The sequence below is a fragment of the Thamnophis sirtalis genome, unplaced genomic scaffold, assembly GCF_051295495.1.
Source record: "Thamnophis sirtalis isolate CommonGarterSnake01/CBP01778 unplaced genomic scaffold, rThaSir2_p1.2 scaffold_14, whole genome shotgun sequence".
Lineage (NCBI taxonomy): Eukaryota > Metazoa > Chordata > Lepidosauria > Squamata > Natricidae > Thamnophis > Thamnophis sirtalis.
The window spans coordinates 36,846,575-36,987,761 of record NW_028261394.1 but is presented as its reverse complement, the minus strand read 5'-3'; the positions used below and the strand labels follow the sequence as shown (position 1 = coordinate 36,987,761).

Genomic DNA, 141,187 nt, shown 5'->3' with positions numbered 1-141,187 from the left:
AGAGTGAGTGAACAGAAGAGCATTGGCGCATGGATTGGAGGGGTTGGAAATGCTTGGGATAGTCCATATTTCGTTGTATTACTTTCTGCAAGGGTCTGAAAATGAGGAGACAGCACTTTAGTTTATGGATGCACAATTCTTAATTGAGCCCTATTAGCTGTTGACTTAATTGTTGCTCTTTCAGGAGTCCCAAAGCAGGAAGGCCAGGACAGGAAAAAAGAAACATAAATGAGATTAAATCAATATTAAATAACTACTGATTAAAATGTTATGAATGTGATTCCCTTTTCATTTGTAAATAAGGAACGCCTCCTACAAAATTAATCAATTCTGTATCATCTTTTTCTCTGTCTCTCTCAGTATAGAAACAGATAGACATAGATGATAGATAGATAGATACGTGTTGTGACTCAGCAGACGCTTACTGTGAGTTGCGTCGGGATGCAGGAATAATGAGCAGCTGTTGCTCGTTAGGGTCGTCTTCTGCAGATAAAAGATGGATGGTGCCACGCCTTAGTTGCAGAAGTCAATGTTGTTCGTCGTTCGTGGTTCATCGTTCATTTGTTCGTGAGTTCAGTTTCGTGATTCAAAGAGGCACTTGGATAAGTGATTCGCTTTCTGTAAACCTGGTTTGCTGTAAGAGCTTTTTTTTTTGCTTTTGCTGTGTAACATTTTGCCAGAGACTTTATCTACGTTTATTTTTGGGCTCGCAGCCAGCTTGAGCTAGGAGTGATAAAGATATTTCCTTTGAAGTTCTGTCTGACTGTCGTCTGTGAATGAGCGAAGAGGGGGGCCAGAACAGATACGGTAGGTAGATAGATGGATAGGAGAGAGAGAGAGAGAGAAAAAGAGACAGATAGACAGAAGCAAATGCTTGCTCTCAGCTCCATGACTAGTGTACCGCAATGTATGTGATATTCTTCAAGAAATGTATAAGCAGAGATGAAAAAGAAAGAACTGAGTTCCTGCTTGTTTGGATAACTAAGAACATTTTTCTCAAATATGTTCCCTCATGGGAGAATGGGAATTCCAGTTCTAAAGTGTTTGTTCCAGAGTGGGTTGCTCCTGGTTCGACCCGGTTCGGTAGAACTAGTAGTGGTGATTTGGCCTGGGTCGCAGAACCAGCAGCAACCCAGGCTGGCCACGCCCTCGAGCCAGTTCCCCGGTCTCTTCTGCCGTTGCTGGCATGTTTTTGCGCATCCGCAGAACAAATAACACTTAACTTGAGCATGGGTGAGCAATGCACGGCGGGCGCAAAGCAAACCAGTACCAACCAGTACAGGAAGCCACATCTGGTTGGTTCCTTCTGCAGGGTGTGATGACTCAAAAACTAAGGAAATGGAGTGCCATATAGAATGAATGGATGTATGGAAGTATAAATGAATGAATGAAGAAATTTTTCATTAGAAATCCTAAGCAGAATGTTTGAAGGTGTTTATGGCTTTACCAGTTGGACAGGTTCTCAAGGTGTGTACCTAAATAGGTCAGATAAAGATGCAGGGACAATATCTACCTCAGTTTCCACCTTAACGAAAGAGGAAATCTATCCGTCATCTCTCTCTCCCTCTCTCTCATCTATCAATTATCTCACAATCTCAGAGTTTCTAGCCTGATGCCTTTACCACTACGCCAAATTGGGTTGCATTTGTCAAGAGGGTGACAACAGCGCGGAGACAGAAGCACGCTATAAACCCTAAACCTAAAATTAACCCCTAAACCTAAACCTAACCCCCCTAAACCTAATCCTTAACCTAACCCTAAACCTAACCCTTAACCTAACCCTAAACCTAACCCTTAACCTAACCCTAAACCTAAACCTAAACCTAAACCTAATCCTAACCCTTAACCTAACCCTAAACCTAACCCTTACCTTAAGTTGAATCGGCTTGCTTTCAAAGCGCTATTTAAAGCACCCTTCTTTCTCCGCGCTGGCTGTTGTCGCCCTGTTGATGACATCAGCGACGCGGTTTAGTCGGGCGTGGTTTAGTCGAGTGCGGTTTTGACGGGTCACGTTTAGAGAGCACTGCAGCTGGATTGAGTGACAGATCATTATACTTCAGAAGTTACCTGCTCTACAACATTCACCGTCTCATTTCTCCTAGAAAAATCCCAGCGTTTGCGTCCTTTATATCAATACATTAACTACGACAACCCAGAGATGAACAGGCCATCGGACAAGGACTATGATCTGCCCCCAATGGAGGCTTCTTCTACACAAGAAAACAAGGCAGGCGCCACAGAGCTGAGAACAACTCCATCAATAGGTAACAACCTGGGAACACAGAGGGGCTGGAATTTCTGACTTAGGTCAGAAATTACTCCATACTCAGTGGTGGGTTTCAAGAATTTTTCAAACCTACTCTGTGGGTGTGGCCTTCTTTGTGGGAGTGGCTTGCCGGCCATGTGACCTGGTGGGAGTGGCTTGCCGGCCATGTGTTTTCTCTCTCTCTCTCTCTCTCTCTTTCCTTCCTTTTGTCTCTCTGTCCCTTTTTTCTTTCATCTCTCTTTTTCTTTTTTTCTTTCTTTCTCTTTCTCTGTGTGAGTCTCTGTGTGTGTGTGTGTGGCTCTTTGCCTCTCTCTCCCTCCCTCCCTCTGTGTCTCTCTATGTGATTCTCTCTCTGTGTCTGTCTTTCTGTCTGTCTGTCTGTCTCTCTCTGTATCTCTCTCCTCCAGTGGTGGGTTTCAAAAAAATTTGGAACCTCTTCTGTAGGTGTGGCCTGCTTTCCAGGTCCACTGGTGGAACCTCTTCTAACCGGTTCAGGAGATTTGACAAACTGGTTCTACCGAATAGGTGCGAACTGATAGGAACCCACCTCTGATCCTCTGTTTTCTGTTGCAGTTGCAGAAGAGAAAGGCAAGGAACTGAGGAATCTGCCTAATGCCACTTCTGGAGCCGTAGTGAAAACAGAGGTGGATAAGTCTACTCAAGTAGACATTGATAAGATGCTCAGCGTCTGTGCATCTCACCTAGTCCCACCACTGTCACCGCAGAACAAATAATCCTATCTGATAGGAGGCCAAGCTCTTCCCTCAAGAGATCAACAGTGCTCCCCCCCCCCCACAAAGAAGCTGGAAGATGCCTCCTTGAAGGCCATCGGTGTGTGATTCTTTTAAGCTTTGTTCATTAGAGTCAGGTGTCAAAAGTATTTGTCTTGTTCCTTGCTGTAAAATAGAGAGAGAGAAATGGGACCAGTCTAAGCAGGAATGGAATTGCTTTTGTCTAAAGCCCGTAAACCAGTGATCAAATGAGTGTTAGAAAAGAGAGAGAGAAGTATAGTCCATTCATCTTAAGATCCTCCTTGATATTTCTGAGTAATTACAACCAATGACCACTCCTCCACCCTCTTCCCATATTTTAAGTCGGGTTTCTCCCACATTTTATTCCCATAACAGGGAATAAAATCCCAGCAAGGATACTAACTTATTTATTTGTATCTACTTCTTCCGGATGACACCTTAATTTCTATGCATTTTTAATAGCAGCTGAGAAGGACTTTGTCCATCTAACCTAGCTTTAGGATCCTCCAAAAGATTTGGCTAATGTTTCCAGAACATCACTAGATGGCATAGCTGTTCTTACGTATCTTTTGCAGCCTCGTCAAGTGCATATTATTTATACTTTACTCTTTACAAAGTAAAAAAGACACACATACAAAAGGGGGGTTGCTTTGTTGGGCCCAAGTAACGCCCCAAGGAACAGAAATGGTATTTCTAGCCTTGAATCCTAATGTGATCTTACAGAGGGCATTAAGGAAGAAAAGGATATTCTGATTCACTGAAAATAAACAAGGAAAGATGGCTTAAAAAATGGGAAGAGGGTGGTGGAGTACATTGTCCTTTGCCAATAAAAATGTATTTACTCAAAGGAAACATCGGGTGAAATTATTTTGTCCACTTTCCCATCACTGGATTGCAAATACAGGCCCCTGAAAGATCTCGGAGGAATCCTGAATTTTTTCGAGAGAATTCCATCATCAGCATTTTTTCTAGATCAAAGAAGATTCCTTAATGCTGAAGTACAAAGGCATTGAGTGTTCTTACTTAATCAGATGGTCTGCGTTAAAAGGAAGAGGGGGAGGTATGACTTCAGGAAAATCAGTTCTTTTGACTACGGCAAAATATAAACAGGTTACCACCTGGAGCTGTATTCATTTTGCACATTTGCAAGCAATACAATTTAATGTACTATTTTGACAGAGGCTATCAGCTTGTATCTGAAAAAAATAAAAAAATAAAATCCTAAGGCTCCTACTATGAAAGAACATAAACAGGATATGCTTTAAAAATTCAGAAGCCAGACCTCTGAATTCCTGGAATCAAATCTTATGTTCCTGTGCGGTTCATCTTCTTCTATATATATAAAAATATCTCTCTTTCTCTCCCCCCCACCCTCTCTGTGTATGTGTATGTGTGTTCCTGCATACACTCTGGAATACCTTGAGCGATTTCAACCAAACTTGGTATACAGATGACTTACCCTCTGGAGAAAAATATTATGGGGGGTAAGACACCCCTAACATCTCTCAGGGTGTATGATCTGTTAAGATACAGCCTGTTGTGCTATACTGGCTTCTACTGTACAGCTCAGCGGAGTTGCCATTGTAAAGGCTTCACAGTACTCCATTTTCCCCTTACAAATAAATACCCAGGCAACGCCGGGTTATCAGCTAGGTTTTAATACACAACGCAATGTCTTCTGGACTTCACTAATCGAAGATCAGATTCATAACCGCAGCTTTTAAAAAGAAACTATAGGTTGTAGGATATGTTTTAAAACTTTTCTCTCTTTTTAGGTATCTGCAAATATCAGGGCGATAAGAGAAACATAAAATAACCATAAAGGGATGGTTATTAAAGCACCATTTTGTATCCCAGAGCTATCGGTGTCCTATCACAAAATCTAATCACACATTTCGATCATCCCAGGCTTTGTGAAGTTTTAAACCTAGCAGTCCTTGTCAAAACATGTACATGTGCATTTGACCACAATTAAGTCCAAAATTCCTGCTACTGAGACAGTTGTTAAGTCAAATTTGCCCCAATTTTACGACCTTTCTTGCCACAGTTGCTAAGTGAATCACTACAGTTGTTAGGGTTGTTAAGTAGATCTGGCTTCTCCACGAATGTTGCTTGTTGCTTGTCAGAAGGTTGCCAAAGGGGATCCCGTGTCCCTGGGACACGACAACCATCATAAATATGAGTCAGTTGCCAAGGGTCTGAATTTGGATCATGTAGAGACGCTACAATGCCTTTAAGTGTGACAAACAGTCATAAGTTACTTTTTTCAGTACCGTTAACTTTGAATGGTCACTAAATGAATTGTTGTAAGTCGAGGACTACCTGTATTGGGAAGAAAAATTGGAGGGGGGGGAATCACCATTCAAGATTTTGCCTTTTCTTTACTCTAGAACACTAATATGATCTGCCTAATGACTGGCTGGGTGGGCATGGCTAGATGGTCACATGACTGGGTGGGTGTGGCCAACTTGATGTCACTCATGTCGAGGGGCGCCTCGCCGGCCTCTACTCGTCCCTCCCCTCCTAGCCACTCCCTGCCTACCCGCCTGGGCTCCTTAGGAAGCAGTTGTTGGAGCTAAGTAGCCCCCATGAGAAAGAGTTGGCAAAACAGCTCAGTTCAAATTGGATCTGACAGAGGAGGCTCAGCAGAAGCACCTCACTGAGGACTACGAACATAGGCTGTCCAAGCAGAGGGAAGACCTGCAAAAGTACAAGGCCAGGTACTGGCGCCTGGAGGCTCAGTGGGCTGAGATGGTCAGGCAGTTGCAGGCCATGATGCAGTCCCCATTGGAATGAGGCCTTCCGGCTCTTCTCCACCAGCGGTGCTTCTCTCCAGCCTTCTCCCAAAGCCCCTCACCAGGAGGCCGAAGCAGACCCCCAAGTTGGAATTTCTTCCCCCCTCCGACCTGCACAAAAAGACCCCAAAGTGGGAGAGACTCTGCAGCAACACAAACGTTCATTGCATGTATCCAGCCCAGGGGGCGTAGTTTGAGGACCCCTGATTTAGTACAATATAAAAAATGCAAATAATTTTTCTGTGGTCCACCAAAATTTTCTCACGGACCACCGCGGTGACCGCTGCTCTAAAAGCTGTACAAATCCTGGATCTCCTTAGTCCAACTGAAATGCTAATCATTAAGATATAGCCGTGGCACCTAAAAATAGCTTCAAAGTCACAAAAAATAAAAATAAAATAAGTTTGTTTTCCCCTTCGGGGAAGCAGAGCAGCTGATCTGGTCCTTGATTGTATCTGTGCTTAGTTTCCATTATGGACTATCATTTAAAAGAGCACAAGGGAGTCAGGCTTGTTAATGCTTTATCTTAATTTACAGGATTACAACCCAGTAGGAAAACAATGTAAGAAAAATAAAATAACATTCAAGTAAACAACGTTTCATTAAAAAGTTTGGGGTTATTTTTTTTCTCCGAGTTCTGCTCATAAAATCTCCTCTAGAGATCAGCATAAAAAAATGGGAGAAAGGCAAAGGAACCAGTTTGCTTCAATTCAATAAACTCCTGTTTATCTTGGATTGTCTCCAACAAATGCCCAGCCCTGCCAGATTACACTTCAGAGTAACTTATGTTTTCAAGGTCAGCTTCCCTCCCTTCGGACAGTTTTAATGCTTGCTTCGTGAAGCATGCCGGAAATTCTCACCAACAAAGCTGGCTACAGGGCATGGTTTTTTTTTTTTGCACTGCCAAGCAATCGACATTGGTGGGATTGGCTAGCATGGCAAAAAGGCAGGGGAAAAAAATATTGGATGGAAAGAAAAGGACCGAGTCCTGTAGAACCCTCGTACCAACAAGAGTAAGAAGATCCAGAAACAGCAACTGCATTCCATCGGGTGTTTTTGTCAGATGAAATGAAGCAAGAGCATTCCAGGGGAAGATGCAAATGACCATAGAAAGTCACTTCTAAGTTCAAACTATTCATGCAAAAAACAGGAAGTTTTTGGTTGTGTGTTTTTTCCAAGGGAAGGAATTTAATTCTAAATCTTCTCTGCCTTCACATACCCCATCCCATCCCATCCCAATCTTCCATCCATCCACCATTCCCTCCTTCCTTCTTCCTTCCGTCCATCCATCCATCCATATATGGGATGGGGTATGTGAAGGCAGATAAGAATTAGAATATATCTGGCAGCTCAGCGTCATTCCCTGGGGACGAGCAGTCCAAGCGTGACGGAGGAGCTAAGCCTCCAACGATTAACATGTCTGAAGCAAAAACGACAGAGCTAACTACAGGTTAGAGGCAGGTGGATGGGTCTATCAACGCACGCAATGGCCAAATTCATCAATGATGTATAAAGGCAAATATCTCTTCAATGGTAGTTTTTATACTCTGACGATGTTAGCAAAGGCTAACGAAAGCTAAGTGGATAATAGATTTTAAGTTCCAGATATCGTGATGCCTGTCTCTTCTTTTATAGCTATGCCTGGAACTTGTATTTTTAGGATAGTTCGCAATATATATAGAACTCCATGCCTAGATGCTCCAGACACTTTCCGGCATTTCTCAGTCTATCCGTGGCAGTAGAAATGGGAAAAAGAAGATTAGCACCCAAGGCCCCCCCCTTCTTTTTCCCATTTCTACTGCCACGGATAGACTGAGAAATGCCGGAAAGTGTCTGGAGCATCTAGGCAAGGAGTTCTAGACTGAGTTAATTCAATGCAAGCTTTCTCAGATCCATGCTTCAGTCTTTCGGTACAGATGGGCTTCATATGAGAGTTGGGGAAACCCAATGAATGAACATGATCGTTCACTGGTTGCTCCCTGAATTGTAGCAAAGTCTTGGGTCTCTGCAAAGAGATACCTGTATCTGTCCCTTCTAATCCTCTCTAAAAGGACCTCCTTTGTATTCCTTTGGGGACGCTGTTTCCCCACCTCAAAGAGCTGTTAAAAAAATAACTTCCATTCCTATTTTAAAAACAATCAGCATTCTCTAGCACTGCATGCCAATTAGGGTCAACTTGCATCAATACGTGAGCTGGGCGCAGAAGAGAGCTTGGCACCCCAAAAGCTCTTGATTTGGGGGGGGGGGACAGAGCTGTTGTCTGCTGAGTGCAACTGGCAATTCAAGTTTTCCTAACAATACACAAGTTATTAAATTTTAAGTAACCAGAGACACGTACGTCTGCAACAATTAAAATTCTCCGAGATTAAAAAAAGACACAGACTCCCCCTTTACACACATATACCCTTCCTCTTTTCCCCTGCTTCCATTCCACCCTCCCACCCCTTCTGCTTCCAATAGTTCCGTTTTGCAGGAGTATCTGCATTATAGGTTATTTCTCTGCAGCGCCTCACAGAGATTCTGGTTGGCATCGGGCTCTTCAATCATCTCCTCCACCGTCTCCCATTCTCCAGACCTGCTGGACCTTTTAATGGCATCTACCACACTTTGCATATAGAGGCCATCATCAAAAGAAGCTGCCATTGCCACCGGTTTGGGATCCCAGGTCCTCTGGTCCTCCTGATCCTGGAAGGAAAGGCGGAGAGCTTGCACCAAGTAGACCATTCCTTTGAGGTACAGAAGAGGGATGTCCTTGAATTCTTTTTCGGACAGCTCTGCATGGACATTCAGGGAGTCCTTAAATAATAGCTCTTCCTGGGGAGCTGCGTTCTTCTGGCCATATAAGTCCATCCCGCGAGCAATAAGGCGGCCAGCTGAGCCTACGATCATGACCTCGTGAACGAAGGACCCGGGCATGTTGAAGTTTAGCGTCACTGTGCTACAGATGCCTCCCGCCATCAGCATCTGGAAGAAGCAGAAGTCATCACTGGTGACGTGGCGGATGCCGCTGATGGCCGAGTTCTGCTTGACGAATGTTTTCAGCAGCCCGTGGACCTTCTCGGCCTTTCGGCTCGTGAGATGGGTCAGCAGGTCTATGATGTAAGTGCCCATCGTGTGCAGGCCGCCCCCGCCCATCAGCTCGTCGCAAATCCAGTTGTACTTCTGGCTGAGGAGGCTGCCCCAGTACACGCGCACGTCGCAGACCAGGATGCTGCCGACGTAGTGTTCGTCGAGTAACTGCTTCATTCTGACAAACGCGGGTAGAAAGCGCAGAGCGTTGCCCACGATGCTCATGAGCTTGGGGTAATACCTAGCAGCCGTGACCATCCTAAAAGCATCGAGAGAGGTAGCGGCTTTCTCGCAGATTACGTTCTTTCCAATTCCTGCAAAAAAAAAAGGACAGCATTTCAATTTGGGGACTTTCTATTCAACCGTGGCACGACAAAACCGCGCTCGACTAAGCCGCGCCCGATTAAACCGCGTCGCTGACGTCATCAATAGGGCGACAACAGCGAGCGCGGAGAAAGAAGGGCGCTTTAAATAGCGCTTTGAAAGCACGCCGCTTCAACTTAAGGTAAGGGTTAGGTTTAGGGTTAGGTTAAGGGTTAGGGTTAGGTTAAGAGTTAGGATTAGTTTTAGGGTTAGGTTTAGGGTTAGGTTTAGGGGTTAATTTTAGGTTTAGCGTTTACAGCGTGTTTCTGTCTCCGCGCTGTTGTCGCCCTGTTGATGACGTCAGCTACACTGTTTCGTCAAGCGCGCTTTAGTCGAACGCGGTTTTGTGGTGGAACCCTATTCAACACCCAAACAATGAGAAAAATGAAGCCTTCGAAAGCAGAGCGATTGCAACTGGCCAATTTCCAACAACTTTGCTTTTATTTTACATTCTGCTATGTTGTTGTTGGTTTTTTTGTTTTTTTTTGCTGCCTACAAGGGATTATCAGGGCTTTATACTATTTCTCATGTTTCCTGTTAGATTGGAGGATAAAGCGCACTGTAACAGGTGCTCACATTTCATGTATATTTTGTCTATATATTCCTCCTGACATCTTTTTAGTAATTAAAGAGCCTCCTAAACTGGTTGTGTTGATTCAGCAGGAAGTAATGTTAGTTATTTTTAGCAATTCATCCATGAAAAATGAACTTGTCTGCTTGTTTTTGTAATACATGTTATAGCAGCGAGATGAACTGATAACAAGAAAAGCAGTGGTTAAGAATTCATTTTTTTCGGGACATCTGAAGTTGTTTATTCTACCGTTTAAGGGTTAAAGATGTCGCAATCTTTGTAGATTTCCAATGCATAGCAATGCTACAGCAACATGCTGGTTGTAACCAGGTGAACATCTCGACCAAAATTAAGCTGAGGGGAGGGGGGGGGGCTTAAAAGTACAATGACTAAATATGTATACTTTTTTGTTCTATTTTTCTTTTTAAAAAAGGAGGAGAACGCATGTTTAAAATCAAATATATATATATTGAAAAGAAACTATAAATACCATCAACATAAAATGGAGCTTGCTCAGAAGCTGAAATACACCAAGCAAATAAGATGAAGAGTGGGAAGGACAGAGGTAAGGGAAGAAGAGAGAGATAGGAGAGAGGGTAGGAGGGGGAAGAGGAGGAGAGAAATGAGGAGTGGAAAGGGCAGAGAGGAGTAGGAGAGAGGAAGGGGAAGTAGAGAAGGGAAGGATGATAGAGAGAAGAAAAGAGGTAGGGAGGGGGAAGAGAGTGGGAGAAGAAAGTGAACGCACATATAAGTCTTTGAAAACCTGGCTGTTCTCCCAGGCATTGGGCAGAAAATATTGCCAGACGCAGCAAGGGTGGAATGCTGAATTAATCTTGAGTAGGAGTACAAGCCCGCAATTCAGAGAATTGCATGAGGAAGAAGGGGAAAGCCAAGTCAAGCCAAGAATTAAAACAGCATATAATGCTTCTGAAATATATAACTTGGCCTGTATGCACACAGGCAAGCAAATTGTCCTGAATACTCTTTCAACAGTCAACATAATTATTATTATTTTTTTGCTATGTTGCTTAGGAAAAGACCATGCAACAATATTGTTACTGAAACATAGAAAAGTTTCGTCTTGCATACATCAAAATAAATCCATGCAGGAATACGGGTAGTCCTTTTGTAGAGTCTGTTGCAGTTGCAACGGTGATGAAAAAGTAACTTTGCAACCAAGACTCACATTTTACAATTTTTGCAGGTCTGTAAAGGTGAAGTAAGATTGTAAGCACAGCCGCAGCTTCACTCAGCCACCTTCTGCTTAATGATCAAGTTGCCAATTTCAGTTGTTGGTTGCTAAACAAGGACTATCTGTCATTTGGGTTTAAACAAAGGGTTAATACTGGCTGGCTGTCAAAAATGAAAAGAAGACCTTGGCTCCCAAGGGTTTGTTTTTTAATATGTGGCATCTGCTGTGCAAATCCAACCTAGCAAATATGTTTATCAGAAAATTGTACCTTCAAAAGCAAAACCCTGAAATAAACGTGGCACGACAAAACCGCGGTCCACTAAAGCGCGCCCGATTAAACCGCGTCGCTGACGTCATCAGCAGCGCGACAACAGCGACTGCAGAGAAAAAAGGGCGCTTTAAAAAGCGCTTTGAAAGCAAGCCGATTCAAGTTAAGGTAAGGGTTAGGTTTGGGGTAGGGTTAGGTTAAGGGTTAGGGTTAGGGTTAGGGTTAGGGTTAGGTTTAGGGTTAGGTTTAGGGTTAGGTTAAGGGTTAGGTTTAGGGTTAGGTTTAGGGGGGTTAGGTTTAGGTTTAGGGGTTAATTTTAGCTTTAGCGTTCACAGCGTGATTTTTTCGTCACGCTGTGATGACGTCAGGTACGCGGTTTCGTCGAGCGCGCTTTAGTTGAACGCGGTTTTGTGGTGGAACCGAAATAAAACATATCTGGGCATAAGCTAATTGTCCTATGGCCTAATCATTTTCAATATGTGGATTTGAGCCTCTGCAGGAAAGGTTCTATGCATTTTTCCCCCTATGTTCCCCATAATTTATTTATTTGCAAGGCATGTGGTGGTGTGATCATTTTTCCCCCTATGGGAGACTCATGCAATCTGTTCTTTTTGGAGTAACAATAGTCCTCCAAGTTTGTGGTTAGAAACAAATATCAGGGCCTTTACATTACCAACTGAAAATTCAACAGGCGTGAGGGTTTTTAAACAACAGAATTCCCAGTTCCCTGATACAATTTGTTCCAGGATGAAATGTTCAATTTTCTGCTATTAATTACTCAACGACTATGACCGTCTTCCAGTTGGCGTCCACCCAAGAAAAAACTGAAATCTTATACAATGCCCAAAACTGGCTACGGGGAAAAACACAGTACCTAGAGCTTTCACTGCAATTTGTCGCGTTAGCGGAGGGGGAATGTTGATGCAAACCAGATCTACATCCTGGTGCAGCAAAACATCATCTGTTCGACTTGTGTAGAAGGAAATGTTCATTTCCTCAGCTAGCTGTTTGGCTTCCTCTTCAGTCTTCCCCCATAGAGCTTCAATGGAGAAGCCTTCGGCTCTCAGCAGAGGGACCAACACACGGGCCGAACTCCCAGTCCCAAATACCCCGACACCGGGAAGCATTTTCATTTTGTGCTCCTTTCACACTCCAGTCCCGCAGGGCAACGCTCCCAACGAACAGCCGATCTCTTCAGCACAGCATCTTGGTTCATTCATCGTGTCTATGAGAGAGAGAGGGTGGGGGGGTGGGGGGGAATGGATCATTCACAAAACACATGCTTGATTTGCTAGTTTCCTATTTAACCTAAAGATAAGTTATTCAACATCCGATTCTGAGGAAGTGTCTCAATTTGACTGCCTTTCTATATACTTTTAAATATTAATCCTGCCTCTACGAAATATGGGTAGCCCTAAAGCTTTGACCACAATTGAGCCTGAAATTTAAGTAGTTAAGTGAGACCGTGACCCGTCAAAACCGCGGTAGACAAAACCGCGCTCGACGAAAGCGCGTACCTGACGTCATCAGCAGCGCGACGAAAAAAATTAAAAATAAATTAAATTGAAATTAAAATAAAATTAAAGCAAGCCGATTCACATAAAGGTAAGGGTTAGGTTTAGGGTTAGGGTTAGGTTAAGGGTTAGGTTTAGGGTTACGTTAAGCGTTAGGGTTAGGTTTAGCGTTAGGTTAAGGGTTAGCATTAGGTTTAGGGTTAGGTTTAGGGTTAGGTTTGGGGGGGATTAGGGTAAGGTTTTCACTTTAATTTTAAATTTACCGCTCACAGCGCGATGTTTTCGTCCCGCTGTGATGACGTCACGTACGCGCTTTCGTCGAGCGCGCTTTTGTCTACTGCGGTTTTGTGGTGGAACCAAGTGAGACATTTGTTAAGTGAATGTTGCCCCGTCTCAGCACTGCATTCATCACATCTCAAGCCAACCTGCCAAAGGCCTTGGCCCAGCAGAGCTTCATGTAGCTACGAACCAAATGGGGAATGTGGAAGGATCCACACATTGGCTAACGATGAGCACGGGGCTCAAAACAGATCCCTTCTACGAAACACACTGCTTTTTAAGCTCTCTCCTCTAAGCAAGAGCGAAGCCACTGGCCCTTCTCCTACTCCGTGGTCCAACCTAGAGAGACCCTGGCCCAGAATTCCAGACTCAAGAAGGTCACAAAGAGGAGTAGAAGGCCACTTGCTCCCGTATGTTTTATATCCGTGGCCAAAGCAATCAGAAAGCTTTTGGGATTAGAAGGCAAGATGGAATGGATCAAGATCTTTATTGTCACCATTTCAGACAGAACTGGTCAGGCACAAAGCCTTAGAGCCCCGTGCTTTAAAAAAAGGATCTGACACATAACTTTAACCTTAAACTGTCTATGGTTGACCTCACCCCATTCCTAAGAGGTCAGTAGGGGCGTGAATAAGCGCACCAGCGTGCCTTCCGCCCTTGTCCTATTGTCCCCACTTATTCATATCCATTTCCTGTGTTCTTATTCATGTTTATTCCTATTCCTGTTATCTTGTACATGAGCAACAAACTAAACTCAAGTGGTTCCCAACCTTTTTTTTTTTTGGCCATACCCCACCTAAGCCTCTCTAAAATCCTCTAAAATCATGCCCCCCCGCCCCACCATGACATACAATTCTTACTTTACTCAAAAAGTGAACTCTACTCAGGCGGAGGAAGCCTAAAAGTCCATTCGCTTGATTTAAACAAGGTTCAAATTGCCCCCATTAAAAAAAATCAAATTTTACGTTGGGAACCACTGAAATAAATAAATAAAACATTCAGGGAGATGCCTTGGACAGCAACCCCTGCGAAACGGGATGGGGGTAGGGGACCTTTAGGACTCCTGTCACTCATTGGGGTGCTTTGCATTAAGGGCACCCCAAGAAGCAGCTGATGGGTGTCATTGGCTCAGAGGCAGCACCTTCTTGGGTGCCTGGGAGGGATGATCCCTGATCTATAACTCGCAGCATCAACCCACAGACACGCCTGGGTTAAACCTCCTCATGGGTGGTACAAATGCTCACCCACCCACTTATGGACCAAGACACGTGTAGACACAAAAGCCCAGACAGAGACCTCTGTAACCCATTCCGTTGTACGCATGATGTACAATGACCATAAAGGCTGTACAAACCGTAGGCACACACAGTCCACATTCGGGCATAGGGAGATCACTAGAAGGTGGTGAGACATAGACATTCACACGTACGCACGCACCAATGCGTGCACGCACATTCACACGGGCACCTGCCAAGAGACCTCTCCCCTCCCCACTCCTCTCCCTTTCTCCCACACTCACCTCGAGTCCCTCAGCGTCCCGTCCTCCCCTTCTCCGGCTCAGCCGGAGACGGAGACGGAGAAGAAGCGAAGGAGGGCCGCAACGCCACGGCCGGCTTCGCTGCTGGCTCGCTCCCGACGGCGGCGGCGCCGCGCACGCCTTCCCTCTCGCGAGCGGCGCGCTCCGCCGGCCGCCTCCTCCCACCGGGGAGGGGGGGGAAGAAAGGTGCGCTCTGCGCGTGCGCCGACGCGCGGGGCGGGGCAGAACAAAGAGCTGCGTCTTTACCCCTTCTGCTTTCAGAATGCTGAACTTGGAGAATTTCATTGAGTTTTTGTTTTCCAATAGGATTCAGTATTTCCTTCGTTTTCCCCCCATTATAGAAGGTGCTAAACTGATTTACGCGCCATCCCAATGACCTCCTTATAAAGCTTCGTTTAAATGTTGCAGAAGGCAACATTAGCTGCTTTATAACTGACAGTGGGCAGCAGGGGGCGATCTGTCCCTCTACACAACCATGTTGTGTTGTTGATTTCTATCCACACCTTCAAGCCCTACTTTACAGGGCTGTTGTGAGCGTGTCAAAACAAAATGGAAGGAGTGTGGTATTTTCCTCCTGCTCCTGGAGAAAGGGTAGATCAACAAGCAAAATGTTTAATTTTATTTTTTCCCTGAATGCCATCCCTCTGCTTAAAAACTAATTCCCACAACACTGTCAATAATTTACTAGAACTGTATCACTATTCTTCTCTTCCTTCCTAATATTTATCTCTCCCCACTTATGATTATAACTGTGTTGCTTGTATCTTTCAATTTATATTGTTTTTGTTTCCTAGTACGATTTCATAGCTCATTAGTAACCTTGACTATCACTAAGTGTTGTATCTTTTTATTCTTGATGAATTTATTTATTCTCCTTATGTACACTGAGAACATATGCACCAAAGACAAATTCCTTGTGTGTCCAATTACACTTGCCAATAAAGAGTTCTATTCTATTCTATTCTATTCATTCCATCAGTCTCTACTTGATGTCCAAAGGACTGTCTGAGAACGTATTAATTGAGTTTTTTATAATATACCGGTAGCAATAGCATTTAGACTTATATACCATTTCACAGTGCTTTACAGTCCTCTCTAAATGGTTTACGGAATCAGCAGATTTCACCCAACAATTTGGGTCCTAATTTTAACGGCCATTTATGACCATTGCAGCATCCCCATGATCACAATTTGGATGCTTGGCAATTGACTCATTTTTACAACAGTTGCACTTTTTGTGATCCTCTTCAGACAAGCAAAGTCAGAAAGAATCCAAGACAACTGGCTGATAATGGGTTTTATCGATAGCAAGGAATAATCTTAAGATCTCACTCGTGGAACTATAGGCTGTTAATTTGCAAAATTAAAGGAGGCGAGAGCCTTCAGTCTCCTGAAGCTGGTAGTTGGCAAAAAAAGTGTTGTTTCTTGCCAAGCAGATGTGAAGTGTGGTGTGTTTCTGAGACTCCCCGTGAGATTAACACAAGAAATAAAACAGAATAACAGAATTGGAAGAAACTTTGAAGGTCTTCTAGTCCAGGGGTTGTCAAGCTTTCAGACCTCAGGGGCCACTAAATCAGTGGTGGGTTCCGGGTGGTATGCCTCGGTAGGGGCGTACCGTTGGCAGCTGGGAGCAGCGGCCACTGTACCGGAATGGTACATTCCTTATCTGTATTTAAGCCAACCAGGCTATTTGCGCATGCACACGCAGCGTACAGTGCCTGCACAACCAGCTGGAGTGTCGCAGGGCGGTGGGTGCGCATGCGTGTGCAGCACACATGCCCAAGGTGGACGCTCGGCCCCGTCGCAGCGTATTGGTTGCGACGGGATCCGGAACCCACCACTGCACTAAATTCACAATTTTAAATCCTCCAGACCACTAATATTAATTTTTTTTTAAAAAGATAAATAGTATTTAGTGCAATATAAAAAATGAAAATAATTTTTCTGCAGACCACCAAAATTTTCTCTGACCACCAGTGGTCCATGGACTACCAGTTGGTAACAGCTGTTCTAGTCCACCTCCCTGTTCAAGCAGGAAACCCTATACCATTCCAGACAAGTGGCTGTCAATTTTCTTCTTAAACACCTTCAATGATAAATCACCAACAGCTTCTGGAGGCCATCTTCCACTGGTTAATTGTTCTCACTGTTGATTTCTTTAGGTTGCTCCTCTCCTTGATAAAAAAATAAAATGATTTCACTTAATGAAAGTTGCCTTTGCTAATGAAACTCTGAGTAGGCAAAATTGAATTTAAACCTCTGACAGACCAATTGGACTTTGACAATATAAAGAAGCATCTGGATGACATAGTTGCCAAAAACCTAAAGAAATTAATTCAGAATTTCAGTTGAATTTCTTCACAGTGACAGGTCCTAGCTAAAAAGAAAGCAATCCATTTTAAAATGGAAAGCCATACAGTTAGATGTCTTGGGTCTTTAGGATCCAGAGAATCTAGAAACTTTGCAAGGCTTCAAACTCCTTTTCAGCCATTTCTTGTTTTTTTTGCATCTGTCTTTCTAGTTCTAGATAGAACCTCCTCTTGTAACTGATGTATATTGTTGTTTAGTTGCTGCCAGAATCAATTCTTCTCTGCTTCAGACACTTGCATTTGAATATGCAGAGAATATAATCAATTGGAATATTTGAAATTTATCCTTTAGGTACAAAAAAAGCTAATAGCTAAAGGTTACATGTGGCATTAAACCATTTTTATTTATGGCTTATTGGGTTCAACACAATACATGAATGGCAAAGCAGAAACATGGTGTAGCATGTTGAGAGAGCATAACCAGACTGGTCATGATGCTACTCATTCCTTTGTTGAAAGAAATGTCCTTCTGGGTTCGGCTCCAAGTGGGGAAAAAGACACTGGAGACATGGAGGCTGCTTGGAAAGATGGTTTATTGTTGGACAGGACCACATGGCTTGAGCCCTGAACAGAAAAGGTGATCACATGCTTCAATGTTGGTGGAGAAGAAGAGAAGGGCTGAGGGAGGGGCTTGCTAGGCTTTTTATAACCTGTTCAGTCCCACCTCTCTGTTTCCTGTTCCTGTGTAAGAAATGTATTCTGATTGGTTGTCAGACTCCCATGGGGCCATGCAGGGGCTACTCTCTAGGCTGTGTTTTGAATCCAGGTATGGATGAGTTCTCAGATGCCATGTGGCCATTTGAGTAAAGGGCCAATATTATCATGCTTTCCTGCTGTAGCTGCTGGTGAAGTCTTTATTATGTAAAGTGACTTTGTCCCATGACCCATTGACAAAGTGGGGATGGGCAGGAAGCTACAGGCAACTATTCTGTTTCTTAAAACATGTTTCTTTCTTTTCACATCCAGATAAATATTCTGCCTTTTCAATATTTCCTAGGATATTTCATTTTTCTGGGAGAGGGCTGGGTGATAACTTCCCACACCTTCATATCCTTTTCTGAGCAATAAGAGTTCCTGTAACAAAGAAAGAAGGAAACAATTTCAAATTTGGCTCAGTTTCTTTCACTTTCAGGCAGTTAAGACATCATGTATCAAAAACTCCATTAATAACATTGAAGCAGAATTCTTAGAAAACGAAGCAAAGCAAACCAGTCCTGGAATTTTGTTTATCTTAAAAATAACACATTCAATATTTGCACAACAAAATAAAACCAAGGGCTCCTTGGCAAGATTGGGGAAGATGCAAGCAAAACACAAAAACACAGAAAAAGAAGGCTTGAATTTTAGGTATGGGGGACCCAACAACTAGAGAGGCTAATCTATTGCAAGAAAAGTAATCCCCATCAGTCATCACTCCGGAAGCTGGCTAATGGGATCTGTAGTCCAAAGCATCTCCTAGCATATGTATTATGTATGTATGTATGTATGTATGTATGTATGTATGTATGTATGTATGTATGTATAATTTTATTTTTTACTTAAATTTTCAGATTTTCTTTAAACAATGAGTATTTAAGGGGGGGGGGATCTTTTCAATTTCTTGATGTCTCTTGCAAGAAGGGACCTATCAACATCCTCACCCCGAAGGTGGCTGATGGGATTTGTAATCCAAAGCACCCCCAGCATAAGGCCAATGCCCCTTCTGATCTCTCAGCCCTCAAATCACCTCTGCAAAGAGATTAAAGATAATTTAAAACCTGACCCTTTGCAGACGGTGGAGAAGAAAGAAAAGCTAAAGTTACCCCGGCCTCTCATGCAAAAGGCTGAGAGCTAGTTGGCTGGCGGATGGGATTTGTGGTGCAAACGGAATCTTGGAGGAGAAGGCGTTTTACACGCTCAGAAACACGCGCGCAGACCGCGTGCATCGCCCTCACCTGTGTGGCCGCCGCACACCTGGCCGGGATGATGAGCCGCCTCGCTCGCCGGGCCTTGCTTCCCGCCGTCTCCATGGCAACCGCTCCGGGAGCCGGGCGGGGCCCCTGACGAGGTGACACCGCTGCACGTGCGCCTGTGCGCTCGAGCGATCCCGCCCGCGCCTTTGCCGCCAAGCGCTCTCGGACAGCCTCCCCGTTCCTTTCTCACACACTCACTGTGATTGGCTGCTTTGGAAACCCGTTCCCTCGGATTGGCTGGGATGCCTCTCCCCACCCCCCGAGGGGCGGGGACAATTTAAAAAGCCGGCGGGCTCCTCAGCTGAAGCAAAACAAAAAGCGAGCGCGCTGCAGAAGCAGCAGACGCCGCTGCGTCTCTTTTCCTTCGAAAGAGACGGTGCTGCGGGGCGCGGGAGAGCCAAAAAATCTCTCCCGACTGTGCCTCCGCAGCCTTAGGCTGAGACGTGGCCTTTTGCAGTCTGAAGTAATTCTTGCTGAAATTCTTAGACGTTGTGGGATGCGGAGAGGAGATAATTAATAGGCTATTCTCGGGGAGCAAGGATAAGACCTGTGATAATTTAAATCATAATTTAAACTACGGCGTGTATTCTTAGGAGTAGAATGCCAGGGGTGGCTGAGCCTGAGGTAATATTTCAACGGTGCCTTATTTAAAGGACTCCAATATCACTGCTCACCTATTCTTTAAAATTGTACGATGCCGCGGAGGGGAGGGATGGATGGTTTTCACTAACTGGGGGTCCATTGTTCCTAGGGAGTAAGCTAACTCCACCATGTCTCCACCTCTGTCTGAGGTAATAGCAGCCATATTCATGGTAGTAAACCTACAGTGGCAGTTGAAGTAGCATTGTTTCCCCCCCCCCCCCAAGGCATGTACGACAGCATCTTGGAAGACAGAAAAGTCAGCTGTCAACTTGCAGTTGCTGGTGAAAAGGGAAGAGGAATGGAAGAGAAGAATGAATACAATCTTCATCAAGACGACAACTTCATCAAACCAGTAGAAGTATCCCCCAAGGCATAAGTCATTCTCATTAACACAAAACACCACACACATTAATGCTAGGTGTGGCGCTGCATGAGAGTAGTTTTCTGCCTGGCGTAATTGTGGCCATGGCGAAGGTTCTTAGAAGCAGAAAGAAAGTTTCAGCAGCCATGGTTAATGTTAGGTGTGGCTGTTGATTGAACATAGATACAATCGTTTTCTGCCTGGCATAACTTTGGCCATGGCGATGGTTCTTAGAAGCAGAAAGAAAGTCTAAGCAGCCCTTCATAATACTAGGTGAGGCTGCTTGACTGATAAGAGATTTTACAGTTTTGTGGCCTGGCATAATTTGGGCCATGGCGAAGGTTCTTAGAACCAGAAAGAAGATCTCAGCAACCATGGTTAATGTTAGGTGTGGCTATTGGTTGAGTTTGTTGCCTGGCATAATTTGGGCCATGGCGAAGGTTCTTAGAACCAGAAAGAAGATCTCAGCAACCATGGTTAATGTTAGGTGTGGCTATTGGTTGAGTTTGTTGCCTGGCATAATTTGGGCCATGGCGAAGGTTCTTAGAACCAGAAAGAAAACCTCAACAACCATTTTTAATGCTAGGTGTGGTTGTTGATTGCTCATAGATACAATAGTTTTCTGCCTGGCATAATTTTAGCCATGTTGATGGTTTTTAGTACCTGAAAGAAAACATCAGAGGTCCCTTTTTAATTATAATTGGGGCTGATTGATTACATATTTAATAATTTTATTGCCTGGCATAATTTTGGCCATGATGAAAAGTTATTACAACCAGAAGGAAAACATGAAGGCATGTAGTACAGTGTCAAGGAAGATAAGAGTCCATTTTGAGCTTGCAGTGGAAGAGGAATGGAAAAGAAGAATGAATATGATCTTCATCAAGAACATTAAGTTCAGCATGTGAATGAAAATGGAGATATAGAAGATCCCTTCAAACCATATGTTGGTTTCATTCACACAGAAAACCACCCACCCCACTTTTTAGTTGTGGCTGGTATTTTGTAAAAAAAAACTGTATAGTTTTATAGTCTTGCATAATTATAGCCATAGCGGTTATTGTTAAAACAAGAAACTATGACCACTTTTTAATGCTATGTCTGGCTTTGGATTGTTGAAATGCGGATGAATTATCTGGCCTGCTGCTGTGTTCATCCTGGCCAGGGTTCTTAGAAGCAGAGATACAAGCATCCCCCATGCAAACAGATCGTGGAGATGATAGCAATTGCCCTGACTGTTGAGGTCTTTCAGTCCCCGAGCCTCCACTCTGTGCCCTTCACACTGAATGAGCCTGGTTGTTGATCCGCTGCCTTCTCATTCAATCCTGAGTTGACACTCTGTGGGACTCACACTGGACATCCTCTGTCGGTCCACTGGGTGACACTTTCAGTCCCTGAGTTGGCACTAAGGGAGAATCACACTGGAGGACTCAACAGCGCTCAGCTGGAAGCCTCCTCCAGTCCTTGAAGTCCCCCTCAGTGATACCCAAACTGGAAGAGAACCCATTCGGCTCACTATCGCCAGCTATCCCACACACACAGCAGACCCCTCCCCCATGAGAACTTTCAGTCCCTGTGTTTGCACTCTGTGCCCTTCACACTGAATGAGCCTGGTGGTTGATTCGCTGCCTTCTCATTCAGTCCTGAGTTGACACTCTTGTGGGACTCACACTGGAAGTCCACTCTGGGATTGCCCTTGCTGACCCTTTCAGTCCCTGAGTGGCCACTTGAGTGTGAATCACACTGGAAGAGTCAGCAATTCTGCTAGAAGCCTCTCCCAGTCTCTGAGGATCACTTAGTGAGTCTCCTTCTGGAAGGGAATCCTTTTGGATCACCTCCCTTTGCATTTTTCGATGACAGCCTCATGTCCTCTGGCCTTTTCTAGAAGTAATTAAGGAACTCTGGGTATTTTTACACCTTCCCTTTTTTTAATTACAAATGCCACATGACATCTTTTATCATCCTTAAAATATTGGCTGCTATTTTTATGCATTTTTGTCTTTCAGACTGTATTGTGATGTGAATTATTGTAGAAACTCTTGTATTTGGCTTATGCTTGGAAGATGCGATACTTATTGTGTTAAAGAAACAATAAACTTTAAACTGTCTACTGTGGACCTCACCCCTTTCCTAAGAAGTCTATAAAGAGGGCATGCATAAGCGCACCAGCATGCCTACCGTCCATGTCCTATTGTCCCAATTTATTTGTACCAATTTTCCTTGTTCATGTCCATGTTTATACTTACACCTGTTATCTCGTACACTTTTGACTAAATAAATAAACATTTCCAAGACTCCTTTTACTCTGTTTCTGATCCTGCAGTCGGGCTGCTGGGACCTGTAGGGCACCCTGTGCTTCTGCTCTTTCCTGAAAGTCACTGAGGACCATCTTTTGTGAAGACCTGCAATTTTAGTGTATTCAGAAATGTCCTCTTCTATCTTAATAAACTTACAATGAAATTATTTTTGCTTTCTTCCAAAAAGAAGACCTAAATCTTTGTTCTCTGGCATAAATGTCCCAGGAGATGCAAATAAGGATAGGAGGCCACAAGCTGCCTTCAAAGAGCACCTGGGCCCTTTGCTCCTATATTCTAAAAAGAGGGTTTTCAAACTTCTTTCAGGACAAGGAATTTGTTAAACATCTGTATCATTTCTATATCACCTTTTTTATCTAATCTAGGGCGGGGACTCCTCGACTTACGATCATGACAAACTTTCTTTTGTTACATGATACATTTGTTAAATGAGTTTTGTTCCACTTTATCACCTTTCTTGCCACAGTTAAGTGAATCACTGCAGTCGATAAGTTAGTCACCTGGCTGTTAAGTGAATCTAGCTTCCCCCTTGACTTTGCTTGCCAGAAGGTTGCAAAAGGTGACCATATGATCTTGACACAGCAACAGTCATAAGTATGAACTAGTTGCCAAGCATCTGATGTTTGATGACATGATCACGGAGATGCTTCAAAGGAAACTGAAAAATAGTTGTAAGAGACTTTTTTTCAGTGTCGTTGGAACTTGGAACGGTCATTAAATGAACTGTTGTAAGCTGAGGACTACCTGCATGCTTCCGTGGCACGACAAAACCGCGCTACGCAAAATAGCGGAGATTAAATCGCGTCACTAAAGTCGCGACGTCATCATCGCGCGTCATCACCGCGGGGACAACAGCGCGGTGACAGAAGGGCGTTCTACATGCTTCGTTCTTTGCCTCCAAAGGTAGCCCTCCTCCTCCAGCTGACAGCGGCAGCAGGCACGGGGCAAAGCGGGCTGCCCAGCAGCAGCAGCCCGCGGGAAGGGTCCAGCTCAGCCGCGGGGGGCAGCAGGAAACCCGCGGGGGGCCCGAGCAGAGCCGCCGATGCTGGTGGCGGAAGAGGACGCAGCAGCGGCAGCGGCTGAGGCTCTCCCGTGGCCGGCGAAGCGGGCTTGCCCGGCAGAGGCAGGCCGCCCTCTTCTTCCTCAACAACATCTCCTTGGATGGGCGGCCGCCGCCACCGGGCAAGCCCGCTTTGCCGGCCCCGGGAGAGCCTCAGCCGCCGCCGCCGCCCGCCCTGCCTCTTCCTCTGGGGGAGGCACCAGTGGCGGAGGCCGCCCGTCCAAGGAGATGTTGTTGAGGAAGAAGAGGGCAGCCTGCCTCCGCCGGGCAAGCCCGCTTCGCCGGCCCGGGAGAGCCTCAGCCGCCGCCGCTGCCGCGTCCTCCTCCGCTTCCTGCTGCCCCCCGCGGCTGAGCTGGACCCTTCCCGCGGGCTGCTGCTGCTGGGCAGCCCGCTTTGCCCCGTGCCTGCTGCCGCTGTCAGCTGGAGGAGGAGGGCTACCTTTGGAGGCAAAGAACGAAGCATGTAGAACGCCCTTCTGTCACCGCGCTGTTGTCGCGGCGGTAGGGTCGTTTTTTTCTTAGCGCTTCGGACGCCGCGGATTTGCCTCCGCACTTATGTCGGCGCGGATAAGGGCATCGCGGTTTTGTGGTGGAACTGCATGCTTCTGCGTGGAGAAAACTTAAGTTCTATCTCTAAACAAGGATAATGCACAAGATTGTAGCAAGCAGCCTTCCCCAGTAAAGGTTACAATATTTGCATAAATTTGCAAAATCTTCACTTCTGTTTCAATTTTCCGTAGTGTATGGCTCTGAATATGCAAATAAAGCAGCAATATCTCTGGAGGCCCATTTCCATGTCGTAGGCGAATGCTGAAAATGTTGCCCTTGGGCAGGGCAAACCTTGCATACTTTTGGCTGCGGGTGATAAATGGACTAATCCATCAGGTTAAAAGAGCAAGCTGACTCTCAGCATGAATCCAGATCGATTGGGCACATCATTGTGAATGTGATGAAGAATGATAATTTATCAAATCTGGATTTGATCACAGCCGAGGTGGCGCAGTGGTTAAATGCAGCACTGCAGGCTACTTCAGCTGACTGTAGTTCTGCAGCTCAGCTGTTCAAATCTCACCGGCTCAGGGTTGACTCAGCCTTCCATCCTTCCGAGGTGAGTAAAATGAGGACCCGGATTGTTGTGGGGGCGATATGCTGACTCTGTAAACCGCATAGAGAGGGCTGAAAGCCCTATGAAGCGGTATATAATGTGCAATTCCTATTGCTACTGCTATTGCTAAATCTCATCTGTCCAGGTTCTTTTTCTCAGACATACACACCACTCACATTTAGGAACAGCGCGATGATGGTAATTGTACTTTTTGGTCCATTTGCATGGCACAAACAAGAAAACCTCCAGAAATTTAGAGATTTGGCTCTCCATTTTCCATCTGTATCTGATCTGAGATGATTCAAAATACTGGATCTGACCCTTCAAACTTATGGTTTGTACTTTGGAAGATCTTTGTGACTCTTTATCCTTCTATTCATGGGAGATGCTTCAGCTTTTTTGACAGTGGACACTTTGACAAGACCAGAATTGAAAGAAAGAGGGAAAGAAATGTTAAAAAAAAAAAAATCCACCACATTTGAGTGTGTGTGTGTGTGTGTAAATTGAGTGTGTTTGTATGAATTAAGGCCCCTGATCTTGGTAGAAATGTTTCATATTAGGACTGGTTTGCACTTGAAAGAATGGCAGATTCCTTTCAATGTCAAATGGAAGAAAGACGGCATACAACGAAGACAAAAAATTGATGCCCAGTGATTTATTGAGGATTTGTCCCTTGTTAATATATTGTAGCCATGGGATTACATAGATGAGTATTCACCAAGGAATTCGCCGGCCCAACCAATCCACCAGGGTCCCGTTGTCCTCATCAGAAAGCATGGACAGCACAGTCAGGATGCCCTTCGTGCTCTCTTCCACGGATAAATCCGCCTGTCACAAAGAAAGATCTCACAAACTTAGAAAAGAATCCTCCTTTGCGTAGCCTGAGATCCTTAACCAAGGTGATCAGAGAAATGGTACGACAATATGCATATTTGCTTAATGGTCATGCGACTTTTATGACACTGCATTCCAGAGGTGGGTTCCTACCAGTTCGCACCTATTCAGTAGAACCGATTCGTCAAATCTACCGAACCGGTTAGAAGAGGTTCCACCAGTGGACCCGGAAAGCAGGCCACACCTACAGAAGAGGTTCCAAAATTTTTTGAAACCCACCACTGGTCCTTGGATAGGATTATTCTACACTATCATGCTCATATTTATAAAACTCAGTGCCACTGTGAAAGGTAAGGATGACTACTGCGTTTGTGGTGCAATCAGAACATTGCGTGTGTTGAAGTTGTTTTAATGCAAACCAAAGATGCCTTTTAAAAAACAAGTTGACATCCTATTCTTATGCATGCCAGTGCTGTGTGTGAGGTAATTTAAGGTGGTTCTGACAAGTGTCGTCGGCATCTTCATATGGGCGGCAAGCCACTCCCATCCGGTCACATGGGTGGCAAGCCACTCCCACAAAGGAGGCCACACCTACAGAGTAGGTTCGAACAATTTTTGAACCCCACCACTGCTGCATTTGAATATTGGATGGATCATTAAGACAGTAAAACAAAATGCTAAACACTCAAATAATGAGACCACCACAACTCATTGTTAGATCATCCATATTTACAGGTGTGAATATATGAGTGAGTTGTCCTTTTTGTTAGGTTAAAACACTTACTTCCCTTTCAGATGTTTTCACTCGACCAGGATGGATGGCGACACACAGAATTCCATAAGCTGAATAGTCCAGGGACTGGCATTTGGTGAGCATATTTAGAGCAGTCTATTGGGGACAAACAAGGATGAGCAGGGAATGCATTAAAGGGACAATGGAAGATTTATAAAAGTATGATAAATCATACATTTTAAGATATTAGACCCTAAGAGAAGTGGGAGCACCCCTGGTCCTAATTTTCTTTAGGCAGCTTCTTTATGACTTGAGATAATAAGAACTGCAAAGAATCAGATATGAAATATTTAAGGTGGGAACAAAATTCCCTTTTGGTTATTTCTCAGAAAATGGAGAGGAGGATAAAAACAGGCACACATCTCTGGCTAACAAAGAAATATAACCATTATTTTCTTTATTGCATTTTCTGGATCCAGTCATTAATCTTCTTATAATTGACTTTGGATATCTCTCCATCTACAGTGGAAAACTAGGGGTAGATAAAGCATTTTCAATCTCTATCAAAAGTTTTAGCATGCTCTAACATATGTAAGAGGTCTATGTTTGGGATCATCTTTGCCTTTGCTGTCTCTAACAGCAGTTTCATCCAGGTGAAAATATCTGTCATACTATTTTTACCAGCCTGTCCCAGGTACCGTAATAAACCCCTATTAATTTGTTTTGGGAAGTGTCTTTGGTTTCCCCAAGATTACAAATGTTCTTACTGATAAACATAATGCTTTATTTCTTTTCTCACAAATGTGTGTTTTGAGTTGAGTACAATAAATGAAAATGGTAATAACGTATGCAAAAATAAAGAAAGAAGTAAAATGCACTCTATTCAAGGTGAGGAGGTAACGGTTCCCCCTGTCCATTCAGGTCATACTCTAGGAATTGTGCTCATCTCCATTTCTTGGCCAAGGAAGCCAGCAATTGTTCGAAGACAATTGCTATACGCTAAAGGCACACGAATCACTGTTACTTTCCCACTGAAGTGGTACCTATTAATCTACTCGCATTTGAATGCTTTCGGACTGCTAGGTGGGCAGGAGCTGGGGTAGGAACGGGAGCTCACCCCGTTGCTCAGTGCTCGGTCTCAAACCCAGACTGTCAGCTCTCCAGTTGACAACCTCAACATCTTTAGCTGCTGAGCCATCGCGCCCTCTCTTATTCAAAGTAGTTCTTAATTTCAGTCTTTACATCAGACCCTAGATAGAGGTCCAGATAACCTTCCAGAAGAAGAAGAATCAGATCTGAATTTGGGCAGAGTTCATGCAAAGAAGTTCCCTGGAATTTCCTGAGAAAACTTCTACCCTGAGCGTTGCTACGGTTCGATACCTGGCTTGCATCAGCAAAACTGAGTTTTAGAACAAATCCTCCCTTCGTTTCAAATTTCAGGGTCTCCCTCTCTCCAGCAGGAAAGTTTACCTGAACCCCAAATTGAGTTCCATTACCTTACTGCAGCGGTAGGCAACCACTTTTATAGTGTCCCAACGTTCCATAAGTTCAATTGAGCTTAAGATGCTGGAGATATTGATAATGGCTGCTTTGCAGGCACTCAGTCCTTGACATGGACTTCTCCGGGCTGCCATCTTCAGCAGAGGCAAGCAGGCCTTTGTGAGAGGAAAGAAAAGAGAGAATGGGCTGCAATTAGGTCCAGGAAAAGGATCTGTTCTCCAGAAGTTCCCGAAGTAGAGGTGTAACATGTGCTGACCAAAGACAACGCGTAACCTGGTCAGGATCGAACTCCCAGCAGTGGGCAGAGTTAGCCAGAAATACTGCATTCAGACCACTGTGCTACAATGGCGCCTGTCTCTGTTAGCAGTCTCATCCAGGTGAAATCCTGAAAAATCTCAAAAGTTATTCCAAAAATATAAATGAACAACGGGACAAACCTGACTCATTTGCAGGGGCCCAATAGTATTGACAGAATACACCCTCATCATGTCCTTGGCATTTTCCCTGTCCAGATCGTTGCCCACCGTAAGGCCAGCATTGTTGATAAGGAGGGTCAAACCACTTTCTCCAACACACTTCTGCATTTCTTTCACCACTGCCTGGACGCTCTCAGGTTTAGTGACATCTGAGGAAAACAATATTATTCCAATATCAGCCAAGGGCTCTTTCAGAATTGCTAGAGAGGAATTCTTGGAATCATGCTTCATGGTGACCCTGAAGCTTTGCAGACAGGAATATCATCCCTGAGGGATCTGGGTCAGGGTCACCACTCAATCTGTAAGGGCGTGGCCTGGTGGCAGAAATCAGATTGTTTTATTATTGTTGAACAATTCTAGGTTAAATCCTCCTTATTCCCTGGGAGCGGCCTTGTGCCAAATGATAGCCAAGTTTGGTTGCCATCTGTTTTCGCTACAAACATTATTAAACATAATAAAACCCATCTCCCCCAAAGCAAAAAAATAGAATAGAATAAGAGAGTTGAAAGGGACCTTGGAGGTCTTCTAGTCCTTCCTGCTTAGGCAGGAAACCCCATGCCTCTTCAGACAAATGGATATCTAACATCATCTTAAAAACTTCCAGTGTTGGAGCATTCACAACTTCTGGAGGCAAGTTGTCCCACTGATTAATTTTCCTCAATGTCAGGAAATTTCTCCTCAGTTCTAATTTGCTTCTCTCCTTGATTAGTTCCCATCCGTTGCTTCTTGTCCTGCCTTCAGATGCTTTGGAGAACAGTTTGACTCCTTCTTTTTGGCAGCCCCTGAGATATTGGAAGACTGCTATCATGTCTCCCTTGGTCCTTCTTTTTATTAAACTAGACATGAGATTATCTTCCCTATAACAATATTCTGTCTTTCCAGGCCTGAGATGAAGTTTGATGGAGAAAAGTAAAATTTTAGGAGGAAGGCAAAGTTGACCTCCAAGGAAAAGCACATGTGGAAAGGTCCAATTTTTGTGGAACTCTCCCCAGGTCTGCAAGGGATAGTTTGGGCAAGTTATTTCTTTGAAGACATCATGCACATGCCACATTCATTGGGAGGTGTCCTACCTTTGGAAAGCCAGGAGGCACCATGGGCTTACATGGAAGTTTTCTGCCTTCGGCATCTAACAGGATAGTTTTGGTTATTTCTTGTTTCTGTGAGTGTGTTGACTATTTTGAATTTTTAAATTTTGAATGCCTTTTGGAGTCCCACCTATGTGAGATGGGCGGCTGCCTAAATGAACCAAATTAATAAATAATACACTTACCTAATTGCAAAACCACCAGATTCGGATATTTGCATGCTAATTCCTTCAGCTCCTGAAGAAGAAAATATCAGTGTTTCAGCTTTCCTCTGGAGTAAAACTTGGCATCGCATAGAAAAATACAGATGAGGAGTTCTTCTGAAGTCCAAAGAGGACAATATCAAAAGGAAGATGAAGCAGAAAAAAAAGACACCATTTGGCCCACATTATATTATCCAATCACACTTGACCAATAAACCTATTATATTCTACCTTTTCTATTCCTACTCCTACTCCTACTCCTACTCCTACTCCTACTCCTACTCCTACTCCTACTCCTACTCCTACTCCTACTCTATCCTATCCTATCCTATCCTTCCATTTCTACTCCTATTCTTTTCTCTTCTATTCTTCCATTTACTCCTCTTCTTTTTCAATTTCTACTCCTACTCTACTCTATTCTATTCTTCCATTTCTATTCATATTCTTTTCTTTCCCCATTTTTACTCCTATTCCATTCCCTTCCCTTTCCTTCTCGTCTCTTCTCTTCTTCCATTTCTACTCCTATTCTACTCCTATTCTATTTTATTTTATCCTACTCCTTTTCCTATTCTATTCTATTCTATTCTCTTTTCTATTCCATTCCTCTACTCTACTCTACTCTACTCTACTCTACTCTACTCTACTCTACTCTACTCTACTCTACTCTACTCTACTCTACTCATCAACAAGCAAGACTCAACAAACCACACTCAGTCTAAACGCAAAATAAGAACCCAGGAATTATGGCTTAACTCAACTAGTTAGGATTCTCTATTACTGCTTCCAAGCTTTTTAACTGGAAAAATCAGGAACCAACGTCTTTGCTGCTGAGGACATGGTTTTCTCAAACCTTCCTTTGCTATGCTTGCCGTTGGCTAGGATAGCTTGATGAAGCCATCATGTCAGTTTTCCACATAGCTATTGCAACCTGTTAAACACAGTTAATGGTTCAGAACAGGGGATCCCCAACTCCTAATAGCCAGTGGCCATATTTGGAATTCTCTATGAATATTAGAATCTAGGTTTGAAAACTAATCATCATTCTTCATATGGCTGATGTCAGCGATTGTGCACCTGCAGCAGCTGATTATCTCAGAGCTTAACTAGAAAGAGCCCAGAGAGAAAGAGATTGCAAAGTCCTAATCTGGAAGGAGGGCAGAAGAGTTTCAGGGCAATCACAACCTAGAATCTCTCAGAATAGACCTAATAGCTTAGAAAATTATAGATTTACTCTGGCAAGATTCTGTCTAGTACGTGTAACCAAATAAAGATCGAGTTTAATTGGCTTTCACTGTCTTGTCTCTTGGTTTGGGCTGGAGACCAATCAGAAACCACCCTTTTGGTAGGAAGCAGCCCAGCCTCACCCATTGCTTATTTAACAATGGTTGCATGTATCATCCAAAATATACCAAATAGTGTATTTTGTCTATTAAATATAACACTTCAGTCATGATTCAGTCCTACACATATACATTTCGAAGGGACGGGATCTATATAATATTAATACGGAATGAGCTCAATCCTGACTGGCTGGAGATGGATCAAAATGTCATAAGGGGTTTGAAATGCAACGTTGAAATTGGTGCTTTAATTTCAGCACCTCCTTTTTCACAGAATTTTAAAACTAAACAATCATTTAAAAAAAATAATAAGCAAAGGAGGCTACCTGGTAGATCCCCAAAATTGTGGTGAGCATTTTCTTATACCTGGGATTATGTTAGAAACCCAGAGTTTTGCGTCAACCTGGGCTATAGTATGTTACAAAAAAAGTCAAATTAGAATATGTCATAGCTTACTGTTTGTTGTAAGTAATCTGGGTCTCATTTCTCTGCCATATTTTATCTAAAAGCTTAAACTGCTGTCTTTGGAGGTCCACCTCACCACCCTGCTATTTGAAGTGATGCTCACCTGGTTATCTTCTCCCTCCAGGTCCATAGTTGTAGCAAAGACCCATTTGGGTGGAGAAGGCTGCTCCAGAAACCTCTTCACCAGACCCAGGCCGATCCCCCGATCCGATCCTGTCACCAGAACGCTGAAAACGGATAAATCCATTGACTTCGCCATCTCTCCAGGAGCTGCAGCTTCTACTTCCAAACTTCTTGAAGATTTGCTTCAACTGCTTCTTCCCCTTCTACAAAGGGCAATATAAGCTTCTACTTCCAAACTTCTTGAACGCTTCTTTCAAATGCCTTCTCTTCTCATTGCATGAAGCACAATTATGGGGAATTATACCACGCCCATCTTAAAATCTTTTGATAAAGTTCCAGAATAAAATTCCCTGAGTCAGACTAGTAGTGCAAGAACATAATCTGAAATTTGTTGCGCTTGGCGCTTTGATTAAAATTACTAATCTGAAGACATTTTAATTTGATTTCTGGAGCCCATTACAAGAGTAATAGGCTATGACTCTAATTTAATAAAGAAAATCTTAAATGCTGACATTGAACTTGACAGAATGAAAAAAAAAGCAATATTGGCATCAAATAATAATTTTCAATGGTAAAATTTTCATAGATAAAATCAACTATGTAAAAATGTATTTGACAAACAATAATGACTTCATTACAGCTGTTGAGAAACACAATGATAAGACAAATATTTCTCAAGAGCATCTTAACACCTTCCAAAACTCGTTCTCATATACTTCAGTAACAGCATAAAAATATGAGCAGCATATCATTAAAAAAAATCTATATACATTCATTTGTTTTTGCTAGTATCTAGTATTGTTTTTACTAGTATCGCTCACTTTTTAAAAACCGCCTGAATAAGAGGGAAAAAAACTAGGCATTTTGTTTGTTTGTTTATTAATATAATTCACATTAAGTGGCAGTTTTTTTAAAACCTTCTAAAAGAGAGGAAAAAAGACCAAGATTTTCATACAATTCAATGGTTTGTTGGATAATACATCTCAGTGTATTTTTTTTTGCCAAAAGTTTTTTATTTTTTAACATACATATAATAAAATCCAAAGTATACCATTACATCTTAAAAAACATTTTTGAATATTCAGTAATATATCATTTCCTCTTGCCATCAAGCCTCTTCAATTTTTATTTGCTCTTCTGCTTTCCATACACCGTATTATAGTCTATTTCATCTTCCACCCTTCTCCTCTCCCTCTCTCCTCCTCCCTACCTCCTTTCTTCCCCCTGCCATCTCTCTCTTCTCTACTTCTCCTTGCTCTCTCCCTCTCCTCTCTTTCCATACCTTTCCTCTCTCCTATTCTCTCCCTCCCTTCTCCTTCCCTCTCTCCTGTCTCCTTTCTCCCTCTTTCCCTCTCTTTGTCTCCCTTCCATTCTCTATTTTACGTGGTGTATTTCCGCCTTTTAGCAAATACATCTCAGTGCATTAAGTGCCTGTAACAGAGGTGTCAAACTAGATTTCATTGAGGGCTGCATCAGGGTTGTATTTGACCTGGGGGGGGGGGGCTGGGGTGTGTGTGGCCAGCTTGACATCACTTGTGTTGGGAGCATCTGTGGTGGCCCGAGCACTCTGCTCCCCAGCTCCGTTTTCAGCTGCCACGGCCTCCTGCAACCCTCTGCCAGCGAAATGGAGCTTGGGAACCCATTTTTGCTGGCAGAGGCAACGTGGGCCCAAGGGGACAGATCTAAGCACCCCCATGGGGATTATGGAGTTGTTAAAAGAATATAATGGTGCATGTTAGCCTTTGCTTTCTCTGGGTTACCTTCTTCAGATATTAGAAGGTCTTACATTCACTTTAGTTGATGTCCATGGTGATCCATAGCCAACAAAATACCCAGTTGATGCAGATCCTGGATATTTAGATGATCCCAGCAAATTCTTTGTTGACATTGGAGCCTCCAGAACAGTGGTGGGTTTCAAAAATTGTTCGAACCTACTCTGTGGGTGTGGCCTCTTTTGTGGGAATGGCTAGCCACTCATGTGACCGGATGGGAGTGGCTTGCTGCCCATGTGACCGGGTATGAAGATGCCGATGACACTTGTCAGAACCACCTTAAATTACCTCACACACAGCACTGGCATGGATAAGAATATGATGTCAACTTGTTTTTTAAAAGGCATTTTTGTTTTGCGTTAAAACAACTTCAACACACGCAATGTTCTGATTGTACCACAAACGCAGTAGTCATCCTTACCTTTCACAGAGGCACTGAGTTTTATAAATATGAGCATGATAGTGTAGAATAATCATATCCAAGGACTAGTGGTGGGTTTCAAAAATTTTTGGAACCTCTTCTGTAGGTGTGGCCTGCTTTCCGGGTCCACTGGTGGGACCTCTTCTAACCGGTTCAGTAGATTTGACGAACCGGTTCTACCGAATAGGTGCAAACTGGTAGGAACTCACCTCTGCTCCAGACCTATGTTGCTGAGATATACCTTTGGAGGATCAGTATACGTATGGACACTCAAATTATTGAGCCAAGGTGGCGCAGTGGTTAAATGCAGCACTGCAGGCTACTGCTAGATCAGCAGTTCAGCGGTTCAAATCTCACCGGCTCAGGGTTGACTCAGCCTTCCATCCTTCCGAGGTGGGTAAAATGAGGACCCAGATTGTTGGGGGCAATATGCTGACTCTCTGTAAACCGCTTAGAGAGGGCTGAAAGCCCTATGAAGTGGTATATAAGTCTACTGCTATTGCTATTGCTATATGTCCGTGTTTCTGCGTGCAATTGTGTTAGGAAGAGAGAGAACAAGCCTGTTAATGAAAACCGCTACCATCTGCCAACTCTTTGTTAGAGTTTGTTGCAAAAATCAAAATCCAGAAAGCACACACAGATAATTGATTCAGCAGGATCCATTAACTTCTTTATGTACATCATAACACATGAGTTAATGTACAATACCAATAGTATCTCCAACATGGTAGTAGTTACAGGCAAAACACAGGCAGAGGAAAGAGTGGTTTCAGTTCATAATTCAGAGCTTAGACTAGATTAGTTCTCTTGCACAGTCTCAGAACTACATAGGCAAGCCATGCCCAGGCTCTGAGCCATCTGGCATGGCTCTCAGTCACCAAATAGTTCCCATTGGCTAACCCAGTTGCCATGCCTATACATTGGCTGACTTTGTTATCATGTCTCTGCCAGTTCATGAATATTCTGACACTCTTGTTGGGCTAAAAGGTAATAAAAGCTGGGGAATGTATCCTTAATCTTCAGGGACTTTATTGGATCACATTCCCTGTGGACAACTATTTTTAAGTGGGGTCCCAAAGGTGGCATCTGTTCTATAATCACCTACGCTAGCAACTAGGCAGTTTACTTCCGAAGCTAAAATAAATTATTATTAAAGCTAATAATGAATTAGCTTTAGAGCTTTAATTAGTCCTAAAGTGAACCACAGACACGCTCCATGTGTCTGCTGGAGAGATCTACCAGGGCGACAAGGATCAAAGAGATGCCTTTTCATGGGTTGACCACAGGTCAATAAAATGCCCTAACAATTAGATGAGTAAACAATATGATTTATTGTGTCTCACAGACAGGTTAGTGTTGTGTCTGAATTTTTTCTGGTGTAAGATAAAATGAGAGTAACACACACACACACACACACACACACACACACACACACACACACACACACACACACAGCATGGACCAAACTTTTGATGACCCATTTTCTGCCTTATTGCTCTTCTGTATTCACTTAGTCTGAACTTAATTGTTCAGTATTTCAATTTTATGTAATAAACTGCTTTGATCAGCGACTTCTGAAAAACCACCACATTATTTAGGTAACGACAACAACAACACGCTGTTTCAGCTTGTTTTAGTCTCTTGGAACATCAGATCTGGGCGCTAACCCATGCAATTCATCACCTCCTCAGGAGCATCTAGACAGCTTCCAAGCCCCAATGGTTGAGTCTCATGGCTTCAGTGACTGCATGACAATATCAGCAGATGCATAAGAAGTCGTGGTCCAGAATTATGTTTATTAGGTAAACAAAGATGGAGAAGAAATATCAATATATAATATTACCCATACTAACCACGGCTAGGATCGCCTTTGCACAAAATTGGAAACAAAAATCTACCCCCACCCCCATGAAATGGTAAGTTAGGAAGATACTCGAATGTGCTGAAATGGACAGGATGGTTAAAATGGACTATGGACTTAAAAGAAAGGGAAGAGTTGGACTATTACAAAATTTGGAGTAGACTCTACAAGTGGCTAGAGAATACAAGCCAAAGCAAGAAATAAAAGTTTTTAAAACTATTGATTATAATATGAAGAAAAATGTATGTACGTAAAATCTGATGGTGTGTATTATACTATTCTATTACAATATAATCATTACATTAGTATTAGAATTGTTAAAATCTACGAGAAGGCAATAATCGAATAGTAAGCTACAAAAGCAGAATGCTGATATGGGAAGCTGTAAAATTATATTATATTGTTATGTTGTTTGTGTTTTTATCTGGTTGTATTTGTTTTTGTATTTTTTCTTGGTTTTTTCCTTTTTCCTTTTCCTTTTTTTTGGTGGTTTTTTAAACTTGAAAATGTTCAATAAAAACCTTTTTTTTTAAAAAAAAGAAGTCATCCAAAAAGAAGAACCGAGGTGGCGCAGTAGTTAAATGCAGCACTGCAGGCTACTTCAGCTGACTGCAGTTCTGCAGTTCGGCTGTTCAAATCTCACCGGCTCAAGGTTGACTCAGCCTTCCATCCTTCCGAGGTGGGTAAAATGAGGACCCGGATTGTTGGGGGCAATATGCTGACTCTCTGTAAACCGCTTAGAGAGGGCTGAAAGCCCTATGAAGCGGTATATAAGTCTAACTGCTATTGCTATTGCTATTGTTAGAAGAACTTTTGAGATCTAGCCACTCTTTTAAAAACATGGGGTTTACACAAAATTAGTTGGATAGTTTGGGTTGTTTGTGAAATTAACTACAACCATGACACAATCTGTCCTTGCACATCACACTCAATTCACAGCCTTACACCCCAAACCAACTGAATAAACCCACAATTGATTGTACTTATCCAATAGCTGAGGCCAAACAATCACATTAAGATATGATATTAAGATACACATGATGTTGTTGACATCTCTGAACCAATCCCAAAATAAACTATGCTTGTCTAAATAGCAATAGCAATAGCAGACTTATATACCGCTTTATAGGGCTTTCAGCCCTCTCTAAGCGGTTTACAGAGTCAGCATATCACCCCCAACAACAATCCGGGTCCTCATTTTACCCACCTCGGAAGGATGGAAGGCTGAGTCAACCCTGAGCCGGTGAGATTAGAACAGCCGAACTGCAGAAATGCAGTCAGCTGAAGTAGCCTGCAGTGCTGCATTTAACCACTGCGCCACCTCGGCTCTAATAAATAAATAATTTACATAAATAAACTGGGATTGCCATGTTGAGGCTGCAAAGAGACCTCATCTGTTTTCTGTATCTTGTTCCTGATACATCATTCTCATCCACATTTTGTAATAACAATAGCACTTAGACTTATATGCCGCTTCATAGTGCATAGTGAAAATGTCACACAGACATATAATTTCTGTGTACAACGTACACTTTATGTGTACAATGTACAATTTCAAATACAATACAATAACCAATTTCTTTGTATATATGATGTACAACATGGGTCCTCAAACTACAACCCGGAGGCCGGATGTGACCCACTGAAGCCAGTAATCCAGCCCGCACAGGACCACGAGGCTGCCCCACCCACATCACCTCCCCACCCTTCGGCAGAGCGCTGGACTTACCTTCACGAGCTCCATGGGCTGGAGCTGAAAGGTAAGGCCAATTTTCGCCTCCAGAGACATTCTGGAGGTGGGGGAGGTGAAAAATGGGGTGTGCAGATGCCCCGGGAGGGCAAAAATGGGCCCATTTTTCACCTCCACCACCTCCAGAAGATGATAGATATAGATAGATGATAGATAGATGATAGATAGATAGATAGATAGATAGATAGATAGATAGATGATAGATGATAGATGATAGATGATAGATGATAGATGATAGATGATAGATGATAGATGATAGATGATAGATGATAGATGATAGATGATAGATGATAGATGATAGATGATAGATGATAGATGATAGATGATAGATGATAGATGATAGATGATAGATGATAGATGATAGATGATAGATAGATGATAGATGATAGATGATAGATGATAGATGATAGATAGATAGATAGATTCTGGAGGTGGGGGAGGTGAAAAATGGGGTGTGCAGATGCCCCGGGAGGGCAAAAATGGGCCCATTTTTCACCTCCACCACCTCCAGAAGATGATAGATATAGATAGATGATAGATAGATGATAGATAGATAGATAGATAGATAGATAGATAGATGATAGATAGATGATAGATGATAGATGATAGATGATAGATGATAGATAGATAGATAGATGATAGATAGATGATAGATAGATGATAGATGATAGATGATAGATGATAGATGATAGATGATAGATGATAGATGATAGATGATAGATGATAGATGATAGATGATAGATGATAGATGATAGATGATAGATGATAGATGATCGATGATCGATGATCGATGATAGATGATAGATAGATAGATAGATAAAAAGAAAGAAAGAAACAGAGAGAAAGAGAAAGAAACAGGGAGGGAGGGAGGGAGAGAAAGAGAGAGACACTTATTGATTGTAAGCTCCTTGGGGCTGAGACGAATTGATGCAAAACTGAGTTTCCTGAAATGGACCACTAGATTCCTAAACAACTGAAAAATGATCTAGTAAAAAGAAAAGTCAACCAAAAGGAGCAACATGCAAACAAAAGCGAATAAAACACCCGCAGGAGCAAAACAAAGTTTCATTTGTGTGCATTGTTTAATGGACTGTTAAATTGGCCACAACCACCTAGCCACATGAACACCTGGCCACACCCACCCAGCCGGTCCACCCCCCGCCAACAGTCTGAGGGACCGGGAATTCCCCCCCCCCCCGTTTAAAAAGTTTGAGGGCCCCCAACGTACAAAAGCAATAAAGGCCAAGCTATACAATGAAGGGGAGAGTGGGAACAAAGAAAAGATTTTTCACGGCAACCAGTGATTTATTGGAGATTCATAACCTGGGAATATAGTGTGACATTAGTGTTATATTAGCTTGGACCGGAAGCATTCGTGTCCATTGTCCAAGCATTAAGATGAAAATGGATCACCAGGGTACTTGTCGACCCAACCAGTCCACAAAGGTCCCGTTATCCTTCTCAGACAGCGTAGAAAGCACCGCCATGATGCCTTGCGTGCTCTCTTCCACCGAGAGATCCGCCTGTAACAAAAAAACAAAAAAACTCATCAGCACAGCTCAACTTCCAATAATGGTATGTGAGATAACTCTGGGGAGACAGGAGGAAGGACCGTCTACCTGTTCAAAAGCATACAAAAATGCAAGTAGAAAAATAGGAACCACCTTTGGCGGGAAGGTAACAGCGTTCCGTGCACCTTTGGCATTTAGTCATGCCGGCCACATGACCACAGAGACATCTTCAGACAGCACTGGCTCTTCAGCTTTGAAGCAAGATGAGCACCGCCCCCTAGAGTCGGGAATGACTAGCACATATGTGCAAAGGAAGCCTTTATCTTTATCTTTACTTCTGATGCTTCTAAAAGCTCCACGGTATGATTTTTGCCTTAGGGTAAGATTTACCTACTCATGTTTTCTGACTATAGGAAGACTCTTTAAGTAGCTCAAACTGGCAGAGATTCCATGAAAAGGAAGTTTGGAAGAGATGACGTACATTTTCTTTGTAAGAAAAATGGGAAGGAAAGTTTGTTTAGAATCTATATTCCATTTGCGTCGTTAAGGTTGCCAGTCCTCTTGTCATCTTTACACATACAGGTTAAATTCCTAATTTAGCCTGTACGATAAGCAGCATTTGCCTAACATTCATGAGTTTGCTTCAGTACAGGGGTCGGCAATCTTAAACATTCAAAGAGCCATTTGGACCTGTTTCCCACAGAAAAGAAAACACAGGGAGCCACAAAACCCTTCCCATGCCTGACTATTTCCTGAGCAGCCACAAAGCTAGCATATGTAGTTTAATTAGATGTAGTTCCCATCTTCAAAAAAGGAAAAAAAATAGATCCAGGAAACTACAGACCTATCAGCCTGACCTCAATACCAGGAAAGATTCTGGACAAAATAATCAAGCAACGAATTAGCGAACACCTAGAAGCAAACAAAGTAATAGCCAAAAGCCAACATGGGTTTGTCAAAAACAGATCATGCCAGACTAATCTTATTGCATTCTTTGATAATGTGACAAAATTAGTGGACCAGAGGAATGCCGTCGATATAGTTTACTTGGACTTCAGTAAGGCATTTGATAAGATAGACCATAACCTACTACTAGATAAAGTAGAAGAATGTGGGTTAGACAGCAACACCACCAGATGGATTCGTAACTGGCTGACCAACACACTCAATGTGTAGTCCTCAATGGAACTGCATCTACATGGAGGGAAGTATGCAGTGGAGTACACCAAGGCTCTGTTTTAGACATCTTCATCAATGACTTGGATGAGGGAATTAATAGGGAACTCATCAAATTTGCAGATGACACCAAGATGGCAGGAATAGCCAACACTCTAGAAGATTGGCTCAAGATACAGAAGGATCTTGACAAACTTGAACATTGGGCACTATCTAATAAAATGAAATTCAATGGTGAAAAGAATAAGGTTTTACATTTAGGCAACAAAAACGAAATGCATAGGTACAGTATAGGTGGTACCTTGTTCAACAGTAGTAACTGTGAAAGGGATATTGGAGTCCTAGTGGACAACCATTTAAATATGAGCCAGCAGTGTGCAGCAGCTGCCAAAAAAGCCAACACAGTTCTAGGTTGCATAAACAGGGGGATAGAATCAAGATCACGTGAAGTGTTGATACCACTTTATAATGCCTTGGTAAGGCCACACTTGGAATACTGCATTCAGTTTTGGTCACCACGATGTAGAAAAGATGTGGAGACTCTGGAAAGAGTGCAGAGAAGAGCAACAAAGATGATTAAGGGACGGGGGGCTAAAACATATGAAGAACAGTTGCAGGAACTGGGTATATCTAGTTTAAGAGAAAGAAGGATTGGGGAGACATGATAGCAGTCTTCCAATATCTCAGGGGTTGCCACAAAGAAGAGGGAGTCAAACTATTCTCCAAGGCACCTGAGGGCAGAACAAGAAGCAATGGGTGGAAACTAATTAAGGAGAGAAGCAACTTAGAACTGAGGAGAAATTTCCTGACAGTGAGAACAATTAATGAGTGGAACGGCTTGCCTCCAGAAGTTGTGAATGCTCCAACACTGGAAGTCTTTAAGAAGATGTTATCTGTCTGAAATCGTATAGGATTTCCTGCCTAGGCAGGGGGTTGGACTAGAAGACCTCCATGGTCCCTTCCAACTCTGCTATTGTATTATTGTATTATTAAATGTTCTGTTTTCTTCTGAAACTTTTCTTTATACATTTACGATTTATCCATTTATTCATTTATCCATCATTGGCCTTCCGGGGTCAAAGATCACAATAAATCACATTCTGGTGGGTGTCGCACATTGGCAGTTGTGACACATATTAGGAACAACAGGGAGCCACAGCAAAGGGATGAAAGAGCCACATGTGGCTCCAGAGCCACAGTTTGCTCACCTCTGCTTTAGTATATTGTCCTAATTAATATAATATCAAACACAACACTAAAAACACAAATATAATCAGATCACCAAACCCAACAGGCGCTCGTCATTAGGTCATTGATGTATATCTGAATAAGTTTTCCTTTTCCCAGGTTGAAGCACTTACATCTTTGTCATTCGTCCTCACCCAGCCAGGATGGATGCAGATGGACAGAATCCCATAGCGTGGATACTCAAGTGACTGGCATTTGGTGAGCATGTTTAAAGCAGCCTGTTGGGGACAAATAGCAAAAGTGAGCAGGGAAGGCAATGAAGAGACGATAGATAGAAGGGAAAAAAATATGATGAATTAATACAGGATACTAGGTGTATCAGTCAGGAAATGGAAGAGGCAGGAAGCCTTTCAAAAGTCTATAGAGATTCTCAGTCATCCAAGTCATGGTGCCCCTTTTTCCCCAGGAGGCAACTGGATTTGTTTTTCCTTTTGAAGGTGTTTTGTTTCTCATCCAAGAAGCTTCTATATAGATCCTTCCATTCCCCACTATCCTGTCAGAGCTGAAGAAGCTTCTTGAATAAAAAAAAAAGCACTGTTGGGAAGCCCATCAGAATTTATCTAGTTATCTCCCCATGACTCCAAAGGTCATGGCAACTGCAAAGAGACAGGAATGAAATGTCAAAGTTGCCACAGCTTTATTTAAATCTATTCCCCACCCTAAAAGAATTGGGGGAAGGACTAACAAAATGCTTAGCTTTCTACAAAGGAGGTGGATGGACAGATAGAATTATAATTCATAATTATAATGAATTCAATCTCTTAAAACTTCTTGGGCACTTTTACAGCTCAAATTCAAAGGGTTAGAATTCTGGGACCGTCAATCTCTGCAAAAGTCTTCAAACTTTGCCCAAACATATTTAGGGTGTAATTTGAGATCGTGGGGGTTTGTCTATATGGCTAACAGTTTGGATGGGAATGCCTTCCGAGAAGGAAAATGGCTCCCAATCTCTCTTAACAATCCTGCCCAGATTACTCAAGGAAACATTTATTCAATGTTTTCCTTTTTCAAAGAAGTCATATTTTCCTTTTATAGCATACTTTGCAACGATTGTTACTGGAAAGGTTTCGTTAACTTTTCTAATCATTTCTTGAGTTACACAGGCACGTACACATACAATGAAGGAAAAGATTAATGAATTATGTATCCAAATAGTGATAGTTCTTAGACTTACATACCACTTTATAGTGCTTTCACAACCCTCTCTTAAGTGGTTTACAGAGTCAGTCAACAATCTGGGTCCTCATTTTACCCATCTCGGAAGGATGCAGCCTGGTGAGATTTGAACTGGCGAATTGCAGGCAGCAGACATAGCCTGCATAGGTACTGCGTTCTAACCACAGCATCACCGTGGCTCAACAAACCAACAAATAGTCCTACATTCAAGTCATACATTTTTTTCTTAATTTCAGTCTTTCATTTTAGAGCTAGATCTGTCTATTCGCACATGAAATAGAAGAAGAAGAAGAAGAAGAAGAAGAAGAAGAAGAAGAAGAAGAAGAAGAAGAAGAGAAGAAGAAGATGATGATCTCCATGTACAGAGTTTTTGAGAAGAGTACATACTCTAAAAGTTCAAGATCGACCTAGAGAAACACCGCACTTGTTACAACCTGTGCATCACTGTTTGCAGAACAGCAGGAATGAAGAGCTGACAACCCTCCTTCTTGTGTTCTACCTTCTGCTCTATCCCACAATGTGGATAATAAATGAATGCTTACTCCCCAGGTAGATGCAGGCAGGTTCAGTCATCACTGACAAGACTCTTCCTTTTGGTCATGAGGTTTTGTCTGTGGGCAGGAACTTTCATAAAACCATCACCTTACTGCTTGTTACCTTGCTGCAACGGTAGCCAATGACTTCCCATTTATCCCAAAGAAGCATCACTTCCATGGATCCTGCAGCACTGGAGATATTGATAATGGCCGCCTGGCTGCTGCTCAGCTCTTGACATGGACTTCTCCAGGCTGCCTTCTTCAGCAGGGGCAGGAAGGCCTTTCAAGAGAGATAGAATAGAATTTCTTGATTGGTCAAGTGTACACATCAGAGGTGGCATTCACCTCTGCTTCTGACCAGTTCTGGAGAACCCGTAGCGGAAATTTTGAGTAGTTCAGAGAACCCGTAAATATCAATATCAATAGCAGTTAGACTTATATACCACTTCATAGGGCTTTCAGTCCTCTCTAAGCGGTTTACAGAGTCAGCTTATCGCCCCCACAGTCTGGGTCCTCATTTCACCCACCTCGGAAGAATGGAAGGCCGAGTCAACCTTGAGCCGGTGAGATTAGAACTGCTGAACTGTAGATAACAGTCAGCTGAAGTGGCCTGCTGTACTGCACCCTAACCACTGCGCCACCTTGGCTCCTCGATACCACCTCTGACTGGCTCCGCCCCCATCTATTCTCTGCCTCCCGAGTCCTAGTTGATCAGGAGGGAAGGGGGATTTTGGAGTAACCTTCCCCTGCGACGCCCACCAAGCCAAACCTACCCAGTAAAAAAAAATTTGAATCTCACCACTGGTATACTCCCATATATATTTTCTATTTGTGATTACTTTACTTACATAAAATTTAATTGTTTAGTATTTCAGCCTTATTTAATAAACTAGACTTGCCTTGAAAGGTGGCCCCAAAAACATAAATGAAAAGTTAACAAACCTGACTCATTAGTAGAGGGCCGATGGTGTTGATGGAATACACCGTCATCATATCCTTGGCGTTTTCTGTTTCAAGGTCATTGTACAACCCGATGCCAGCATTGTTGATGAGGAGAGTCAGACCACTTTCCCCCACACACTTTCCCACTTCCTTCAGAACTGCCTGGATGCTCTCAGGTTTAGTGACATCTGTGGAACAATAACATTGCTTGGAACACAACAGCATGTCATTTCTGAATTGCTAGGGAGGACTTTCCTCCAAACTACATGCAGCTCATCTGAAACCCACACTCCATAAGGGACATTAATACAATCGAACAAGTCCAGAGATATTTCACAAGAAGAGCTCTCCGCTCCTCTGCTCGTAACATAATACCAGGGGTGGGTTTCAACCGGTTCGCGGCGGTCCCTGCGAACCAGTTGGTCGCCGAACCCGGAAGTAAGTAACTTCCGGGAACGGCGAAGGCCCCCCCTGCGCCCGCACGCCCCCGCACGCGCTCCTTACCCGGTTTTCACGAATTCTGCACTTCCACGCATGCGCAGGACACATACAGCGCCTGCGCGATCCTCCAGGAGCAGCTGGAGCATCGCGCAGATGCTAGTATGCATGCGTGCACCGCACGCGTGCGCAAGGACACCGCCGGCCTCGTTCCAACCGAACTGGTTGGAACGGGGTGAGAAACCCACCCCTGCATAATACCTTATGCTACCAGGCTTGAAACTTTGGGCTTAGACAACTTAGAACTTCACTATCTTCGATCTGACCTAAGGGTAGTACATAAAATTATCTACTACAATGTTCTACCTGTCAACGACTACTTCAGCTTCAACCACAACAACACAGGAGCACACAATAGATAAAAACTTAACGTAAACTGTTAGTTCCAAGAATGGTTTCGAGCTTGATACTTTACACATTTGTGTAGTGCAAAATGTGTCCTAGTTGCACAGGTTGTGGAAGCTTACCTAACTGCAACAGCACCAGATTTGGGTGTTTGCAAGCCAATTCTTTCACCTCCTAGAAGGGGGGGAAAAGATCATAGGTTTTTGGGGGTCAGTTAAAACTCACAATGATGTACAAGAATCAGATAGTAATTTGAGCAGGATATTAAAGAGGACAATATATATATACAAAAATAGTAATCAGGAAAGGTGTACAATTTATTCTTTAGTAAATGGCAGCTGTAGAATTTTACTAGCTGAACAAATCTTGTAATTATATATATATAGGAGCAAGTAACAAGCTGAGCAAGATTCTAAAAAAATAATAATATTAAAAAGTGGAGCAACCAGGAAAAGTATGAAGTGTCTTTTTCATTAAATGCCAGCTGTGCAATATTACAGCTCCAATAAATCAAATGGAAACAAACCACTTTGAAGCTTAACATAATGTGTGAATCCATTCAGTACAGAGTCCCTAAGAAACAGTCCACATCTCATGGCTACCTCTGATTTTCTTAATTAGAACAACCAATTTTGTTTCCTAGGGATACAATGCACCAGCAGAATATTTATGAGGTGGCTTGTCCATGGGAAAGGATAAAAAAATCATAAAAAGGTAAAGGTTCCCCTTGCACATATGTGCAAGTTGTTCCCAACTCTAGGGGACAGTGCTCATCTCTGTTTCAAAGCCAAAGAGCCAGGGCTGTCCGAAGACGTCTCCATGGTTATGTGGCTGGCATGACTAAACACCGAAGGCACACAGAATGCTGTTACCTTCCCACCAAAGGTGGTCCCTCTTTTTCTACTTGCATTTTTACATACTTTCAAACTGCTAGGTTGGCAGAAGCTGGGATAAGTAATGGGAGCTCACTCGGTTACATGGCACTAGGGATTCGAACTGCCGAATTGTTGACATTTCTGATCGACAAGCTCAGCGTCTTAGCCACTGAGCCACTGCGTCCCAAAAAATAAAAAATCATAGAGAGCTGTAATGAATTTTGTTGGTATGATTTAGATTTAATTACAACTTCTTTTCACTGTCACACAGAAAAAACTTTTGCATTATGCCTTAATTTTTTTTGCTTGGTATTTTCCTCAACTTTATTCCTCTGCTTTGAACGGCATTGCTTTTCTTTACAAAAAAAAAAAAAGATTTTTGCCTGAATATAAGAAAAAGCATGTTATAAAGATGAAAAACAATGGCGATTATGCAGGGGGAAAATGTTAATAGATAATAACCGCAGTGAATAGAATTTAAGGAAAAGGAAAGAAGAAAAGGAGAACTCTATACTGTTTAAACAAAATGAATTCCATCTGCATTTTACTTAGCACTGCCTGCTGCAAAAGGAAAAAAAATATAATTGGTGTGCCTGCTACGTGGATCAGAATATTCCTGAGATGTTCAAAATGCAAGGTTGACATTCATCCTCAGTTCAACTTTAGAATCACTATTCCCAAGCTACACTCTACTAAAGTGATTCTTACGTTGTTGTCTTCTCCCTCCAGGTCCAGGGTTGTAGCAAAAATCCATTGTGGTGGAGAAGGGAGCTCCAGAAACCTCTTCACCAGTCCCAGGCCGATCCCTCGATCGGATCCTGTCACCAGAACGCTGAAAATGCAGAAATCAACTGGCTGTGCCATAACTTCAAGGACGTACAGCTTCTGCTTCCAACTTGCTCAAACGTGTGTCTCAAATGCCTCTTTTTACTGCGGAAGATAATATTATAATGAATGGACAACACCCATCTTTAGACCTTTTGAGGTACTATATTTATTACAAAATTTGTTTGCTGGCAACTCCCAGCATCCCTGGCTGGCTAATTTACTTAATACAAAAAGCAGCATTGCTTAGCTGCAACTGAAGGAACATTCAGGAAGACAAGCTACCACTCTACAGAACAGTGACGTGCGATGAGGTTTATGGCTGGTGAGGCACTGATACAGGGGTTTCAATTTTTTTTTAGACTTGTGGACTTCAACTCCCAGAATTCCACAGCCAGGCATGCTCAGTTCCGATTTAAAGCGACAGCATTTGTTTTTCTCCTTTGCGAAAAAGTTTTCCTTCATTCTTTTTCTTTTCCCTCCCCCTCCTTCCTCCCTCTCTCCCTCCCTCCCCCCTCTCTCAAACAGACACACGCACACAGAGAAGTTGGATCCCTCTCTCACTCACTCACTCTCAAACAAACACAAACACAGAAGTTGGATTGGATATATTTCCCAATGGCTTGAAAGCAGCTCCTCTGCCATACCACCACCCCCATTCCCCTGCTGCCTTCCGATCCGAGCCTTTGATTGCAGGTGGAGCCACATTGCCTTTTCAAACTTGTAATCAGTGAAGCTGGGCTTATATACTTTTATCCAGCTCTGTGTATGTGTGTGTGTGTGTGTTTGAAAAGGCAACATGGCTCTGCATGCAATCAAACTTTTTGAATTCCTCCCCCTCCCTCCGACCCACACACGTACCTTTTCCAGCTGTTTCAGAGAGGATTTCAACTCTGCTCTTGCCTACCATCATAAAAAGAAAAAAGATGTAAAAGGAAAAAGGCAGGAGCTGAGGTCAGGCTGAGCTAGTTGCTGCCAGAGCCTCTAAAAAGCCTTTAAAAAAACACCCTCTACAGGAGGCAGGAGAACGATGTGCCTCATCTACATCAGGAATTTTTCGGCTTTTAACCCTTGCTTAGCTCTGCTCGAGTGATCCTAAAGTCAGACTAGATGAGGCACCTCGTTCTCCTGCCGCCTTCTGTAGAGGGCACTTTTTTAGAGGCTTTTTTAAACAGTTAAGCACTAAGCAGAGTCATCCATGGTGACTCTGGCAGCAACTAGCTCAGCCTGACCTCAGCTCTTGCCTTTTTCCTTTTACATTTTTTTTTCTTTTCATGATGACAGTGGTGAGGCTCTGCCTCCCCTGACTGCACATCCCTGCTACAGAATATATGTTGCTGTTGTTGTTAGTTGTGAAGTCCTTTCTGGCCCATCGCAATCACATGGCCAATGTTCCTCCAGGCCTTCCTGTCCTCTACCATCCTCTTGGAGTCCATTTAAGCTCACACAAGTCTTGCATCAAAGTGCTCCCTTCCACTTTTGAGTTCTAAATCTCAACTAATTTGTTCAAATTCAGTGGGGAAGGATTCTTTGAAAAAGAAATTTCATTTATATTTTTGGAAATGTAAGGACTGAGATAAAGAAAAGAAAAAAAGTAACTTGAATAGGTTGTTTTTGGCACTACCCAAATGTTACCCTTTTCATTTATTATATGAAAGTCAACAACTCATCAAGAACAATATGAAAAAATATAGCAGTGGGAATGTTTGCCTTGGGTTGGTACAAATATTTGTTTGCAAAAAGGAGCCACATTGGTACCTTGATACTCAATTGCTTTGAAACTCATCAAATTTGAGGCTCAATGTATTTTGACATGAAGATTTTGTCCCAGTACTCGTTGTTTGTTTGGTACTCAATGTACAAGCTAGAATGTGTTGGTGTCAGCTGCTTTGCGACTCACTACATTAGTCCTAAAGGGAATCATGATGCCGTTCATCATGATTAACCAAGGCACCATTGTATTTAATGGGAAATTGTTTTGACAGGCCAAACAGGTTATTAAGCAGACCCTGACACAGATTTTACTTGCATGAGTTGCAGAAATATTAAGTCTGTAGAGATTCTCAGTCATCCATGTTGTGGATTTCCCAAAGGTGCTTTTTCAGGAGGCAACTGGTCTTTCTTGGTTTTTTCTTTAAAAACATCTTGCTTCCCCTTCAAGGAGCTTCTTCAGATCTGACTGGTTAGTGGGGGATGGAAGGATTTATATTCCTTGCAGACAGTTGGCCATTTGCCTCCTTTTAGAGGGTTGTTGAAGCTCTTGGACCAACTGTCTGCAACCAAAGGAGCAACATGCAAACAAAAGCGAATAAAACACCCCCAGGAGCAAAACTTTTATTTGTGTGCATTGTTTAATGGACTGTTAAATTGGCCACAACCACCTAGTCATATGACCTAGCCCCGCCCATCAAGTCACATGATCACCTAGTCACGCCCACCCAGCCGGTATGCTCCCCCCAACAGTCAGAGGGACCGTGAATTGGCCCTCTGTTTAAAAAGTTTGAGGACTCCTGATGTACAATGACAATAAAGGCCATACTATACAATGAAGGGGAGAGTGGGAACAAAGAAAAGATTTCCATGACAACCAGTGATTTATTGGAGATTCATAACCTGGGAATATAGTGTGACATTAGTGTTATATTAGCTTGGACAGGAAGCATTCGTGTCCATTGTCCAAGCATTAAGATGAAAATGGATCACCAGGGTACTTGTCGACCCAACCAGTCCACAAAGGTCCCGTTATCCTTCTCAGACAGTGTGGAAAGCACCGCCATGATGCCTTGTGTGCTCTCTTCCACCGAGAGATCCGCCTGTAACAAAAAAAAAAAACAACTCATCAGCCCAGCTCAACTTCCGATAATCGTATGTGGGATAACTCTGGGGAGACAGGAGGAAAAACCACCCACCGGATGATGGTCAGAGAAGAGGCAGCTGAATCTGCAGAAGTAATGTGAATGTGGCAAATGTCTCAAAAAGGACTTTCCCAGGTTTGTTGGACTGTAAAAGTGCGTAGGTAGAGATGTATCTTCAGTCTTGCAAGATTCTGTTAATGTAATCTTATAATAAAATAGGGCTGCTGTCAGGGTTCCGATCGATGTCCTAATTAAATCACGAGCCTCGAGCCAAGCTTCAAAAGAAAACCACTTATTTATTAGGAGCGTCAAGTTGGCACGGACCAAGTGAAGAAAACTCTGACCTCACTTAATTCGTGCCTTGGCTCTGACTCTATTTCCCCCTCCCCCCCATAAGGTGTGTCATCAGTCACATTCTCCAATGAAGCAATTTCATGGAGGTTGTAGAAGTCCCTCCCTCCGACTACTGTGGGTCACCATGGAGATGGCCTTGACAGCTAGCACTGCTGCATATGGTTCTTGTCTGGATTACTTCACAAGGCTGACATCAATCTTGCAAGCCTGAAGGTATCTCTGCCCCCTCCCATTTTGTTTACCACATTGGTGACTACATAAAGATAACCATGGGTAAACACAGCCACAACCTCAATCAGTGGACTGAGCAACATCTATCTCAACCACTTTGACAAAAGCCTATCCTATGGATGCCAAACTCGCTGCGTCATGTTGCCGTCATGTGATGTTTCATGATATTTTTCTCATTCATGAAGCTGGAGTGGGCATGGCTTGTGCATGATGCATGTGGCCCATGGACCACCAGTTTGAGACCCCTGGCTATTCCATCCTTTCAAAGTTTTGGGTTCTGCATTAAGGTACTTCCTATAGGGACCCAGTGGCTCAGTGGCTAAGGCACTGAACTTGTCGATCAGAAAGGTCGGCAGGTTGAATCCCTAATGCCGCGTAACGGAGTGAGCTCCCATTACTTGTCCCAGCTTCTGCCAACCTAGCAGTTCAAAAGCACATAAAAATGCAAGTAGAAAAATAGGGACCACCTTTGGTGCGAAGGTAACAGCATTCCGTGCACCTTCGGCATTTAGTCATGCCAGCCACATGATCACGGAGACGTCTTCAGACAGCACTGACTCTTCAGCTTTGAAACGGAGATGAGCACCGCCCCCTAGAGTCGGGAACGACTAGCACATATGTGCGAGGGGAACCTTTATCTTTACCTATACTTCTGATGCTTCTAAAAGCTCCACGGTATGATTTTTGCCTTTGGGTAAGATTTACCCACTCAAGAATACTCCTTAAGTAGCTCAAACTGGCAGAGATTCCATGAAAGGAAGTTGGGAAGAGATGACGTACATTTTCTTTGTAAGAAAAACAGGAAAGAGAGTTTCTTTAGAATCTATATTCCATTTGCGTTGTCAAGGTTGCTGGTCCTCTGTCATCTTTACATGTAACACAAATTCCTAATTTAACCTGCACGATGAGCAGCATTTGCCTAACATTCAGGAGTTTGCTGTAGTGTATTGGCCTAATTAATACAATAGTAAACAAAGCGATAAAAACACAAATAATCAGAATACCAAAACTATCAGGCGCTTGTCATTAGGACATTGATTATGTCTAAATAAGTTTTCCTTTTCCCAGGTTGAAGCACTTACATCTTTGATAACTGTCCTCACCCAGCCAGGATGGATGCAGACGGACAGAATCCCATAGCGTTGATACTCAAGTGACTGGCATTTGGTGAGCATGTTTAAAGCAGCCTGTTGGGGACAAGCAGGGAAGGCAATGAAGAGACGATAGATAGAAGGAAAAAAAATATGATGAATTAATACAGGATAGTAGGTGTATCAGTCAGGAAATGGAAGAGGCAGAAAGCCTTTCAAAAGTCTATAGAGATTCTCAGTCATCCAAGTCATGGTGCCCTTTTCCCCCCCAGGAGGCAACTGGACTTGTTTTTCCTTTTGAAGATGTTTTGTTTCTCATCCAAGAAGCTTCTATATAGATCCTTCCATTCCCCACTATCCTGTCAGAGCTGAAGAAGCTTCTTGAATGAAAAAAAAAGCACTGTTGGGAAGCCCCTCAGAATTTATCTAGTTATCTCCCCATGACTCCAAAGGTCATGGCAACTGCAAAGAGACAGGAATGAAATGTCAAAGTTGCCAAAGCTTTATTTAAATCTATTTCCCCCCCCACTAAAATAATTGGGGTAAGAACTAACAAAATGCTCAGCTGTCTACAAAGGGGGGTGGATGGACGGATAGAATTATAATTCATAATTATAATGAATTCAATCTCTTAAAACTTCTTGGGCACTTTTACAGTTCAAATGCAGAGGGTTAGAATTCTGGGACCATCAATCTCTGCGAAAGTCTTCAAACAGCCACCTTTTTAACATAGCTTTTTTCTTAATTTTAGTCTTTCATATTAGAGCTAGATATGTGTATTCACACCAGGGGTGGGTTTCAACCGGTTCGCGGCGGTCCCTGTGAACCGGTTGGTCGGCGAACCCGGAAGTAAGTAACTTCCGGGAACGGCGAAGGGCCCACCCGCCCGCCCGCGCTCCTTACCCGGTTTTGACGAGTTCTGCGCTTCCACGCATGCGCAGGACACATACAGCACCTGCGTGATCCTCCAGGAGCAGCTGGAGCATCACACAGACCCTAGTACGCATGCGTGCGCCGCGCACGTGCACGAGGACGCCGCCGGCCCCGTTCCAACTGAACCGGTTGGAACGGGGCGAGAAACCCACCCCTGATTCACACATGAAGAAGAAGAAGAAGAAGAAGAAGAAGAAGAAGAAGAAGAAGAAGAAGAAGAAGAAGAAGATAGATGATGAAGATGAAGATGAAGTTGATGAAGATGAAAGATGAAGATGAAGAAGAGGAAGATTTGAGTCTCCATGTGCAGAGTTTTTCGGCTCAACAAACCAACAAATAGTCCTACATCCAAGTCATACATTTTTTTCTTAATTTCAGTCTTTCATTTTAGAGCTAGATCTGTCTATTCGCACATGAAATAGAAGAAGAAGAAGGAGAAGGAGAAGGAGAAGGAGAAGGAGGAGGAGGAGGAGGAGGAGGAGAAGAAGAAGAAGAAGAAGAAGAAGAAGAAGAAGAAGAAGAAGAAGAAGAAGAAGAAGAAGAAGTCCATGTACAGAGTTTTTGAGAAGAGGTACACACTCTAAAAGTGCAAGACCGACTTAGAGAAACACCGCACTTGTTACAACCTGTACATCACTGTTTGCAGAACAGCAAGAATGAAGAGCTGACAACCCTCCTTCTTGTGTTCTACCTTCTGCTCTATCCCACAATGTGGATAATAAATGCATGCTTTTTTCCCCAGGTAGACGCAGGCAGGTTCAGTCATGAGGTTTTGTCTGTGGGCAGGAACATTCATAAAAGCCATCACCTTACTGCTTGTTACCTTGCTGCAACGGTAGCCAATGAATTTCAACTTATCCCAAAGAAGCATCACTTCCATGGATCCTGCAGCACTGGAGATATTGATAATGGCCGCCTTGCTGCTGCTCAGCTCTTGACATGGACTTCTCAAGGCTGCCTTCTTCAGCAGGGGCAGGAAGGCCTTTCAAGAGAGATAGAATAGAATTTCTTGACTGGTCAAGTGTACACATCCGTGCACATTTTCTATCTGTGATGACTTTAGTTGTATAAAAATTAATTGTTTCGTATTTCAAACTTATTTAATAAACGTGCCTTGAAATGTAGTTCCAAAAACTTACATGAAAAGTTAACAAACCTGACTCATTAGTAGAGGGCCGATGGTGTTGATGGAATACACCCTCATCATATCCTTGGCGTTTTCTGTTTCAAGGTCAGTGAAGAGCCTAATGCCAGCATTGTTGATGAGGAGAGTCAGACCACTTTCTCCCACACATTTTCCCACTTCCTTCAGAACTTCCTGGATGCTCTCAGGTTTAGTGACATCTGTGGAACAATAACATTGCTTAAAAACTGGGCTCCAAGCACAGCTGAACCAAAATCGGTTACCGGTAGTTGGGTTTGATTAGTGAGATCAAAGATCAATTGTGACGCAGAGCATCTTTGGACATCATTCATTCATTCATTCATTCATTCATTCATTCATTCATTCATTCATTCATTAGACTTATATACCGCTTCATAGGGCTTTCAGCCCTCTCTAAGCGGTTTACAGATTTTTTTTAGCAAATTGAGTCAGCAACTTGCCCCCACAGTCTGGGTCCTCATTTCACCCACCTCGGAAGGATGGAAGGCTGAATCGACCTTGAGCCGGTGAGATTTGAACCGCTGAACTGCAGATCACAGTCAGCTGAAGTGGCCTGCAGTACTGCACCCTCACCATTGCGCCACCTCGGCTCATCATCCACAAGTCATAGCTTTATACCCCAAACCAATTGAATACACACACACCTTGTACTGTACCTATCCAATAACCTAGGCCAAACTATCATATGGAGGTAGACTGATACCGATATAAAGTTTTCTTGCCCAAATAACTTGTGGCTATCCTATCAGGACGGCAATGAATAGAACAGACTAACAGAATTGGAAGGGACCTTGGAGGTCTTCTAGTCCAACCCCCTGCCCAGGCAGGAAATCCTATACCATTTCAGACAAATGGTTGTCCAATCTCTTCTTTAAAGATGAAGTGTTGGAGCATTCACAACTTCTGGAGGCAAGTTCAGGTTAATTCTTCTGACTGTCAGGACATTTCTTCAAAGTTCTTGGTTGCTTCTCTCGTTGATTGGCTTCCATCCATTGTTTCTTGTCCTGCCCCCAAGGGGGTTTGGAGAATAGATTGACTCCCTCTTCTTTGTGGCAGCCCCTGACATATTGGAACACTGCTATCATGTCACCCCTAGTCCTTCTTTTCATAAAACTAGACCAATGGTTCCCAATCTTTTTTTGACTATACCCCATCTAAGCATCTTTAAAAATCTGATGCTCCATCCGTGACATATAATTCTTACTTTACTCAAAAAGTGAACTCTACTCACAAATAAGGAGCCTAAAAGGCCATTAACCTGGTTTAAACAAGGTTCAAAATGCCCCCATTAAAAATCAAACTGCCTCCCTGTGGGGTATGAGCCCCATGTTGGGAACCACTGAACGAGACATACCCAGTTCCTGCATCCCTTCTTCATAATCCTCCAGTTCCCTAATCCTCTTTGTTGCTCTTCTCTGCACTCTTTCTAGAGCAGTGTTTCTCAACCTTGGCAACTTGAAGATACTTGAGAGACCGCCTGCTGCCAATTACCTCCAATAGACCGATCAGATCCCACAGATTAGGCCTCCTCCGAATTCCATCCGCCGGCCAATGCCGACTGGCGACTACCCGGAGGAGAGCCTTCTCTGTGGCTGCTCCGACCCTTTGGAACGAGCTCCTCGCGGAGATTCGAACCCTCACCACCCTCCAGGCCTTCCGCAAAGCCCTTAAAACCTGGCTGTTCCGACAGGCCTGGGGCTAAAGAGTTTTTGCCCCCCTTCTCAAATGGTATGGTTGTTGTGTGTTTTTAAATTTTGTATTGTTAAGTCTCGTCTTTTTTTATCCCTCTGTCTGTACCCCCTTCCCTGATTGAATTGTGAGCCGCCCTGAGTCCCCTTTGGGGAAAAGGGCGGCATATAAATGTAATCAATCAATCAATCAATCAAGATGTCCGGACTTCAACTCCCAGAATTCCCCAGCCAGCATTCGCTGGCTGGGGAATTCTGGGAGTTGAAGTCCAGACATCTTCAAGTTGCCAAGGTTGAGAAACACTGTTCTAGAGTCTCCACATCTTCAGCAGTTTTCTCTCTCTTGTTCCTGACATGTCATTCTCATGGGTATTTTGTAGCCCAGAGCTTAGGACTGTCACTCATCCTGCTAATTGACAAACTACACAACTGGCGTCATTTACTTAACACACACCAGCTGAATCCTAAAAAAAAATACCACAAAGTTAGTAGTTACACCAGCCAAACCATTAAAAGAAAACCAGCAGAGTCACTAGCTGGATTCACCGCTACTGACTCTGCAAGTCATATTAGTTCCAAGAATGGCTTTTAACTTGATACTTTGCACATTTGTGTAGTGCACAAAATGTGTCCTATTTGCACAGGTTGTGGAAGCTTACCTAACTGCAACAGCACCAGATTTGGATGTTTGCAAACCAATTCTTTCACCTCCTAGAAGGGGGGGAAAAGATCATAGGGGGGGTCAGTTAAAACTCACAATGATGTATAAGAATCAGATAATAATTTGAGGAGGATAGCAAAGAGAACAATAAGAGGTGATATCCTGCCAGTTCACCCTGGTTCGGCTGAACTGGTAGCGGCAGCGGCGGCGGGAACAGAGGTGGGTTCCTACCGCTTCAGACCATTTTGGCCGAATCGGTAGTGGTTTTCTGGTCTGGGTCGCTAGAACCGGAAGCGCCCCATGCCTGCCACGCCCCGAACCAGTTCCACGGTCCCTTCTCCTGTTGCTGACCTCTTCTCCCATCGCCAGCAGGTTTCTGCACATGAGCAGAACAGTTTTCAGTAGACTGTGCATGCGCAGCAATGCGTTTCGTATGCACATGTTAGTGCTGTGCACAGTGTGCACGCAAATCTTTTGTGCACGCACAAAACGCTCGCTCTCAGTGAACTGGTAGTAAACCGGTTAAAAACCCACCTGTAATGGCTCCTCTCCTAACTTGAGAAAGTAAAGACTCTGGAAACAGATTATTTCAAAAGGAACCTTTAATCAAGCAGGATGGAAACCATTAGAAGCAAAGCAGCATCTGAAAACCTTCAGGCCATGAAAATGGGATTAAGCTGATAATGACCCCTCCCCTTTGTCCAATGCAGATTCTGACCAATACACACATGTGTGAAGATGCTTCCTTAACTCTTCTGCCCTGGGAGTCAATAAAGTACATGTTCCCATGGCTATCTCTAGTTAGACATCAAAGTTATATATCCCATATAGCTACCATAAACATCCCTCCAGAGATATTGGGACCTTCAGTCTCCCGGTGACAGGAAACCAGTTGTAGAGTTGTAAAACTCAGTTGTTTTAGATGTAGCTAATGATTTAACTCCGAGGCTCCCCTCCTCCCAATTGAATGGCAGTATCACGTTTAGGGATCTGACACCACCACTGGAATTTCTTCTTTACTAAATGGCAGCTGTAGAATTTTTAGAATTTTACTAGCTGAACAACACTTGTAAATATATATATATATACACACACATACACATACATATACACATACATATACATATACATACACACACATACACATATATATACACATACATACATACATACACATATACATATACATATATACATACACACACACACACACACACACACACAAACACATATATGTGTTGTATTTGTGCTGATAAATAAATAAAGAGAGACTAGTATAGATCTATTTCAAGCTATTTAGCTCTCATCAGCTAGCCATACCCTTACTGGGATTGGATGAGAGCTGATGAGAGCTAAATAGCTTGAAATAGATCTATACTAGTCTCCCTTTATTTATTGATCAGCACAAATACAACACAAATGTAACAAAGGCAACAGTAAAAATATTGGGTTTCTGATGGACAGAAAATGGAAACTGTGAACTTCCTTCCATATTTGGGCATACTAGGGGTTGTGACTTTAAATGTATGTATGTATGTATGTATGTATGTGTGTGTGTGTGTGTATATATATATATATATATATATATATATATATATATATATATATATATATATATATATATATATATATATATATATAAAGTCACAACCCCTGGTATGCCCCAATTATGGGAGGAAGCTAACTGCTTCCATTCTCTGTCCATCGGCTCGTCACAAGAGACCATCCAGACAGAAAGCCCAATATTTTACTGTTGCCTTTTGTTACATTTGTAGCACAAATACTATATATATGGTATACACACAGACACACACACACACACACACACATACATACATACATATATATGAGCAAGTAACAAGCTGAGCAAGATTCTAAAAAAAAAGAAAAAAAATGGACAAACCAGAAAAAGTATGAAGTGTCTTTTTCATTAAATGCCAGCTGTGCAATATTACAGCTCCAATAAAACAAATGGAAACAAACCACTTTGAAGCTTAACATAATGTGTGAATCCATTCAGTTCAGAGTCCCCAAGAAACAATCCACATCTCATGGCTACCTCTGATTTTCTTAATAAGAACAACCAATTTTGTTTTCTAGGGATACAATGCACCAGCAGAATATTTATGAGGTGGCTTGTCCATGGGAAAGGATAAAAAAATCATAAAAAGGTAAAGGTTCCCCTTGCACATATGTGCTGGTTGTTCCCCACTCTAGGGGACAGTGCTCATCTACGTTTCAAAGCCAAAGAGCCAGCGCTGTCCGAAGACGTCTCCGTGGTCATGTGGCTGGCATGATTAAATGCCGAAGGAGCATGGAACGCTGTTACATTCCCGCCAAAGGCGTTTCCTATTTTTTCTACTTGCATTTTTACATACTTTCAAACTGCTAGGTTGGCAGAAGGTGGGATAAGTAACGGGAGCTCACTCCATAACATGGCACTAGGGATTTGAACTGCCGAACTGCCGACCTTTCTGATTGACAAGCTCAGCATCTTAGCCACTGAGCCACTGCATCCCAAAAAATAAAAAATCATAGAGAGCTGTAATGAATTTCATTGATATTATTTATATTTAATTACATCTTCTTCTCACTGTCACACACACCTCTTGCATTATGCCTTAATTTATTTTGCTTGCTATTTTCCCCAACTTTATTCCTCTGCTTTGAATGGCATTGCTTTTCTTTACAAAAAAAAAGATTTTTGCCTGAATATAAGAAAAAGCATGCTATAGAAATGAAAAAACAACGGGGATTATGCAGGGGGAAAAAGTTAATAGATAATAACTGCATGTCAATAGAATTTAAGAAAAAGGAAAAAAGAAAAGGGGAACTCCATCTGCATTTTACTTAGCTTTGCCTGCTGCAAAAGGAAAAAAATAGAAGTGGTGTGTAAACATTCGTGGGTCAGAATATTCCTGAGGTGTTGAAAATGCAAAGTTGACATTCATTCATCCTCAGTTCAAATCCTGAACCAAGATTCCCAAGCCATCCTCTGGTAAAGTGATTCTTACCTTGTTGTCTTTTCCCTCTAAGTCCATAGTTGTAGCAAAGATCCATTTGGGTGGAGAAGGCAGCTCCAGAAACCTCTTCACCAGACCCAGGCCGATCCCTCGATCCGATCCTGTCACCAGAACGCTGAAAACGCAGAAATCCATTGGCTTTGCCATCTTTCAGGACTGCAGCTTCTGCTCCCAACTTGCTCAAATGTTTGTTTCAAATGTCTCTTTTTATTGCCGGAAATAATATTATAATGAACAGACATCTTTAGATCTTTTGAGGAATTATATATATTATTAAATGTAATTAAATGTGTTTGCTGCCAACTCCCAGCGACTCTGGCTGGCACACCACAACCAATTTACTTATGACAAAAAGTAGCATTGCTTACATGTAACTGAAGCACCATTCAGGAAGACAAGCTACCACTCTACCAAATATATGTTGTTGTTGTTGTTGTTGTTAGTTCTGAAGTCGTGTTCGACCCATCACAACCCATGGACAATATTCCTCCAGGCCTTCCTGTCCTCTACCATCCTCTGGAGTCCATTTAAGCTCATGCTGATTGCTTCAGTGACTCCATCCTATCACCTTATTCTCTGTCATCTCTTTCTTTTTTTGCCCTCAATCTTTCTCAGCATGAGGCTCTTCTCCAGTGAGTGCTTCCTTCTCATTAGATGGCACTTGAGTTTCCTCTTCAGGATCTGGCCTTAAAAAGAGCAGTCAGGGTTGATCTCCTCTAGGACATATATAGTATATACTCTGTATGTGTGTATGTATGTATGTATACATACATATATCCCAGTGGTGGGTTCCTAGTGTTTCAGACTGATTCGGCCAAACCAGTAGCAGTTTGGCAGCCTGAGTTGCTGGAACCGGTAGCAACACAGGCCTGCCAGCCCCCAAACCGGTCCTCCTCTGGTTTTTTCCTTCTACGCATGCACAGAGAAATTTTTATTGCATTGATGGTCAAATGTGCATGCCCGGAACTGGTAGTAATACCGGCAGCAACCCAATCCTGATATATACTTACAGTACATAGATTCAATAAAGTGGCAGCTTGCCTTACTGACTGTTCCTTCACTTTCAAGTAAGCAATGCTACTTTTTAAAATAAGAAATTGGTTGTGGTGTGCCAGCCGGAGTCTCAGGGAGATGGCAGCAAACACATTTAGTAATAAATGCAATTCCTCTAAAGATCAAAAAATGGGGTGTTGTCCGTTCATTATAAAATTATCTCCGGTTATAAAAAGAGACATTCGAGACAAACATTTCAGCAAGTCGGAAGCAGAAGCTGAAAGTCCTTGAAGAGATGGCACAGCCACTTGATTTCTGTGTTTTCAGCGTCCTGGTGACAGGATCCGATCGAGGGATCGGTCTGGGTCTGGTGAAGAGGTTTCTGGAGCTGCCTTCTCCACCCAAATGGGTCTTTGCTACAACTATGGACCTAGAGGGGGAAGAAACAAAAGTAAGAATGAGTTATCACAGGAAGACTTGGAAATAATGGTTCAGGAATTAAATTGTTGCATTTTGAACATCGCATGTATATTCTGATCCACATACATTTACACAGCAATTAGTATAGTCTTTCCTCTTGCAGCAGGCAATGCTCAGTGAAATGCAGATGGAATTCATTCTGTTTAAACAGCATAGAGTTCTCCTTTTCTTCTTTCCTTTTCCTTAAATTCTAATGTGGTTATTATGTATTAACTTTTTTTAAGGTATATTTTTATTGGTTTTCTTCTTTGCTATAGTATACTTTGTTTTGGATTATATTCAACCCCCAAAATTAAAAAAAAAACTAATGCCATTCAAAGCAGAAAAATAAAGTTAAGTAGAAGAAAGTAGAAAGCAACATAAATTAAGGCATAATACAAGAGGTATGTGGGACAGAGAAAAGAAGATGTAATTAAATCTAAATCATATCAACAAAATTCATTGCACTTTTCTATGATTTTTTTATCCTTTCTCATGGACAAGCCACCTCATAAATATTCTGCTTTGTGCTTTCTATTCCTAGAAAACAAAATGTGAGTAGATCAAGTTGCTTTCTGCTAATGGATTATTTTGCTCCTAATTGTCCAGATAAACATTGTCTGCTATTTTACAAAATAAGACTCAGAGTTCAAGGGTGAATCCAGGACTGAGCCATTAATCTCATAGCGAGGGGTTCCATTTAAAAAGCTTTGAAACTGCAGTAGAGTGAGGAAGATTTTGGGGGGAGCAATACATGATTCGGTTAAGTTGAACCGACTAAGATACTAAGCGTCATTAAGTCTTAATTTAGTTTCTTTTGTTTTGTTCAGTCAGAGATGTTGCACATTTAATGACAGAGATATCACGTTCCTGCTTTTCAGATTATCTTCTGTAGCATCCAGCTCATATCGTCAGCTGTGAATTTTAATTCACAGAAAAATGTAAGATCTTTTTTTCCCTCCTCTAGGAGCTAAGAGAGATGGTTTGCAGATATCCGAATCTGGTGGTGTTGCAATTAGGTAAGTTTCAAGAGCCATGTGAAAATGGGACAGATTTGGTAGTAGAGGAAAGTCCAGAGTAACCAATTCAAAGTTATTCTTGTAACTGACCAAAGCTGTAGATATCATTGGTTGGTTTCATGAAAGTTAGCTCCCTAGAGAGAAAAGAATTTAACTTAGATGCCTCCACATGTTAGAACTGCTTTCTCCAGAGAACCTTTTGAACAAGGAGGTCTCAAGGAAATTATCTGCAGTTCCATTTGAAGAAAGACTCTGCAGCTTTGATGTTGAAAGACTTCACGCATATACTGTTGATATGATCAAATGATTAATCAATAATCTCAGTTGTTGTTGGTGGTTCTGCTTTGGTTCACTGTGGTTTCTTTGAGTTGACGTAGATTATTGTGAGACCCTTGGTTCAAAGAAGATAAAATGCTCCTCCTTCCAAGAGGTGGGCAGTCAGGTAAAGATGCTCCATTCATGGGCATCTGACATAAGGCAACATCTGCATCTCTCTGCTTTGAGAAGGGAAGGAGATTCTACATAGCAACGTTTGTCAAAATGAGCAGCTTTAAGATATGTGGACTTCAACTCCCAGAGCTGAACTCCAAACTGTTCCAACAGTCAGTAAACTGATGGAATCTGCTTGCCCAGCAGACAAATTCTATATTAGTTAGACTTTATGTTAGTTCACAGGGTTAAGGAAGACCTCACATGTATCTTTGTATTTTAATTATTTTATTCAATTTCTATAGTCGCCCATCTCAATGCAATTGATTCAAATGTCAGGCAGTTTTTGAGAGTTGCAGAAACAGAGTCAAAAGATACTGCAGAGTTTGTGCAGTAACTTTTGGTTATAAAGCCATGATTTGGATGTGATCTGTAAAGATCGTCTGACCTTAGCCCTCTGCGGGTGTCAGTTCATAGCTGAGTGGGAGACTAGGTCAACCTGTGAGTTCATCAAAGTTCTTCCTTTGAACGTTGAAGGTGGTTAGTGGCATGAAGAGACATCAAGATCTATGGTTTCAGGAGGCTCTTTGCCTTGCAATCACTTCATCTTGCTGAGGTTTCAATAACCCTCTTTTTTCCTTAGATGTTACTAAACCTGAAAGCATCCAAGCTGCTCAGAAAGAAGTGGAGAAATGTGTTGGAGAAGGTGGCCTGACTCTCTTATACAACAATGCTGGCATTTGGATCTTCAACGATCTGCAAACAGAGAATGCCAAGGATATGATGAGAGTTTACTCTGTCAATACCATTGGTCCACTGCTGATGAGTCAGGTTCATTGATGAACAATGCAAGGAAGACTGCTTTAATCAAAGAAAAAAAGATTGAGCCGTTGAATTAAGTATAACATGAGGGCACAGTAAGACTGCAGTGCCTCAAAAGAACGAAGTAGAAATTGTTCATAGATTTGGGAACAGGTTGACACATGAGGGGTGGATGCTCCCTTTTAGGGAGTGTTGGAACATAGCAGTTTTCCTGGCTGTGCTCAGATTAGGATAAGTCTATGAAGGTCCCCTTGGAGGATATGGAAGAACTTTCCCTGTCATTGCAATGCTCCTTTTTCTAGAAATAACTGCGGCTCCTTCTCTTTTCTTCTCTCTCCAAGGCATTCCTACCCCTGCTGAAGAAGGCAGCCCGGAGAAGCCCATGTCAAGGGCTGAGCACCAGCAAGGCGGCTATTATTAACATGTCCAGTATTATCAGCTCAATTGAACTTATGTCTCATTTTGACCAACATAAAGTAATTGGATACCGCTGCTCTAAGGTACCTAAGGAGTTTTCTATGTGAACTTGTCTGCAGGTAGTGGGACCTCCCTTTCCATCCAAGAGGGCATCTGCCCATGCTTCTGTGTCCCCAATCCATTGCTGAGATGCAACTCTGTGTGGTGTCCCAGCTCTGGGTCAGCAATGATGCTCAATTGCTGTCGTCTCTGCTCTTCTACTAGCAGTTTCCCCAATTTGGATGCAGACGTCTTGCATTGAAGTGCTCCCTTCCACCTTTGAGCTCTTCCTCACAAGAACTTGGTTCAAATTCAGTGGGAAAGGATTCTTTGAAAAGGAAATTTCATTCATATTTTTGAGAATTGTAAGGACTGAGATTTAGAAAAGAAAGAAGTGCCTTGAATAGGTTGTTTTTGGTACTACCCAAATGTTACCTTTTCCATTTATTCTATAAAAGTCAACAACTCATCAAGAACAAATATGAAAAAATATAGCAGTGGGAATGTTTGCCTTGGGTTGGTACAAATATTTATTTGCAAAAAGGAGCTACATTGGTACCTTGGTACTCAACTGCTTTGAAACTCATCCAATTTGGTGCTCAATGTATTTTGACATGAAGATTTTGTCCCAGTACTCGTTGTTCGTTTGGTACTCAATGTACAATCTAGAATGTGTTGGTGTCAGCTGCTTTGTGACTCACCACATCAGTCCTAAAGGGAACTGTTTGCCATTCATCATGATTAAACAAGGTACCATTGTATTTAATGGGAAATTGTTTTGACAGGCCAAACAGGTTATTAAGCAGACCCTGACACAGATTTTACTTGCATGAGATGCAGAATAATGAAGTCTGTAGAGATTCTCAGTCATCCAGGTTGAGGTTGTCCCAAAGGTGCTTTTTCAGGAGGCAACTGGTCCTTCTTGGTTTTTCTTTCAAGACGTTTTGCTTCCCATCCAAGAAGCTTCTTCAGATCTGACTGGATAGTCGGGAACGGAAGGATTTATATTCCTTGCAGACAGCTGTTCATTTGCCTCCTTTTAGAGGGTCATTGAAGAACTTGGACCTGGGATGAAATGCTACCATTTTGAGCCGCTTCACCTGAACCGATAGTAAAAAATGCTACTGGCTCCCAGAACTGGTAGTAAAAAAAAACTTAAAAAAAAAGTTCCCATCAACACACGTCACACAGCTGATCTATGGAACTTTTTTGTCTTTTTAATAGCAATAGCAATAGCAGTTAGACTTATATACCGCTTCATAGGGCTTTCAGCCCTCTCTAAGCGGTTTACAGAGTCAGCATATTGCCCCCAACAACAATCCGGGTCCTATTTAAGCATTTTTTTACCGCAGGTTCTCTGGAAACGCAGGGGTGGGGTACATTTTTGTTTCTAGCTGGCTTCCCTGAGGCCTGCTAGGCCAAAAATGAGGCAGGTGGGGTGGTCCAGCTCTGCTCCAGCAAGATAGTGTTAAAGTGAGTTTCTGTCTTTTGATCCCCGTCACACGACTTCAGAGTCACATGACTTCACCAAGCCACGCCCACAGAACCAGTAGTAAATTTCACCATTGCCTTGGTCCAATTGTCTGTAAGGAATATAAATCCTTCCATTCCTCCCTATCCACTCAGAAATGAAGACGTTTCTTGGATGGGAAGTGGAAAGAAAAAACAAGAAAGTCTCATTGCCTGGTGAAAAAGCACCTTTTGGGGAGAATAAATAGGATACAGATTTGTTCCTTTGTATGACCTCAAATAATTGTTCAGTTGTTGTGCCTTATAGGCCTTTGAAGCCCCGTGTAACCTTTAATATACAATATTATATACTTTGTGTACTGTTTACGTCCATCGTATGCTCCCCTTTTTTCCTTCAGTGCATTTTTCCCTCATAGTTCTTTTTCCCCTCACTCTTGCAGGCTGCTCTAAACATGCTGACCAAGTGCCAATCTCTTGAATATTCAGCCGATGGCATCATGAGTGTCGCCATGCACCCTGGAGTAGTTAATACTCCTCAAAACCCAGTTGTAAGTTTTTCTTTTCGGCATGGAAAACCAATAAAGGAGAATATTTGCAGTTCAGGTTTGAAATGAGGGGTCCTTGATGGCTCTGAACTTGATTGTTTTCTTGTAGATGTTTCCTTACCCAACTAAGTAACATCATCAGTGCTAGTGAGGTTGTTTCCCAGCACTGATGATTAGCATTGATGATGTTTCCTAGTTTGGGTAATGAAAACGTCTACAAGAAAACAACCAAGCTCAGAGAGCACCAAGAACTCCTTATGATGTGAGAAAAAATATAACGCGTTCATACTTATCTATGAATCAACATAGATAGACATTTTCAAAGACCTATGAATGATAAAGAAGAATATTTGTAGATCAAGGTTGAAATGTGGGTCCTTGGTGGCCTATGAGCTTGTTTGTTTTCTTGCAAACATTTCATTACCAAATTAGGGAACACCAGGACACTGATGATGTTACCTAGTTTGGGAATGAAATGTCTTAAAGAAAACAACCAACCTCAGAGAGCATTAAGGGTCCCTCATATATGAACGACTTAATGATGAGTCTCTGAAAGTTTTGGTATTTTGATTTATTTGGGTCTTTAGTGGTTTTTTTTTAATGAAATAATGTGCTAATATAAAAAGAGACACATCAACAACTTCTCTTAAAGTTACACTACATGTTGAATTAGAGTATTGAATGAGGTGTAAAGACAACGAAGGAACAGACATTTTAACTCAGCAAACTGAACAATCTTCCCCTATAAAAGTTAAAATCCATTTTCTCTTAAAAGGAAATCTACTAAATCTGACCTTCTCCTGTTTGAATCCCTTCTATTGGTGATTCTCCCTATTTGCAGAACACTCTTTCTGCAGGAAAACATATGCTTATATATGAAATGAGAAGGACTCAGTCCATGTCATACATGAGATTCAAAGCAGGGTTGACACATTTGTTCCGAAAATCGTAACAGGGGAAGATTCACATAGAAAAGCAAATAATAGGAGTTCCTCTTTAAAAATGTTAGAAATAATTTTAATGATTTAGTATCTTCAACTTGCAAGTCCTGCTCATCCATGGTCAACTTAACTAACTCAAATGTAGGGATTTACACGATGCTTTGTATTATCTCCCATCATAGGGGCTGGGCTTTTACACTGTACCTTCATAAGCCAAAATGAGATTGGCCTGTTTTAATACAAATCCTTCCCTATGTTAGAGTTGAACATTTATGATCAAGAGGTCTAACTCCCAGGGCTCTAAGTAAAACACCCATAGCAAACAAAACTCTGAGGCAGGTTGATTCCTCAAAGAATAAGTTTATTGGTTATGTCATATTGGTACAGGCTGATGAAAACTGACACTGAATATTCCTACGCTTTTCACCTAACTAAAAGTAAAAGTTTGTCATTTTCCCAAACCAACCAGTCACATGGCCCAATCAGGACACAGCCCAGTTGCTAGGTGACTTCAGTCCCCTCCTTCTGAACACCTGCTGGAATGTCCTTGGTTCCCAAGAGAAAGTATTTTGTTTTGACTATAATGCCCTGACTATGTCTATTCCCCCCTCCCTATCCCTCGGCTCCAGGGTGTCAGCACTGAAGTCTCAAAATGGCTTCATTCAGGGCAGCTTCAGGATTGACAGGAACTGCATTTTGCTGATCTGCTGATGGGAGGGTTCTGGGCTGGGCAGGATCCATTCTCTAAACTTCATGAGATCCTTTTTTTTGTGACAGCCGGGAATCAGCGTGGAAGAGAGCACTCAAGGCATCATGGCTGTGTTGTCCAAGCTTTGTGAAGAGGACAATGGGACCTTTGTGGATTATTTGGGTCATCGACTTCCCTGGTGATCCATCAGTCTCACCTTGATATCATTGACTCATAATAAAGTGAGAAGCAACAAAGAAATAAATAACTGAATGTCATTGTTTTTGTTTTCTCTTTCTTTCAGAAGGGTTTTTATACCCCGTATTTTCAATGTCTCATATGCAATGTGAGAGGATGAGGAATTGAACCTTAGCTCAAGCCTCTACATAATCTATTAGTTTCAAACACTTTTTTCAGAACATATTCCTCTCAAACATATCCCTATCAACACGCATATGCAAATACACACACACAAACACACACATTCACACATGCAAAAGAGAAAAGGAAGATATTTAAAGAAACAAGAATCAGAAAAAATAAGCAACTTCCAAACATCTTTTCAACAATTATAAAGAAACTCATGGTCCCTCTTACCTCTTCAATATTACAAAATCCCTTAGTCCATTCTTTTTTTAGTCATCAAATCCAGAATTCATTATTATTTCAATTTTTGCCATTTCCATCAAAAATGTCCCATGAACTAGCTGGTTTTTTTTTTTTTTTTTGCAAATACTATTAAGTTTGCAAAAATAAAACTTTAACAGGTCTAGCAAAGAACCATTTGGGTGGAGAAGGCAGCTCCAGGAACCACTTCAACAGACCCAGGCCGATCCCCCGAATGGATCCTGTCACCAGAACGCTGAAAACGCAGAAATTCACTGACATTGCCTTATCTCCATGAGCTGCAGCATCTGCTTCCCATCTTCTTGGAAAATGTTCTTCAAATATCTCTTCCTTTTATTGGAGGGACAATAATTAGAAACATGACACACCCACTTTCACAACTGTTGAAAAACCTTAATAGCCTGCCTTCAAGAGCAGCGTTACTTCTTTTAATCAAAAGAGAAATCAGCAGAATAAGAGGGAAAGATATATTACCTAAGAAGGTATTTGTGGTCCTCACTTCCATCCACACCATCAACATACCTTACAGGATTTGTGATTTTGGGTGAATCCATGACAAATTGAAGACATAGCTGATGCCTGCATGGAAAGAGGAGCTGGAGAATAGATAAGTTCCCCAGAATTTCTCTCTGGAGCAAGGATAGGACCAGGGTTGCCACAAAGTTCTCCATACAGTGGCTCCCCATAAGGAGACCATAAGACAGCAGTCTTTGGCATGTTTGAAAAGTTTGGAAGTCAGGGGAAAATGATTTCACTACCTAAACTGTAGTTTGGTGTCCGCAAAAGAACTCTGGGTTTGCCTATTTTCGTTCTTGAAACGCCCAGCCTAGAAGTGGCCTTAAAAGAAGGACCAGATTCAAAGTTCAAATGAAAGAACATTCCTTGTTTCTACCTGGAATGATTATTCTCATGGCCATTTCATGGGACAGGTATACAGTATACCTTGGTTTTGCCAAGATTGTAACATGCACAAGGATGGATCAATACTGAAACACCCACAATAGAAGAATGGAGTGTGAAAATGGCAAGTGTAGAAGAAATGTTGTGTTCTGAAAAAAGTGTTTGAAACTAATAGATTATGTACAGGTTTGATGTAAAGTTCAATTAATCATCCTCTCACATTGCATATGAGGCATTGAAGAATACTGGTTAATTTTTTAAATAAAACCCTTCTGAAAGAAAGAGAAAACAAAAAGACATTCAGTTATTTATTTATTTATTTATTTATTTATTTATTTATTTATTTATTTATTTATTTATTTATTTATTGTTGCTTCTCACTTTTTTATGAGTTAATGACATCAAGGTGAGACCGATGGATCACCAGGGAAGTCGATGACCCAAATAATCCACAAAGGTCCCGTTGTCCTCTTCACAAAGCTTGGACAACACAGCCATGATGCCTTGAGTGCTCTCTTCCACACTCATTTCCAGCTTTAAAAAAAAAAAAGGATGTCATGAAGTTTAGAGAATGGATCCTGCCCAGCCCAGAACCCTCCCATCAGCAGATCAGCAGAATGCAGTTCCTGTCAATCCTGAAGCTGCCCTTAATGAGGCCATTTTGAGACTTTAGTGCTGACACCCTGGAGCCAAGGGACAGGGGGATTGGGATAGAGATAGTTGGGGCATTATAGTCAAAACAGAATACTTTCTCTTGAGAACCAAGGACATTCCAGCAGGTGTTCGGAAGGAGGGGACTGATGTCACCTAGCAACTGGGCTGTGTCCTGATTGGGCCATGTGACTGGTTGTTTTGGGAAAGTGACAAACTTTTGCTTTTAGTTAGATGAAAAGCGTAGGAATCTTCAGTGTCGGTTTTCACCAGCCTGTACCAATATGACATATCCAATAAACTTATTCTTTGAGGAATCAACCTGCCTCAGAGTTTTGTTTGCTATGGGTGTGTTACTTAGAGCCTGGGAGTTGGACCACAAATGTTCAACTGTAACATAGAGAAGGATTTTGTATTAAAACAGGCCAATCTCATTTTGGCTTATGAAGATACAGTGTAAAAGCCCAGCCCCTATGATGGGAGATGATGCAAAGTATCGTGTAAATCCCTAAATTTGGGTTAGTTAAGTTGACCATGAATAAGCAGGCCTTGCAAGTTACATATACGAAACTCATAAACCGCCAAGGATCCTCATTTCAACCCAGAACTGCAAATATTATTGGTTTTCCATGCCAAAAAGAAAAACTTACATTTGGCTTTTGAGTAGTATTAACTACTCCAGGGTGCATGGCGATACTCATGATGCCATCGGCTGAATATCCAAGAGACTGGCACTTGGTCAGCATGTTTACAGCAGCCTGCAAGGGTGGGGGGGGGGGGGGGGAAGAGAAGTATGAGGTTAAAATGCACTGAAGGAAAAAAGGGAAGGATACAGTGGACATAAACAGCACAAACAGGATATTATATTGTATAATAAAAGTTACACATGGCTGGAAAGGCCTATGAGGCATAACAACTGAAGAATTATTTGAGGTCACACAAAGGAACAAATCTGTATCCTATTTATTCTCTCCAAAAGGTGCTTTTTCAGGAGGCAACTGGTCTTTTTTCTTTAAAAAAATCTTGCTTCCCATCCCAGAAACTTCTTCAGATCTATCTGGATGGTGGGGAATGGAAGGGTTTATATTCCTTGCAGACAGTTGGTCTAAGTGCTTCAACGACCCTCTAAAAGGAGGCAAATGAACAGCTGTCTGCAAGGAATATAAATCCTTCCATTCCCCACCATCCAGTCAGATCTGAAAAAGCTCCTTGAACGGGGAAGCAAGATGTTTTTAAAGAAAAAAAAACAAGAAAGACCAGTTGCCTCCTGAAAAAGCCCCTTTGGGACAACCTCAACCTGGATGACTGAGAATCTCTACAGACTTAATATTTCTGCAACTCATGCAAGTAAAATCTGTGTCAGGGTCTGCTTACCTCCCAAAGACCCATTAGATCGCACAGGGCCGGCCTCCTCCAGGTTCCATCCACCAGCCAATGCCATCTGGCTACGACCCAGGGGAGGGCCTTCTCTGTTGCAGCTCCGGCCCTTTGGGACGAACTCCCCGCGGAGATTCGGACCCTCACCTCTCTCCCTGCTTTCCGAAAAGCCGTTAAAACCTGGCTGTGTCGGCAGGCCTGGGGTTGATGAGCTCCCTTCCCCTCTTGACAGGTGTGGTTGTTGGTCATTTTAATATGTTTATTCTGTACTTGTATGTTTCCCCTTCCCGTTTAAGTTGTTCGCCGCCCTGAGTCCCTTTTAGGGAATAGGGCGCCATATAAATAAAATAAAACTTAAACTTAATAACCTGTTTGGGCTGTCAAAACAATTTCCCATTAAATACAATGGTACCTTGGCTAATCATGATGAATGGCAAACAGTTCCCTTTAGGACTGATGTGATGAGTCACAAAGCAGCTGACACCAACACATTCTAGACTGTACATTGAGTACCAAACGAACAACAAGTACTGGGACAAAATCTTCATGTCAAAATACATTGAGCACCAAATTGGATGAGTTTCAAAGCAGTTGAGTACCAAGGTACCAATGTAGCTCCTTTTTGCAAATAAATATTTGTACCAACCCAAGGCAAACATTCCCACTGCTATATTTTTTCATATTTGTTCTTGATGAGTTGTTGACTTTTATAGAATAAATGGAAAAGGTAACATTTGGGTAGTACCGAAAACAACCTATTCAAGGCACTTCTTTCTTTTCCAAATCTCAATCCTTACAATTCTCAAAAATATGAATGAAATTTCTTCTTCAAAGAATCCTTTCCCACTGAATTTGAACCAAGTTCTTGTGAGGAAGAGCTCAAAGGTGGAAGGGAGCACTTCAATGCAAGACGTCTGCATCCAAATTGGGGAAACTGCTAGTAGAAGAGCAGAGACGACAGCAATTGAGCATCATTGCTGACCCAGAGCTGGGACACCACACAGAGTTGCATCTCAGCAATGGATTGGGGACACAGAAGCATGGGCAGATGCCCTCTTGGATGGAAAGGGAGGTCCCACTGCCTGCAGACAAGTTCACATAGAAAACTCCTTAGGTACCTTAGAGCAGCGGTATCCAATTACTTTATGTTGGTCAAAATGAGACATAAGTTCAATTGAGCCGGTAATACTGGACATGTTAATAATAGCCGCCTTGCTGGTGCTCAGCCCTTGACATGGGCTTCTCCGGGCTGCCTTCTTCAGCAGGGGTAGGAATGCCTTGGAGAGAGAAGAAAAGAGAAGGAGCCGCAGTTATTTCTAGGAAAAGGAGCACTGCAATGACAGGGAAAGTTCTTCGAAAGTTCTAAGAGCCAAGGTGGCGCAGTGGTTAAATGCAGCACTGCAGGCTACTGCTAGATCAGCAGGTCAGCGGTTCAAATCTCACCGGCTCAGGGTTGACTCAGCCTTCCATCCTTCCGAAGTGGGTAAAATGAGGACCCAGATTGTTGGGGGCAATATGCTGACTCTCTGTAAACCGCTTAGAGAGTCCTGAAAGGCCTATGAAGCGGTATATAAGTCTACTGCTATTGCTACTGCTATTGCTATTCCATCTCCTCCAAGGGGACCTTCATAAACTTATCCTAACCTGAGCACAGCCAGGAAAACTGCTATGTTCCAACCCTCCCTAAAAGGAGCATCCACCCCTAATGTGTCAACCTGTTCCCAAATTTATGAACAATTTCTACTTCATTCTTTTGAGGCACTGCAGTGTTTCCGTGCCCTTGTGTTATACTTAATTCAACGGCTCAATCTTTTTTTCTTTGATTAAAGCAGTCTTCCTTGCATTGTTCATCAATGAACCTGAGTCATCAGCAGTGGACCAATGGTATTGACAGAGTAAACTCTCATCATATCCTTGGCATTTTCTGTTTGCAGATCGTTGAAGATCCAAATGCCAGCATTGTTGTATAGGAGGGTCAGGCCACCTTCTCCAACACATTTCTCCACTTCTTTCTGAGCAGCTTGGATGCTTTCAGGTTTAGTAACATCTAAGGAAAAAAGAGGGTTATTGAAACCTCAGCAAGATGAAGTTCTGTGATTGCAAGGCAAAGAGCCTCCTGAATCCACAGATCTTCATGTCTCTTCATGCCACTAACCACCTTCAACATTCAAAGGAAGAACTTTAATGATCTCACAGGTTGACCTAGTCTCTCTCTTGGCTCTGAACTGACACCCTTAGAGGGCTAAAGTCAGACGGTCTTTACAGATCACATCCAAATCATGGTTTTATAACCAAAAGCTACTGCACAAACTCTGCAGTATCTTTTGACTCTGTTTCTGCAACTCTCAAAAACTGCCCGACAATTGAATCAATTGCATTGAGATAGGAGACTATAGAAATTGAATAAAACGATTAAAACACAAAGATACGTGTGAGGTCTTCCTGAACCCTGTGAAAAGTCTAACTAATATAAAGTTTGTCTGCTGGGCAAGCAGATTCCATCAGTTTACTGACTGTTGGAACAGTTTGGAGTTCAGCTCTGGGAGTTGAAGTCCACATATCTTAAAGCTGCTGATTTTGGCAAACGTTGCTATGTAAGAGCCGAGGTGGCGCAGTGGTTAGGGTGCAGGCCACTTCAGCTGACTGTTATCTGCAGTTCAGTGGTTCTAATCTCACCGGCTCAAGGTTGACTCAGCCTTCCATCCTTCCGAGGTGGGTGAAATGAGGACACCAGACTGTGCGATATGCTGACTCTGTAAACTGCTTAGAGAGGGCTGAAAGCCCTATGAAGTGGTATATAAGTTTAACTGCTATTGCTATTGCTAGAATCTCCTTCCCTTCTCAAAGCAGAGAGATGCAGATGTTACCTTATGTCAGATGCCCATGAATGGAGCATCTTTACCTGACTGCCCACCTCTTGGAAGGGGGAGCAGTTTATCTTCTTTGAACCGAGGGTCTCACAATAATCTACGTCAACTCAAAGAAACCACAGTGAACCAAAGCAGAACCACCAACAACAACTGAGATTATTGCTTAATCATCTGATCATACCAACAGTATATGTATTACATCTTTCAACACCAAAGTTGCAAATTCTGTAAAGGGAACACTCTTTAACAGCAAATATTTACCATGAGACCTTGTTATTCAAACTGGAGAAAGCAGTTCTAACATGCGGAGGCATGTAAGTTACATTCTTTTCTTTCTGGGGAGCTGACTTTCATGAAACCAACCAATGATTTTTACAGCTTTGATCAGTTCCAAGAATAACTTTGAATTGGTTACACTGGACTTTCCTCCACTACCAAATCTGTCCCATTTTCACATGGCTCTTGAAACTTACCTAATTGCAACACCACCAGATTTGGATATCTGCAAACCATCTCTCTTAGCTCCTGGAGGAGGAAAAACAAAGATCTTAGATTTTTCTGTGAGTTAAAATTCACAGATAATGATATGAGCTGGATGCCACAGAAGATGATCTGAAAAGCAGGAATGTGATTTCTCTGTCATTAAATGTACAACATCTCTGACTGAACAAAACAAAAGAAACTAAATTAAGGCTTAATGCCGCTTAGTATCTTAGTCCATTCAACTTAACCGAATCATGTATTGCTCCCCCCAAAATCTTCCTCATTCTACTGCAGTTTCAAAGCTTTTTAAATGGAACCCTTCACTATGAGATTAATGGCTCAGTCATGAATTCACCCTTAGTCTTATTTTGTAAAATAGCAGACAATGTTTATCTGGACAATTAGGAGCAAAATAGCCCATTAGGAGGAAGCAACTTGATCTACTCACATTTTGTTTTCTAGGGATGCAATACATGAAACAGAATATTTATGAGGTGGTTTGCCCATGAGAAAGGATTTAAAAAAATCATAGAGAGCTGTAATGAATTTTGTTGGCATGATTTAGATTTGATAACATCTTCTTTTCACTGCCTCATTTACCTCTTGCACAATGCCTGCTTCCTACTTTCCTCTATTTAACTTTTTCCTTTGCTTTGAATGGCACTGTTTTTTTAAAAAAAAAAACAATTTTGGGGTTGATTATAAGAAAAACTATGCTATGCAGATGAAAAAACCAACGGGGATTATACAGTGAACAAAATTAATACGTTATTTACAAAATCAATACATTAATACATAATAACCACAATAGAATTTAAGGAACGGGAAAAAAGAAAAGGGGAAGTCTATCCTGTTTAAACAGCATTTTTCTTAGCACTGCCTGATGCAAAAGGAAAAAAATATAATTGGTGTGTAAACATTCGTGGATCAGAATGTTGCTGAGATGTTTAAAATGCAAGGTTGATATTCAGCCTGAGTTCAAATTCCGAACCACTATTTCCAACCCATCCTGTGCTAACTCATTCTTACCTTGGTTTCTTCTGCCTCCAGGTCCAAAGTTGTAGCGAAGACCCATTTGGGTGGAGAAGGCAGCTCCAGAAACCTCTTCACCAGACCCAGGCCGATCCCCCGATCGGATCCTGTCACCAGAACGCTGAAAACACAGAAATCAACTGGCTCTGCCATCTCTTCAAGGACTTTCAGCTTCTGCTTCCAACTTGCTCAAATGTTTAGTCTCCGAGGTGGGGTGTGGGAGGAGTCACTGAATGGGTATTGTTACGGCCCAATTGCCTGGAGACTGAGCTAAATCTGAGGACACTCCCTCTGTTCCTCCTGGTGAATTTGTTTGCAGCTTTTTATTTTTGGCTCTCCTACCTCGGTTTTTGCACCCTTTTCCTGCCTGCCTATGCGCCATCTGCGCTCATTGCAGCCTTGCAGGTCCCGCAACATTGGCACTGGGTGGAAGGGGGGGCACCCTCAGAGAGGGTTCGCAACTTGGGAGTCCTCCTGGATCCACAGCTGACATTCGACCATCATATAGCGGCTGTGACCAGGGGGGCATTCGCCCAGGTACGCCTGGTGCGCCAGTTGCGACCCTACCTGAACCGGGAGGCCCTCACAACAGTCACTCGGGCCCTCGTGATTTCTAGGCTGGAATACTGCAATGTGCTCTACATGGGGCTGCCCTTGAAGAGCATCCGGCGACTTCAGCTAGTGCAGAACGCAGCCGCGCGAGTGATTGCGGGTGCACCCCGATTCACCCGCATTACACCTATCCTCCGCGAGCTGCGCTGGCTACCTGTCGATCTCCGGATGCGCTTCAAGGTGCTATTGATCACCCATAAAGCCCTACATGGCAGTGGATCTGGATACTTGAGAGACCGCCTTCTGCCAATTACCTCCCTACGACCTATAAGATCTCGTAGGTTAGGCCTCCTCCGCACTCCATCGGCCAGCCAGTGTCGGCTGGCAACCACAAGGAGGAGGGCCTTCTCAGCAGCGGCCCCGACCCTTTGGAACGAGCTCCCCGTAGAGATTCGTACCCTCTCCACCGTCCAGGCCTTCCGCACAGCCTTGAAGAACTGGCTCGCCCGTCAGGCCTGGGGATAAGGACCATTACCCCGCCCGAATGTTGTATGCATGTTGCGTATTATTTTTATTATGTGTTGTCGTCTTAGTGTTGTATTCCCCCCTCCCTGGTTTTCTGTGAGCCGCCCTGAGTCCCCTCAGGGAAAAGGGCGGCCTACAAATAAAATCAATTCAATTCAATTCAAAAGCCAAGCCTCACAGGACACTGCCGTTCAGAAAAGAAGAGGAAGCCTCTTCCTCTTCCTATCCCAGGAGCGCAGGGACAGCATCATGGAATTGGTTCAGGAGATCCGCAGGCTTCAATCTGTTCCCGTAGCTCTTCTCTCCAGGCTTCTCAGGAAGCTCATATCCTGCATCGGGATCGTCCCCTGGGCTCACCTTCACGCCAGAGACCTGCAGTGGTTCCTCCTCCCTCACCCGAGGAACGGGACAACCGACGCAAGCTGCAAGGTCCTAGTGACCCCTCAGGTACTGTTCTCCCTCTGCTGGTGGAGGTCTCCCTCCCTGGCAAAAGGGTTCTTTTCAGGGAATCGGACAGGCTGGTCCTCACCACGGATGCAAGTCTGTTTGGCTGGGGGGGGGGGCACCTGCAGTCCCAGTTGGCCCAGGGCCGGTGGACGCCGACGGACCTGCAGAAGAACATCAACTGGCTGGAGCTCAGAGCAATCCACTTAGCCCTTCGCCGGTTCAAACAGACGGTCACCAGGAATCACATCTTGGTCCTGACAGATTACATGGTGGAAAAGGCTCACGTAAACAAGCAGGGAGGCACTCACTCCGTGGCTCTTTGCGACAAGGCAAAGCCCCGGGGGTGCTGGGTGGAGCAGAACCTCCTGTCGATTCGAGCGGAGCACATCGAGCGGAGTGGAGAACCAACAGGCAGACTGACTCAGTAGGAAGACGGTGGACCACGGGGAGTGGCAACTTCATCTCAGCATCTTTGCACAGATCAGGCAGAGGTTCGGTCATCCAATGGTGGATCTCTTCGCCTCTTCATCGAACACTCAGGTTCCAAATTTCATATCACGGTTCCCCACCCGGGGGGGCGGTGGACACCGACTCCCTATGCTGCAGGTGGCCGGCAGGCCTTCTGTACGCCTTCCTTCCACTTCCTCTCATTCCAGGGGTCACGAGGAAGCTAGTGGCAGAGAGGGCAGAAATCATTCTAGTAGCCCCTCACTGGCCACGACGGCCCTGGTGCTCGGAGCTGGTGGAATTGTCAGTCCACCCTCCTTGGCATATTCCACAGGGGAGGGTGGATGTGTGCCAGGGGAGTCTGATCCACCCAGACCCGGAGTGGCTCAATCTGACCGCCTGGCGCTTGAGCGGGAACAATTGAAGGTGAAGAGGTTTCTGGGGCTGCCTTCTCCACCCAAATGGGTCTTTGCTAAAACCCTTGAAGTTTTATTTTTGCAAACTTAACAGTATTTGCAAAAAAACCCAACTATTTCATGGGATAGTGTTTTTACAGGCCAGCCAGGTTATTAAAAAGACCATGAAACACTTTTTCATGTGCATGAGATATAGAATGATTAAAATACACGTTTCTTCACTTTTGTGTCCTCAAGGAATGTTTTTGTTGCATCCGGGTGTGTCTCATAGGCTTTCCTGTGGAAGTTCAGTAGTTCAGTGGTTAAGACACTGGGCTTGTCAACCTGAAAGCAGGTAGCTCAGGTTTGAGATCCGAGTATCATGCCATGGGATGAGCTCCCATCCTCTCCTCAGCTCCTACCAACCTAGCAGTTTGAAAGCATGTGAGTGCAAGTAGATAAATAGGTACCATTTCAGTGGGAAAGTAACAGTGTTCTGTGATGTGATGCTAGCCACATGACCACGGAAATGTTTTTGGACAGTGCTGGCTCAAGGCCTTGAAAGTGAGCACTCACTTTTGTTGCCAGCCCTTGAGACATTAATGGCTGTGTGTTGCGTTATTTTGAGGGGAAAGCACAATTACACCGTTATACAAGCTATATACTAAGTATATAAGGACACAATTTATAAAAGGCTGGAAACCTTGTGGACATTTTTGGTGGAAATGGCAAAAAAATGAAATTATAATGAATTCTGGATTTGATGACTCAAAAAAGAATGGACTAAGGGATTTTGTAATATTAAAGAGGTAAGAGGGACAATGGGGTTCTTTATAATTGTTGAAAAGACCTTTGGAACTTGCTTATTTTTTTCTGATTCTTGTTTTATTACTGATCTGTCTTTTCTCTTTTACTTGATTTTTTTCTCTCTACTTTTGTGTGTGTGTGTGTGTATTTGCAGATGTGTGTTTAGAGGGATATGTTTGAGAGGAATATGTTCTGAAAAAAGTGTTTGAAACTAATAGATTATGTAGAGGCTTGAGCTAAGGTTCGATTCCTCATCCTCTCACATTGCATATGAGACATTGAAGAATACGGTTTAACTTTAAAAAAAAACACCTTCTGAAAGAAAGAGAAAAGAAAACCAAGATTTGCATGCAATTCAGTTATTTATTTATTTATTTATTTATTTATTTATTTATTTATTTATTTATTTATTTATTTATTTATTTATTTATTTATTTGTTGCTTCTCACTTTTTTATGAGTCAATGACATCAAAGTGAGACCGATGGATCACCAAGGAAGACAATGACCCAAATAATCCACAAAGGTCCCGTTGTCCTTTTCACAAAGCTTGGACAACACAGCCATGATGCCTTGAGTGCTCTCTTCCACACTGATTTCCGGCTGTCACCAAAAAAAAAAAAAAGGATGTCATGAAGTTTAGATAATGGATCCTGCCCAGCCCAGAACCCTCCCATCAGCAGATCAGCAGAATGCAGTTCCTGTCAATCCTGAAGCTGCCAAGAATGAGGCCATTTTGAGACTTTAGTGCTGACACACTGAAAGGGATAGGGAGGGGAGAATAGAGATAGTTTAAGGTGACCAGACGTCCCGATTTTGGCAGGACAGTCACAATTTATAACAATTTGTCCCATGTCCCGGGGCGTTTTAAAAAAGTCCCGATTTTCTGGCTTCATGTTGAAAGCCCAGTGGATTTGCTTAAGAAATCCTAACCGTGGCAAGACAAAAGACACTCTGTCCTAACTTCTCTCTCTGTGTCAGTACTTTCATTGAGGATATAATTAAAACTGTAAAGCAAGAAAACGGATCCCCCCGCCCTTTCTTTTTTATAAGAAAAAAATGACCCAGTACATACACCCAGGAAATACTTGGCTAGAGAGGTTGAGCTCCAGGAAATACTTGGCTAGAGAGGTTGCGAGTGTTCCTTCCTGGATTTTCCAGAGGGGAGGGGCACGGAGGTTGGAGGTCGGCTCGTGTGGAAAAAATGGTGGCAAAGTTTCTTTGAAAAATATTTTCCTGACTAATTTCACTATTTTAATTTGCTCCGTTCTTTGTATTAACATCTACATCATTCTGCATTGACTTGGAGTTCCTGCCTGCTGGTAAGTGAGCTGGATTTTTTTCTTTTATTTTTTTAATGTATTTTAAAATAATATTTTATTTATTATGCATAGGATTTTTTAAAATAGTTTTATTCTGTGTGGATTCTTTTTTAAAATTGTCTTAGACTACTTAAAAAAAGATTCTATCCAAAATAAATTGAAGTGAAACCATTTTTAAAAATTCTATGCACAATACTTTGAAATATATTGTGCATAGAATTTTTAAAAATAATTTTACTTCAATTTATTCTGTGTGGAATAGTTTGAAATGTTTTACTTCAATTTATTCTGTGTGGATTCTTTTTTTTAAATTGTCTTAGACTATTTAAAAAAAGATTCTATCCAAAATACAAAATACCAGCTGCAGTTATTCATTTAAGAACTGTGGCAAGAAAGGTGGTATAATGGGCTTAGTGACCAAAGTTACAATGGCATTGAAAAAAGTGACTGATGACTATTTTTCACACTTAGTGACCATTTTCACACTTAGCGACCGGCGCAGCATCCTCATGTTCATGCGATAAAAATTTTGATGTTTGGCAGCAAATTCATATTTATGATGGTTTCAGTGTTCTGCGGTCATATAATCACTTTTTGACAAAGTCAAATGGGGAAACCAGATTCACTTATGTTACTAACTTATCAGCTGCAGTTATTCACTTAAGAACTGTGGCAAGAAAGGTGGTATAGTGACCAAAGTTACAATGGCATTGAAAAAAGTGACTGATGACCACTTTTCATACTTAGCGACCATTTTCACACTCAGCGACCATTGCAGCATCCTCATGGTCACGTGATCAAAATTTTGATGTTTGGCAACAGTTACAATTTATATTTGTAAATTGTAGTTATGTTGAAATAAAAAAATATTACAATACTATTTTTGCGTTGTATGAAAAATTTTGTTGCTCCGTATAAAATTTTTAATCAAGCCCCCCACCCACCCACCCCGGTCAAAGGTGTCCCTCTTTACCAATCTGAAAATCTGGTCACCTTAAGATAGTTGGGATATTATAGTCAAAACAAAATACTTTATCTTGGGAACCAAGGACATTCCAGCAGATGTTCGGAAGGAGGGGACTGATGTCACCTAGCAACTGGACTCTATCCTGATTGGGCCATGTGACTGGTTGTTTTGGGAAAATGACAAACTTTTACTTTTAATTAGGTGAAAAGCATGGGAATATTCAGTGTTGGTTTTCACCAGCCTGTGCCAATATGACATAACCAATAAACTTATTCTTTGAGGAATCAACCTGCCTCAAAGTTTTGTTTGCTGTGGGTGTGTTACTTGGAGCCCTGACAGTAATTTTAACAGAAGTGGTTGATGTGTCTATTTTTATACTAGCACATTATTTCATCTAACAAAGCACTAAAGAACCAAAAAATCAAAATACCAAAACTTTCAGAGATTCATCATTAAGTTGTTCATATGTGAGGGACCCTTAATGCTCTCTGAGGTTGGTTGTTTTCTTTAAGACATTTCATTCCCAAACTAGGTAACATCATCAGTGTCCTGGTAAGGTGGGCTAAAAGGCCCAATTGCGAACCATAGTTCTATAGGCAATGTTTAATATCAAATGCTCTGATCAAAGCTGAGGTTTTGCACCATTAAGCAGAAAACAATTGCTGACAGTTGCTGAAGAAAGCAAGATGTATTTTTACACTTCTGGGAACAAGTCGACCCAGACAGGGAGTTTCCTGCCATCTTGCAAGATGTGTCCTGTTTATGTCGCTTATGTCACCCACTCATGATCTATAGGGTGCTGACTATGTATATTGTAAGAATAGCAATTGTTGGCCATCTGGCATAGACAGTTTTTGGTTCCTCTCATTACCTTATATGCTTAAACTCTGCCTCTATAGATGATGACGTGATTTGCACTATAAATGTATGGCTTTAAGAACCCTTCGGGGTTCAAACTTCTTATGCTGATTTGGCATGTTTGAACCTGCGCATTCAATAAACTTTTCCTATATTGCATCGCTTGGCTTTCTGGTCTCTTGATTCTACAACATTTTCTGGCACCCTTCAGATGGGACAGAGAAGCTAAGGCAATATTTTGCTGAGGGCCACTTTGCCCCGTTGGGGTGTGGGGCTGCTGCTCCTTGGCTTCCAGGCGCCTCGGGTCTTCTTTTGCCCCGGGAAGCAACAACAGCAGCCCAACTCCTCCAAGGGGGACACGCATCGTGAGTCCAAGAACCCTGCAAGCTTAGGAAAAGAGCTGTGGTGTTTCCTGGCCGGGATCCGTGGGGAGAAGACGTCTCAGGCGAGTATTCTATTAATTGTATTGTACCTATCTCGTTTGAAGATAGAAGAGGGGGCCTGATCACCCCCCTGGACTCGGGACGGCGTTCCTAATGAAGTCCGTATAGGTTGTGTGGGTGGTTAAACCAGCGCATTTCCTGCAGGTGGCCATTGAGTTCCGGCTTCTGGGGCCTCAGGTCGCTGGTAGTGCGTTAGATATGGGTGGGGGTAGCAGCGTGCCCAGCAGACCGCTGGACTGCATGCTTAAGGGGTTTGATTCATATTTTAACCACACTGAATATAGAGTCCCTTACCCGAAATTGACCAAGGATAGGCTTATCTACTTGTGTCAGAACCAGTGGCCGCATATGGGGGTAGGATGGCCAATGGGAGGAACATTTCAGAACCAAATTATAGATGATTTAACTTCTTTAATTGCTGCAAACGAAGAACGCTATCCCAATCAGTTCCCATATATAGATCAGTGGGGAGATGCAGTCGCAGGACAGGCAGATGAATTATTACAGTGTCAGGCTGAAATGGTCCGTCTGTGTGTGGTGAGACCGAAGGAAAAGGGGAAGTTAAGGTCAGCTCCCAGACGTACAATAAAAATAGCAACTCCAGAGACAAGAGAGTCAGAGAAGAAAAGGATTTTTGCCCAGGATGAAGAGGAACTCTTCAGACCTCCTCCTCCCTATGCCTCAGCACCTGTAGGTATTGTTGTGCCCCAGGCTATGGGTGTTGCTGCAGCGGATGGTGGAGATAAAGGAAGTGCTGGGGGAACAGGGGATCCCCAGGCAACAGGAGCGGTAGTGAGGAGAAAAGAGCCCAGGGATGGTGGTTCAGGGGCTACAGGAATTAGGAGAGAAGGACCAGTAACTAGAAGGTTGGGAGTGGAAAGGGCGAAAGCCGAGAAAGAGGAAAGTACATTGTTAGAGGAAAAGGAAGGACTCTTTCCGTTAAGAGTATCAGAACAACAGGTGGGCGTGGACGCCCAAGGAGATCCTGAATACCGCCCTTGTTTTCAATATATCCCTTTTTCAACTACGGATTTATTGAATTGGCGGAAGCATTTTGGTCCGCTGTCCGTGAAGCCCACGGAAATGACAGATTTGTTTCAAACCATTATGCATAGTCATAACCCCAATTGGCGAGATATACAACAGCTGTTAACTACGTTGCTGACAGCAGAGGAAAGAGAGAAATGTAAAGCAGGAATGCGAGAGGTTTTTAGAGAACGTTACCATACAGAGGCAGATAGGGCTCAGAAACTTTTGGAAGAAGCACCGGAACGGGATCCTGGATGGGATCCTAAAGTAGCCGGTGACCTGGCAAGGATACAAACATACCAAACCCTGATAGTGGCAGCTCTCAAGAAGGCAGGAAAGCCCCCTGTGAATTTGTCTAAACCCTCGCTGGTTATGCAAGGAGCAGATGAGAGTCCAGAAGCATTCCTTCAGAGATTAATTGAGGCTTATGAGTTGTACACTCAAATGGACCCAAGAGCCCCAGAGAATGTAAGGATGCTGAATGAAAGATTTATTGCGCAAGGTGCATTGGACATTCGTAAGAAATTGCAAAGGTTAGAGGGAGCATTAGGAAAGAACACCACTGAATTGGTGGAGGTGGCTAGAAAAGTGTATGTTAATAGGGATAAGGTTGAGAAAAAGGATAAAGATGACCGTATGCATAAGAAGACGGAGTTGTTGGCGTTGGCCTTACAGGGAGGAAGGGCAGGCTTGGGGCCGAATCAATGTGCCCATTGTGGATCTGAAGGACATTGGCAGAGGGAGTGTCCAAAGAGGCTAGCTCCTAGGGGACGTGGAGTGCTTAGGGGTCCGCCCGGGCGACGCCCGCTGGGCCGCAGCATGGCAGGTCGAGGAATGACTGGGCGAGGGATGATGACAGGACAAGGGGGGCCACCCAGACATCCAGGTCGTGGATGGGGGTCGCAACCAAGAGGAAGAGGGTTTGATGCTCAGGTAACTGCAGGAATAGAGGGTATCGGACTAGCCGGAGTCGGTTGGTCAGATTGACGGGGACCTGGCTTGGAGCAGACTCCCCCCGAGCCAATGGTTACTCTAAATATTGGGGGTCAGCAGACTACTTTTTTAGTGGATACAGGGGCTGGACGATCAGTGATAAACAACCCAATAACTACCCCTGGTCCATACCAAATTCAAGTACAAGGAGTGTCTGGACAAGTCGTGGGACGTCAAGTCTTAAAACCAGTCACCTGTACTTTTAAGGGGTCCGAAATTCAACATGAGTTCCTGTATATACCTGAATGTCCTGTCCCATTGTTAGGAAGGGATTTGTTGAGTAAGTTAGGAGCTACTATTTCCTTTGATGAGGGAAAGCAGTATCTCACTGTGAGTCACCGGCCAGATGAAATGTGGAGGTTGATGGTGGTTAGGACTTCTGAGGAAGATTGTCTGGACATATGGAGGGAATTTGATGTACCAGGATTATGGGCGGAGGATAACCCTCCGGGATTTGCAGCACATCACCCCCCTATTATTGTAGAATTGAAGCCCCTGGCAGCTCCTGTTCATATTGGACAGCAGCGACCCTATTGGAGGGAAGCCATCCTGTCCATATACGACTGTATTTTAACATACTTAGATGCTGGGGTGTTAGTCCCTATTCAATCCCCATGGAACACCCCAATCTTGCCTATCCTAAAGCCAGATGGGTCTTTCAGACCAGTGCAGGATTTGCGCGTGGTTAATGAAAGGACAGTCACAATTCACCCATCTGTGTCTAATCCATATACTCTACTCAGCCTCATCCCGCCTGATGCTGAATGGTTTTCAGTGATTGATTTAAAGGATGCCTTCTTTACTATACCCATTCATCCTGTTAGCCAGCCGTTGTTCGCTTTTGAATGGGAAAATCCGTACACCGGAACAAGGAGCCAATATACCTGGACAAGGTTACCTCAGGGGTTCAAAAATTCCCCAACCCTCTTCGGAACCGCATTGGCCAAAGATTTACAATATTTTATTCCCTTTCAACAAGGAGATTCGGTCTTACAATATGTGGATGATGTGCTGGTCACGGGACAGTCACGAGATGGGTGTTGGGAAAACACAAGACGAATGCTGTGTTTGTTGTTAGATTGTGGATATCGAGCGTCCAGAAGTAAGGCTCAGTTAGTCCAACAGAAGGTCCGTTATTTAGGTTATGACATAACACAAGGGCAGAGAGCATTAGGCCCAGAGAGAAAACAAGCGTTGCTTAATCTGGCGAGGCCAACTGATCGGAGACAATTGAGAGGCTTTCTAGGCTTGGCAGGTTTTTGTAGAATTTGGATTCCAAATTACGCACTAATGGCGGCTCCACTTTATTCGTCTACCAAGGGAAGTAAGACAGACCCTTTCATTTGGACACATGAACAGGACCAAGCCTTTGATGCCATCAAAGGAGCTCTATCAAGAGCTCCGGCCTTGGCCCTGCCAAATCTGAGTAAGCCCTTCAATTTATATGTGGATACACGCAGGAATGTCGCCTTAGGAGTGTTGACTCAGCAGCTTGGCCAGTGGCAGCAACCTGTAGCATATCTGTCAAAACAACTGGACGCGGTGGCACAAGGGTGGCCGCATTGTTTGAAAGCTTTAGCAGCCATCGCGGAATTGCTGCAAGATTGTAATAAACTCACTTTTTCCTGTCCGATCAAGGTCCACACCCCACATTCTGTTCAGGCAATTCTTGATCAGAAAGGCCATTTATGGATTAGTAACCAACGGATCATCAAATACCAGGCCATGATGATTGAAAACCCCCAGGTTCATCTAGTGGTATCTACCTCGTTAAATCCTGCCACTCTCTTGCCCACAGAAACTGAGGTGGAACATGATTGTGTACAAGTGTTGGAAACCGTGTATTCCACACGACCTGATTTAACTGACATACCTTTGCCTCAAGTGGATTATAACTGGTATACCGATGGGTCTAGTTATATACACCAGGGGATGAGAGTTGCAGGCTATGCCATTGTAGATGATGAGGGGGTAGTTGAAAGCGGGCCGTTGGGAGCAGGAAGGAGTGCACAAGTGGCGGAATTGTGGGCCCTCATTCGAGCATTGGAACGGGCTGAGGGTGAACGTTTGAATGTGTGGACAGATAGTAAATATGCCTTTTTAACATTGCATGCTCATGGAGCAGTATACAAGGAAAGGGGATTTAGAGACTCAGCTGGCAAATATATACAGCATGGCCATTTAATCCAGAAGTTGATAGATGCTGTCCAAAAACCTAAAAAGGTGGCAGTTATGCATTGTAAAGGTCACCAACGAGGAAGTGATAGAATTGCTTTAGGGAACAGGGCAGCAGATGTTGAAGCAAGGGCTGCAGCATTGCGCCATGAGCCTTTACCAGACATGTATATTAATGTCGCCTTGGATTTAGGGGTTATACCAGTAGACATCCAACCCTCCTATTCTTTATCTGAATGTGATAAGGCAGTCAACGACTTGATGGCAGTCATCGATAAGGGCTGGTATGTTCTTCCGGATGGAAGAATATATGTGCCTTCTACAGTGGCATGGCAACTGGTTCGTTCCACTCATGAAACTACCCATATGGGGAAAACAGCTTTGGAATCAGCTCTTATGAGGGATTACTATATAGATGGATTGGCAGGAATGGCGGTAAAAGTGGCATCTTCCTGTGAAACGTGTGCTAGAGTTAATCCTAGGCAAGGTCCTTCCCTTCCACCAGGAACTATACCTATTGCTTACTATCCTATGGACACGGTTATGATTGATTTTACTGATATGCCAAGGAGTGGGTTTTATAGGGCTATGTTAGTTATTGTGGATCTGTACACAGGATGGCCAGAGGCATTTCCTACTAGGACGAAAAAGGCACAGGAAGTAGCAAAGGTTTTACTTAAGGAAATTATTCCTCGATTTGGCAACCCCTCTTTTATTTCGTCAGACAATGGCCCAGAGTTTGTCCATCACATTAATCAGGCCATTGCACAAGCGATCGGGGTAAACTGGCGCTTCCATTCTTCTTTCCACCCGCAGTCTGGTTCTCCCGTGGAAAGGATGAATAGGACTTTAAAAGAAAAGATTACCAAGATCTGTGCAGAAACACACTTGAAGTGGCCAGATGCTTTACCTCTTGCCTTATATGCAATTCGAAGTGCCCCCAGACGACAACATAGACTCTCACCATATGAGTTGATGTTTGGTCGGCCTCCAACGTTGTTACGACGTAATTTGGCTGGATGGCCTGATTTGGGGCATAAGGGAGGAGTTTGGGCCATGGAAATGGTGCAAGAACTAAATAAACAGGTTGAAAAATTGAGGAATTATGTGTTGGAACAGACCCCTCCCAGGTTGGTAACTAAGTGTCACTCTTTTAAGCCAGGGGATCGAGTATGGGTAAAACATTGGAAAAAGGAACAATTAGAGGGGAGGTGGAAGGGACCTTATGAGGTAATTATGACATCTCCACTTGCTGTTAAGATCGCGGAGTCTAAAACCTGGATACATTGGACTCGCATAAAGAGAGCCGCTGACAAACAATGGACCACACATCCCAGCGACCAACCGTTGAAGTTGAAATTGATTCGTCAATAACGTCCAATTATATCCTTTGTTGTATTGCTATAGGTATTGTGATACTTGCTTTTATTGTGTGCATTATTTGTATAGTGAAATACGCCAGTCCGACGGTCCAGCACTCAATTGGCGGAACTGTAAGAGCAATTGACTGGTGGCCATTTGCTGGCGTCCCCTTCGCTAACGGACAATTGTATACAGACAATTTACGGGTAATCCAAGCCGATCCTGTACCGGAAGCAGATCCTGCACCTGAGAGGGAGGACGGAGAGCCAGCGCAGCCTGTCCCCCGGCAAATCTTCCAAAGGTCAGCAATGGAGAACCCTTGCTAAAGTCACTCCGGAAGCTGACTTTCTTCGCACGGGTGAAGAATAAGTGGACCAGCATACTAATCCTTATTTACTTCCATCCTTTATACTAACCATATGTGTTGGTTCTGTTCCTGTAAATGTGGATGCTGCTGTTGTGCCCACTGTATTGATTGTGTCCAGCATAGCTATTGTAACATTAAGTGTGATATAGTGATTATAGAAGATGTATTAGCACCCTACATAGTCACTGGGTCAGGTCCTCCCTACTACACTCTTAAATTGACCCCTACAGTTCGGATTGCAATACTGGATCGGAGAAGTCAGGATGTGTGCGAACGGGATGTACGAAGGTATACAGCTCGTTTGGTCTATCACGCTATTAGTGATATGGTCATTCGGTGTTGGGAGCAGATGCACTCTAGTTGATGTGGGCAACCTAGGACTATGGAGCAACCCAGAGGATAGACCCCATATTATCCGATCTTATAATGTCGGATCCAGGGAAGGGGAGGAGACGACCCCCATTGTGTTTTCTCCAAATTGTTGGAATGGGATCTTACCGCACCCTTGCAAACTCCCTGATCTATTTGATAAAATTGCTAAAATCACTTGTCAGTCCCGAGGATTTTCCAACCCAGATGTATGCCCATATGTGGGATATTTAATGCGGAAAGGGATGTGTACAAAGGCCCAACAAAAGGGGGGAGAACCACCTCTGATTCTGGATTGTGGAACCCCCCATTATTGGGGTTGGATCCGTATTACTTCCCCTTCGCAATTGAAATCTGGATGGCAAGGGGCATGTATGGTACAAATGCGTCCCATTGAATTTGGAGTAACTCGAAGAAGAAAACCCAAGAGGCATAGAAATAAGAGAGAAATAAGCCTGTACCCGAGTAGACCACCATTAAGCACTATTTGTATTAAAGGAGGGGGATTCCAAAAAGGTGAATTCCAATATTGGAGAACAATACATAAGGGATGTGATTTTACAATAGAGGTAACGCCCAGGTATTCCAAGAAAGGATTAGCGTGGTCTTGTAGTAGCTATAATGATGAATGGAGAAAAGGGATTTACGATCTATGTAAAGAGGCAACTAAGAGCAGCTGGGATCAGGGAGACCCAAGGTGTCTCTGGATTGATAAAACCTTATGGTCTAGCTGCTGTAGAACTGCAGAAGGGAGCCCAGAAGATATACTATTTCTTTGTAATAATAATAGAAGTCAAAATGTACCATTAGGGTGGAGTGGGTTATGTCAAGTATTATGGGAACCCTCCAGGGACATCAACCCTTATTGGAATAATGATGGTCCCACCCGAACCAAAAGGGTACCAACTGCAGTAACCAAAAGTAGGTCAGACGATTGTTCGCCCTGCATTACTAAAGCTACGATAGGGGCGCGAACCGTTAACACCTTGGTATATCATACACAGCTGCCTCAAGGATGTCAATCCACTAAAACGAATTGCTTGCATAACAAAACCATGTACAGCCTATGTACTTTACAGGGAAAGACTATATGTTATAATCCCAACACTCCGGTTCGCCTCAATGTAACCTTATGGACAGGCTTGCCCAAGGTGGGTACTAGAAATCACCCAGAGGGAGAGGGCAAGCTGTATTTCCTTAATTATACTGTACAACTGCAACAGGGTAACCAACCCCTAATTCTAATGTTTGATGCATGCACTGCCCTGAGCAGAGGCTTTGGGTTGTCTTGTGGAAGTCAGAATTGGGTTGATGCTTATAAGGCTAATCATAAATACTTATGTGAAACCACGATTAATTGGGCTCATGGTAATCCTAACCAATGGTTACCATGTGGAGGCACTATAAAATGTAGTGGGTGGGACTGTGTTTGTGATTATACTGGAGGAGGCTATAAGGGATGTTCCTACATAACTTCATTCCGTAGAGACGTTGGGAATATAATACGGATGGAAATATCCCGTAACACTCTACCCATAGTGACATACGGCTTTGGAATTGATGGTCAAGGGCGAGACCCAAAAACATACTTAACTATTAAAGTTGAGAAGGTTAAGGATGGAGAAGTAAAATCCCTTGGATGGTCTGTATACGATACCTTGCAAAAATTAGAAGACCCATTACCAATAAGTACCAAGGCAAATAATCTGTTTATAGAAATGGCTGAGCAAGTGGCTAAAACCTTAACTGTTAAAAATTGCTTTGTTTGTGGAGGAACTAACATGGGAGAGCAGTGGCCATGGGAAGCCATGGAAGCTGATCCTATAATCTATAACAATCTTTCCTATACTGGTAATATTACAATGAGGAAAGAATTTACTGGGATTGTATGGACCCTGTCCACTAATCTGGTAGGAAGAAATTGCTTCGTAAGAAATGGATCAGTACATGTAGGAGATTTAATCTGTTTGGGCTCCTGGAATCCTGATTATAGTATCTGGTCTTCACCAGCTAACATAACTCAGCCCCCACGTTTTGATATGACGTATTTGAATTACCTAGATTCCTCCTCTACTGATGCCCTATGGAAAGCTCCAGAGGCTATGTACTGGATTTGTGGAAAGCTGGCATATGAGACTCTGCCTAGGGATTGGTCTGGCTCATGCGTCCTAGGTTGGATTAAGCCCTCATTTTTCTTATTACCCATGAAAGCCCGCCAGGTGCTAGGAATCCCATTGTACGAGAAGGTTGGCCTACAAACTAGAAGGAAACGAGAACTTGATACAGTTTTTTCCAATTTCCTTTGTAAGGATTGGGCCACCTTAGAAGACAGTGACACTTGGAGTTCGGAGAGAATTGTCTGCACCTATGGCAGGGCTACGTGGGCAGAAGATGGGTCATATGGATATCGCACACCCATTTACATGCTGAATAGAATTATACGCCTCCAAGCAGTATTAGATTTAGCAGGCCAACGTATTGATAAGGCTCTTAATATAATATCCGAGGCTACAGATAAAATAAGGACAGCAGTATATCAGAATCGCTTAGCTTTAGATTACTTGCTAGCTAAAGAAGGAGGCGTATGTGGTAAGTTTAATCTTTCTAATTGTTGCCTGCAAATTGATGAAACTGGAACTGTTGTTAAACAATTGACTGCAGAGATGCGTCAACTGACTCACAATCCTGACCAGGTGTGGCGAGGATTCAACTTCAAGGAAATCTTTGGTTCCTGGTTTCCTAGATTGCCAGGCTTACAGGCTATAGTTGCTCTAATAGGCTTAATCGCTGCAGGATGTGTATTAATTCCTTGTGTATTACCTATTTTTGTGCGTACTATTTCTAACAGTCTATCCTTAATAGCAGAGCGAAAAGCAACGGCACAGGTAATGGCCTTATGGGAATATGAAAGAATGCAACCAGTGGGAGAACTATCCACTGAACCTGAGTATGTGACTCTTCTGGACAGGTCAGATGAGTCCCAAAGGGGGGACTAAGGTGGGCTAAAAGGCCCAATTGCGAACCATAGTTCTATAGGCAATGTTTAATATCAAATGCTCTGATCAAAGCTGAGGTTTTGCACCATTAAGCAGAAAACAATTGCTGACAGTTGCTGAAGAAAGCAAGATGTATTTTTACACTTCTGGGAACAAGTCGACCCAGACAGGGAGTTTCCTGCCATCTTGCAAGATGTGTCCTGTTTATGTCGCTTATGTCACCCACTCATGATCTATAGGGTGCTGACTATGTATATTGTAAGAATAGCAATTGTTGGCCATCTGGCATAGACAGTTTTTGGTTCCTCTCATTACCTTATATGCTTAAACTCTGCCTCTATAGATGATGACGTGATTTGCACTATAAATGTATGGCTTTAAGAACCCTTCGGGGTTCAAACTTCTTATGCTGATTTGGCATGTTTGAACCTGCGCATTCAATAAACTTTTCCTATATTGCATCGCTTGGCTTTCTGGTCTCTTGATTCTACAACACTGGTGTTCCCTAATTTGGTGACGAAATGTTTGCAAGAAAACAAACCAGCTCATAAGCCACCAAGGACCCACATTTCAACCTTGATCTACAAATATTCTTCTTTATCATTCATAGGTCTTTGAAAATGTCTATCTATGATGATTCATAGATAGGTATGAATGCGTTATGTCTTTTCTCATGCCATAAGGAGTCCTTGGTGCTCTCGGAGCTTGGTTGTTTTCATTACCCAAACTAGGTAACATCATCAATGCTAATCATCAGTGCTGGGAAACAACATCACTAGCACTGATCATGTTACTTAGTTGGGTAACGAAATGTCTACAAGAAAACAACCAAGTTCAGAGAGGACCAAGGACCCCTCAATTCAACCCAGAACTGCAAATATTCTCCTTTATTGGTTTTCCCAAAAAACTTACAACTGGACTGTGATCAGTCTTAACTAATCCTGGGTGCATGGCGACACTCATGATGCCATCGGCTGAATATCCAAGAGATTGGCACTTGGTCAGCACGTTTAGAGCAGCCTGCAAGAGTGGTGGTGGTGGTGGGGGGGAAGAAGTATGAAGTTAAAATACACTGAAGGAAAAAAGAGAAGGATACGGTGGACATAAACAGCACAAACAGGATATTATATTGTATAATAAAGGTTACACAGGGCTGGAAAGGCCTATGAGGCATAACAACTGAAGAATTATTTGAGGTCACACAAAGGAACAAATCTGTATCCTATTTATTCTCTCCCAAAGGTGCTTTTTCAGGAGGCAACTGGTCTTTTTTCTTTAAAAAAAATCTTGCTTCCCATCCCAGAAGCTTCTTCAGATCTATCTGGATGGTGGGGAATGGAAGGGTTTATATTCCTTGCAGACAGTTGGTCTAAGTGCTTCAACGACCCTCTAAAAGGAGGCAAATGACCAGCTGTCTGCAAGGAATATAAATCCTTCCATTCCCCACCATCCAGTCAGATCTGAAGAAGCTCCTTGAACGGGGAAGCAAGATGTTTTTAAAGAAAAAAAACAAGAAAGTCCAGTTGCCTGCTGAAAAAGCCCCTTTGGGACAACCTCAACCTGGATGACTGAGAATCTCTACAGACTTAATATTTCTGCAACTCATGCAAGTAAAATCTGTGTCAGGGTCTGCTTACCTCCCAAAGACCCATTAGATCGCACAGGGCTGGCCTCCTCCAGGTTCCATCCACCAGCCAATGCCATCTGGCTATGACCCGGGGGAGGGCCTTCTCTGTTGCAGCTCCGGCCCTTTGGGACGAACTCCCCGCGGAGATTCGGACCCTCACCTCTCTCCCTGCTTTCCGAAAAGCCGTTAAAACCTGGCTGTGTCGGCAGGCCTGGGGTTGATGAGCTCCCCTCCCCTCTCGACAGGTGTGGTTGTTGGTCATTTTAATATGTTTATTTTGTACTTGTATGTTTCCCCTTCCTGTTTAAGTTGTTCGCCACCCTGAGTCCCTTTTAGGGAATAGGGTGGCATATAAATAAAATAAAACTTAAACTTAAACTTAAACTTAATAACCTGTTTGGCCTGTCAAAACAATTTCCCATTAAATACAATGGTACCTCAGTTAATCATGATGAATGGCAAACAGTTCCCTTTAGGACTGATGTGGTGAGTCACAAAGCAGCTGACACCAACACATTCTAGATTGTACATTGAGTACCAAACAAACGACGAGTACTGGGACAAAATCTTCATGTCAAAATACATTGAGCACCAAATGTGATGAGTTTCAAAGCAGTTGAGTACCAAGGTACCAATGTAGCTCCTTTTTGCAAATAAATATTTGTACCAACCCAAGGCAAACATTCCCACTGCTATATTTTCTCATATTTGTTCTTGATGAGTTGTTGACTTTTATAGAATAAATGGAAAAGGTAACATTTGGGTAGTACCAAAAACAACCTATTCAAGGCACTTCTTTCTTTTCTAAATCTCAGTCCTTACAATTCTCAAAAATATGAATGAAATTTCCTTTTCAAAGAATCCTTTCCCACTGAATTTGAACCAAGTTCTTGTGAGGAAGAACTCAAAAGTGGAAGGGAGCACTTCAATGCAAGACATCTGCATCCAAATTGGGGAAACTGCTTGCAGAAGAGCAGAGATGACAGCAATAGAGCATCATTGCTGACCCAGAGCTGGGACACCACACAGGGTTGCATCTCAGCAATGGATTAATATGCATGTTTGGGGACACAGAAGCATGGGCAGATGCCCTCATGGATGGAAATGGAGGTCCCAGTACCTGCAGACAAGTCCACATAGAAAACTCATGAGGTACCTTAGAGCAACGGTATCCAAGCATTGGATGTTGATGCCAAGAAGGTAGCAGTTCAATTGAGCCGCCAATACTGGACATGTTAATAATAGCTGGCTTGCTGGTGCTCAGTCCTTGACATGGGCTTCTCCGGGCTGCCTTCTTCAGCAGGGGTAGGAATGCCTTGGAGAGAGAAGAAAAGAGAAGGAGCCACAGTTATTTCTAGGAAAAGGAGCACTGCAATGACAGGGAAAGTTCTTCCATCTCCTCCAAGGGGACCTTCATAGACTTATGTTCCAACCCTCCCTAAAAGGAAGCATGCTATGTTCCAACCGTCTCTAAAAGGGAGCATCCACCCCTAATGTGTCAACCTGTTACCAAATCAATGAACAATTTCTACATTCTTTTGAGGCACTGCAGTGTTACTGTGCCTTCATGTTATACTTAATTCAATGTCTCAATCTTTTTTTCTTTAATTAAAACTGTCTTCCTTGCATTGAAAGGTGTTTTGTTCATAAACAAACCTGACTCATCAGCAATGGACCAATGGTATTGACAGAGTAAACTCTCATCATATCCTTGGCATTTTCTGTTTGCAGATCGTTGAAGATCCAAATGCCAGCATTGTTGTATAGGAGGGTCAGGCCACCTTCTCCAACACATTTCTCCACTTCTTTCTGAGCAGCTTGGATGCTTTCAGGTTTAGTAACATCTAAGGAAAAAACAAGGTTATTGAAACCTCAGCAAGATGAAGTTCTGTGATTGCAAGGCAAAGAGCTTCTTGAAACCACAGATCGTGATGTCTCTTCATGCCACTAACCACCTTCAACGTTCAAAGGAAGAACTTTTATGATCCCACAGGTTGACCTAATCTCTCTCTCGGCTATGAACTGACACCCGCAGAGGGCTAAAGTCAGATGATCTTCACAGATCATATCCAAAGCATGGCTTTACAACCAAAAACTATTGCACAAACTCACAACTAACTCTGTTTCTGCAACAGTCAAACCCTGACCTACAATTAAATTCAACCTTTATTGTCAATGCACAACAAGTGTACAATGAGATTAGCTGAGCCTCCCTTAATGCAACCCTCCCACATAAATACATATCAATAACTCACAATGAAAGAAGGAAGATCCCTAACCCAAAATATCAGGCTAACAACACACACAATCCTCTATGCATATAGGTGCTTACATCACAGTATAATATATTGCACCAAGATTAACATGTTGCACATTGCATTGGCCCTGCAAGTCTGTCATACTTATGATATTATGTTGTATTCAGGAGTCTTACAGCCCACGGATAAAAGCTGTTTTTTAGCCTGTTCATACGACTGTCTATGTTTCTGTATCTACTACCCGATGGTAACAGAGTAAAGAAGGGCTGACCAGGGTGTACAACTGAATCAATTGCATTAAGATAGGTGACTGTAGAAATTGAATAAAATAATCAATAGCAATAGCAATAGCAGTTAGACTTATATACCGCTTCATAGGGCTTTCAGCCCTCTCTAAGCGGTTTACAGAGTCAGCATATCGCCCCCACAGTCTGGGTCCTCATTTCACCCACCTCGGAAGGATGGAAGGCTGAGTCAACCTTGAGCCAGTGAGATTAGAACTGCTGAACTGCAGATAACAGTCAGCTGAAGTGGCCTGCAGTACTTGCACCCTAACCACTGCGCCACCTCGGCTCTTAAAATACAAAGATACACACGAGGTCTTCCTGAACCCTGTGAACTAATATAAAGTCTAACTAATATAAAGTTTGTCTGCTAAAATCATCCAAGGCAACCAGATTCCATCAGTTTACTGACAGTTGGAACTGTTTGGAGATCAGCTCTGGGAGTTGAAGTCCACATATCTTAAAGCTGTTCATTTTGATAAATATATAGTCTCCCTCCCTTCTCAAAGCAGAGAGATGCAGAAGTTACCATATGTCAGATGCCCATGAATGGAGTTTTATCTGACAGTTCACTTCTTGGAAGGAGGAGCAGTTTATCTTCTTTGAAACGAGGGTCTCACAATAATCTACCCCAACTCAAAGAAACCACAGTGAACCAAACCAGAACCACCAACAACAAGTGAGATTATTGATTAATCATTTGATTATATCAACAGTATATGTGTGAAGTCTTTCAACACCAAAGCTGCAGAGTCTTTCTTCAAGTGGAACTGCAGATCATTTCCATGAGACCTCCTTGTTCAAAAGGTTCTCTGGAGAAAGCAGTTCTAACATGTGGAGGCATCTAAGTTAAACTCTTTTCTCTCTGGGGAGCTAACTTTCATGAAACCAACCAATGATATCTACAGCTTTGGTTAGTTCCAAGAATAACTTTGAATTGGTTACACTGGACTTTCCTCCACTACCAACTCTGTCCCATTTTCACATGGCTGTTGAAACCTACCTAATTGCAACACCACCAGATTTGGATATCTGCAAACCATCTCTCTTAGCTCCTGGAGGAGGAAAAACAAAGATCTTAGATTTCTCTGTGGCTTAAAATTCACAGATGATGATATGAGCTGGATGCCACAGAAGATAATCTGAAAAGAAGGAACATGATTTCTCTGTCATTAAATGTGCAACATCTCTGACTGAACAAAACAAAAGAAACTAAATTAAGGCTTAATGCCGCTTAGTATCTTAGTCCATTCAACTTAACCCAACCATGTATTGCTCCCCCCAAAATCTTCCTCACTCTACTGCAGATTCAAAGCTTTTTAAATAGAACCCTTCACTATAAGATTAATCACTCAGTTCTGAATTCACCCTTAAACTCTGAGTCTTATTTTGAAAAATAGCAGACAATGTTTATCTGGACAATGAGGAGCAAAATAGCCATTAGCAGAAAGCAACTTGATCTACTCACATTTTGTTTTCTGGGGATGCAATGCACAAAGCAGAATATTTATGAGGTGGCTTGCACATGGGAAAGGATAAACAAATCATAGAAAGGTAATACATTTTATGGATGTGAATTAGATTTAATTACATCTTCTTTTCACTGTCTCGCTTACCTCTTGCACTATGCCTTAATTTATGTTGGTTGCTATTTTACAATACAATGGCAGAGTTGGAAAGGACCTTGGAGGTCTTCTAGTCCAACCCCCTGCCTAGGCAGGAAACCCTATACCATTTCAGACAAATGGCAATCCAACATCTTCTTAAAGACTTCCAGTGTTGGGGCACTAACAACTTCTGGAAGCAAGCTGTTCCACTGATTAATTGTTCTACTATTTTCTATTTTCCATTTTCCTCTACTTAACTTTATTTCTCTGCTTTGAATGGCATTGGGTTTAAAAAAAATTTTTTTTGATTGATTATCTGAAAAACTATGCTATAGAGATGAAAAAACAACGGGGATTATGCAGTGAAAAAAAGTTAATAGATAATAACCACAACAGAACTTAAGGAAGAGGAAAAAAAGAAAAGGAGAACTTTGTGTTTAAACACATTTTATAGTGTTTAAATAGAATGAATTCCATCTGCATTTTACTTAGCGCTGCCTGCTGATAAAGGAAAATATACTAATTGGTGTGTAAACAAACGTGGGTCAGAATATTCCTCGGATGTACAAAATGCAAAGTTGACATTCATCCTGAGTTCAAATCCTGAACCACTATTTCCAATCCATCCAAGAGTGATTCTTACCTTGGTTTTTTCCCCCTCCAGGTCCCTAGTTGTAGCAAAGACCCATATGGGTGGAGAAGGCAGCTCCAAAAACCTCTTCACCAGACCCAGGCCGATCCCTCGATTGGATCCTGTCACCAGGACGCTGAAAACACAGAAATCAAGTGGCTGCGCCATCTCTTCAAGGACTTTCAGCTTCTGCTTCCAACTTGCTCAAATGTTTGTCTCTTCTCACTGCAGGAGATAATATCACAATGAACAAACAACACCCCATCTTTAGATCTTTTGTGAAATTGTATTTATTATTACATTTGTTTGCTGACAACTCCCAGCGACTCTGGCTGGCAGACCACAAAAAATTTTACTTATTACAAAAGCAGCATTGCTTACCTGGTAACTGAAGGAATAGTCAGGGAAACAAGCTACCGAATATAGGTATGATTTACTTCCATCTACAGCTGTATGATCCTTCATAGGACACTCCTGCTTCTGAATTCATCACTCAAAAAAGGATGGAAAGGCATGCCTTGCCTTAATTATCATTATTCACGCCATGGTCCATATGTATCCAGAAGGTAAGGTAGACTCACCTTTTTTCATGGGAAAGTGTCACCAAGGAATTGGCTTACCTTAAAACCTGTGTTCTTTGTGAAATGCTGTTTCCACTCAGTCAACGTACAGATCTTCCATAATATCTGGTACAGTGGGAGAAGATACCCAAGATCCTTCTTTGCTTTCTTTCTCTGCCTATTATGCAACAGTTGGTTTGTCTCTCTAGGCATCCAACTTTCATGATACGGACAATGAAGGAGAAATACTGGACTACACAGAATAAGATTGTGAAAGTGGCAGAAATGGCACCATAATAATAGAATTAGCAATAGCAATAGCAATAGCAGTTAGACTTATATACCGCTTCATAGGGCTTTCAGCCCTCTCTAAGCGATTTACAGAGTCAGCATATTGCCCCCAACAACAATCTGGGTCCTCATTTTACCCACCTCGGAAGGATGGAAGGCTGAGTCAACCCTGAACGGGTGAGATTTGAACAGCCGAACTGCAGAACTGCAGTCAGCTGAAGTAGCCTGCAGTGCTGCATTTAACCACTGCGCCACCTCGGCTCTGTAAATTCTCAATAAAGAATTCTTTATTGGCCAAGTTATCAGACACACAAGGAATTTGTCTTTGGTGCATATGCTCTCAGTGTACATAGAAAGAAACATTCATCAAGAATCATAAAATACAACACTGAATGATAGTCAGAGGGTACAAATAAGCAATCAAATCTTACTCGGAAAGAATCAATATAAATCGTAAGTACTCAAGCAACAAAGTTACAGTCCTGCAGTCATAACTGGGAGGAGATGGGTGATAGGAATGATGAGAAGACTAATGGTAATAGTAATGCAGCCTTAAGTGAATAGTTTGGCAGTGTTGAGGGAATTATTTGTTTAGCAGAGTGATGGCATTCGGGGGAAAAACTGGCCTGTTGTTTAGTTGTTCTGGTGTGCAATGCCCTGTAGAGTCATTTTGAGGGTAGGAGTTGAAACAATTTATGTCCAGGATGTGAAGGGTCTGTAGATATTTTCACAGCCCTCTTTTTGACTCGTGCAGTGTACAGGTCCTCAGTGGAAGGCAGGTTGGCAGTAATTGTTTTTTCTGCAGTTCTAATTATCCTCTGAAGTCTCGGTCTGTCTTATTGGGTTGCAGAACCAAACCAGACACTTATAAAGGTGCAGATGTCATACTCAATAATTCCTCTGGAGAATTCCACTCACCTATTTGGACAGGGACGAAACTATAACTACCTTTATTTATTTATTTTTAAAAATAGGAAACTTTGTGGAGTTTTTTCTGGAAATGGAAAAAAACCCTGAAATGTTGAGTTCTTGATATGAAAACTGAAAAAAGGATTGAAAGGGGGCAGAAGGGAGTTTGCAATATAGAGAAGAGAGAAAAGGCAGAATGTGTTTTTAACTGTTGAAAAGTAGGCTTGATGTTGCTTCTTTTTATTTATTTATCTATGTATTACATCAAGTATGAATTAGATAACAGATATAAGTATAGACATGATTATGAATACATGAATAGCAATAGCAATAGCAGTTAGACTTATATACCGCTTCATAGGGCTTTCAGCCCTCTCTAAGCGATTTACAGAGTCAGCATATTGCCCCCTCCAGTCTGGGTCCTCATTTCACCCACGTCGGAAGGATGGAAGGCTGAGTCAACCCTGAACGGGTGAGATTTGAACCGCTGAACTGCAGATAACAGTCAGCTGAAGTGGCCTGCAGTACTGCACCCTAACCACTGCGCCACCTCGGCTCTTATGAAATAGATACAAATCAATGGGGTTGAATCAAACAGGGATGGTAGGCACGCTGGTGCACTTACGCATGCCCCTTCCTTAAAGACCTCTTAGGAATGGGGTGAGGTCAACAGAAGACAGTATAAGGTTAAAGTTTTGGGGGTTTGGGGAAGAAACCACAGAGTCAGGTAGAGCATTCCAGGCGTTGACCGCTCTGTTGCTGAGGTCTTATTTTCTGCAGTCGAGTTTGGAGCGGTTTAGTTTGTATCTATTGTGTGCTCTTGTGTTGTTGTGGTTGAAGCTGAAGTAGTCATTGACAGGTAGGACGTTGTAGGAGATAATTTTATGTACTACCCTTAGGTCAGATTGAAGACAGCAAAGTTCTAAGTTGTCTAAGCTCAAAATTTCAAAGCCATAAGGGATTCTGTTGCAAGCAGAGGAATGGAGGACTCTTCTCGTGAAATACCCCTGGACTTGTTCGATTGCATTCATGTCTGTTATGCAGTGCAGGTTCCAGACTGATGAGCTGTATTTGAGAATTGGTCTAGCAAAAGTTTTGTATGCCCTATTTTGCAGTTCAATATTACTGGAAGCTACGCAAGATTTATCTCTCGTGTGTGTGTGTGTGTACACACACACACACACACACACACACACACACACATATATATAACAAAGGTAACAGTAAAAAATATTGGGTTTCTGTCGTGATGGACTCTTGTGACGAGCCGATTGACAGATAATGGAAGCTGTTAGCTTCCTCCCACAATTGGGGCTTATCAGGGGTTGTGACACTAAATATTTACCTTCTTCCCTGGCTTCAGCTGATAAGGAGGAGAACTTGTGGCTTAATGGCTAAGACGTTTGCCTAAGATGTAATATAGCACAGGTTCGAATCCCAGTAAGGGTATGGCTGGCTGATGAGAGCTAAATAGCTTGAAATAGATCTATACTAGTCTCCCTTTATTTATTTATCAGCACAAATATAACACAAAATGTGTAACAAAGGCAATAGTAAAAAATATTGGGTTTCTGTCGTGATGGTCTCTTGTGACGAGCCGATTGACAGATAATGGAAGCTGTTAGCTTCCTCCCATAATTGGGGCTTACCAGGGGTTGTGACACTAAATATATATGCATATATACACACATAAACATATTATAGGGGTATGTTTAAAGAATATGTTCTGAAAATCTAGTTGAAATATATAGACCACAATACTAGCCTGACATATGGCATGATTCATACTACAAATGAGATACTAACTTTACTAAGGTGACCAGATTTTAACATTGGTAAAGAGGGACACCATTGACCAGGAAGGGGGGGGGGGTTCTTGATTAAATTTTTTTTAAAAATGGGACTTTTTAGTTAATGCTACCTTCAATCCTCATGAAGGAATAATCCAATTGAATTGAGTAGGAATAAGATGTTCTGATAGAATAAATGGTCTATGGTTCATTTATTTTTATTTTTATTATTTGTTAGATTTTTATCCCACCTGTCTTATTTTTACAAATAACTGAAAGGCGGAAAACATACCTAATCTTCCTTGTAATATTTTCCACATAACAACAACCCTGTGGGGTGGGGTGGGCTGAGAGAGAACGACTGGCCCAAAAGCAGGACTCGAACTCATCTTCCCTTGGTGTGTAGGCCAGCCCTTTCACTACTACCCCAAAAGGCTCTCATTTAGTAGGAAGACACGGAAGAGTTTTTTTTTTGTGTGTAATGAGGGAAATGGGGGAAAATTTGGCTTGAAGCAAGATTTCTGGGATAGGGTCTGCACCGAGGTGGCGCAGTGGTTAGAGTGCAGCACTGCAGGCTACTTCAGCTGACTGCAGTTCAGCAGTTTGGCTGTTCAAATCCCACCAGGCTCAGGGTTGACTCAGCCTCCCATCCTTCTGAGGTGGGTGAAATGTGGACCCGGATTATTGTTGGGGGCGATATGCTGACTCTGTAAACCGCTTAGAGAGGGCTGAAAGCTCTATGAAGCGGTATATAAGTCGAACTGCTATTGCTATTGCTATTGCTGCTATTTTGGGTTGGCTTTAATGCCCATCTCTTGGCATTCTGGGAGTTCTCCTCTGGGAAGGAAGCTTTGACAGAAATATTATTTTTGCTCCACTAGAAAAGGCCAAAGTGAGAGGGAAAGGCACTGATGGTGGAGGAAGATGAAAAGTGAACTTTAATCACATTTACTTTTCATCTTTCTCGCCTGCTTAATTATTTTTATTAGTTTATCAGAATATAAAAGACAAAAAAAATGAAGATGAGGGGAAATTAAGAATGGAAAAAGGGAAAAAGGAGAAAGTGTGTGGTAGAAGGGGAAAACGGGGGGGGGAGGCATTGACTTCTGACTCTTTTTTAGCACAGTAGAAGATAATAACATTACAACCTCAACTTTTTACTTTTACACAATAATATATACTACACAATTCTATAACAACAAACTATCTAATAGGGAAAACCAAAATCACAATTTCATTTTTTCCACCGCAAGGACAAAATTTAAAAGTGGTTTCCACGTGGAAACGTGGAGGCTGCTTGGAAAGATGGTTTATTGGTGGACAGGGCCACATGGCTTGAGCCCTGACCAGAAAAGGTGATCATATGGTTCAATGTAGGTGGAGAAGAAGAGAAGGGCTGAGGGAGGGGCTTGCTAGGCTTTTTATACCCTGTTTAGTCCCACCTCTCTGTTTCCTGTTCCTGTGTAAGAAATGTATTCTGATTGGTTGTCAGACTCCCATGGGGCCATGCAGGGGGCTACTCTCTAGGCTGTTTTGAATCCAGGTATGAGTTCTCAGATGCCACGTGGAGACCTGAGTAAAAGGCCAATCATGCTTTTCTGTAGCTGCTGCTGAAGTCTTTATTATGTAAAGTGGGCTAGCCTGGCTAGTCTTAATGGGCCTATTGACAAAGTGGAGGTGGGCAAGAAGCTACAGGCAACTATTCTGTCTTTTAAAACATACTTCTTTTCACATCCAGAGAAATATTCTGCCTTTTCAATATTTCCTAGGATATTTCATTTTTCTGGGAGAGGGCTGGATGATAACTTCCCACAGTAATAAAGCTCCCAGTCCGGGAGTCCCATACCACCTCTGCTCCTGTTATTCTGTCAGTACTCACTTTTGTTGCCAGCACTTTAGACATTAATGGTTGTTTGTTGCGTTGTTTTGAGGGGAAAGCACAATCACACTGTTATACAAGCTGTATACTCACTATATAGGGACACAATTTATAAAAGGCTGGAAACCTTGTGGACATTTTTAGTGGAAATGGCAAAAAAATGAAATTATAATGAATTCTGGATTTGATGACTCAAAAAAGAATGGACTTTTGTAATATTAAAGAGGTAAGAGGGACAATGGGGTTCTTTATAATTGTTGAAAAGACGTTTAGAACTTGCTTATTTTTTTCTGATTCTTGTTTTATTACTTATCTATCTTTTCTCTTTTACTTGATTTTTTCTGTCTACTTTTGTGTGTGTGGGTGTGTATTTGCAGATGTGTGTTTATAGGGATATGTTTGAGAGGAATATGTTCTGAAAAAAGTGTTTGAAACTAATAGATTATGTAGAGGCTTGAGCTAAGATTCAATTCCTCATCCTCTCACATTGCATATGAGACATTGAAGAATACGGTTTAACTTAAAAAAAAAACCTTCTGAAAGAAAGAGAAAAGAAAACCAAGATTTACATGCAATTCAGTTATTTATTTATTTATTTATTTATTTATTTATTTATTTATTTATTTATTTATTTATTTATTTATTTATTTATTGCTTCTCACTTTTTTATGAGTCAATGACATCAAAGTGAGACCGATGGATCACCAAGGAAGACGATGACCCAAATAATCCACAAAGGTCCCGTTGTCCTCTTCACAAAGCTTGGACAACACAGCCATGATGCCTTGAGTGCTCTCTTCCACGCTGATTTCCGGCTGTCACCAAAAAAAAAAAGGATGTCATGAAGTTTAGATAATGGATCCTGCCCAGCCCAGAACCCTCCCATCAGCAGATCAGCAGAATGCAGTTCCTGCCAATCCTGAAGCTGCCCTGAATAAGGCCATTTTGAGACTTCAATGCTGACACACTGACAGGGATAGGGAAGGGGGGAATAGAGATAGTTGGGGTATTATAGTCAAAACAAAATACTTTCTCTTGGGAACCAAGGTCATTCCAGCAGATGTTCGGAAGGAGGGGACTGATGTCACCTAGCAACTGGACTCTATCCTGATTGGGCCATGTGATTGGTTGTTTTGGGAAAATGACAAACTTTTACTTTTAATTAGGTGAAAAGCGTGGGAATCTTCAGTGTCGTTTTTCACCAGCCTGTGCCAATATGACATAACCAATAAACTTATTCTTTGAGGAATCAACCGGCCTCAAAGTTTTGTTTGCTATGGGTGTGTTACTTGGAGCCCTGACAGTTGGAATTTCATAACTTTAACAGAAGTGGTTGATGTGTCTCTTTTTATACTAGCACATTATTTCATCAAACAAAGCACTAAAGGCCCAAATAAATCAAAATACCAAAACTTTCAGAGACTCATCATTAAGTCGTTCATATATGAGGGACCCTTAATGCTCTCTGAGGTTGGTTGTTTTCTTTAAGACATTTCATTCCCAAACTAGGTAACATCATCAGTGTCTTGGTGTTCCCTAATTTGATAATGAAATGTTTGCAAGAAAACAAACAAGCTCATAAGCCACCAAGGACCCACATTTCAACCTTGATCTACAAATATTTTTCTTTATCATTCATAGGTCTTTGAAAATGTCTACCTATGTTGATTCATAGAGAGGTATGAATGCGTTATGTCTTCCCTCATGCCATAAGGAGTCCTTGGTGCTCTCTGAGCTTGGTTGTTTTCTTGTAGACGTTTTCATTACCCAAACTAGGTAACATCATCAATGCTAATCATCAGTGCTGGGAAACAACCTCACTAGCACTGATGATGTTACTTAGTTGGGTAACGAAACATCTACAAGAAAACAACCAAGTTCAGGGAGGACCAAGGACCCCTCAATTCAACCCAGAACTGCAAATATTCTCCTTTTTCCCCAAAAAACTTACAACTGGACTGTGATCAGTCTTAACTAATCCTGGGTGCATGGCGACACTCATGATGCCATCGGCTGAATATCCAAGAGATTGGCATTTGGTCAGCACGTTTAGAGCAGCCTGCAAGAGTGGTGGTGGTGGGGGGAAGAAGTATGAAGTTAAAATACACTGAAGGAAAAAAGAGAAGGATATGGTGGACATAAACAGCACAAACAGGATATTATATTGTATAATAAAAGTTACACGCGGCTGGAAAGGCCTATGAGGCATAACAACTGAAGAATTATTTGAGGTCACACAAAGGAACAAATCTGTATCCTATTTATTCTCTCCCAAAGGTGCTTTTTCAGGTCTTTTTTCTTTAAAAAAATCTTGCTTCCCATCCCAGAAGCTTCTTCAGATCTATCTGGATGGTGGGGAATGGAAGGGTTTATATTCCTTGCAGACAGTTGGTCTAAGTGCTTCAATGACCCTCTAAAATGAGGCAAATGAACAGCTGTCTGCAAGGAATATAAATCCTTCCGTTCCCCACCATCCAGTCAGATATGAAGAAGCTCCTTGAATGGGCCTTTATTGTCATTGCACATCAGGAGTCCTCAAACTTTTTAAACAGAGGGCCAATTCACGGTCCCTCCGACTGTTGGGGGGAGCGTACCAGCTGGGTGGGCGTGACTAGGTGATCATGAGACTTGATGGGCGGGGCTAGGTCATATGACTAGGTGGTTGTGGCCAATTTAACAGTCCATTAAACAATGCACACAAATAAAAGTTTTGCTCCTGGGGGTGTTTTATTTCTTTTGTTTGCATGTTGCTCCTTTGGTTGCAGACAGTTGGTCCAAGAGCTTCAACAAACCTCTAAAAGGAGGCAAATGGCCAACTGTCTGCAAGGAATATAAATCCTTCCATCCCCCACTAACCAGTCAGATCTGAAGAAGCTCCTTGAAGGGGAAGCAAGATGTTTTTAAAGAAAAAAAAAACAAGAAAGACCAGTTGCCTCCTGAAAAAGCCCCTTTGGGACAACCTCAACCTGGATGACTGAGAATCTCTACAGACTTAATATTTCTGCAACTCATGCAAGTAAAATCTGTGTCAGGGTCTGCTTACCTCCCAAAGACCCATTAGATCGCACAGGGCTGGCCTCCTTCAGGTTCCATCCACCAGCCAATGCCATCTGGCTGCGACCCGGGGGAGGGCCTTCTCTGTTGCAGCTCCGGCCCTTTGGAACAAACTCCCCGTGGAGATTTGGACCCTCACCTCTCTCCCTGCTTTCCGAAAAGCCGTTAAAACCTGGCTGTGTCGGCAGGCCTGGGGTTGATGAGCTCCCCTCCCCTCTCGACAGGTGTGGTTGTTGGTCATTTTAATATGTTTATTTTGTACTTGTATGTTTCCCCTTCCCGTTTAAGTTGTTCGCCGCTCTGAGTCCCTTTTAGGGAATAGGGCGGCATATAAATAAAATAAAACTTAAACTTAAACTTAATAACCTGTTTGGCCTGTCAAAACAATTTCCCATTAAATACAATGGTACCTTGGCTAATCATGATGAATGGCAAACAGTTCCCTTTAGGACTGATGTGGTGAGTCACAAAGCAGCTGACACCAACACATTCTAGATTGTACATTGAGTACCAAACAAACAACGAGTACTGGGACAAAATCTTCATGTCAAAATACATTGAGCACCAAATTTGATGAGTTTCAAAGCAGTTGAGTACCAAGGTACCAATGTAGCTCTTTTTTGCAAATAAATATTTGTACCAACCCAAGGCAAACATTCCCACTGCTATATTTTTTTATATTGTTCATGATGAGTTGTTGATTTTCATATAATAAATGAAAAGGGTAACATTTAGGTAGTGCCAAAAACAACCTGTTCAAGTTACTTTTTTTCTTTTTTTTCTCTCAGTCCTTAGAGGTAAATCATTCTGATAAAATAAATTTCTTCTTCAAAGAATCCTTTCCCACTGAATTTGAACCAAGTTCTTGTGAGGAAGAACTCAAAAGTGGAAGGGAGCACTTCAATGCAAGACGTCTACATTCAAATTGGGGAAACTGCTAGTAGAAGAGCAGAGACGACAGCAATAGAGCATCATTGGTGACCCAGAACTGGGACACCACACAGGGTTGCATCTCAGCAATGGATTAATATGCATGTTTGGGGACACAGAAGCATGGGCAGATGCCCTCATGGATGGAAATGGAGGTCCCATTACCTGCAGACAGGTCCACATAGAAAACTCATGAGGTACCTTAGAGCAGCGGTATCCAAGCATTGGATGTTGATGCCAAGAAGGTAGCAGTTCAATTGAGCCGCCAATACTGGACATGTTAATAATAGCCGCCTTGCTGGTGCTCAGCCCTTGACATGGGCTTCTCAGGGCTGCCTTCTTCAGCAGGGGTAGGAATGCCTTGGAGAGAGAAGAAAAGAGAAGGAGCCGCAGTTATTTCTAGGAAAAGGAGCACTGCAATGACAGGGAAAGTTCTTCCATCTCCTCCAAGGGGACCTTCATAGACTTATGTTCCAACCCTCCCTAAAAGGAAGCATGCTATGTTCCAACCCTCTCTAAAAGGGAGCATCCACCCCTCATGTGTCAACCTGTTACCAAATCTATGAACAATTTCTACTTCATGCTTTTGAGGCACTGCAGTGTTACTGTGCCTTCATGTTATACTTAATTCAACGGCTCAATCTTTTTTTTCCTTTAATTAAAATTGTCTTCCTTGCATTGAAAGGTGTTTTGTTCAAACCTGACTCATCAGCAATGGACCAATGGTATTGACAGAGTAAACTCTCATCATATCCTTGGCATTTTCTGTTTGCAGATTGTTGAAGATCCAAATGCCAGCATTGTTGTATAAGAGGGTCAGGCCACCTTCTCCAACACATTTCTCCACTTCTTTCTGAGCAGCTTGGATGCTTTCAGGTTTAGTAACATCTAAGGAAAAAACAAGGTTATTGAAACCTCAGCAAGATGAAGTTCTGTGATTGCAAGGCAAAGAGCCTCCTGAAACCACAGATCTTCATGTCTCTTCATGCCACTAAACACCTTCAACGTTCAAAGGAAGAACTTTTATGATCCCACAGGTTGACCTAGTCTCTCTCTCTCGGCTATGAACTGACACCCGCAGAGGGCTAAAGTCAGATGAACTTCACAGATCATATCCAAAGCATGGCTTTACAACCAAAAACTATTGCACAAACTCACAACTAACTCTGTTTCTGCAACAGTCAAACCCTGACCTACAATTACATTCAACCTTTATTGTCAATGCACAACAAGTGTACAATGAGATTGGCTGAGCCTCTCTTAATGCAACCCCCCCCACATAAATACATATCAATAACTCACAGTGAAAGAAGGAAGATCCCTAACCCAAAATATCATGCTAACAACACACACAATCCTCTATGCATATATGTGCTTACATCACAGTATAATATATTGCACCAAGATGAACATGTTGCACGTTGCATTGGCCCTGCAAGTCTGTCATACTTATGATATTATGTTGTATTCAGGAGTCTGACAGCCCACGGATAAAAGCTGTTTTTTAGCCTGTTCATACGACTGTCTATGCTTCTGTATCTACTACCCGATGGTAACAGAGTAAAGAAGGGCTGACCAGGGTGTACAATTGAATCAATTGCATTAAGATAGGTGACTGTAGAAATTGAATAAAATAATCAATAGCAATAGCAATAGCAGTTAGACTTATATACCGCTTTATAGGGCTTTCAGCCCTCTCTAAGCGGTTTACAGAGTCAGCATATCGCCTCCACAGTCTGGGTCCTCATTTCACCCACCTCGGAAGGATGGAAGGCTGAGTCAACCTTGAGCCAGTGAGATTAGAACTGCTGAACTGCAGATAACAGTCAGCTGAAGTGGCCTGCAGTACTTGCACCCTAACCACTGCGCCACCTCGGCTCTTAAAATACAAAGATACACACGAGGTCTTCCTGAACCCTGTGAACTAATATAAAGTCTAACTAATATAAAGTTTGTCTGCTAAAATCATCCAAGGCAACCAGATTCCATCAGTTTACTGACAGTTGGAACTGTTTGGAGCTCAGCTCTGGGAGTTGAAGTCCACATATCTTAAAGCTGCTCATTTTGATAAATATATAGTCTCCCTCCCTTCTCAAAGCAGAGAGATGCAGAAGTTACCATATGTCAGATGCCCATGAATGGAGTTTTATCTGACAGTTCACTTCTTGGAAGGAGGAGCAGTTTATCTTCTTTGAAACGAGGGTCTCACAATAATCTACGCCAACTCAAAGAAACCACAGTGAACCAAACCAGAACCACCAACAACAACTGAGATTATTGATTAATCATTTGATTATATCAACAGTATATGTGTGAAGTCTTTCAACACCAAAGCTGCAGAGTCTTTCTTCAAGTGGAACTGCAGATCATTTCCATGAGATCTCCTTGTTCAAAAGGTTCTCTGGAGAAAGCAGTTCTAACATGGGGAGGCATCTAAGTTTAACTCTTTTCTCTCTGGGGAGCTGACTTTCATGAAACGAACCAATGATATCTGCAGCTTTGGTTAGTTCCAAGAATAACTTTGAATTGGTTACACTGGACTTTCCTCCACTACCAACTCTGTCCCATTTTCACATGGCTGTTGAAACCTACCTAATTGCAACACCACCAGATTTGGATATCTGCAAACCATCTCTCTTAGCTCCTGGAGGAGGAAAAACAAAGATCTTAGATTTCTCTGTGGCTTAAAATTCACAGATGATGATATGAGCTGGATGCCACAGAAGATAATCTGAAAAGAAGGAACATGATTTCTCTGTCATTAAATGTGCAACATCTCTGACTGAACAAAACAAAAGAAACTAAATTAAGGCTTAATGCCGCTTAGTATCTTAGTCCATTCAACTTAACCCAACCATGTATTGCTCCCCCCAAAATCTTCCTCACTCTACTGCAGATTCAAAGCTTTTTAAATAGAACCCCTCACTATAAGATTAATGACTCAGTTCTGAATTCACCCTTAAACTCTGAGTCTTATTTTGTAAAATAGCAGACAATGTTTATCTGGACAATGAGGAGCAAAATAGCCCATTAGCAGAAAGCAACTTGATCTACTCACATTTTGTTTTCTGGTGATGCAATGCACAAAGCAGAATATTTATGAGGTGGCTTGCACATGGGAAAGGATAAACAAATCATAGAAAGGTAATACATTTTATGGATGTAAATTAGATTTAATTACATCTTCTTTTCACTGTCTCGCTTACCTCTTGCATTATGCCTTAATTTATGTTGGTTGCTATTTTACAATACAATGGCAGAGTTGGAAAGGACCTTGGAGGTCTTCTAGTCCAACCCCCTGCCTAGGCAGGAAACCCTATACCATTTCAGATAAATGGCAATCCAACATCTTCTTAAAGACTTCCAGTATTGGGGCACTAACAACTCCTGGAAGCAACTTATGTTCCACTGATTAATTGTTCTACTATTTTCTATTTTCCATTTTCCTCTACTTAACTTTATTTCTCTGCTTTGAATGGCATTGGGTTTAAAAAAAATTTTTTTTGATTGATTATCTGAAAAACTATGCTATAGAGATGAAAAAACCACGGGGATTATGCAGTGAAAAAAAGTTAATAGATAATAACCACAACAGAACTTAAGGAAGAGGAAAAAAAGAAAAGGAGAACTTTGTGTTTAAACACATTTTATAGTGTTTAAATAGAATAAATTCCATCTGCATTTTACTTAGCGCTGCCTGCTGATAAAGGAAAATATACTAACTGGTGTGTAAACAAAGTTGGGTCAGAATATTCCTCGGATGTACGAAATGCAAACTTGACATTCATCCTGAGTTCAAATCCTGAACCACTATTTCCAATCCATCCAAGAGTGATTCTTACCTTGGATTTTTCCCCCTCCAGGTCCCTAGTTGTAGCAAAGACCCATATGGGTGGTGAAGGCAGCTCCAAAAACCTCTTCACCAGACCCAGGCCGATCCCTCGATTGGATCCTGTCACCAGGACGCTGAAAACACAGAAATCAAGTGGCTGCGCCATCTCTTCAAGGACTTTCAGCTTCTGCTTCCAACTTGCTCAAATGTTTGTCTCTTCTCACTGCAGGAGATAATATCACAATGAACAAACAACACCCCATCTTTAGATCTTTTGTGGAATTGTATTTATTATTACATTTGTTTGCTGACAACTCCCAGCGACTCTGGCTGGCAGACCACAAAAAATTTACTTATTACAAAAGCAGCATTGCTTACCTGGTAACTGAAGGAATAGTCAGGGAAACAAGCTACCGAATATAGGTATGATTTACTTCCATCTACAGCTGTATGATCCTTCATAGGACACTCCTGCTTCTGAATTCATCACTCAAAAAAGGATGGAAAGGCATGCCTTGCCTTAATTATCATTATTCACGCCATGGTCCATATGTATCCAGAAAGTAAGGTAGACTCACCTTTTTTCATGGGAAAGTGTCACCAAGGAATTGGCTTACCTTAAAACCTGTGTTCTTTGTGAAATGCTGTTTCCACTCAGTCAACGTACAGATCTTCCATAATATCTGGTACAGTGGGAGAAGATACCCAAGATCCTTCTTTGCTTTCTTTCTCTGCCTATTATGCAACAGTTGGTTTGTCTCTCTAGGCATCCAACTTTCATGATACGGACAATGAAGGAGAAATACTGGACTACACAGAATAAGATTGTGAAAGTGGCAGAAATGGCACCATAATAATAGAATTAGCAATAGCAATAGCAATAGCAGTTAGACTTATATACCGCTTCATAGGGCTTTCAGCCCTCTCTAAGCGATTTACAGAGTCAGCATATTGCCCCCAACAACAATCTGGGTCCTCATTTTACCCACCTCGGAAGGATGGAAGGCTGAGTCAACCCTGAACGGGTGAGATTTGAACAGCCGAACTGCAGAACTGCAGTCAGCTGAAGTAGCCTGCAGTGCTGCATTTAACCACTGCGCCACCTCGGCTCTGTAAATTCTCAATAAAGAATTCTTTATTGGCCAAGTTATCAGACACACAAGGAATTTGTCTTTGGTGCATATGCTCTCAGTGTACATAGAAAGAAACATTCATCAAGAATCATAAAATACAACACTGAATGATAGTCAGAGGGTACAAATAAGCAATCAAATCTTACTCGGAAAGAATCAATATAAATCGTAAGTACTCAAGCAACAAAGTTACAGTCCTGCAGTCATAACTGGGAGGAGATGGGTGATAGGAATGATGAGAAGACTAATGGTAATAGTAATGCAGCCTTAAGTGAATAGTTTGGCAGTGTTGAGGGAATTATTTGTTTAGCAGAGTGATGGCATTCGGGGGAAAAACTGGCCTGTTGTTTAGTTGTTCTGGTGTGCAATGCCCTGTAGAGTCATTTTGAGGGTAGGAGTTGAAACAATTTATGTCCAGGATGTGAAGGGTCTGTAGATATTTTCACAGCCCTCTTTTTGACTCGTGCAGTGTACAGGTCCTCAGTGGAAGGCAGGTTGGCAGTAATTGTTTTTTCTGCAGTTCTAATTATCCTCTGAAGTCTCGGTCTGTCTTATTGGGTTGCAGAACCAAACCAGACACTTATAAAGGTGCAGATGTCATACTCAATAATTCCTCTGGAGAATTCCACTCACCTATTTGGACAGGGACGAAACTATAACTACCTTTATTTATTTATTTTTAAAAATAGGAAACTTTGTGGAGTTTTTTCTGGAAATGGAAAAAAACCCTGAAATGTTGAGTTCTTGATATGAAAACTGAAAAAAGGATTGAAAGGGGGCAGAAGGGAGTTTGCAATATAGAGAAGAGAGAAAAGGCAGAATGTGTTTTTAACTGTTGAAAAGTAGGCTTGATGTTGCTTCTTTTTATTTATTTATCTATGTATTACATCAAGTATGAATTAGATAACAGATATAAGTATAGACATGATTATGAATACATGAATAGCAATAGCAATAGCAGTTAGACTTATATACCGCTTCATAGGGCTTTCAGCCCTCTCTAAGCGATTTACAGAGTCAGCATATTGCCCCCTCCAGTCTGGGTCCTCATTTCACCCACGTCGGAAGGATGGAAGGCTGAGTCAACCTTGAGCCGGTGAGATTTGAACCGCTGAACTGCAGATAACAGTCAGCTGAAGTGGCCTGCAGTACTGCACCCTAACCACTGCGCCACCTTTGCTCTTATGAAATAGATACAAATCAATGGGGTTGAATCAAACAGGGATGGTGCACTTACGCATGCCCCTTCCTTAAAGACCTCTTAGGAATGGGGTGAGGTCAACAGAAGACAGTATAAGGTTAAAGTTTTGGGGGTTTGGGGAAGAAACCACAGAGTCAGGTAGAGCATTCCAGGCGTTGACCGCTCTGTTGCTGAGGTCTTATTTTCTGCAGTCGAGTTTGGAGCGGTTTATCTTAAGTTTGTATCTATTGTGTGCTCTTGTGGTTGAAGCTGAAGTAGTCATTGACAGGTAGGACATTGTAGGAGATAATTTTATGTACTACCCTTAGGTCAGATTGAAGACGGCAAAGTTCTAAGTTGTCTAAGCTCAAAATTTCAAAGCCATAAGGGATTCTGTTGCAAGCAGAGGAACGGAGGACTCTTCTCGTGAAATACCCCTGGACTCGTTCGATTGCATTCATGTCTGTTATGCAGTGCGGGTTCCAGACTGATGAGCTGTATTTGAGAATTGGTCTAGCAAAAGTTTTGTATGCCCTATTTTGCAGTTCAATATTACTGGAAGCTACGCAAGATTTATCTCTTGTGTGTGTGTGTGTGTGTGTGTGTGTGTGTGTGTGTGTGTGTACACACACACACACACACACACACATATATGGCAACAAAGGCAACAGTAAAAAATATTGGGTTTCTGTCGTGATGGACTCTTGTGACGAGCCGATTGACAGCTAATGGAAGCTGTTAGCTTCCTCCCACAATTGGGGCTTACCAGGGGTTGTGACACTAAATATATACCTTCTTCCCTGGCTTCAGCTGATAAGGAGGAGAACTTGTGGCTTAATGGCTAAGACGTTTGCCTAAGATGTAATATAGCACAGGTTCGAATCCCAGTAAGGGTATGGCTGGCTGATGAGAGCTAAATAGCTTGAAATAGATCTATACTAGTCTCCCTTTATTTATTTATCAGCACAAATATAACACAAAATGTGTAACAAAGGCAACAGTAAAAAATATTGGGTTTCTGTCGTGATGGACTCTTGTGACGAGCCGACTGACAGATAATGGAAGCTGTTAGCTTCCTCCCATAATTGGGGCCTACCAGGGATTGTGACACTAAATATATATATACATATATACACACATACACATATTATAGGGGTATGTTTAAAGAATATGTTCTGAAAAGCTAGTTGAAATAAATAGACCACAATACTAGCCTGACATATGGCATGATTAATACTACAAATGAGATACTAACTTTACTAAGGTGACCAGATTTTAACATTGGTAAAGAGGGACACCATTGACCGGGGGGGGGGGGGTCTTGATTAAATATTTAAAAAAATCGGGACTTTTTAGTTAATGCTACCTTCAAGCCTCATGAAGGAATAATCCAATTGAATTGAGTAGGAATAAGATGTTCTGATAGAATAAATGGTCCATGGTTCATTTATTTTTATTTTTATTATTTCTTAGATTTTTATCCCACCTGTCTTATTTTTACAAATAACTGAAAGGCGGAAAACATACCTAATCTTCCTTTTAATATTTTCCACATAACAACAACCCTGTGGGGTGGGTTGGGCTGAGAGAGAACGACTGGCCCAAAAGCAGGACTCGAACTCATCTTCCCTTGGTGTGTAGGCCAGCCCTTTCACTACTACACCAAAAGGCTCTCATTTAGTAGGAAGACACGGAAGAGGGTTTTTTTCGTGTAATGTGGGAAATGGGGGGAAATTTGGCTTGAAGCAAGATTTCTGGGATAGGGTCTTTCTTTTTTGGGTTGGCTTTAATGCCCATCTCTTGGCATTCTGGGAGTTCTCCTCTGGGAAGGAAGCTTTGACAGAAATATTATTTTTGCTCCACTAGAAAAGGCCAAAGTGAGAGGGAAAGGCACTGATGGTGGAGGAAGATGAAAAGTGAACTTTAATCACATTTACTTTTCATCTTTCTCGCCTGCTTAATTATTTTTATTAGTTTATCAGAATATAAAAGACAAAAAAAGGAAAATAAGGGGAAATTAAGAGTGGAAAAAGGGAAAAAGGAGAAAGTGTGTGGTAGAAGGGGAAAACTGGGGGGAGGCATTGACTTCTGACTCTTTTTTAGCACAGTAGAAGATAATAACATTACAACCTCAACTTTTTACTTTTACACAATAATATATACTACACAATTCTATAACAACAAACTATCTAATCAGGAAAACCAAAATCACAATTTCATTTTTTCCACCGCAAGGACAAAATTTAAAAGTGGTTTCCATGTGGAAACTAAAATAGATATGTTATTTTCTTTGAATAAAGCAATCAGTTTAACCAACCCTACTTTTCATCTTGCTGTGATAAATAACATATAATTCTGTTCATACCTATTAATCTTTATAGACTATCATCATTTATATTAAAAAGGGAAGAACCTTTTTTTACATCCATTTTAAGACTCTAAACTTTTCTTTAAAAATATTTAGCAAGAGGGAAAGGCAGAAGGAAAATGCCCCCTTTTTCCTGTGCCTCAGGTGCTATGGGGAATGAAAGGACCAGGGTTCCCCCCACCCCCATGCTGAAAAGAACCCCTGAACAACTTTGTGCAGTGCGCAGCTCCATTTCGGTGCCTTTTACTGCTCAGTTTGGTGCCATTTCCATCAAAGATTTGGAAAAGTTTCTTCTTCTTTCCGTATGCTATAATTTTGACTCTGAGAAGGGTTTGCTGTTCTTTCTGATCTTTAAAATGATACATTTCAGTGACTCTTTCTCTGTGCTTGCCTTTAAGAAGCACTCCAAGTCAATCCAGAATGATGTAGATGTTAATACAAAGAACTGAGCAAATTAAAATGGTGAAATTAGTCCCAGGGAAATATTTTTCAAAGAAACCTTGCCACCATTTTTCCCACACGAGCCGACTTCCAACCTCCGTGCCCCTCCCCTCCGGGAAATCCAGGAAGGAACAGTTGCTACTTCTCTAGCCAAAGTATTTCCTGGAGCTCTATCATACTGGGTCATCTTTTCTTATAAAAGGAAGTAAAAGGGGCGGGGGTCCGTTTTCTTGCTTTCACGTTTTAATATCTTCAATGAAAGTACTGAGACATAGAGAGGGGTTAGACAGAGTATCTTTTGTCTTGCCTCGGTTAGGATTTCTTAAGTAAATCCACTGCACTTTCAACATGAAGCCAAAATCGGGATTTTTTAAAAACACCGCGGGGCGCAGGACAAATTGTTAGAAATCGGGACTGTCCCGCCGAAAGTGGGATGTCTAGTGCAGTTTTGCAGGCTAAATTACTGCTCAATGCAGGAGTTCAATCCTAACTGGCTCAAGGTTGACTCAGCCTTCCATCCTTCTGAGGTTGGTAAAAAGAGGCTCAGATTGTTGAGGGCAATATGCTGACTCTGTAAACTGCTTAAAGAGGGCTGTAAAACACTATGAAGCGGTATACAGTAGAACCTCTAGTCATGAATGCTTCTGACCACGACCAAATTGAGTTCTGATAAAAAAAATTCACAAAATTTTTGAATCCAAACACATACTTGGGTAGCGATCAAACACGGTCGATTTCCCCTTTTCTAATTTTTTTTGTAAGTGCCAAATTTTGGTTAGGTTCAGGTCAGGACCAAATCGGGTTGCGACCAAAGTTATGGAACAAATTATGGTCAAGACCAGAGTTTCTACTGCATAAGTCTAAGTGCTAGTGTTATGGTGAGACCCCATAGCAGATTGAAGATTGGAGTCAATCTTCCTAACCTGCCCAATATTGATCAATATTTTTAAACAAATCTTCTGAAAGAAGCAGAAAACAAAACTAATATTTTCATGGCATTCAGAGGTTTATTTGAAGCTCTGTTGTTCTTGTTCCATGATGAGTCGATGATATTAAGACCAATGGATCACCAGGGAATTGGTTGACCCAACCAATCCACAAAGGTCCCGTTGTCCTCTTCACAGAGCTTGGACAGCACAGTCATGATGCCTTGCGTGCTCTCTTCCACGCTCACTGTCAGCTGCCATGAAAAAGGATCCCATGAAATTTAGAGAATCAACCCTGCCAAACCCAGAACCCTCCCCTAAGCAGATCAGCAGAATGCATTTCAATCTCTTGACCATAAATGTTCAATGCTAACAGAGATGGATTTGCATTAAACAGGCCCATCTCATTTTGGCTTATAAAGGTAAATGAGCACAGACCATGTGATGAGTGATGACACAAAGCATCATAAAAACCCCTAAATCTGGATTTAGAACTAAGGAGAGATTTCCTGACAGTAAGAACAATTAATCAGTGGAACAACTTGCCTCCAGAGTTGTGAATGCTCCAACACACTGGAGGTTTTAAAGAAAAGATTGGATAACTATTTGTCTGAAGTGGTGTAGGGTTTCCTGGCTAAGCAGGGGGTTGGACTTGAAGACCTCCAAAGCCATTCTATTCTATTCTATTCTATTCTATTCCATTCCATTCCATTCTACTACCCTACCCTTATTCTATTCTATTCTATTCTACTACCCTACCCTTATTCTATTCTATTCTATTCTACTACTCCACCCTTATTCTATTCTATTCTACTCTATTCTACTACTCCACCCTTATTCTATTCTATTCTACTCTATTCTACTACTCCACCCTTATTCTATTCTATTCTATTCTATTCTATTCTATTCTACCCTTATTCTATTCTATTCTACTACCCTACCCTTATTCTATTCTATTCTATTCTATTCTACTATCCTACCCTTATTCTATTCTATTCTATTTTACTACCATACCCTTATTCTATTCTAATCTACTCTACCTTACCCTACCCTACCCTATCCTTATTCTATCCTTATTCTATTCTATTTCAAAATTATTTCTAATACTTATAAAGAAGAACTCTTATTGTTTGCTTTAATATATGAATCTCCCCGTTATGATTTCCAAAATAAATGGGTTAACCTTGACATATAAGATGGACTGAGTCATTGTCATTTCATATATAAGCACCTCATTTCCTGCTCTGTACATAGAAAGAATCACCAGTAGCTCAAGATGGAAGAAATTCAAAGAGGGGAGGCTGAGATTTAGCAGATTTCCTTTTAAGAGGAAATGGATTTTAACTTTCAGGGAGGCAACATTATTCTGTTTATTCTGTTAAAACTCCCATTCCTTGTCTTTATGCCTAATTCAACAGAAATATTTGACATATCTATTTTTACACCAGCACAAACAAAGGACTAACAAGCCAATTAATCAAAATACTAAAACTTTCAGTAATTCATATGTTTTTGAAAGTGTTTATCTATGTGGATTGATAGATGTCTGAATATATAAGAATACTTTATATCTTTCCCCACATCCGACACTTACAGCTGTTTCGTGATAAGTTGAAACTGAGCCAGGATGGATGGCGACACTCATAATCCCATCGGCTGTATATTCACGAGACTGGCATTTGGTGAGCATGTTCAGAGCAGCCTGAATGGGTTTTTAAAAAAGAGAACTATAAGGGGGGAAATGCATTGAAGAAGAAAAAAAGGAAGAATGTAAAAAAGATGTTGAGACTCTAGAAAGATGTTTAAAAGATGTTGAAGACTCTAGAAAGATGTTTAAAAGATGTTGAGACTCTAGAAAGATGTTAAAAGGATGTTGAGACTCTAGAAAGATGTTAAAAGGATGTTGAGACTCTAGAAAGATGTTAAAAGGATGTTGAGACTCAAGAAAGATGTTTAAAAGATGTTGAGACTCTAGAAAGATGTTAAAAGGATGTTGAGACTCTAGAAAGATGTTAAAAAGATGTTGAGACTCTAGAAAGTTGTTAAAAGGATGTTGAGGCTCTAGAAAAAGTGCAGAGAAGAGTAACAAAGATAATTAGGGGACCGGAGACTAAAACATTGCTGATCTAGAACTGGGACACCACACAGTTGCCGAACAGTGATGCATCTCAGCAATTGGTTAGAAAAGCACACAAGCATGGACAGATGCACTCAGGCATGGAAAGGGAGGTCCCACTATCTGCAGGCAAATTGGTACCTTAGAGCAGCGGTATCCAGTTACTGGATATTGGTCCCAATAAGTCATAAGTTCAATTGAGCCTGCACTGCTGGACATGTTAATAATCGCTGCCTTGCTGATGCTCAGCCCTTGACATGGGCTTCTCCGGGCTGCCTTCTTCAGCAGGGGTAGGAATGCCTTGTCGAGAGAAGAAAAGAGAAAATGAGTCTAGGGAAAGGAACTGGGCAACGACAGGGAAAGGTCTTCTGTCTCCTTCTCCAGGGGGACCTTCATCGACTTAAGGTCAACCGCCCCATTGGGCACACTCAACAAAAGAAACTCCCGGCTCTTTAGGAAGACCGAGAGTGTAGCTTTATTGAAAGAACCATTTGGCACAGGAGAAGCAAAGTCAGTTCTGGGATTTCCCCGCAAAAACTCATATAGGTTAATTTTTAAAAAAATACCTTTTCCCTCTGGGCCACCCACATTCCATAGTTCAAGCCATTGAGTTCAGTTCTGTTGTTTTGGGAAAAACTCCCTGCGCTGGCAACAGAAGGCCCTCATGCATTCCATAGCCTCCCCCCACCCCCACTTAGGAATTCACCATCTGTCAGTCTCTGCTTTGCTGTCGCTTCGGCTGCCATGAAACGGGGAGGGAGGGCATGGTATTTGGGAGGGGTTACTCATTGTGCTGGAGGAAGGTTCTGGAGTTCACCGGCTGATCGGACTACGCATGCGTGGGTGTTTCCCGCCAGGACTAACGGCACCGACATTCCATCTTTGTGATGCCTTTTGAAGTTATCTCACACCTGACACTTGGAAGAATTATGATTGGACTGGAACTGTGATGCCAAGGGGTCGGGAATGGGCTATTCTATATATCAATTGCTTTCGCGCTTAAATAATCAGACTTCGCTTCGCTATGCCTTTAATCATTTATAATTAGTAAAAGTACACTTGATTTCCACACATGAAGTCTTGTGGTCTTTCTTTCCTAATTAATTAATGGAGAGGTGCTGACACCATCCTCCTCCCATCAGGTTTGACAGGTACCCTGACCTGAGAACACCCAGGAAAACTGCTATGTCCCAACGATCCCTAAAAGGGAGCAGCTTACCCCTCATGCCTCAACCTGCTCCCAAATCAATATACGATTTCTACTTCTTTTTCTTGGCCATTTCAGTATTATCCTGCTCCCCAGTTATACTGAATTCAACAGCTCTATCATTTTTCTTTAAATCAATCAATCTTCCTTACGTTGAAATATATTTTGTTGATAAATCAGAACACCAAATACAAACAGGGCGGATACCACCTCGTCTGTCAAGGACCTAGGAGTAATCACCTCAAACGATCTAAGCCCCAGAGCTCACTGTAACAGCATTGCCAAAAAGGCATTAAGAGTTGTTAACCTAATTTTGTGAAGTTCTCTGGTAACATTGTACTGCAAAATAGGACATATAAATCCTTTGCCAGACCAATTCTCGAATACAGCTCATTTCCCTGGAATCCACACTGTATATTGGACATTAAAGCAATTGAGTGAGTCCAGAGGTACTTCACGAGAAGAGTCCTCCACTCCTCTGCTCACAATAGAATCCCTTATGCTACCAGGCTCAAAATTTTAGGCTTGGACAACGTGGAAGTACGCTGCCTACATTCTGACCTAAGCATAGTACACAAAATTGTCTGCTACAACGTCCTACCTGTCAACAACTACTTCAGCTTCAACCTCAATAATACATGGATGTTTAGCTAGAATAGGATATGAGGATTTAATGTTGATGGAGGCTTTTATAAATAAGTAAATGCCAGTATGTGGTTATGTATTAAATCTTGGTATATTTTATGATGAAGGACGTTTAAATAATCATAGTCAAATAAAAGTGGAGGTATGAAGATGGTAATATAATAAATATCCGAGTTAAGTTATTAGAATTAATATGAATTATATTTGATGACGGTGGAAGAGATGCACGAAAGCCTTTTGTAACCAACTAATGCACTTTCTACAATATGTAAAGAAGGAGGATTTGTATGTTTGTTTTGAAAATAAAACAAAAATATATTTTAAAAAATAATAATACATGGATAAAGTAAACCGCTCCAAATTCAAATGCAGAAAATACAACTTCAGCCACAGAGTGGCCAATGCCTGGAATGCTCTTCCTGACTCCATTGTTACATCCTCAAACACCACCCCGCCGAGGTGGCGCAGTGGTTAAATGCAGCACTGCAGGCTACTTCAGCTGACTAAAGTTCTGCAGTTCGGCTGTTCAAATCTCACCGGCTCAGGGTTGACTCAGCCTTCCATCCTTCCGAGGTGGGTAAAATGAGGACCCGGATTGTTGTTGGGGGCAATATACTGACTCTGTAAACCGCTTAGAGAGGTCTGAAAGCCCTATGAAGCGGTATATAAGTCTAACTGCTATTGCTATTACTATCAACCTCAAATTGTCTACTGTGGACCTCACCCCATTCCTAAGCGGTCTGTAAGGGGGCGTGTACAAGCGCACCAGCGTGCCTACTGTCCCTGTCCTACTGTCCCCATTTATTTGTACTCATTTCTATTGTTCATGCCCATGTTTGTACTTATACCTATTACCTTGTACATGTATGACAAACCAAATAAATAGAAATAAATAAATAAATAGACGAACCTGACTCATCAGCAGTGGGCCAATGGTATTGACAGAATAAACTCCTATCATGTCCTTCATATTTTCTGTTTGCAGATTGTTGAAGACCCAGATACCAGCATTGTTGTATAGGATGGTCAGCCCACTTTCTCCAGTATACTGTTCCACTTCTTTCTGAGCCGCTTGGATGCTTTCAAGATTAGTAACATCTAAAGAAAATCCATTTTATTTCAACACCCGCAACACGGAGTTTCAGAATTGCAAGGGAAGAGTTAACTGAAACCACAGGTCTTTGTGCAACTAACCGTCTTATGGAATACCAGCCTGACAGCTTCATCCCCAGGGATGGAGAGTGTCAGCAGGTATCTAGGAAGGCGGAGCATAAAAGCAAGAACTTTTATGATCACACAAGTTGCTTAGTCACACGGCCTTGAACTAAGTCCCACATAGGACTAAAGTCAGTTCAACTCAGACGGTATAGGAGATGACCAGGCTGAACCCAAGGCAGGGATCAAACTCATCATCGGACATGAATTCCTTCAAGCCCACAAGAGATCTAAGTCCAGCCCACTTTGAATTTTTGTGGCTCTTATCTATAGCCAATTTGTTTGGGCTGTTAATGGTTCAGGTCAGTGGTGGGTTTCAAAAATTGTTCGAACCTACTCTGTGGGTGTGGCCTCCTTTGTGGGAGTGGCTTGCTCCCCATGTGACCGGATGGGAGTGGCTTGCCACCGATGTGATGAGATATGAAGATGCCGACGACACTTGTCAGAACCACCTTAAATTACCTCACACACAGCACTGGCATGCATAAGAATATGATGCAAACTTGTTTTTTAAAAGGCATCTTTGGTTTGCGTTAAAACAACTTCAAGACACGCAATGTTCTGATTGCACCACAAATGCAGTAGCCATCCTTACCTTTCACAGAGGCACTGAGTTTTATAAATATGAGCATGATAGTGTAGAATAATCATATCCAAGGACCAGTGGTGGGTTTCAAAAATTTTTGGAACCTCTTCTGTAGGTGTGGCCTGCTTTCCAGGTCCACTGGTGGAACCTCTTCTAACCGGTTTGGTAGATTTGACGAACCGGTTCTACCGAATAGGTGCGAACTGGTAGGAACCCACCTCTGATTCAGGTTCTTATATAGAGCTTAAGTTTGCAATAAATCTCTATATTCATTTGAACTACCTGATTTCTTTGGCACTTGACCGACAATCTTTACACATTATACCCAAGTCATGGCTGTATAATCAAAATCTATTGTATAAACTCACAGCTGTTTCTACAACACTCAAACCCAGACCAATAACTCAGTTGTTCAGTTGTGTTTATTTATAGGCCGCCCTTTTCCCTGGGGGGACTCAGGGCGGCTAACAACTTATGGGAGGGGAAGACATACAATAACATAAAAATACAGTGTGTAGTTAAGATCAAACAACATTCATTCAACATTCGGGCGGGGGCAAACTATGGTCTTTACCCCCAGGCCTGGCGGGATAGCCAGATCTTGAGGGCTGTGCGGAAGGTCTGAAGGGTGGTGAGGGTACGAATCCCCACGGGGAGATCGTTCCAGAGGGTCGGAGCTGCTACAGAAAAGGCTCTCCTCCGCGTAGTTGCCAGCCGACACTGGCTGGCAGATGGCACTCGGAGGAGGCCTAATCTGTGGGATCTTATGGGTCGGGAGGAGGTAATTGGCAGAAGGCGGTCTCCCAAGTACGCAGATCCACTACCATGAAGGGCTTTATAGGTAGTAAGAAGCACCTTGAAGTGCACACGGAGGCCAACAGGTAGCCAGTGCAGCTCGCGGAGGATAGGTGTTATGTGGGCGAACCGAGGTGCACCCACGATCACTCGCGCGGCCGCATTCTGGACTAGCTGAAGCCGCCGAATGCTCTTCAAGGGCAGCCCCATGTAGAGCACGTTGCAGTATTCCAGCCTAGAGGTCACGAGGGCGCGAGTGACTGTTGTGAGAGCCTCCCGATTCAGGTAGGGTCGCAACTGGCGCACCAGGCGAACCTGGGCAAATGCCCCCCTGGTCACAGCCGACAGGTGGTGATCAAAAGTCAGCTGTGGATCCAGGAGGACTCCCAAGTTGCGAACCCTGTCTGAGGGGTGTAAATTTTGACCCCCCAGCCTGATCGATGGAACACTAGCCAAATTTTTGGGAGGGAAACACAACAGCCACTCGGTCTTTTCTGGGTTGAGTACAAGCTTGTTAGCCCGCATCCAGTCCCTAACGGCTTCAAGACCCCGGTTCATCACGTCCACCGCTTCATTGAGTTGGCACGGGGTGGACAGATACAGCTGCGTATCGTCCGCATATTGGTGGTATCTTATCCCGTGCCTCCGAATGATCTCGCCCAGCGGTTTCATGTAGATGTTAAATAGTACGGGGGACAGGACCGACCCCTGCGGCACCCCATATGATAGGGGCCTCGTGGTCGATCTCTGACCCCCGACCAACACCGACTGCGACCTGTCCGAGAGGTAGGAGGAGAACCACTGTAAAACAGTGCCTCCCACCCCCACCTCCCGCAGTCGTCGCAGAAGGATACCATGGTCGATGGTATCGAAAGCCGCCGAGAGGTCGAGGAGAACCAAGATGGAGGCATGGCCTCCATCCCTGGCTCTCCAGAGATCATCGGTCAATGCGACCAAAGCGGTTTCTGTGCTGTAACCAGGTCTGAAGCCGGACTGGAAGGGGTCCAGGTAATCGGCTTCCTCCAAGGACCGCTGGAGCTGGTAGGCCACCACCTTCTCAACAACCTTCCCAATAAAGGGGAGGTTGGAGACTGGACGATAGTTGTTAAGTACGGCTGGATCCAAAGATGGTTTCTTCAGGAGGGGTCTCACCACCGCCGTTTTAAGTGCGGCGGGGAAGTGCCCCTCCCGAAGCGAGGCGGTAATAACCGCTTGGATCCAGCTCCGTGTCACCTCCCTGCTATTAGCAACCAGCCAGGAGGGACACGGGTCCAGTACGCAGGTGGAGGCACTCACAGCCCTCATGGCCTTGTCCACGTCCCCGGAAGTAACATCCTGAAACTCAACCCAGCGATGGTCAACCAAATCATCCTCTCGTGCCTCTGCTGGCTCTGCAAAGGTGGAGTCCAAATCCGACCGAAACCGAGCAACTTTGTCCGCCAAGAACTGGGCATAATCCTCAGCCCTACCCTGCAAGGGGTCCCCCGTGTCCCTCTTATTTAAGAGGGAGCGGGTTATCCTAAACAGGGCGGCTGGGCGAGACTCGGCGGACGCAACCAAGGTGGCAATATAAGATCTCTTTGCTGCCCTAAGTGCCCTGATGTAATCCTTGGTGCAGGTTGTTAAGAGTGCTCGGTTCGGTTCGGATTTATCGGACCTCCACAAGTGCTCTAGGCGTCTCCTCCGGCGCTTCCTCTCCCGGAGCTCCTCGGTGAACCAAGGAGGCCTCCGGGATCCGCCGCCTCGGAGGGGCCGTAGTGGCGCAATCCGGTCGAGGGTCTCCGATGCTGCCGAATGCCAGGCGGCAGCCAGAGTCTCTACCGGACTGTGGGCGAGAGCATCAGGAATAACCCCAAGCTCCGTCTGGAACCTCAAAGGGTCCATAAGTCGCCTGGGGCGGAACCACTTGGTCGGTTCCTCCTCCCTACAGTGGGGGTTTGGTCTTCGGAAGTCAAGCCTCAGTAGGCAGTGGTCTGACCACGACAGGGGTATGATCTCATTACCCCTCAGACCAAGATCACAAGTCCACTGCTCCGAGAGGAATACGAGGTCGAGCGTGTGACCCGCAGAGTGAGTTGGGCCTCGGATTATCTGGGTCAAGCCCATGGCTGTCATGGAAGCCATGAACTCCTGCGCCCCATCCGAGTGTTCACCGAGCGTAGGCAAATTGAAATCCCCCAGGACCATAAGCCTGGGGAACTCAACTGCCAGCTCGGCTACCAACTCGAGGAGCGAGTCAATTGCATTGAGACAGGCAGCTGTAGAAATTGAATCAGTAATAAAATACAAAGATAAACATGATATCTTCCTGAGCTCTTTGAACTAATATAAAGTTTGCCTGATACATAATCAGCGGCAACTCACCAGGGCTGAAAAATGATTCCATCAGTTTACTGACTGTTGGAACAGTTTGGAGTTCAGTTCTGGGAGTTGAAGTTCACTCTGCTAAACAACTAATTCCCACAACACTATCATATTACCTTCTAAGACAGTATTACTATTATTTTTCCCTTCTTTCCTACTACGTATCTCTTCCCACTTATAACTATAACCATGTTGCTTGTATCTTTACAATTTATATTGTTTTATTTGTTTCCTAGTATGATTTGATTGTGTATTAGTAACCTATGACTATCACTCATGATTCTTGATGAATGTATTCTATTTTATTTTTCTTTATGCACACTGAGAGCATCTGCACCACAGACAAATTCCTTGTGTGTCCGATTACACTTGGCCAATAAAGAATTCTATTCTATTCTATTCTCTATCTTAAATCTGCTAATTTTGACAAAGACTGCTAGGTATAATCTCCTTCCCTTCTCAAAGCAGAGATATGTAGATGTTACCTTATGTCAGATGCCCATAAATGGAGGAGCTTTACCTCTTGAAAGTAGGATCAGTTTGTCTATTTTTAACTGAGGGTTACACAACACTCTACTCCATCTCAAAACTAACCACAACCAACAACAACTAAATTTATTGACTAATCATTTGACCATATCTGTAGGTGTAATGTCTTTCAACACCAAAGTTGCAGCATGCTCTGGAGCCACAAATACATATCACTGTATTTATTCAAAACATTCTCTGTGAAAAGTTGTTCTTAGATGTGGAGGCATGTAAGTTATCATAAATTCTTTTCTCTGTGGGAAGTGGACTTACAGGAACACAACCAATGATGTTACATGTTTGGTTAGTTCCGAGGATAACCTAGATATAGTAACTCTGGGCATTCCCATAGTACCAAATTTGCTTCGTTTCCACATGGCCCTTGAAACTTACCTAATTGCAACACCACCAGATTCGGATGTTTGCAAGCCAATGCCCTCAGCTCCTGGAGAAAAAGGAGATCTTAGATTTTTCTGCAAGTTAACATTCACAGATAATGATATGAGCTGGATGCCAGAGAAGACAATCTCAAAAGCAGGAATAGTGTGTGATTTCTCTGTCATTAGATGTGCAACATCTCTGACTGATCAAAACAAAAGAAACTAAATTAAGGCTCAATGCAGCTTAGTATCTTAGTCCATTCAACATAACCCAACCATGTATTGCTCCCCACAAAACCCTCTACAACTCTATTGCAGGTTGAAAGCTTTTTAAGTGGAGCCTCTCACTGTAAGATTCAAGTCCGTCCAGCCACACCATTGCTGAAGATAAACAAAGCTAATTAACATAGGAACCCATTTTTTTAACGTTTTGGTTTCAATATAGGTGTAAATCTTGGTGAATAGCTCATCATTATAATCCCTGCCTCTTTTGAGACAATGGGAAGATTTGGAATATAACATCAACAAAATTCAGGACACCTATATTGTTTTTTATCCTTGTAAACCCTCCTTGCCAACAACACCTAAATACCCTGCTTTTATGCATTGTATTCCTAAAAAACAAAATTGTTCTGACCCAGCTCCCCCAAGCACGACAAACCCTCTGAAGTGAATAAAGATTCTTTTATTAGGAATGCCAGCAGTCCCAGCAAAAAGTTTCTCTTGCAAGCTAACGTCCATCTGTTTGGAAGATGAATAGTTGTCCATGACATCTATTCATCTCTGTCCCCTGCCTTTTATCCCCAGAGCTACAGTGGGGCTTTGCTAGCAGCAGTGGCTCTTCCTTCCCAAGGACCGGCCCATAGATTTCCACTGTTCTCCTCTCCTCTGCCTTCTGCGCAGCCGTGCATCAGTTATTGGACCTAGCTGTTCTTCCTCTTCTTCATCAGCCACCTCCAGACCTGGGGGCTGTTGACTCTCCATCTGAGAGTTGATGGATGGCCCAGGCTCTGCCTCTGTCTCTCTCTCTCTCTGCCAGTTCCATTTCCTCTTCCCCCTTGGAGCTCTCAGGTTGCCTTGATGCTAACCCTGACTCCCACACCACCTCTTCCTCCGATTGGCTGTTGGAAGGGCTGGTGGCCAACAGGCCACAACAAAAATGTGAGCAGATCACATGGCTTTCTATTAATGGGCTGTTTTGGTTCTAATTGGCCAGATAAATATTAGCAAGTTTTGGCAAGGTAACACTCAGAATTTCATTACGTAGTCTTTTCACTGTCTCACTTATCTCTTGCATTATGCCTTACAGTAATTTATTTTACTTCCCCTGCTTATTTTATTCCTCTGCTTGGAATGGCGTTGCTTTTTAAAAATACTTTTGGTTGAAGAAAGAAAATATTTCTATCCAGAACGGGTGGGGTAGGGAAAGCAATGCTGATTATACAGGCATAAAAAGAGTTAAAACATAAAAGAAAAAGTGAATAGTATTTAAGACAAAGGAATGCTTTCTAATTTTATTTGAAGATATGCTTCAAATAGGAGAGAAGCAACCAAGAACTAAGGAGAAATTTCCTGACAGTTAGAACAATCGAGCAGTGGAACAACTTGCCTCCAGAAGTTGTAAATACTACAACACTGGAAGTCTTTTTTTTTTTTAATCATTTTTTTTTATTTCAATTTAAAACAAGTACAATATCTTTCTTTACATGTTATAGAAAATGTATCAGTCAGTCACAAATAAACTTTGGTACATCTCCTCCACAGTCAACAAACATAACTCATATTAACTCAAGTATTTTAACTCAGATATTCATACATATCACCATTGTCATATATCCATTTTCATTTGACTGTAATTATTATTTGAAAATATTGATAATAATAATAATCTTAAATAATACATGCCCACGCCAGTGGGAAAAGAAAAAATCAAAACAAAGAACAAAAACAAAAACAAAAAAGACAAAAACAAAGAAGGCAAAAAGAACAAAAGACAAGGCAGGGAGGAAAAAAGAAAAAAGAAAAAAAAGAAAAAAAAACACAGGTATATATTATATTAAAAAAAAGTATATCAGCTGGTTACAATACGTTTTGGTGCATCTCTTCCATTAATTCATATTAATTCAAATATCTTAACTCAAATGTTTACCATATTGACATCATTATACCTCCACTTCTAGTTAACTACAGTTATTTAAACATCTTTCAACCTTAACTATGCCAAAAAGTTAATTCATAACTACATGCTGACATTTCATTTACTTGTTTGTAAAATCCTCTATTGACATCAAATCCTCATATCCTATTTTAACTGAACATCCATAATATTTAATACCAAGAATTCCATCTTCCATGCAATATAATTTATTATCATTCTCCCTTCTTTATGTAGTTGTATCGTATATCATAACATTTTCCCCATATTAATTAACATTTAACTGTATATATTTTATTTTATTTTTTAGTAGTGATAATTATTGTGATTAATAACCTTTATGTGTAGCCCAAAAGTATTTCCAACCTTCCTTTCTCATATCCAATTATTATTTATCATATCAACTCCACATTATATACATTACTATCAATATCAATTATTATTCAGCTATATCTATTACAAATAAGAGTAATTAGATTTAGCTAATTTTAAGTTATATTCTTCCATCTGTCAGCCTATGTCTCTCCAATAGCAAAATCTTCTCAATCCTATTGCCATTCGTTGAATAAATTTACCAAATGTTTTTATAAGCAAGTCCAAACAGGGATATCTTCGCACCTTTTTGCTCAGAGTGTCACTGATGAGATAATAATGTTGTCCCAGGCTTGTAAAACTTTTCAAATTGACTTTAATTCTCAAGAGTTTTCATTTCTCCTGCGCTCTGTCTCTTAAAATGAATCTTCTTTATAGCTCCCCCCCTTTCCAGCATGGCATTCCTTTCTTCCTCTGAGATAGACCAGACATCATTTCTCACATTTTTCATTTGTATTTCAGGAACATTCAGACATTCAACGTTCTCACCTTTTCCTTCATATTTTAAAGTCAAGTAATCCAATTTTTTTTCAAATTTTTGAAATGAATCAAACAGCTTTCGAAATGCGGAAAGAAGAATTCGAAGTGAGCCCTTAGGAATATAATTCGACGCCATCTTGTGTCGCAGTTAGAAACTCTAAGGTTTTTTGCAAATAAAAACACGCTGGAAGCTGTGCGATCTTTTTTTTTTAATTTGTAGTAAGATTTTATTGGTAAAACGAAAATACAACATCCATAACTTGTAAAAAACAATACAACTACATTTCGAGATATTCCCATACTATCAAATCATATAAACATCAAAGGTTAGGTATCTTATTCCTTCCCTCCCTCTTCTCTTCCCTCATTTCTTTCTTTTCCATACCCTTTTCTTCCCTCCCCCCTTACTTCCTTCTCCCCTGCCTTCCCTCCTTTCTTTTCTCCTTTCCTCCTTTCCTCCCCCCTCCTTTCCCTCCCTCGATCCCCCCCTCCTTCTCACATACCTTCCCTCCTTCCCTTCCTCTTTCCCTCCTCCTTTCTTTTCTCTTAATCTCCCTCCTTTCCTCCCTCCTTCCTTCCTTACTTTCAACACTCCTTCTCTCTTTCTTTCCCTCCCTCTTTCCCTCTTTACTACCCTCTCTTCTTCCCTCCCTCCTTCCTCCCCCAGTTTCTTCTCTTTCTTCTCTCCTTCTTTCTTCCCACCTTCTTTTCCTTCTCTTCTTTCTCTTCCTCCTCTTTATCCTTCCCCCCTTCTTCTGCCTTTCCTATTCCTCTCCTTTCTCCTCTCCATCCTGACTTCCCTACTGTCCTCCTTCCCTCCCCTCTAACCTTTGTTACATTTACATATTTTCCTCTGCTGAGGACAACCTGGTTCTCTTTTCCTTTCCTTGCTTAAAGAGGCTGTGCGATCTTATCTGATCTTAGACTGACACAGCCAAGCAATAAAAGTATCAGATCGTGAAGAGCTAATTAGTAGAAGGTTAGCTTTACAACCCACTTAGAAAGAGTCAAGGGGGGGAATGTCGAAGAATTCCTTGAAGCGTTTAAGAAATAAAGTAACCACCGGCCATAAATACTTTTAAAAAAAGACCAATTCACCGCTAAGTTCTTCTGTTCTTTGGTTTCAATTAGCTTAAATTTTAGTGCGGACCGTCTCTCTTTGAATAATAAAATCAGCTTACCAGATGAAATCACTTCTACCATTCTTAGGGGCAACCTGCAGTTTCAGTTAGCATACAGCTAATCCAAAAAGGAATTGGCAGGAGGGGTTAATTCCAAGCCCCCCCAGAGACTTTGTGAACGTCTCTGAGGTCACTTGGTCTCCTCTCACCTTTCACTGTCGTCTCCGGGACAGCTAGGGTCCAATGACCCGTCCAAAAATCCTTCGGAATAGGGGAATTTCAGGAATAGCCTGAAACTCCGTCTTCTCACTGCTAAGCCCCGCCTTCTTCCCCCTGGAAGTCTTTAAGAAGATGTTGGATAGCCATTTGTCTGAAGTGGTGTAGGGTTTCCTGCCTAAGCAGCGGGTTAGATTAGAAAATCTCCAACGTCCCTTCCAACCATTATTCTATATACTACTTCTATAAATAAAATGAACTCAAAGTGTACTTTGCTTAGCATTCCTTGCTGCAAAAAAAGAAGAATATAATTGGTGAGTCATTGTATGTGGGTTGCAATATTCCTGGAGGGCTCAGAATGCAAGCTTGACGTTCAGTCTTAATTCAACTTGAGCCAAGGTGGCGCAGTGGTTAAATGCAGCACTGCAGGCTACTGCTAGATCAGCAGTTCAGCGGTTCAAATCTGACCAGCTCAGGGTTGACTCAACCTTCCATCCTTCCGAGGTGGGTAAAATGAGGACCCAGATTGTTGGGGGCAATATGCTGACTCTCTGTAAACCGCTTAGAGAGGGCTGAAAGCCCTATGAAGCGGTATATAAGTCTACTGCTATTGCTATTGCTAAACTTCAGCCTCAGTTCAAATCCTGAACCACTATTCCCGAGCCATCCTGTGCTAACTCATTCTTACCTTGTTGTCTTCTCCCTCCAGGTCCAGGGTTGTAGCAAAGACCCATTTGGGTGGAGAAGGGAGCTCCAGAAACCTCTTCACCAGACCCAGGCCGATCCCCCGATCGGATCCTGTCACCAGCACGCTGAAAACGCAGAAATCAACTGGCTCTGCCATCTCTTTCGGACCTGCAGTTTCTGCTTCCAACTTCTTCAAATGTTTGCTTCAAATGCCTCTTCTCACAGTGGGAGGTAACATTATAAGGAACAGGCAACACCCATTGTCTGAGAAAAAAAAACATTTATTTAAATATTTGCTAACAACTCCAAGTGATTCTGGTTGGATCACTACAATCTTACTTAGTAATTACAGAAAACAGCACTGCTTACAATAACTGAAGGAACATTCAGGAAGATAAGCTACTGCCCAGCAAAATTTGTGCATGATTTAATAGTATCCTCTACCATGGCTCAGTACGGTTCGGTGGCTAAATGGCTCAGTGGCTAAGACGCTGAGCTTGTTGATCAGAAAGGTCAGCAGTTCTTTGAAACCCACCACTCACACACACACACACACACACACACACACACACACAGAGAGAGAGAGAGAGAGAAAGAAATAAAGAAATAAAAAAAGAAAAAAGAAAAAAGAAAAAAGAAAAAAGAAAAAAGAAAAAAGAAAAAAGAAAAAAGAAAAAAGAAAAAAGAAAAAAGAAAGAAAAAGTGAGAGAGAGATGAAAGAAAAAAAGGAAAAAGGGACAGAGACAAAAGGAAGGAGAGAGAGAGAGAGAGAGAGAGAGAGAGAGAGAGAGAGAGAGGGAAAGAAAACACATGGCCGGCAAGCCACTCCCACCAGGTCACATGGCTGGCAAGCTACTCCCACAAAGGAGGCCACACCCACAGAGTAGGTCCGAAAATTTTTTGAAACCCACCACTGGTACAATCCTAGGTACCCTCTTCCCCTGAAAATAAGACCTCCCTGGATAATAAGCCCAAACGGGCTTTTGAGCTGATGCGCTAAAATATGCCCTCTCCCCAAAATAAGACCTCCCCCAAAATATTGCAACACAGCAGCTGTCATGAGGTGACCACACTTGCCTCCTCTTCCACCTCAAAAATAAAAAGATCTCCCCTTTTTCCAGTGATGAATTTAGGAACAGGATGGTCCTGTAAATCAGTGGTCTCCAACCTTGGCAACTTTAAGACTTGAGGACTTCAACTCCCAGAGTTCCTCAGCCAGCTTCTACTGCCTGGTTCAAAGCTTACTGTGTTGTCTTCTTCCTCTAGGTCCAGTGTTGTAGCAAAGACTAAGGTGACCAGATTTTCAGATTGGTAAAGAGGGACACCTTTGACCGGGGGGGGGGAGGGGGGTTTGATTAAAAATTTTATACGGAGCAACAAAAATTTTCATATAACGCAAAAATAGTATTGTAATGGGTTTTTTTTATTTCAACGTAACTACAATTTACAAATATAAATTGTAACTGTTGCCAAACATCCGAATTTTGATCACATGACCATGAGGATGCTGCAACGGTCGCTAAGTGTGAAAATGGTCGCTAAGTGTGAAAAATGATCATCAGTCACTTTTTTCAATGCCATTGTAACTTTGGTCACTATATCACCTTTCTTGCCACAGTTCTTAAGTGAATAAATGCAGCTGATAAATTAGTAACATAAGTGAATCTGGTTTCCCCATTTGACTTTGTCAAAAGGTGATTTTATGACCTCAGGACACTGAAACCATCATAAATACGAATCTGTTGCCAAACATCAAAATTTTGATCGCGTGACCATGAGGATGCTGCAACGGTCGCTAAGTGTGAAAATGGTTGCTAAGTGTGAAAAATGGTCATCAGTCACTTTTTTCAATGCCATTGTAACTTTGGTCACTATACCACCTTTCTTGCCACAGTTCTTAAGTGAATCTTAAGTGAAGATGTTATATCTTAAGTGAATCTTAAGTCTTAAGTGAAGATGTTATACAGTAGAACCTCTGGTCACGAACGCTTCTGACCAAAATATTCACATTCTCCCCGCTGCTGATTTCCCCTTCTGCACCATTTTTTTTTTGTAAGCACCAAATTTCCAAAATTAGGTTTGATTCATGACCAAATCAGTTTGCGATCAAAGTTATGGAACGAATTATGGTTGTGACCAGAGGTTCTACTTGTATTCATGCCTTTACATACTCTATATCACCTCAAAATGTTGCACAGCCTTCATAAGTTTCTAATACAGATAAAATTAAATACAACATCAAAACCATAAAAAAGTAAAATTCACCTGGCTGGAAAATCCTATGCCTGTCTTGCTATTATTACTGACACACTTGCTGCAATATTTGATGACTAAAAGAAAAAAAAATATTGTTAAAGTGTGTATTATGTTCACTCCCATGTCTTGTCTGCTGCGTTGATTTTGAATTCATTAAAAGAGCTTATTTTACATCAAATCCCTCTCATATTATTCTCCTATGTTCAATAAACCCTAAGAGACAGCATACTATACATGAAATTCCTGTAACTGTATATTTAGTAAATTGTGGAGCTGGGTTTATCCAATTAACTCAGTTTTTGGACTTGAGTAATGACATACAATAAAGGAAATAAAACTATTTAGAATGAAGTGTAGTTGGCTATTTCTGATTAAGGGTGTCATGCAGAAACAATTATAGTTTTGGTCAGGAAAATACCCTAAAAAATACCCTTTTGTTCTTTCAGGTTTTTTTTTAATGATTTTTCCATGGCACATCACATATTGTTTTGAATAAAAAAAACAGTAGCTGCACATTTTTAAAAACCTACATTATTTTAAAATGCATTAAAAAAATAAAAGAAAAAAAACCCAGCACACTTACCAGAAAGTTTCTTTCCCCACCATTTTGAGCAGTCCTCCAACCTCCGTGCCCCACCCCTCTGGAAAATCCAGGAAGTAACACTGGCGACCCCTCTAGCCATTTCCTGCAGCTCTAGGATCATTTTTTTTTCTTATAAAAAGAGGTAAACGCGATCGGCGTGGGGGGGAGGCAAGGAGGCAAATTGCTGGGAGGCAGATTTTTTCTTCTTCTTTTATACTTTGGAGCATTTTATACTCTGAAAAATATGGTATTCTTATAAAAGTCTGGAAACTTTATAGACTTTTTTTTCTGGAAATGAAAAAAAGTGAAATGGTGAGTTCTGGATTTCTGGAACTCCAACTCAAAAAGGATTAAATAAGAGGCTACAGCTTGCCTGAACCTAGGAATTCTGGCACATCTACTCTTTACATAGCCTTAACCTCTTCCACTGGGAAGTGTCACCAAGGAACTGGATCACCTTAGAACAGTATTTCTCAACCTTGGTAACTTGAAGATGTCCGGACTTCAACTCCCAGAATTCCCCAGCCAGCGAATGCTGGCTGGGGAATTCTGGGAGTTGAAGTCCGGACATCTTCAAGTTGCCAAGGTTGAGAAACACTGCCTTAGAACCTGTCAGCCCTTCAAAGTGGACCAGAGAAGAAAAAAACCCTATCTGCTACGTCCTCCCTGACCTGATCTTTCCCTAGGCAGCTCATTGCTCACATGGCCTTTACCACATCAGGTACAAGCATATAAGTAGATTTGCCTAAATGAGATGCACAAGGATGGAGAAATACTGAATCACCTGCCACGGAAGAATGGATTGGGAAAATGCCAGAACTGGAAGAGTTGGCACCACTGATCTATTTGGACAGGGACGAAAGACTAAATACTGGAAACTTTCTGGATTTTTTGATGGACATGGAAAAAAAGTGAAACGAAGACTTCTGAAAAAGGACTGGATAAGGGGCAGAAGGAATTTAGTAATATAGAAGAGGGTGGAGGGACAATTGAGTTCGTGACCCATCAAAAGCGCGTTCCACAAAAGCGCGGTCGACGAAATTGCGTATGTGACGTCATCACAACGCGACGAAAAAGATCGAAAAATTGAAATAAAAATTAAATTACAGCAAGCCGATTCACATAAAGGTAAGGGTTAGGTTAAGGGTTAGGGTTAGAGTTAGGTTAAGGGTTAGGGTTAGGGTTAGAGCATTAGCGTTACGTTTAGCGTTAGGTTAAGGGTTAGCGTTAGGTTTTTCGTTACGTTAAGCGTTAGGTTTAGGGTTAGGTTTAGGGTTAGGTTAAGGGTTAGGGTTAGGTTTAGGTTTGGGGGGGTTAGGGGAAGGTTTTAGCTTTATTTTTACATTTTTCGATCTTTTTCGTCGCGCTGTGATGACGTCACATACGCGCTTTCGTCGACCGCGATTTTGTCGTCCGCGGTTTTGTGGTAGAACCATTGAGTTTGCTGCCCTTTTTGCTCTATCTTTTCTGACTGTTGTTTCTTTAGTTATTTTTCTTTTTTTTTCTTTTATTGCTTGGCTTCTCAACTTTCTTTTGGGTATTTGTGTGTGTGTGTGTGTATTAATTGTGTTCATACTTTATTCATCAGGCTTCCCAACCTCTCCAATACTGGACAATGTTTTTTAAAAAAATCCTTCTGAAATCAACAGAAAACAAAATGAAGATATTCATGACGTTAAGTGGTTTATTGGAGGTCCCATCGCTGCTTGGTCTATTAAGGTGAGATCGATGGATCACCAGGGAATTGGGCGACCCAACCAATCCACAAAAGTCCCGTTGTCCTCTTCACAGAGCTTGAACAGCACAGTCATGATGCCTTGTGTGCTCTCTTCCACACTGATTTCCGGCTACCACCCAAAAATAAAAAATAAAAAGATCCCATGAGGTTTAAAGAATCAGTCTTGTCCAGCCCAGAGCCCTTACTTAAACAGATCAGCAGAATCAATTTAACTCTGATAGAGATGGACTTCTATTAAACAGGCCAATCTCATTTTGGCTTATAAAGGTATACAAGGCCAGCCCCACTGAAGGATGATAAGGATAATGCCAAATGTTATGAAAATCCCTAAATTTGCATTAGTTAAATTAGATTAATCACACAGGAGATTACCTTGCAAATGCAGGTAGCGAATGAACAAAATTACTTCTAATATTGGCAAAGCGAAACTCTTACTATTTGATTTCCAAATTAAATGGATGGACCCTATTTGGAGTACTACACGTGAGATGGACTGAGTCCTTGTCATTTCATATCTAAGCACATGCTTTCCTGCAGAAATTGTGCTCTGCAAATAGAGAGGTCCACCAATAAAAGAGATTCAAACGTAAGAAGGTAAGATGTAATAGATTTCCTTTTCAGAAGAAATGGATTTTTAACCTTTTTAGGGTTAACTTTGTTCTGCTCGTTCAATTTGTTCAGCTAAAATTTCCATTCGTTTGTTGTTTTTCTATCTAATTCAATGTTTTTATTTAAATAGTAGCATAGCCTTAACAGAAGTATTTGATATATTCTTATTTTTACACTAGCACATTATTATATCAAAAAAAGACAATAAAAATCAAATAGCAGTAGCAAAAAGAGTTATATACCACTTCACAATGCTTTTACAGCCCACTCTAAGCGGTTTAGAGCTAGCCTATTGCCCCAACAACTAGGGTCCTCATTTTATCCACCTCAGAAGGATGGAAGGCTGAGTCAACCTTGAGCCTGGTGAGATTTGAACTGCCAAATTGCAGGCAGCCGGCAGTCAGCAGAAGTAGCCTGCAGTACTGCACTCTAACCACTGCGCCACCACAGCTCTTGAAACAATCAGAATACTAAATCTTTCAGGGACTTAGATAATTCGTTTGTCTTCGTCTATCTTTGGGAATACATGTATATCAGAGGTGATATTCTATTGGTTTGGACTGGTCTGGAATGGTTCAGCCAAATCGGTAGCGGAAATCGCTGGTGGTCCCGCCCAGGCTCTATGACATCCCATTTAGGCCTTTTTTAGCCAAAAGCACATGCACGGAAGGCTTAACGTATGCACGGAGGTGCCATGTCAACTCATAAAGTTGTGAGCATGTGAGCACATTTGCGAACCGGTAGGGGAGGTAAGTAAATAGCACCCCTGGTGTATATCTGAACACATGGCATTGTGTTATATCTTTCCCCACATGAAAAAACGATGACACTTACATCCGGATTGTTAGCAGTTCCAACTGAGCCAGGATGGATGGCAATGCTCATAATCCCCTTGGTCGGATAGTCAAGAGACTGGCACTTGGTGAGCATGTTTAAAGCAGCCTGCAGGGTTGAAAAAAAAGAACTATGAGATAAGAAAGCACTGAAGAGAAAAAGGAAGGAAAAGTTGAAGATAAATAGTGTTCAACAGGATGTTGTACATTAACTGTTACTTGAGGTTGGAAAGGCCTATGACTTAGACTGCAACGAAAGTAAAAAATTATTTGAAGATACAAAAGTGAAGAAATACACACACACACACACACACACACACACATATAAGATTTTTACAACCCCTGGTAAGCCCCAATTATGGGAGGAAGCTAACTGCTAATAGCTTGAAATAGATCTATACTAGTCTCCCTTTATTTATTTATCAACACACACACACACACACACACACACACACACACACACATATCCATCCCCTGGTATGCCCGAATTATGGGAGGAAGCTAATTGCTTCCATTATCTGTCAATCGGCTCGTCACGAGTCCATCACGACAGAAACCCAATATTTTACTGTTGCCTTTTGTACATTTGTGTTGTATTTTTGCTGATAAATAAATAAAGGGAGACTAGTATAGATCTATTTAAAGCTATTTAACTCTCATCAGCTAGCCATACCCTTACTGGGATTCGAACCTGTGCTATATTACATCTTAGGCAGACGTCTTAGCCATTAAGCCACAGGCTTAATTGGGGCATACCAGGGGTTGTGACACTAAATATATACCTTCCTCCCTGGCTTCAGCTGATAAGGAGGAGAGCCTGTGGCTTAATATAAATATATATAAAATGCATGCATATATTGCATGTGAAGGCACATGTCAGGTATTTTTAATAATCTGCCTGACCTGTCAAACCAATGTCCCATCAAATAGTTGTTGTTTGAAATTAGTATTTGTATCTCCTCAAGGCAGCAATTCCCACCAATATTAATTTCGTTCTTCTTTCCTGATGATGCTTTCGCTTTTACACATTGACAAAAAGAAAAAAGTTTTTTGTAGCACCAAAATGCACAAAGACCACTCATTCAAGTTATGCTTTTTTCCTCTTAATCTCAGTCCTTGTGTGAGAGGTCAATCTTTCTCACTGGTAAATAAAATCTCTTTTGTTTTAAAAGAAAAAATTGAATTTGGACAAAGTGTTTGTGAGAAGAGCTCAAAGGAAGAGGGGTGCTCCATCACTGGAGGTTTTTAAGAAGAGACTAGACAGCCACTTAAATAATATAGGTTCTCCTGCTTGAGCAGTCAGCTGGACCAGGAGACCTCAAAGGCCCTGTTCTATTTCTATTTCATTCTCAAGGAAGCACCTTCACATATGTTCTTCTTATGTATTGAATGTATATAGTTGTGTTAACTGTGCTAAAGTGAAACTAACCTTTAGATGACCCTAACTGTAAACTGTGTTAAAGTGAAACTAACCTTCAGATGACCCCAACTGTTTTGGAGGGAAACGTAGAACATTTATATTTGGGTGGGCGTTTTTAGTTCCATGGTTTATGAAGGCCCCGTGGACCTAGAGTATAAATCACAGGCATTTGCCCATAGTTCCTTAGTTCCATTTTTGAGTCAATAAAAGCTGTTGCAGCTATGCTAGTCTGGTTCTTGCCTACCGAAGCCCACTACACAATAGCTCTCTTCACCAGTTCTAAATCTGGGAACACCATTTTTGGAAGAGCAAAAATGACAGCATCGCGAGGGGGTCCTTGGTGCTCCCTGAGTTGGTTTGTTTTCAGTGCTGATGATGTTACCTAGTTTGGGTAATGGAACATCTGCAAGAAAATAAGCAAGTTCAGAGAGCGCCAGGGAGCCCTCCTTTCAACACTAAGCGGCAAACATTCTCTCACAACAGTCACTCGTGCCCTTGTGACCTCTAGGCTGGAGTACTGCAACGTGCTGTACATGGGGCTGCCCTTGAAGAGTATCCGGTGACTTCAGCTTGTCCAGAATGCAGCCGCGCGAGCGATCGTGGGTGCACCTCATTTCACCCACATAACACCTATCCTCCGCGAGCTGCACTGGCTGCCTGTTGATCTCCGGGTGCGCTTCAAGGTGCTAGTTGTCACCTACAAAGCCCTTCATAGTATTGGATCTGGGTACTTGAGAGACCGCCTGCTGCCAATTACCTCCACTAGACCGATACGATCGCATAGATTAGGCCTCCTCCGAATTCCATCAGCCGGCCAATGTCGCTTGGCAACTACCCGGAGGAGAGCCTTCTCGGTGGCTGCTCCGACCCTCTGGAACGAACTCCCCATGGAGATTCGTACCCTCACCACCCTCCAGACCTTCCGCATTGCCCTTAAAGCCTGGCTGTTCCGACAGGCCTGGGGCTAAAGACTTCAACCCCACTCGAATGGTATGACTGTTGTGCTTTTTTAACGGTGTATTGTCTTTATGTCTGTAACTTGTCTGTTCTTCCCTTCCCCTTGAATTGTGAGCCGCCCTGAGTCCCCCCAGGGAAAAGGGCGGCATACAACTAAACTAAACTAAACTAAACTAAACTAAACTAAACTAAACTAAACTAAACTTTATTGGTAAAGCATCATTGCTGACCCAGAGCTGGGACACCACACAGGATTGTGTCTCAGTAATTGGTTAGAAATGCATCTTAAGGGATGCACAAGCATAGACTGATGCACTTGTGGATGAAAAGGGAGGTCCCACTATCTACAAGAAGATCTGCATAGAAAACTCATTAGGTACCTTAGCGCAGCGGTATCCAATTAATTTATTTTGGTCCCAATAAGCCGCAAGTTCAATTGATCCGACAATGCTGGATATGTTAATAATGGCTGACTTGCTGATGCTCAACCCTTGACATGGGCTTCTCCGGGCTGCCTTCTTCAGCAGGGGTAGGAATGCCTTGTCGAGAGAAGAAAAGAGAAGGAGCTGCAGTTATATGTAGGAAAAGGAACTGTACAATGATAAGGAAAGGTCTTCTGTCTTCTTCTCCAAGGGGGCCTTCATAGACTTCTCCAAGACCTTCATAGCTTTATTTTAATCTGAGCACAGCCAGGAAAACTGCTATGTTCCAACACTCCCTAAAAGGGAGCATCCACCACTAATGTGTCAACCTGATTCCAACTCAATATACAATATCTACTTTGTTGTTTTGAGGCACTACAGTCTTACTGTGCCCGCAAGTTATACTGAATTCAACGGCTCAATCTTTTTTCTTCTTCTTCTTCCTTGCCTTGAAAGGAGTTTCATTCATAAACGAACCTGACTCATTTGTAGGGGTCCAATCACATTGACGGAGTAAACTCTCATCATATCTTTGGCATTTTCAGTTTGCAGATCGTTGAAGGCCCAAGTGCCGGCATTGTTGATTAAGACAGTCAGCCCGCCTTCTCCAACACATTTCTGCACTTCGCTCAGAGCAGCCTGGATGCTTTCAAGTTTAGTAACATCTAAGGAAACAAAAACAATGTCATTAGCAACATCAGCAATATGGAGTTTCAAGAATGCTAAGGCAAAAGCTTCCTGAAACCACAGGTCTTGGTATCTCTTCATCCAACTAACCACCTTCTGGAATAGCAGCCAGAGAGCTTCATCCCCAGAAGTTCAGAGCCTGAGGGAGGAGGTGGTATCAGAAACAAAGCAGGAAAGCAAGAAATTTCATGATTACATAAGTTGACTTAGTCACTCTGCTCTGAACTGACTCCCACATAAGGCTAAACTCTAACTCAAATGGTCTTTAGGCATTATACCCAAATCATGGCTGCATCACCCAAACCCATTGCGTAAATTCCCAACTAACTCTTTTTCCACAACGTTCATACCCTGACCAACAATTGAGTCAATTGCATTGAGAGAGGCGGCTACAGAAATTGAATAAATAATTAAAATACAAAGATGCACATGAGCTCTTCCTGAGTTCTTTGAACTACTATAAAAGTTGCCTGTTAAAGTAATCCATGGCAACCTGTCATAGATTTTATTCATCAATTTTATTGACCCTCAGTTTGGAGTTCAGTTCTGGGAGTTGAAGCCCACGTATCTTAAGGCTGCTAATTTTGACAAACACCGCTATGCACAGTCTCCTTCCCTTCTCAAAGTAGATGCTAATGCTACCTTATGTCAGATGCCCATGACAGGGTTTAACAGGTTAACAGAGTTGGAAGGAACATTGCAGGTCATCTATTCCAACCCCCTGTCCGAGCAGGAGACCTCTATCTAGGACTGAACTCACAACCTCCTTGGAAGGGGGAGCAGTTTGTCTATTTTTAACAGGGGGGGGAATCACACAACAATCTATCCCGACTCAAAGAAACCACAGTGAACCAAACCACAACCATCACCACAACCAACAAATAAGATTATTGATGAGTCATCTCACCGTACCAATAGTATTTATGTGATGTCTTCAACATCAATGCTGCAGAGTCAACAAATGGAGCACAAATACTTATCATGACACCCCATTGTTCAAAATGTTCTCTGGAGAAAGCTGTTTTCCAGAGACTTGAACTCTTTTCTCTCTGGGGAGCTGATTTTCATGATTTCAACCCATGATATTTACAACTTTGGTTAGTTCCGAGAGTAAGTTTGGTCACTCTGGACGTTTGTATAATACTATATTTGCTCCATTTTCACATGGCCCTTGAAACTTACCTAATTGCAACA

At 42.3% G+C, this 141,187-nt stretch overlaps 8 protein-coding genes and 2 long non-coding RNA genes across 17 annotated transcripts in view; 2 read left to right on the top strand and 8 right to left on the bottom strand.

Annotated features, from left to right (window-relative positions):
* Positions 1-3,671, top strand: part of CUNH16orf86 (chromosome unknown C16orf86 homolog) — a 5,916-nt gene extending 2,245 nt beyond the window's left edge. Inside the window, exons 4-6 of the mRNA XM_087729302.1 lie at positions 1-3; positions 2,103-2,264; positions 2,840-3,671. The exon at positions 1-3 is cut by the window's left edge and continues 206 nt beyond it. Of these exons, the coding sequence (XP_087585428.1) occupies positions 1-3; positions 2,103-2,264; positions 2,840-3,000 (326 nt within the window). The 3' untranslated portion in view covers positions 3,001-3,671. The remainder of the gene's footprint in view (positions 4-2,102; positions 2,265-2,839) is intronic.
* Positions 3,672-4,116: 445 nt separating this feature from the next.
* LOC148042791 (uncharacterized) lies at positions 4,117-7,487 on the bottom strand. The gene is made up of 2 exons (XR_015698441.1): positions 5,956-7,487; positions 4,117-4,954 (listed from the first exon to the last, which is right to left on the bottom strand). It is a non-coding gene; the product is annotated as an uncharacterized LOC148042791 (long non-coding RNA).
* A 113-nt stretch (positions 7,488-7,600) lies between these two features.
* On the bottom strand, positions 7,601-14,728 carry GFOD2 (Gfo/Idh/MocA-like oxidoreductase domain containing 2). Of its 2 annotated transcripts, XM_014072943.2 has the most exons (3): positions 14,589-14,728; positions 12,151-12,501; positions 7,601-9,196 (listed from the first exon to the last, which is right to left on the bottom strand). In XM_014072943.2, the coding sequence occupies exons 2-3, from the start codon at positions 12,407-12,409 to the stop codon at positions 8,298-8,300; spliced, it is 1,158 nt and encodes a 385-aa protein (XP_013928418.2). In that variant the 5' UTR covers positions 12,410-12,501; positions 14,589-14,728; the 3' UTR covers positions 7,601-8,297. The 2 variants fall into 2 exon arrangements, with proteins under 2 accessions (XP_013928418.2, XP_087584856.1); XM_087728730.1 differs by lacking the exons at positions 12,151-12,501; positions 14,589-14,728 and adding an exon at positions 11,003-11,296.
* Positions 14,729-38,337: 23,609 nt separating this feature from the next.
* On the bottom strand, positions 38,338-46,144 carry LOC148042790 (uncharacterized). Of its 2 annotated transcripts, none has more exons than XM_087728790.1 (6): positions 45,989-46,144; positions 44,528-44,579; positions 43,563-43,750; positions 42,742-42,900; positions 41,016-41,126; positions 38,338-38,496 (listed from the first exon to the last, which is right to left on the bottom strand). In XM_087728790.1, the coding sequence occupies exons 1-6, from the start codon at positions 46,142-46,144 to the stop codon at positions 38,383-38,385; spliced, it is 780 nt and encodes a 259-aa protein (XP_087584916.1). In that variant the 3' UTR covers positions 38,338-38,382. The 2 variants fall into 2 exon arrangements, with proteins under 2 accessions (XP_087584916.1, XP_087584917.1); XM_087728791.1 differs by having other exon boundaries at positions 41,022-41,126.
* A 2,542-nt stretch (positions 46,145-48,686) lies between these two features.
* On the bottom strand, positions 48,687-58,253 carry LOC148042789 (uncharacterized). 2 transcript variants are annotated; one of them, XM_087728792.1, is made up of 6 exons: positions 58,098-58,253; positions 55,082-55,133; positions 52,726-52,913; positions 52,393-52,551; positions 50,622-50,732; positions 48,687-48,918 (listed from the first exon to the last, which is right to left on the bottom strand). In XM_087728792.1, exons 1-6 carry the CDS (start codon positions 58,251-58,253, stop codon positions 48,805-48,807), a joined length of 780 nt encoding a protein of 259 aa, XP_087584918.1. In that variant the 3' UTR covers positions 48,687-48,804. The 2 variants fall into 2 exon arrangements, with proteins under 2 accessions (XP_087584918.1, XP_087584919.1); XM_087728793.1 differs by having other exon boundaries at positions 50,628-50,732.
* Positions 58,254-59,394: 1,141 nt separating this feature from the next.
* On the top strand, positions 59,395-66,180 carry LOC148042788 (uncharacterized). 2 transcript variants are annotated; one of them, XM_087728796.1, is made up of 6 exons: positions 59,395-59,550; positions 60,526-60,577; positions 61,650-61,837; positions 62,170-62,328; positions 64,195-64,299; positions 66,018-66,180. In XM_087728796.1, exons 1-6 carry the CDS (start codon positions 59,395-59,397, stop codon positions 66,129-66,131), a joined length of 774 nt encoding a protein of 257 aa, XP_087584922.1. In that variant the 3' UTR covers positions 66,132-66,180. The 2 variants fall into 2 exon arrangements, with proteins under 2 accessions (XP_087584922.1, XP_087584921.1); XM_087728795.1 differs by having other exon boundaries at positions 64,195-64,302.
* Positions 66,181-67,828: 1,648 nt separating this feature from the next.
* Positions 67,829-74,022, bottom strand: LOC148042787 (uncharacterized). Its single transcript, XM_087728789.1, has 6 exons — positions 73,866-74,022; positions 72,827-72,878; positions 71,343-71,530; positions 70,602-70,760; positions 68,757-68,864; positions 67,829-67,989 (listed from the first exon to the last, which is right to left on the bottom strand). The coding sequence occupies exons 1-6, from the start codon at positions 74,019-74,021 to the stop codon at positions 67,876-67,878; spliced, it is 777 nt and encodes a 258-aa protein (XP_087584915.1). The 5' UTR covers position 74,022; the 3' UTR covers positions 67,829-67,875.
* Positions 74,023-77,477: 3,455 nt separating this feature from the next.
* Positions 77,478-97,205, bottom strand: LOC148042786 (uncharacterized). 2 transcript variants are annotated; one of them, XM_087728785.1, is made up of 6 exons: positions 96,341-96,650; positions 95,094-95,145; positions 93,205-93,392; positions 92,705-92,863; positions 90,837-90,941; positions 77,478-77,643 (listed from the first exon to the last, which is right to left on the bottom strand). In XM_087728785.1, the coding sequence occupies exons 1-6, from the start codon at positions 96,494-96,496 to the stop codon at positions 77,530-77,532; spliced, it is 774 nt and encodes a 257-aa protein (XP_087584911.1). In that variant the 5' UTR covers positions 96,497-96,650; the 3' UTR covers positions 77,478-77,529. The 2 variants fall into 2 exon arrangements, with proteins under 2 accessions (XP_087584911.1, XP_087584910.1); XM_087728784.1 differs by lacking the exons at positions 77,478-77,643; positions 90,837-90,941 and adding an exon at positions 96,949-97,205 and having other exon boundaries at positions 91,549-92,863; positions 96,341-96,553.
* Positions 97,206-105,761: 8,556 nt separating this feature from the next.
* Positions 105,762-108,804, bottom strand: LOC148042785 (uncharacterized). The gene is made up of 3 exons (XR_015698451.1): positions 108,334-108,804; positions 106,442-106,629; positions 105,762-106,101 (listed from the first exon to the last, which is right to left on the bottom strand). It is a non-coding gene; the product is annotated as an uncharacterized LOC148042785 (long non-coding RNA).
* A 6,878-nt stretch (positions 108,805-115,682) lies between these two features.
* On the bottom strand, positions 115,683-133,379 carry LOC148042784 (uncharacterized). 3 transcript variants are annotated; one of them, XM_087728786.1, is made up of 7 exons: positions 133,328-133,379; positions 130,490-130,752; positions 125,471-125,522; positions 120,500-120,687; positions 117,879-118,037; positions 117,216-117,323; positions 115,683-115,875 (listed from the first exon to the last, which is right to left on the bottom strand). In XM_087728786.1, the coding sequence occupies exons 2-7, from the start codon at positions 130,643-130,645 to the stop codon at positions 115,762-115,764; spliced, it is 777 nt and encodes a 258-aa protein (XP_087584912.1). In that variant the 5' UTR covers positions 130,646-130,752; positions 133,328-133,379; the 3' UTR covers positions 115,683-115,761. The 3 variants fall into 3 exon arrangements, with proteins under 3 accessions (XP_087584912.1, XP_087584914.1, XP_087584913.1); XM_087728788.1 differs by lacking the exon at positions 133,328-133,379 and adding an exon at positions 132,754-132,776; XM_087728787.1 differs by lacking the exon at positions 133,328-133,379 and adding an exon at positions 130,858-131,034.
* Between the last annotated feature and the right edge of the window lie 7,808 nt (positions 133,380-141,187).

What these genes read in the sequence shown, in the direction of transcription:
- LOC148042790 (XM_087728790.1), bottom strand. Translation starts at nt 46,144, where the DNA reads ATGGCACAGCCAGTTGATTTCTGCATTTTCAGCGTTCTGGTGACAGGA. An exon ending in TTGGCTACCGTTGCAGCAAG is followed by an intron (nt 41,127 to 42,741) that starts GTAACAAGCAGT and finishes TGTCCCCAACAG; the next exon opens with GCTGCTTTAAACATGCTCAC. An exon ending in CGAATGACAAAGATGTAAGT is followed by an intron (nt 38,497 to 41,015) that starts GCTTCAACCTGG and finishes TTTTTGTTACAG; the next exon opens with GCGGATCTCTCGGTGGAAGA.
- GFOD2 (XM_014072943.2), bottom strand. Translation starts at nt 12,409, where the DNA reads ATGAAAATGCTTCCCGGTGTCGGGGTATTTGGGACTGGGAGTTCGGCC. An exon ending in AATTGCAGTGAAAGCTCTAG is followed by an intron (nt 9,197 to 12,150) that starts GTACTGTGTTTT and finishes TTTTTTTTGCAG; the next exon opens with GAATTGGAAAGAACGTAATC.
- LOC148042787 (XM_087728789.1), bottom strand. Translation starts at nt 74,021, where the DNA reads ATGGCAGAGCCAGTTGATTTCTGTGTTTTCAGCGTTCTGGTGACAGGA. An exon ending in TGGAGGCAGAAGAAACCAAG is followed by an intron (nt 72,879 to 73,865) that starts GTAAGAATGAGT and finishes TTCCTCCTCCAG; the next exon opens with GAGCTAAGAGAGATGGTTTG. An exon ending in TCTGGTGGTGTTGCAATTAG is followed by an intron (nt 71,531 to 72,826) that starts GTAAGTTTCAAG and finishes TTTTTTCCTTAG; the next exon opens with ATGTTACTAAACCTGAAAGC.
- LOC148042784 (XM_087728786.1), bottom strand. Translation starts at nt 130,645, where the DNA reads ATGGCAGAGCCAGTTGATTTCTGCGTTTTCAGCGTGCTGGTGACAGGA. An exon ending in TGGAGGGAGAAGACAACAAG is followed by an intron (nt 125,523 to 130,489) that starts GTAAGAATGAGT and finishes CTTTTTCTCCAG; the next exon opens with GAGCTGAGGGCATTGGCTTG. An exon ending in GCCCACTGCTGATGAGTCAG is followed by an intron (nt 118,038 to 120,499) that starts GTTCGTCTATTT and finishes TCTCTCGACAAG; the next exon opens with GCATTCCTACCCCTGCTGAA.
- LOC148042789 (XM_087728792.1), bottom strand. Translation starts at nt 58,253, where the DNA reads ATGGCAAAGCCAATGGATTTCTGCGTTTTCAGCGTTCTGGTGACAGGA. An exon ending in GCCCTCTACTAATGAGTCAG is followed by an intron (nt 52,552 to 52,725) that starts GTTTGTTAACTT and finishes CTCTCTTGAAAG; the next exon opens with GCCTTCCTGCCCCTGCTGAA. An exon ending in TTGGCTACCGTTGCAGCAAG is followed by an intron (nt 50,733 to 52,392) that starts GTAACAAGCAGT and finishes TGTCCCCAACAG; the next exon opens with GCTGCTTTAAACATGCTCAC.
- LOC148042786 (XM_087728784.1), bottom strand. Translation starts at nt 96,496, where the DNA reads ATGGCGCAGCCACTTGATTTCTGTGTTTTCAGCGTCCTGGTGACAGGA. An exon ending in TGGAGGGGGAAAAAACCAAG is followed by an intron (nt 95,146 to 96,340) that starts GTAAGAATCACT and finishes TTCCTCCTCCAG; the next exon opens with GAGCTAAGAGAGATGGTTTG. An exon ending in GTCCATTGCTGATGAGTCAG is followed by an intron (nt 92,864 to 93,204) that starts GTTTGTTTATGA and finishes TCTCTCTCCAAG; the next exon opens with GCATTCCTACCCCTGCTGAA.
- LOC148042788 (XM_087728795.1), top strand. Translation starts at nt 59,395, where the DNA reads ATGGCACAGCCACTTGATTTCTGTGTTTTCAGCGTCCTGGTGACAGGA. An exon ending in GTCCACTGCTGATGAGTCAG is followed by an intron (nt 61,838 to 62,169) that starts GTTCATTGATGA and finishes TCTCTCTCCAAG; the next exon opens with GCATTCCTACCCCTGCTGAA. An exon ending in TTGGATACCGCTGCTCTAAG is followed by an intron (nt 62,329 to 64,194) that starts GTACCTAAGGAG and finishes TCACTCTTGCAG; the next exon opens with GCTGCTCTAAACATGCTGAC.